Source organism: Hemibagrus wyckioides, linkage group LG07 (assembly GCF_019097595.1).
Source record: "Hemibagrus wyckioides isolate EC202008001 linkage group LG07, SWU_Hwy_1.0, whole genome shotgun sequence".
In the NCBI taxonomy this organism is placed as follows: Eukaryota; Metazoa; Chordata; class Actinopteri; order Siluriformes; family Bagridae; genus Hemibagrus; species Hemibagrus wyckioides.
In genome coordinates, this window is record NC_080716.1 from 196695 (window position 1) to 340873 (window position 144179).

At 36.4% G+C, this 144179-nt stretch overlaps 1 long non-coding RNA gene, 7 other non-coding genes and 4 gene segments (V, D, J or C); 5 read left to right on the forward strand and 7 right to left on the reverse strand.

Moving 5' to 3' along the window:
- Positions 1 to 13790: 13790 nt before the first annotated feature.
- On the reverse strand, positions 13791 to 14272 carry LOC131356837 (T cell receptor alpha variable 5-like; the record flags this gene model as incomplete). The annotated part of the segment is given in 2 exon segments: positions 13791 to 14080; positions 14233 to 14272. Coding segments are annotated over 2 exon segments (330 nt in total), but the record flags the coding sequence as incomplete, so codon positions are not given.
- A 12591-nt stretch (positions 14273 to 26863) lies between these two features.
- On the reverse strand, positions 26864 to 27336 carry LOC131356836 (T cell receptor alpha variable 36/delta variable 7-like; the record flags this gene model as incomplete). The annotated part of the segment is given in 2 exon segments: positions 26864 to 27162; positions 27297 to 27336. Coding segments are annotated over 2 exon segments (339 nt in total), but the record flags the coding sequence as incomplete, so codon positions are not given.
- Positions 27337 to 40375: 13039 nt separating this feature from the next.
- Positions 40376 to 40457, forward strand: trnal-uag (transfer RNA leucine (anticodon UAG)). Its single transcript has one exon. It is a non-coding gene; the product is annotated as a tRNA-Leu (tRNA).
- A 668-nt stretch (positions 40458 to 41125) lies between these two features.
- On the reverse strand, positions 41126 to 41197 carry trnap-ugg (transfer RNA proline (anticodon UGG)). The gene has a single exon. It is a non-coding gene; the product is annotated as a tRNA-Pro (tRNA).
- A 15323-nt stretch (positions 41198 to 56520) lies between these two features.
- LOC131355853 (T cell receptor alpha variable 12-3-like) lies at positions 56521 to 97897 on the reverse strand. The segment is given in 3 exon segments: positions 56521 to 56689; positions 97382 to 97664; positions 97832 to 97897. Coding segments are annotated over 3 exon segments (492 nt in total).
- On the forward strand, positions 63413 to 63526 carry trnal-caa (transfer RNA leucine (anticodon CAA)). Its single transcript has 2 exons — positions 63413 to 63450; positions 63481 to 63526. It is a non-coding gene; the product is annotated as a tRNA-Leu (tRNA).
- On the reverse strand, positions 65321 to 65392 carry trnag-ucc (transfer RNA glycine (anticodon UCC)). Its single transcript has one exon. It is a non-coding gene; the product is annotated as a tRNA-Gly (tRNA).
- trnav-cac (transfer RNA valine (anticodon CAC)) lies at positions 65514 to 65586 on the forward strand. Its single transcript has one exon. It is a non-coding gene; the product is annotated as a tRNA-Val (tRNA).
- trnav-aac (transfer RNA valine (anticodon AAC)) lies at positions 65841 to 65913 on the forward strand. Its single transcript has one exon. It is a non-coding gene; the product is annotated as a tRNA-Val (tRNA).
- A 7819-nt stretch (positions 97898 to 105716) lies between the features above and the next one.
- LOC131355854 (T cell receptor alpha variable 12-3-like) lies at positions 105717 to 108410 on the reverse strand. The segment is given in 3 exon segments: positions 105717 to 105746; positions 107943 to 108235; positions 108371 to 108410. Coding segments are annotated over 3 exon segments (363 nt in total).
- Positions 108411 to 112996: 4586 nt separating this feature from the next.
- On the reverse strand, positions 112997 to 116319 carry LOC131356838 (uncharacterized). The gene is made up of 3 exons (XR_009205089.1): positions 115303 to 116319; positions 114613 to 114834; positions 112997 to 114449 (listed from the first exon to the last, which is right to left on the reverse strand). It is a non-coding gene; the product is annotated as an uncharacterized LOC131356838 (long non-coding RNA).
- A 22898-nt stretch (positions 116320 to 139217) lies between these two features.
- On the forward strand, positions 139218 to 139299 carry trnal-aag (transfer RNA leucine (anticodon AAG)). The gene has a single exon. It is a non-coding gene; the product is annotated as a tRNA-Leu (tRNA).
- The last annotated feature ends 4880 nt before the right edge of the window (positions 139300 to 144179 follow it).

A 144179-nucleotide genomic window follows, 5' to 3' on the forward strand; every position in this document is an offset into this window, starting at 1 on the left:
GCAGTGGTATTTATTGGTTTTGTTTGTAGAAATTTGTTTTGTTTATTTACCTTCCTCTGTGTGTCATTTGTGCAGCAGAAGGTGGCTTATTGTTAGAACCATTAAAAGAATAAGGTTTATTTGAGAATACAGAAGAAATATTCATCCAAAAGTATGTCTTCATAACCCCCATATATTTCTCTTTAAATACTGCTGAATTTGTCATTTTCATGAATGAAAGCAGCTATAAAACTCAACTCCACTGAATTGGCCATTAAGAAAGTCCTGTCCTACATCTTGTCATGGATATAAATATATATTGAGCTTATTTGTTTGTTGTGATAAACCTGTTATACTGTATTTCACTGAGGTAATGAACAAACCCGCCTTTTTTCTTTCTTTGTCTGTTTTATGTTGTCATTTGACTCTGATCTGACTTTGATTTTAATGTAATTGATATAGACATCTGCTTAATAAAGCCACTGTGAAAAAATTAGTTTAGCTGATGGATCCAGGCACAGCAGCTGCACTTTGCAGTTCACAGAAAAGTATTGATTCACCCCTAATTATTAACAGTAGTACAGATTTATTATCAAATATAATTAGGATCATTTGTGACTTGGGGCCTGAAACAAAAATCTGACTGAGTTTCCTAAACAGACAGGTTTTTCTTTTACAGGTTCCACAGATGCAGGGTCTCAGAGGGTAACAGACATATTCCCAAAACCCACAGCAATTAAGTGCTGAAGTATTTCAATCAATGTCAAAAACACACTGGGAAATCAAACTAGAGGACATTCTTATTATTCAAGACTCAAGACCAAAGTAAACCTGCACAGAAACATATGTTGAACATGTCAGATCTCAAGCACAATAAACACAGAAATAACTGTTCATCAAAGAATTCATATTTTAGAATTAATATTAATAAAGCTGCCACCACTGGCTATGAGAACTGCACTTAGTGCTGTGGAGACTGAGTGAACATGTGGCAGCACAGTGAGAGTCTGGAGTGGAGCAACCATTTCCATTTCAACCACAACTTGTGATTTCAAGTGCTATTTTATAATCTGCCAAATAATGAAGAGTGAAGTCTTCAGTTCACTAGTGTTACATTAAAAATCAGCACCTTAAAATACTTAAATACATATTGTTATTAAACCTTGTGTTATATTTTATTACATCAGGAGAATAACAAAATAACACCATGAGCATTAGCAAAAATATATATTTTTTTATTAAATATTAACATTTATTTTTAACGGATCTATTCTTCTCTGGTTATTCAACCAATAAGCATTAGCAACATATCCAAGACGATCATTGTTGATATTCAAGCAAACGAACGTAAAAAGTCTGAGAATTAAGAAAGAAAAGTGTATTTGAATGAAACAGGTAAACATCTCCCCCTGCTGAGAAACAAATGCAGCTTGACTTTTTGTACAGTCTGTTTGAGTTTTGTGTCACTGTGGGCTCCATGGTGCAGTAGTACAGTGCAGAGTCTGATACTGCAGCAGGAAAGATCTCCAGATCTACTTTCTTGTCCTTTTTATGAACTTTGATGGATAGTCGTGGGTCATGTTCAGATTTAGTGACACCATCTGTGGATTTATGAATCTGCAGGAGATATTCGGGTCCTGATTGAGGTTTTTGTCGATACCAGTGGAGATAGTCTGCTGAGTCATCATATGTGCAGGTCAGTGTGATGTTGCTGCCTTCACTTGAAGATATGATGGTTTGTTCTGGTGTAATGCTGCTGTCAACAGCACCTGCTGTAAAACATTACAACAACATAAACATTTCTATTTTCATTGTGTAAGTTAATTAATCATGTTTAGGTATCAGATTAAGTATCAGTTTATTTCCAGCATTCAACTAAAGTTTGTGTATAAAGTGTGTAATAAATGACTTACCGATGTTTTTAACAACTATGAAAATAAAGAAGAGTAACATGACTGTTGTGTCTCTCTTGCAGTAGGTATAAATGGCAGGATCTCTGTGAAACTTTCTAAACTGTATCTTACCACATCTAGCTCCACCCACTTTTACTCATAGTCATGTCAGTTCTGGTATCATATGTAATAAATCCATTGTTTAAGTTAATTGACTGAAACAAGCAATGAATGTTCATAATATATTTTATGTCATGTTTAAATCTGTTAAGGCTGATTTTTGCTAAATTTAATGATAATTTTAAGCAGTTCACTAGAATAAGACACCCTTTATCAATCTCATGTTGTGTCTGTATTTAATAACTGCATTCAACCATATATTTAAATTAATTTAAGTTATTCTGTAGTGCTACATGCTACACAATGTAATTAATGCTATGAGCCTCCCCTTGATAAAGCACTCCCTAAATAAAATGTTTCACTATGCTGGAGTAAACAAATACTTGACTAAATGAGTCCCATTTGTCTCAGAAGGTATGAACACCATCTAAATTTGAAAAAGTCTTACAATATGTATAAATTCAGCTAACAAATAACTGAAAAAAGTTTCTTTTCATCATTAATGCTATAGACTAGCACTGGTTCCAGTAGCCAGCATAAAAAATAGGCGTACACAAAGAGTCACAATGTACAAGGCTTCATGATGTGTGTTAGTGTCCATGTGCTTGATTCTCAGTACTTTTTCCACTCCTGTGATATGGTGTGTTTCCTCCTTGTGCCTAGTGTGTCCATGATAGATTCTGGAGCCACCGTGACCCTGATCAGGATAAAGTCTTTACTGAAATGAAGCATAACTAACCAGGTTTTAGACATCTTTAGGCAGACTGATTGCATTTACTACTAGATTTGTTAATATGGGTCTTTATCAAGCACAATCTTTTTCATAATGTTTGAGTGTTTTCCAGAGTTTATTCACAGTAATATCTGATGGATTTTCTCAGAAGCTACACATGTAGTACATATACTACACCATAACTCATGCATTGGTAAACTGCAGTTTTCTTTTATTCAACTTTCCTTTAATTTTATCCAAAGTAAGGTATTATTTACACAATTCCACAGCTGCCTGGCATACATCGGCATAAAAGTGAGTTTACTTTCTTTACACTGAATAACAAAATTAAAATACAGAATATGTTTACAAGTACGTTATTTATTTAAAAAATATCAATGTCAAAAAAAAAATCACAATCTCTCAGCTTTGACTGCTTTCCAGAATCAAATACATAGATGGAGACACGAAACTCTGGTATATAATCACCTGCAGTAGCAGTGAAATTGCAGGACAGAATGACATAATTATCTTCCAAGACATGCTCTTCTGCTATAAGATGCTCAGTCATTTACATTGATGTGCTCCCTGTGGAAAAAAGAGAAAAGAAAAATGTAAAAACTGAATGAAATATTAAAAAATGTAATTATTCTATTAAAACGAACATACCTAGAAGAAGTATTAACAGAATAAGATTAAAGAGCAGCATGTATTTTGAGTGGGGTGATAGCTTTGCTCAACACAGCTGACCTGAAAGCAGTAGCAGGCTTTATTCATTATTTTACCCTGAAAACACCTAATGTGACCGACAGGCTCACTCACCACTCCATCTGAGGTTTTATATGAAAAATAAATGATCAATACAGGACACTTGAAGCATATTTTTACAAATATTTTTATTTCACATTAAACTCAAAATATCTCTTTAAACCACTGTGTCCAAAGGATTACATGGTGGACAAGATAACTTTGTTCACTCAAGAGAAAAGAAGGATTGGAATTGATTATTGGTGTATGATATAAAATTATGGGTGTCCATATCATCATTTTCTATTCATTCTGTCACACATAATGGAAAGCTTTCTTTAGTTGCTTAAGACTGCAATAAAATTACAAATCATATACAATCTATTTTTATGCAATGCATGATATCTGAAAGTACTATGTGTGTATGATTGAAGAAAGGGTATAGCCTATATCATTGTGTTATTCATAATCAAATAAATTTACATCTCTGGGGTATGTGAGTAGGAAATAGTACTAGTATTGTACTTAGCCCATGATAAACTAACTGACTTCGCCTTCTTGTGAAGAAAGGAGCCACTAGCACAAGTTAGTTTCTTAAGTCCTGTGTGTGTTTTCTCCAGGTTATCCAGTTTCCTATCACCTTCTAAAAACACGACAGTAAGTGGATTGGAGACACAAACTTTTCTCAGTTAAAAGAACATTCTCACTATAACCACATTTCACTGACAACCAGAAACTCATAAAAAATTCATTTTGTATTTATCTAATAGTTATGTTTTGCTACTTAAAGATGTCCTGTGTGACTTCATTAAACAGTTTATTCTGAGTGGCTAAATGAGCAGAATGTTCCACCAATCAGGCATAACATTATGACCACCTGCCTAATATCATGTTGGTCCCCCTTTCCCTGCTAAAACGGCCCTGACCCGTCATTCACTGTGTATTCTGACACCTTTCTATCAGAACTCACATTAACTTCTTCAGCAATTTGAGCAACTGTAGCTTGTTTATCAGATTGGACCACATGGGCCAGCCTTCGCTCCAACCACTGTTCCTTCCCTGGACCACTTTTGATAGATACTGACCACTGCAGACCGGGAACACCCCACAAGAGCTGCAGTTTTGGAGATGCTCTGATCCAGTCATCTAACCATCAAAATCTGGCCCTTCTCAAACTCACTCAAATCCTTACACATGTCCATTTTTCCTGCTTCTAACACATCAACTTTAAGGACAAAATGTTCACTTGCTGCCTAATATATCCCACCCACTAACAGGTGCCATGATGAGGAGATCATCAGTGTTATGTCACTGGTCATAATGTTATGCCTGGTCGGTGTATACACTCATTAAATGTAGAGCTGTGAGGCTATTTTGTTTAACATCAGTTCATTAGAACAGTATGTAGTTTTTGTTGGTCATGTACTATACAAAATGCACAGGACTAACACATTAATGAGTAAGAAAATGGAAAGGAGAATCTTTTTCTCTGTTAGCTTTGCTATCACTCTGTCCCTCTTCTCTCTCAGCTCTTTTTCCTGCTTTCACCAAAAGAGCCTGAGCTGCATCTACCAACATAATATAAAGAAAGCATTTCCACAGAATGAATGAATCATGTGTAGTACATTGTCTACAGTCTAGTTGGGTTTCCTGTCACTGTGTGCACCAGAGTAGTACAGTTTAGAGTCTGTCACTGCTGCAGAGGAGATGAACAGATCCACTTTTGTCAAACTTAATGAACAATCATGGATGATGTTGTATGGCTGGTGTTACATGTTCACTAGCTTCATTAATTAGCATCAGAGGCTTTGGTCATAATGCAGGTTTTTGTTAATAGGTTTGCTAGGATTTACTAGGTTTTTGTTTGCTATGAGACACATTGCATGATCACACCAACTATACCTTATAAATAATATAAACAGCTGCTTACTGTCCTAATAAATGATCATTAACTCAGAAATTGGAATAGAAAAGCTATACTTGTATTCAGGCTGTATAGGTAACAAGTTTGATCATTTCAAATTATTGTATGAGTGCAGCATTTGATTCTGCAAGCTACTGTTATAAACAGACATAGCTAATGTTAGCTTGCAAGCTATATTCTCACAGTTATATCAGAGAACAAACAAATCCTGAAATAAATGAATACATAACATTTACTGTTACAAATGAGATATTAAATAACAGTTGCAATATATGCCTTGAGGAATACAAGCTAGCTAGCAAAAATAACTGGAAAATGCTAACTGTCTTATATAGAAACTTTTTGGTTGCTTGTAAAAAGCACAATTTTTTTAATGGCTTTAAAGGCATCAAAGTTTTAAGAACATTTGAAAACAAGAATATAAGATAATGTTACATTTACGAAATTTCTAAGTTTTAACGTTTTGGTAGACCAACATTAACCTGCTCTCACTAGTCAGCATTATCATCTCAGCTAGTATAATTGTCTCCTCATGGTAACTAGCTAACATTAGCTAAACAATGGTTTCAGTTATACTTAGCATGAAAAGCTAACAGGACATTACTCTTGAAAACTGCTATAGCATAAGAAAATATGATATGCTATTATTCATAATGTTAGCAGAAGCAACTGAATAAACATCATCTAATTAACATGGTGAGCTAACATTAGAGATAATCTTAAAGGTTAAGTTTAGCCTTCTTTCCATTTTCATTAACTTTAGAAGAGTCCCCCATTATAGACTGTAATAATGTCATAGATAATTACAGTGGAAATGTGTTCCTGTAGTCAAACTGGTAGATGAAGGTGCTAGCAATGCCAGTAGTCATGGGTGTGAAAGTTCAGATTGAGCCAGCCTCTGAACTTTCAAACCCATGACCACCTAATGAAATGGACCTAATGAAAATTCAATTGTTTATGATTATTGATCACTTCATTTATTAAATATGTTCATGATTTCTTACCTATAAACAGCCTGACAGTAGTTACAGGGTCATTTACATGTTTCAGTGTCTGAAAATCCAGCCTTGTCCAGTCCAGTGGAGTGTACCTCTGAGCAGGGAAATGTTCACATCCAGTGAGTATTCATCACATTAAACCAGCCACCTTTTCATTTATCAATCAAACATTAAATCTAAGTACATTCTTTGTGTGTTTTTGAGACTCTCTACATGCAAAACCTAAGAAAGCTAGAGGTCTAAAATCCAGTGACAGATCCAGGCTCAGTGTCAGGTCAGGGTATAGTGATGGTTCCAGACACAGTGACATGGTCAGGGCACACAGTCAGGCACAGTGTTAGGTCATGATAATATGACACTTTATTAAACTAAAGGGAACTTGTTACAGCAGCAGCATGTAAAATAGACAAAATAGACATGAGACATAATAGTGCCATAATAAAGATGAACAGAATATGACAATAAGACTAATAGTAGACATAATATAGCAGTAAACATGCAGCAAACAAACAAATACACACTTAACATGAGGTATTTAAGACTATAGTTTGAAGCAAAGGAAAATGTATATTTTTTAATTGCCCATACTATGCCCCAGTAACATCTGATAAAACGATTCTGTTATTGTCATTAAAATAGCATGATGTTTGTGAATATACTATGATTCTTGTGTAGGTGTTATTTTAATCTCTTTTCATTTTTTCCCCACCAGCTGCATGTGTTACCACAAATGTTGTTTGTCTGTGGTTAACTGATATGTTGGTAAAGGGGCTTCTGTGGCTTTATAAATTTAGATATTCCATTGTTATGTTTTTGTAAAGCCTTTCAGTGACTCTGTATCACTGTGCTGCTACTCTAAGAGCACAAAGATAGAGTGCAGAATCTGAGAGCTTTAGACCTCTGATAGTAAGTTCAGTAGAGTCTCTGCTGGTTTTCGACTCTAATCGACGATCATCAGGAGTGCTCTGGTCAGATCTTGACCTTGCGCCTTTATACAGTAAAAACTGTGGTGCGCTGTTAGGATATTGTTTATACCAGTAAAGCCAAATGTATTCACTGCTTGCCTCATATGAACATTTCAGAGTAACAGTCTCTGTTTCTTTCCTGACAATGTTGGCATCTTCATCCGTTGGTCCAATTTTATCTGCAAAACTGCCTGGTGTAAGAAGAACATAAAGAAATATATCAGTGAAGTATTTTTTGCAAATCATATAATAAAAAATAAAAAAAATGACTAGATTAATACAAATATGGTAATTAATCAATATAATTTATTAACTGATTAAATATCATTGTAATAATTATTATAACAGATGAAAATGAATGACCTGTAACTAGAGTGAGAATCAGTGGTATGTATCTCACTATGTACAGTAAGTTGTATAGTTGATCCATTTCTGAACACAGCTCTGTGAGGATTCTGTATAATAGTGCTGTATGTGCTGAACTTTACACGTCTCTAGAAGGACACACCCAGGAAGTGATGCTGTTGGAGCATAATTTTACACAGATCATCACTTCACAGTATCAGTGACAGTGAACTGAGTCACTAATACAACACAGAACTATTCCACTGTTGCTGATCAACATTTTGTGTGATTTGGTTTGGATATTTTTGGATGTTTTATTTACCTTTTGCTCTCTTTTTGATCTTTTGTCTATTTCTGCACCTTAGTTTATTAGTTATTCCTCTTACAGTAAATAAAGTAATTAAAGTTATTTAATTACACATTAAATTAGTGGTGTCTGCATCTACATCTGGAACCAATGTTCCATTTAACTCCAAACTAGTTTCTAAAGTAAACAAACATAACATTTAAAACTAATCCATTTGACATAGTCATGTTGTTTGCATGTATTTTTCAGATTCCATCTAGAATAAACCAAATAAATCAAATGTAGCTGTCAGGAACAGCTGGACAGTTCCCTGCCAGGCCCAGAGAGGGCGCTGGCAGGTGAACCTTGGAAGCCTGCTTCTTTGTGTGTCTTGTTACGCCCTTCCTATTGTTCCTATCCTGATTGTGTCACCTGTATCCCATTAGCCCTAATGTCTACCCCTATAAATAGGGATCCTTGTGTTTGTGTCCTTGTCCGTGATTGTTATCTGTACCGTGGTTTCTGTTGGGGTTTTGTTTGTTAAGGTCCGTGTCCAAGCTAAGGTCTAGGTTTTGTTTTGTTAACCATGCCCTGTCTAGTGTTACAACAATAGTTGTTTCCCTATGTCGCGTCTTAAATGTAATAAAAGCAGTGCTTCGCTGAATCCTGCGCATGGGTCTCATTACACCGTGTGCTGGCGTGTGCACACACACCATGGGCGTCTGGGTTCGAGCCCTGCATAGGGCGGGGGCCCAGACGTTACAGTAGCATTAATGTTCTAACTTTAATGGTACAAGAATGTCCAGAACAGAGCGTTTACTGGGTTTCTGATCCACAGTGTCCACTGGGTCCATGCAATAATAACCAGTTACACAACAAACTAGCTGTATGAGGAGTTGTTAGTGAAGTGCAGTTTGGGCTTTATTCTACAAACAATACAACATTAGTTAACCTCTAATATTGTGTCCATTAAAATACACTGTTACTACATTTGATGGTTAAATGATGGTTAATGTGAAAGGATGATGATGAAGTGAATGTAAAAGTGTAAATATCTCCATCTTGTGAGAAAACTTGTGACTCTTAAGTTGGTAAAATGAAAAGAATAGTAAAGCTCAGTGTAATCACTGCTTGACTCGTATGAACATTTTAGAATAACAGAGTCTGTTTCTTTTCTGACAATGCTGGCATCTTCATCGGTCAGCCCAATTTAATCTGCTAAACTGCCCATTATAAAGAAGAATATAAATAAACTATTTAGTAGAATAACAAGTAAACTCTGTCACAATTGTTTACTGTGAAAAGTAGCTTCCATCATCTCAGAGAATGTGAGCAGGTTGTGTGGTGCTCTAGTTCTAGACCCACAATAAGATAAGTGACTGCGCCATCTTGTGTTCACTGAAGAGAAAAACCTTAACACGCTAATAAATAGTTTTATAATTTAGCAATTTAAAATTTCTCTCTCTCTCTCTCTCTCTCTCTCTCTCTCTCTCTTTCACACACACACACACACACACACATTTTCATGAAAAAAAGGGATTTAAGGGTGAGACACACTTCAGCAGGTAAAAGATAGTGTAGTGTGTGAACATTATCTGTGAGTGAGCATGTAGTGAACACACCCCTATTACACCAATAAACTTATCACATGCAATTACAATTGTGTAGTATGAAAGGTTCAGTGACAACAGCCTATGCAGGATTATAAAGGAAATAAAAGATTTAAACATTGCTTGGTGAAATATGTTTATGGCTTGTTAAAGTTGGGCTGTCAAAATACATAATACTTAAAATAAGTAATTGTTCTTTATAATAACAATGACACAACACCACACTACAAGAAAACACTTTAAGCAGAAGGATTTTAACAGTGTGATAGCACAGTGACACAGCAGGTAGTGTTGCTGCATCACAGCTTCAGGATCCCCAGTTTGATGATGATTTCAGGTTACTGTCAGTTTGTGTGCAGTTTTGCATCACCTCCAAAAAACATGACAGTAGTAAATTTACTAATAAATTGTAAATAAGTATGTGAAAGGGTTTGTGTATGGAGCTCTGCAAAGGACTGACATCCCATTCAGGGTGTTTCCTACCTCATGTGTGGGACAAACTCCATATCAACCATGACCCTGATCAGTAGAGAGAAAGAGAGAATCCCCCAAAAGGACATGTAACTTTCTCTAAAGCATTGGCAAAACTTCTTTATATATAACAAAACTGTGTGAAAGTTTTTGTACAGTGCAGCTGGATTTCCTGTCACTGTGGGCTGCAGAGCACAGTAGTATAGAGCAGAGTCTGATACAGCAGCAGAGGAGATGATCAGATCCACTTTCTTACTCGTTTTATCTGGTTTTATGGACAATCCTGGATGAGGTGGTTGAGCCTCATTGACATAACTACCACTTTCATCAGTTAGCAGCAGAAACTCAGGTCTTGATCCAGGTTTTTGTCGATACCAGTGGAGACTGTCAACTGATCCAGTATATGTGCAGGACAGTGAGATGTTGCTGCCTTCCATTGAAAATACATTGGTTTGATCTGGTTTAATGTTATTGTCAGCAGCCTCTGCTATAAAAACATTACAATATTGTGATATTTTAATCATAAATGACACATTTCACATGGAAAATTGTGTCTTCTTAATTAGAAAAAATAATATTTTGTGTGCAGTGTATATGACTTACCAACATCAGCAAGAGTGAAAAACACCACGAAGAGGAACAACATTGTTTTCCTGAGTGTTTAGTTCAAACCTCTAGCTTTAGAAATGAATGTCAGTGTTACTATTTGATGTACATCTCCACCTCTAGCTCCACCTACTTGTATTTATGTATATTCATGATAACTGTACTGTTATAAAGTTACTGGTGTAACTTTGGTTTGAGAATGAGGGGGGCAGAAAATGGGGGAAAATGTTTTTGATTTGAATCCCATTTCCTGCATTTACATACATTTAGAGACTTTGGTGATACAAAATCCAGGAAATTGATTATAATGATAAATTCGGCCAAAAAGAATAGTAGGCTACTAAACTGTGTATATAAAAAGATGTCTTACTTTCTTTATTGTTTAATAGGGGCCGATCACCAAGACTTGAGGAAATCATTTTATAAAATCAAAAATGTTCATCATTAATGTTTTATGTCTGAATAAAATGTAAATAATGTGAGACTCAATTTCCTCTGTTAAAGAAACTTTTATTTTAAACTGACTGCTGTACCTGAAAATGTAAAATAAATGACTTGTTTAACAGGACGTCTGTCAGAGACACATCCACCAAACCTCAGGGGTTTAGAATAGAAAAAGCAGAAAGCTTTTATGAACTGTGTGTTACAGCATTATTGTGTAATATCAGGTGCAGATAGACAGCAGTAAAATTAATATGTACTTATATGAAGATGTTGATGATTACTTTAATAATTGTCTTTCATGCATAAACCACCACCCTTAGTTAATGAATAAATTAAAATATTTACATTCCTTGTGCTTATTTTCTGTGCAGCACAAATACCTAAGGTAAATCATTTTTATGTCTCCAACACTGTATTACACCAGGGTAGGAATAAACATCTGTAATTCGTTACTGCTGTAATCCAAAAGGATGGGAAATTGATAACACAATAGATAGATTACTTTTTTGGTACACAGGATGCAAGATTCTCACACAATCTCACAAACATAAATATATATATATACAAAGAAGATTTTTCATTGTTCTCCATCTATCCATTCAATCACATCTTTCCATGCATCATAACTGTCCACCTCATCTGTCCTCTGATATGAAAACCACTGAGTTATGATCATATTAAGTCTAACATTAAACTAGCATCCAGAGTCTGCTTGTCATACATTGCTGAGAGAAAATGCCTGGTTTAAAGTCAACTCGTTTTTATGCTACACAGAATGTTTATGAAAATATGATTATCCTGATTAATTTCACTGAAGCAACCACAACACACATCTCTTTTCTTTCTGTCCATCCATGATGACATTAAAGTCATCTGTTGCTGCTTCTAGTGTTTCATCGCTGACTGTGCAGCAACCGTGATACCTGTTCATTACACCTTTCAGTCAGATATTTTTAGAGTGTGCACGCGACGTTCCTGAAAACAAAAAGTTTGAAAAGTGGGGGGACATGTCCCCTCTGTCCCCAGTGGAAATTACGTCCCTGTTTTGTGTTAACAAAAACTGTGGTTGTAAGAATCTATTCTCTCTCTCTCTCTCTCTTTCTCTCTCTCTCTCTCTCTCTCTCTCTCCACACTCCTTTGCATTGAAACACTTGCCCTCTATATGTTATAATCTAACAGTTTGCCAGCTTGTGTGATTACTAAGAGCTAGATAATAGATGACAAATATTTGCACTTTGTAGAAACCAGATAATTGTATTTACTGTGAATTACTGGAAGTGTTGCTATTTCTTGACATTTTCTGTTCTCAGACATTTTCTGTTGTGTGAAATAGTGTGAGCAGTTAGGAATCTGAGTGATATATGTGAACAGTGAAGAGTTAGTGAGTGAACTGCAGAGTGAGTGAACATGTGGCTTCTTGAAACACACACCTAACTCCACACTCCACACACCATGTATCTGTGCTGAAGCTTTGTTCAGGTTTAATGTTCATGGCTACTTTAACACTCCACATGGTTCTGTTGTGTCCAGGTCCAATCAGGTTCAGTTCTAGAGTCTTTTCATGTCATGTACTGCCATCTGCAGGAGCTGAATTTAAATAGACATATACATTATTTACATCAAGAACCATCAATATACTGTATTTAAAACAAAAGTATTGCTCACCACGCTGGGAATAGTTCACAGTTTAATTTGTAATAATTACAGCATTTCAGCATATCTTTACATGAGAAAAACACGTCTTTTTCAACATTTAAGACAGCTCTGTGAGGATTCTGTATAATAGTGCTGTATGTGCTGAACTTTACACCTCTCTAGAAGGCCACACCCAGGAAGTGCTGATGTTCAGGATGAAATCTTGGTTTGCTAAGAACAATAAATAAATATTGAATTAAATTTAACCTGCAATTTAACTAATCTGTCCTATTTAATTATTAAAGTGAATAAAAAATACATTAGCTACAAACAGAGATCAAAACTTCAGGTTGGAAATTTCCACATCATCTTTTGTCCACATGTTCTTATTCCTTCTGAAAGATGGCTTCTTCTTTTTTTTCAGTGATTTTCACTATCTGCTGTAGTGCCTTGGGCATTGAGACAGCATGTACTTTTTATATAATACAATGGTTCAGCTGCACAGGATGCCTTTTATTTCTTTTCTTTATGTTTTCTCTCGTACATGTCTCCAGGAAATTAAGAGTTCCGCCTATGGATTAATCCTTATACACTTGTCCTCGCACTTCTCCACCTTCTCTCTCTTTGTAAACTCAATATTTTGCTGATGAGACTTAACACTCTATTGCCATCAGCATACTTGATATATTTTCGCTGTGCTTTATAGCAGATTTGTGCTTCAGCAAAGTTTTTATGATATTCAGACAGATTAAGCAGTTCATACCTACGAATCGTGGAAACAGAAAACTTGTAAAGATTAGCAACTTGAAAGTTATCATACAGTATAGTAATATAAAATAAAAAAAATAAAAATCAGCAACAGATTGATCACTGAGGATAGCAAGTAATAATCTAACGTCTCAAAATATAAACTCTTCATAAATCACAATAGAAATAGATTTTCCCCAAATATGGCATGTGAAGTCGAAATCATCAGTAGAACTGCTTTCAATATAACAAAACTGTGTCAGTGTTTTTGTACAGTGCAGCTGGATTTCCTGTCACTGTGGCCCTCAGAGCACAGTAGTATAGAGCAGAGTCTGATACAGCAGCAGAGGAGACGATCAGATCCACTTTCTTATCATGAACTTTAGCAGACATTCTTGGGGGAGTGTTGGGACTTAGATTTCCATTTTCAAAAATATAAAGAAGGAACTCAGGTTTAGATTTTGGATATTGCCTGTACCACTGCAGATTCTGTACACTACCACTGAAGTCTTTGTAGCTGCAGGACAGAGTAACATCATCACCTTCATCTACAACTTCATGAGGGAAAAGTGGCTTTATTGAATCTGCCATGGAGTCACCTGTCATAGAGAAGAGAATATATTGTTTTTAAGCTTTACATAATAAAGCCAGAATTGCATAAATCTGACTCATATTTTGCCTTTACAACACACAGACTAATTAATCATTAATTCAACAAATATTTTTAAAATAACAAAAATTCAAAACTCACCTAGTGAAAGCCACAGACACATGAAGATAACAGTAAACATGATGACTGGTTTTCACTGAATGAAAATATTTTGAAGTCTTTATGAAGACTGATATGTTAAGTTCATGAAGCTCCACCCCACAGCATCACATGACAGTGTCACCAGTGTGTGGCTTTACATTCAGGAGTGAGGTGGACTGGAAGGCTCTAACAACACAATGTTAAAGGTAGTTACATATAAAAAATACTACAGTAGTACAACTGCACTTGAAAATAGTGGAGATCTTTCTGTAATCTAATATGTTAACACCATAAAGCTTCAATTTTGCTCCACCCCACAGCATCACATGACAGTGTCACCAATGTTGTTGTCAGATTGTTGATTCTTACTTAAACATCCTGGCTTTACATTCAGCCTCATATGGGAAACCTGTCCAGATGAAAATGAATAATTTATTTTAGTAAAATATATTCTAATAATTAGATTCTTGACGGTTTAACTATATATGTTAGTGATGTCTCTAAATTAGACAATTGTTGTGTAGACACCAGCAGGCAGATTAATGTTAGAACCACTAAGTGGAAGAGAATAAGATTTATTTGAGAATAAGAATTTCTCTAAAATTTGATTATTAGGGCTTAATTAACCTAATACCAGCTAACAGTTAAATATGAAAAATTAAACTTTTTACTGTACTCAAGATGATGTAAAATTAGATAAAATGAGTATTTATTCCTATGACGGTTTAGTATTTCTTCTCTGAAATTATCTTAGGCACTAAGAGTAACCAGGGCAGGGGTTAGGATATTATATCAGCAGTATGTATGATAGAAGAACAAGTATACTCTATGTCACAAAGGTTTACTGTGAAAAGTAGCTTCCATCATCTCAGAGAATGTGAGCAGGTTGTGTGGTAGTGTCTCTAGAACTTATCCCACAATAAGATAAGTGACTGCACCATCTTGTGTTCACTGAAGAGAAAAAACTAAACACATTAATAAACAGTTTTTTAATTTAGCAAATTAATATATTTGTAGAAATATTCATTGTTTATTCTCTTTCTCTCTCTCTTTCTCTCTCTCTCTCTCTCTCTCTTTCTCTCTCTCACACACACACACACACACATTTCCATGAGAAAGTGGGATTTAAAGGTCAGACACACTTCAGCAGGTAAAAGATAGTGTAGTGTGTGAACATTATCTGTGAGTGAGCATGTAGTGAACACACCCCTATTACACCAATAAACTTATCACATGCAATTACAATTGTGTAGTATGAAAGGGTCAGTGACAACAGCCTAGGCATTATTATAAAGGAAATTAAAAGATTTAAACATTGTTTTGGTGAAATAAGTTCATGGCTTTTTAAAGTTGAGGTGTCAAAAACATAATACTTAAAATAAACAACAGAATTCAGAATTCAGCCACAGTGATATCTGACATGTTTTCCCAGACAGCCAAACATATATACTTTTTATTATACATTTTACGTTCAACCTATATTCAGATTGTATTAACAAGACATCTACAGTGTAATTACTCCAGTTAGAACAAAGAGGCACATGGCATTGTGGAATTCTGCTATGAGGATTGAGCCGAGCCTTGTCTTTAGTGCACTTGTTATCAGTGAATATGGAATTGTACCATGAGGGTACCATGTGGGCTAAAACTATTCTCTTCAACACCTTCATGACATGTGACATCAAAGCAACTGGTCTGTAGTCTCTGAGGCCAGATGGGGTGGCTTTCCTAGATATTCATACTAGACAAGATGTTTTCCACAGTACCAGTACCCTTTCCTGCATCAGACTTAAAAAACAAATTCAGTTTGTTGGCTCTGTCCAATCTGCCCCCTGCTGATGGTCCTTCATACTGGAGCCTGTGATCTGCTTCATGCCCATCCACATGTACTTGATGTTGTTTTGCTGAAGTTTACTCTCCAGCTTCTGCTGTCCATCATTACTTTTTGAAACTCAAACTACTTTCCAGGCAAATAAGAAATTACTGTATAGGCACAACATATAGCAAAGACTGTTTTATTTTATTTTACTTTTTTAAACAGTTCATAGTAAAATGAGCAATGTAAAAAGCAATATAATTAATTAACCAATTAAATAACTAACTAACTAAGTTAATAAATAAATAAATTAATTAATTAAAAATAAATAAATAAATAAATAAATAAATAAATAAATAAATAAATAAATAAATAAACAATGGGAGGAAGGTATTATACTGTATAACATTTGTCATCAGGGCACAATGAGTTTACGATTACGTTTTATCAATCTTTGTGCTAATAGAATGATAAATGCAATGATATTAGATTTTTTGTTTGACAACTCTAGGTTATGATTTTTGACGCCAAAGATACTGTATTGCCTGGATTGGCTCTGGATTGAGTGATCTTCCTATGATGTGTGACAGTGATTTAAAGATTAAATTCCAGTTGTTATAAATGACAGGGTATTTCCAAAACGTGTGTGCTAGTGTAACAGGCCCAGGTGTGAGGTCTGTCATCAGACGTAAAAAAATAAATTAGACAAGATCTGTAAAAAACAATAAAGCATGAGCAGTGCAGTGCAAGGATGTAAAAAAAATGGCCATGATAGTGGTAGAAGGGGCAGGGCCAAATTTACTGGGGCGTAGCTGGCTAAGAGATTTAAACTTGTTGCCACAGTTGGTAAATAAAGTAAAAGCCATGCCAGCACTGAAATTGGAAGATGTTCTAGAGAGGAATGCTGGGACAGCTTAGAGGCAACACAGCAAAGATTCATGTTAACCCAAAGGCCAAGCCATGATTCTATAAGCCTTGATGAATAACTTTTGCTGTCAAACCCCTGGTGGAGGCAGACCTTCAGAAACTGGTAGATGAGAAGGTTATAAAACCAGTACAGTTCTCAGAATGGGCAGCTCCTATTGTGCCAGTGAGAAAGCTAGATGGTTCAATTCTCATTTGTGGAGATTACAAACAAAGAATGCTCTCTATTGTACTCCTGTGGAAATTTACTAGGAGCTGAGATGGTACTTTGGCTTTTCTGAGTTTTCTTAGGAAGAAGTGCGGTTGTGACTGCATCCTCTGTTAACCTGTTCTCCCAGTAGGCAAACTGGTGGCTGTCCAAATCAAAAGGGATGCAGACCTTGATGTGGGGGAGAATCAGCCTCTCAAAGCACTTCATGATAATTGGTTTCAGGGCGACGAGGCGATAGTCATTGAGACATCTGACTTATTTCTTGGGCACAGGGATGATGGTGGTGGATTTGAGACATGTGGGGACTACAGCCTGCTGCAGGGACAGGTTGAATATATTGGTAAACACGCCTGCTAGCTGGTCGGCACATGACTTCAGTGTGCACCCTGGCACTCTGTTTGGTCCTGCTGCTTTGGTGATGTTAATCTTTCTCAGCGTGGATCTCATCTGATGGTTCTCGAGGACGAGTGCTGGCTCATCTCTGGGCAGTGGTGTTGTCTTCTGGCTGGTCTGATTATCAAAGCACACAAAAACTCATTCAGGGTGTCAGGAAGTGTGGTGTCATCGCTGGTCAGTGGGGTGCTACTCTTATAGTTAGTTATGGCTTTGATAACCGTCCACATGCTGTGGGGATTGTTGTTTATGAAGTGGCCCTCGATTCGCTGCTGATATCTCTGCTTGGCTTCTTTGATGCCTATTTTCAGCTCTCTCTGGGCATTACTATTAGCCAGTCTGTCCTCTGACCTGTAGGCAGCGTCTCTCACCTTCAGCAGAGTACGCACATTCCTTTCAAGCCATGTTTTCTGGTTGGGGAACACCTTGATAGTCTTGGTGGTTAGCACGGTGTTGGTGCAGAAGGCCAAAACGGATGAGCTGTATTCTTTCAGGTCTCCACTCTTTGCAAACAACTCCCAGTCCATGTTTTCAAAACAGTCCTGCAGTTGTGAAGTAGACTCCTGACTCCATACTTGGACAATTTTGAAGGATGGTTGTGTTCTGCAGATGAGAGGTCTGTAGGATGGAGTCATCTTTATGAAGATGTGATCTGAAGAGCCAAGGTGTGGAGATGGTGCAGCTTTGTAGGCTCATGGAATATTTGTGTACACTTGATCCAGTATGCTCTGCTGTCTGGTTGGGAAGTGTACATTGGTGTGCAGTCTTGGCATCACAGTTTTTAGGTCTGCATAATTAAAGTCTCCTGCTATAATCACAGCTCCTTCTGGATAAGCATTAAGCTGGCTGTTAATAGCTTCATGCAGCTCCTCCAAGGCTAGCTTGGCATTAGCCTGTGGTGGGATGTAAACAGCTGTGACCAGAATATCAGTAAACTCTCTAGGTACGTAGAATGGCCTGAATTTTAGAGCCAGATATTCTATATCAAGAGACCAGTGTGTGCTAATAATGTCTGCAGATGTACACCAGTCATTGTTAACATATATACACAATCCTCCATCTTTGTTCTTACCAGCACTATCCAGGTGGGGACAGCACTATCCAGCCAAGTCTCAGTGATTACCATCATGCAGCTGTTCATGCAGTGAGAAGTAATCCTTAGTCGTATTTCATCCATCTTGTTGACGAGTGACCAGGATTTTGTAAGAAAGAGACTTGGCAGCGTTGGTCTGTGTGGATGAGCATGTAGCCTAGCTTTTTTTTCCTGTCTCTAAACTGCCTCCGGCGCCTCACGGGCGGGATGATAATCATTCCACTGAGCTCTTTGGGGCGCAGAATCTCAGGGGGGATAGAATTAAGGTCTCTGAGGGTGCACTACAGCTCGTCCATCATTCTCTGACTGAGTGCCTGGAAAAGTAAACTTAAAATAGTAAATAAAATAAAAATGCTGCTGTATGTCAGGGAACTCCGAGCCGCTGCATCCACATGTGCCACCATCTTGGACTTGCGACTGTGAGCAACAAGAAGCTTTCAAAAACTCAAAAAGTCTTCTGCAGTGTTCTGCAGTCTTCTGCTATATTAGTGCACTATGACATCAATAAGCCACTCATTTTGGCTTGTGATGCGTCCCCATATGGGTTGGGGGCAGTGTTGTCATACAGGATGGAGGATGGAACAGACCACCCGATTGGGTTTGTGTCACGTACCCTGAATACAGCTGAGAAAAATGATTCTCAAATAAAGAAGGAGGGTCTCACTATAATTTTTGGAGTCAAAAAGTTCCACACATTTGTACCGGAGACATTTCTCCATTGTCACAGATCACAAACCACTGATCTCATTGTTCAATGAACAGAGGGAAGTGCCACAAATGGCCTCACCACGCATTCGAAGATGGGCTGTGACATTGTGTGGATATGAATACACCATTGTGTTGGTAGGCGAGAGATGGTAATCTGCTGAAAGATAAAGCTGAAGGAGTGGAGTTTACTGTGATAGCCTGTGGAGCTCCACACTTCCTGCAGCTGACACTGTTGATCAGAATATGTCTCACCAGGGGGCAGAGTGATGCCAGGGTTTTTAGTTGTAATTTTTTAGTTGCAATTACTGCATCACACTGAGTGATTTTCTGAAAGATTGGCAATGTTACTTTATGATAACTTAAAAAATATATTCTTATTCACTAGATTATACTACACCTTTTGATTCAGACACTTCTGAATGTTGTGAAATGTTGACAATATTTCCACAAACAAGTTGTACAAAATTGTTTTATTAGAACATTTGACAAATCTTAGTTTGTGTTTATACATTTAAATAAATAAAAATTAATTTAAATAAATCATGGGGAAAAACTGGCCAGCAAAGTACAATGAATATAAAACAGTACACACCAGCAACAAGTGACACAGTGCCTCTTTATTATTTTCTCTTTCTTCAGCTGCATATGTTACCACAACTGTCTTTTGTGTCTGTGGTTAACTGATAAGTTGCTAAAGGAAGTATCTTTGATATTAAACGTTGAACTTCAAATGAATTATTTCATAGGTTTTTGTACAGTCTCTCAGTGACTCTATATCACTGTGCTACTACTCTAAGAGCACAGTGATAGAGTGCAGAATCTGAGATCTGCAGATCTTTGATAGTAAGTTCAGTAGAGTCTGGGGATGTTTCTGCATTGAATCGAGAGCCAGAGGGGTTGTAACCATCAGAAGCTCTTGACCTCGCACCTTTATACAGTAAAAACTGTGGTGCGCTGTTAGGATATTGTCTGTACCAGTAAAGCCAAACATAATCACTGCTTGATTCATATGAACATCTCAGAGTAATAGGGTCTTTTTCTTTCATGGCAATGTTTTCATCCTTCGGCCAGATTTTATCTGCAGAACTGTCTGTGTATAGATGAAAATATTTATAAAAATATAATACAAATATAAAAACAATATAAAAACAATAATGAAGTATTATTTTTTAATTCTTTAAGACATGAGTATTAGTTAATAAAACAATGATTACCTGTAACTAGAGTGAGAATCAGTGGTATGTATCTCACTATGTACAGTAAGTTGTATAGTTGATCCATTTCTGAACACAGCTCTGTGAGGATTCTGTATAATAGTGCTGTATGTGCTGAACTTTACACGTCTCTAGAAGGACACACCCAGGAAGTGATGCTGTTGGAGCAAAACTTTTTACAGGTCATCACTTAACAATATCAGTGACAGTGAACTGAGTAACCAGTACAACACACAACAAAACACTGTTACTTCACAAACCATTGCATCAGATGTGTTATTTTATCATTGTAAAATTTTTATTCCTAAATAAAAGTATATAAAGGTGTGACAATGGCACATGCAGCACCGCACGCAAATGGTCTCCTTGTTTGCATTGTTAAAGTTTTTTACACTGAACACTGTGCAAAAGAGCAGAAAACAAATGATGCACTAATAAATAAGTCTGTTTCCTGTGTCAAGCTTTAATACAAACAAATTAAAGTACACACATCACATAAAATGAAGCAACAACATTTTAAACATGTTAAATTACACAGATATATTCCATCACAACAGAATTGACAAAGCATTGTCTAATTCTTATTTCCTGCAAAGCCTAAAACTTATTCCTTAGTTCTGGAGATTTCCTTATTTCCTCATTGCTGGTCTGAGTGAATGGTCTTAGATGCTATATATAGTTCAAGATGATAAATGTGGAGCAATACCTATTACAATTCTATTACAATTTTTTTGTATCATATTTGATACACTGGGAATTTATGGCAATTTACTGACCACAACAATGTTTATTTTACAACAAAAACATAGTGCTGTATTTGGAATGTTTCAAACATTTCTTTTTTCTTTCTTTTTTCCCAAACATTAAATATAATCATTGATAATGATAATGATGATAATCATTTAATTGAGTTACTGGAAAATTTATGACAACAAAAGACAATTATTAGCAAGATACGACATTAGTTTGCATATAAAAAATAAAAAAAAAAATATTTCAATTCCATTAGGTTGGAATCAATTAAAAAATATTTTAAGATGACCTTTTAATTTTTGATACGTTTTATAAATAATAAAAACTTTGTATTTGGCATTGTGGCAGGAATGAAATGCAATACAGTGATGACTAATGTAAATTACCTTATAAACATGCTTGATCATTAATCACAACATAATATTTTAAACCAACATACTTTTACGAAATGATTCTTTCTCACACTGAACACTGCAGAAGAGCAGAAGACAACAATGCACTAATGAATAAGATGTTTCTAGTTACTTGTTTGAAAATACGAGGAATTGGTTTGATGATAATAAGATAATCCTTAGTTTTGGAGATGATCTCAATCTGTTGAGATTTTTCTTGATGAAAATCGGGATATCACTGATTAGTTTGACTATTATATATGTGAAGTTACGACACTTAGACAATAAAATGCCCTTCATCTGCAGTGTAATTACTCCAGACAGAACAGAGAGGATCATGAGTCCACTGGCATTGTGGAATTCTGCTATGAGGATTGACCTGAGCCTTGTCTTTAGTGCACTTGTTATCAGTCAATATGGAATTGTACCATGAGGGTAGAAATCTTTCTTTATTAACAATGACACAACACCACACTACAAGAAAACACTTTAAGCAGAAGGATTTTAACAGTGTGATAGCACAGTGACACAGCAGGTAGTGTTGCTGCATCACAGCTTCAGGATCCCCAGTTTGATGATGTGTTCAGGTTACTGTCAGTTTGTGTGCAATTTTGCATCACCTCCAAAATACATGACAATCACCAGAAGAGAGAAAGAGAGAATCCCCAACTAACCAATTACTATATATTGTGGTAGAGATATATATATATATATATATATATATATATATATATATATATATATATATATATATATATATATATATATAACATGTGGCAGCACAGTGAGAGTCTGGAGTGGAGCAACCATTTCCATTTCAACCAAAACTTGTAATTTAGCAAGATATTTTTGGCTGAATATCTTTCTGTCTGCTCAAAGTGTTTAGAGCAGAGAAGTCTTTTCTGTTCATCATGGCCTTGTGTTTTAATGAACTTGCTAACTTGTGCTGTCAGCTCTAAGCAGCTGTAAGCTGCTAAATAATGAAGAGTGAAGTCTTCAGGTCACTAGTGTTACATTAAAACTCGGTATCTTAAATTATTTGAATGCATGTTGAACTTTGTTTAACACTGTTATTACATCGAGGGAATAACAGCATGAAATAATTATTTTTGATTAAAGATTAACATTTCTTTTAAACTGATATCTTGTCTGGTTGTTCAACCAATAAACAGTGAAGTCTGAGAACTAAGACAGAAATCTGTACTTGAATGAAACAGGTAAACATCTCCCCCTGCTGAGGAAAACATGCAGCTTGTCTTTTTGTACAGTCTGTTTGAGTTTTGTGTCACTGTGGGCTCCATGGTGCAGTAGTACAGTGCAGAGTCTGATACTGCAGCAGGAAAGATCTCCAGATCTACTTTCTTGTCCTTTTTACGAACTTTGGTGGATAGTCGTGGGTCATGTTCAGATTTAGTGACACTTTTTGTGGATTCAAAAATCAGTAGCAGAAACTCTGGTTCTGATTGAGGTTTTTGTCGATACCAGTGGAGAGAGTTAGCTGAATCATCATATGTGCAGGTCAGTGTGATGTTGCTGCCTTCACTTGAAGATATGATGGTTTGTTCTGGTGTAATGCTGCTGTCAACAGCACCTGCTATAAAACATTACAACAACATAAACAATTTTTTTTTCACAACTGAATCATCATGTTTAGGTATCAACTCAAATCTCCAGCATTCACCTAAAGTTTGTGTATAATATAAATGACTTACCAATGTTTTTAACAACTATGAAAATAAAGAAGAGTAACATGACTGTTGTGTCTCTCTTGCAGTAGGTATAAATGGCAGGATCTCTGTGAAACTTTCTAAACTGTATCTTACCACATCTAGCTCCACCCACTTTTACTCATAGTCATGTCAGTTCTGGTATCATATGTAATAAATCTATTGTTTAAATTAATTGAATGAAAACAGCAGTGAATGTTTATAATATATTTTATGTCATGTTTCAATCCGTTAAGGCTGATTTTTGATACATTTAGCGATAATACAATTAACAGTTCAATAGAATAAAAACTTCTTCAATAATTGCATACATATTGTGTATGATTGTGTCTGTACAGCATTCAGTCATATATTCAAATTAATTAAAATTATTCTGTACTGCTACATGCTACACAATGAAGACAGACTGCAGTATCTACCCTGATAATGAGCCTCCCTAACACCCCCAAATAAAATGTTTCACGATGCTGAAGTAAACAAGTACTTGAAAAATGAGTCCTATTTGTCTCAGAAGGTATAAACACCATCTAACTTTGACAAAAGTCTTGCAGTGTTCACAAACTCGGCCAAAATTAACTGGTTACAAGTTAATCCATTTTCATTGCTAATGCTATAGACTAGCACTGGTTCTAGTAGCCAACATAAAATAGGTGTACACAAATAGTTACAATGTACAAGGCTTCATGATGTGTGTTAGTGTCCATGTGCTTGATTCTCAGTACTTTTTCCACTCCTGTGATATGGTGTGTTTCCTCCTTGTGCCTAGTGTGTCCATGATAGATTCTGGAGCCACCGTGACCCTGATCAGGATAAAGTCTTCACTGAAGATTAATGAATGAACCCATTGTGGAATTCAGTTATGTAATGATACACATGTAATTTGTAACAGGTGCCCCACTCAGACTACACAAAGAGCACCCGTTGGTAATAATGCAAAGATGGACCAGTTACTAGGTTCTGTGAGGAGGGACAAATGTAGTTAAGTAAAAGGGACCACACAATGTTAGAGAAATTGAGCTTTGTATTAACTAATATGAAACTATAAACAGGCAAAAAAAAAACAACTGTACATATGTATAAACAATAAAAGAGAAGAAAAGAAAAAACTATTGTATTTGAATGAGTTTCAATTCTAGTGTCCACCTGTTTTATGTCTTTAAGGGGAGGCCAATTATTAGTTTATCTACTTTGGAGTTTTATTTTTTTAACATATTGCTACTCAGTTTAGTTCTGTTTTAGTCCCCTTTTAATTTTGTTTCTATTTGTTTGGTTGTAGGTCTATGTTCTATTAAAGGAGGATATTAATTTTAGGTTTTATCTGATACCAGATTTACCCAACATGAAATATATAACTTTTTTTTTCACAGTGATTCAGAATAAGGAATCCCAAGTTCAGAAAAATAACATGAACCATACAAACTCACAACGTTCGTGAATAACGAGAAGAAAAAAAACATTAAAGAAAGTGCTCAGTCTCTGTTAGAGATCCTTGGAAAGTTCAATATCCTCTGTGTTTCACAAAGACCTTAATGAAGCTCGTGTAAAGTTCACTTGAATGTAGTGCAAGGTTGAATTTAGTCCTACCCGTAAGTGGTCCTCAACAAAAAAAAATAACTTGTGAACTTCCACTTGAAAAGGGTTTCATCGATGATCCTAGTGGAATCAGCTTGTTAGATCGGAGTCGATCTCCTAAGGTTGGCTCGCCATCTCAGATTGAGAGAAGTATCAATTTAATCCAGGAAGGAAAAAAACTTGAACAAGACCATGAGTATCACGATTATTCCATGTGTACATCCACTGACCGGATGTTACATCCCACGATCATCCCTTAATCCATGAAGTTCGGTCACAGATTCAGCAGCATTCATTCATTCAGCAAAACGTGGTGCATCCATTATCGCACTTCTGTGTTCTGTCTGACGATGTTCTGCAATGCAAGTGCAGTTTTACTGCAGTGTTAATGTAGTGTTAGTGCATTTTTGGTGAAGAGGTACAGTCTTAATGACATTGATACAGTGTTCTGTAGTGTAAGTACAGTGTTAATGATGGTAGTTTGCAGTGTTGGTGCATTTTTTTGCAGTGGTGATGCAGTGTGTATCATATTTAATTCAGTATGTGTGACATTAATGATGGCACAGATAAGTTATTTACTGTTAACCCTTTAATTATGCACATATGGTGTAGAAGGAAGTACTAAAGCAAGTTACTAAGTTTCACTAACTGCTTTTTTAAAGATATTGTCTGTAAAATATGTAAAATTGGACTAGCTCCAAGGAAAGGCAGAGAAACACATTTGTCTATAACATACCAAGCATAGGTTTATATTTATGAATAGATTGAAGATGCCATTCAGAGCAGCCTTACATTAATTTGTAAAATGTGAGATTTTATAGTTACAGTAGACCTATATTTGTGGTTGTGTCAAATAAAGTCAGTGAGTAGATATGTTTAATTATCAGGCTAATTATCTTTCTTATTGTGTATTCAGTTAAATAACTACATTTAGTTAAATAGTACCACAATAACACTTCTCGTTTCTTGCTTATTTATTTAGAATGATGAATGGAAAGTGGGGAAAGCTATACAGTATGATTTGTACAGTCTGTCTATGGGATCATACATCACATGGTATGATTAATCACAGAGGTAAAATGTTGTTTATATTTTATTGATCAACTCTCCCTACATCTCTTTTGGCGAATTTTGCACCCTGAATTTGTACATATAATTTTCTTGGTCTTTGAAAAAAAAGAACAGTTTTAATCCTTTCTCAAAAGCCCTGAATTTTGGAAGGGAGTGCATACCCAAAATAAATAGGTTACTGTCCCTTGGTTATGCACATATCCAGGGAATCTTTAGAAAGCTGAGAATTACTCAGGCACTTATTAACAGCTATAATTAAGATCAAGCTAAACATAAAAATCTATGAGATTAAAACTACAAAAGAGTGTTTGTAATAACTTCCATGCTTTAATAGATGTTGTACACCAAACTATTATTAGACTTCACATTTTGACATCAATAGAAGTACCATCTACAGCCATTTAATCCAAATGTATTTAATAAATTTTCTCACATGATGTGTCACTGAAATGTTAAAGACCATAAACTGGTTAAATGAAGTGTATAAGTATTTTAAAAATTAAGAATTGCCTGATTTTTCTAGCATTTTGCTGTGTATGAGGTATGAGATCAGTATCTATACTAGAGTATTAGCTGATTTTTTTTAAATGACTTGAAGTTCAACTCCAAAACTATTTGTAACTAGTAAGCATGTAAAAATCTTAACCTTATATTTGTATAAATTATTCATCGATTTACAGTAGATTTGCCATCAATATAATAAAACTGTGTGAAGGTTTTTGTACAGTGCAGCTGGATTTCCTGTCACTGTGGGCTGCAGAGCACAGTAGTATAGAGCAGAGTCTGATACAGCAGCAGAGGAGATGATCAGATCCACTTGTTTAGTTTTATCATCAACTTCAGCAGACAGACGTGGTGGCATAGGGTCAGTTTTAACTCCATTTCGAGTGATGAAAAAAAGGAACTCAGGTTTAGATTTTGGATGTTGTTTGTACCATTGCAAGTTATTTACTGTACCACTGAAGTCTTTGTAGCTGCAGGACAGAGTAACATCATCACCTTCATCTACAACTTTATGAGGGAAACGTGGCTTTATTGGATCTGCCATGGAGTCACCTGTCATAGAGAAGAGAACATAATATTTTTATTTTTCAGTTATATAACTCATATTATACTTTTTCTTAACATCACACAGGCTAATTAATCATTAATGTAACACTTCCTTTCTGAGAAGGTCGATGATAACTTACCTAATGAAAGCCACAGACACATGAATATAACAGTGAACATGATGAATGGTGTTAGTAAAATGACAATATTCTGAGGTCTTTCTGTACTTTATTATATTAACATTTCAGAGGTTCATGAAGCTCCACCCCTCAGCATCATATGACAGTGTCACCAGTTTTACTGACAGATTCTTTACTGCATCCTGACATTACATTCAGTCTCACATGTGGAACAAGACATTTATCGTTCATCTAATAATAAGATTTTACATATTTATATATTATATATGTCTCAAACTCCTTTTGGTTCCACATTACTGTTAGTCCAATATCAAGTGGACTAGACAATCAATCAAATCAGTCAATTAATCAATTATGATCATCACACTTAAACACTTAAATGTGTTCATTTATTGCTTTTATCTGAAAGCTTTATCTTTAATGTAAAAATGAATTAATTGGGTAGAAAATTAAAATCTACACTGTTCAGTTTCTTGAACATTTCCTGATAGAGACATGGTTACAGAGTGACAGCAGCACATGTTTATTAGTGCCTGGGTTTATTGCTTTATTCTGCCCCCTTGTGGAAAGTAGCACTGTTTTCTGAATATTTTCATTCAATTACATTTTAATTTTACATTTTACAATTAAATTTCATTCAATAGATGATTTTAATGTAGAACAAAATTAATTTCTAAATTTATTCAGTAGGAGAGATTATCCAGTGGATAAATGGATAAATGATAAAGCACTTAAGTTCCCTAATGCATTGTCTTTTGTAGTGTATTTATATGGAACACAGGAGCTACAAACTACAGACTATGTTCACTCTATGGACCCTTTCTTACTGTTCGGGTCTAACCATAACAGTAACTTTTTTTGGAACTTTTCTAGTAATATATTGCCTCTAGTAGGTTCGGTAAAAATAGAAACACTTATGAAATACTAGAATTTAAATTAAAATCCAAAACTACAAAGCTCAGAGTGTCTATTTACACATGGGCCATTAACCACCACTGTGGAGTGCCAGATTGGGGTTCAAGCACTGCCACTGTTGGTCTCCTGAGCAAAGGCCCTTAACGCTCACTGCTCCAGGGGTGCTATATCATGGCTGACCCTAACTTCCTAAGTTGGAATATGTGGAGAATGCATGTGTGCTGTGTGATGCTGTGCTTGCGTGTGTGCAAACACTACATAACATTGCTTTATTTCCCCATTTTTAGCTTTTTTCTGCATGTCTGTCTCTAGCCATCCTCCTGTAGATGGGACCCTGTGGCAATCACCATTAACTGGGTGACAAACTTAACCAGTGAGTGGGCAAGACCCCCCTAAAAACCAAAAGAGGTGGAGCTACCAGTTTAAAATGCAGCACACTGTTTCAGACCCTTGGTTCAGTGTTAGCAGTTGTCTGATGTTTGTTTGTTTGTTTGTTGCTTGTACTCTCTTCCACACATATACTAGCTCCATTGGTTTGAGAACATGTAAGACTGTGTGTGCACCTACATTCCACCATAGATATTTTTTGAATGTACAGTGTTTCTTGTTCGTTTATGGTTGTCACTATAATCCAGACCGCTGGATATCTTAATCTTAATGTTGTTCTTGCATTCACCCTTAGTTTTTGCCTTCTCTATGAATGTAACAATTATACATTAATATTTCTTTATGTCATAATTTTTTAATTATTTCTTCATAGCACAGTATAACAACCACTTTCTGAGGTATTTCACTGAGGTTACGAAAAACATCTGCTGATCTTGACAATACTGTGAAAAATGGTATGTAGCTCATTCAAAGTAAGAGTGGTTCCAGTGGTTTTTGCAATCTGTAGGTTCTTATGCGTTGAGACTAAGTGCAGTTTCACATATTAAACAGTGGTACAGCTATTCAGGATGCTCGCAATATATTTTCCTAAATGTACTGATAAGGATGGGGAGGGAAGTGTGTGTTCTTCTGTCTCTGCAGGAAATTGAGACTCTAATGGGATTTTCTGGCCCAGAAAAGATTCTGTATGATGTGATCCCTAAGACTCCATGATCAGACCAGCAGAGGAGCACAGACTGATCACTGAAGATCACTAGTGATAAATTTGTCTCTAAATGAATGAGCTGTCTCCAAATAATCTAACGTGTCAATAATATATATTTTTTATAAATCACAAGAGAAACAGAATTTCCCAAAATTGGCATATAAATTCAGAATAATTCATAATCAGTAGAACAGCTTTCAATATAACAAAACTGTGTCAGAGTTTTTGTACAGTGCAGCTGGATTTCCTGTCACTGTGGGCGCCAGAGCACAGTAGTATAGAGCAGAGTCTGATACAGCAGCAGAGGAGATGATCAGATCCACATGTTTATCTTTAACATTAGCAGACATTCTTGGGGGAGGTTCAGATTTTGGATTTCCATTTTGATAAATATAAAGAAGGAACTCAGGTTTAGATTTTGGATCTTGCCTGTACCACTGCAGGTAGTTGTTTGTTGCACTTTCATATTCACAGGACAGAGTAACATCATCACCTTCATCTACAACTTTATGAGTGGAAAGTGGTGTTATTGAATCTGCCATGGAGTCACCTGTCATAGAGAAGAGAGTATATTGTTTATTAAAATAATAAGGAATAATAAGGTGTTAAACAAATCATACTCACATTTTGCTAAAACACACGTGTTCATCCTTGATTCAGAACATATTATTTTTGCAATAATAAAAATGTTTACTCACCCAGTGAAAGCCACAGACACATGAATATAACAGTGAACATGATGAATGATCTTAGCTGAAGGAAACTGTTCTTTCTGTACACTGATATGTTAACATCATCAGGATTCATGAAGCTCCACCCCACAGCATCACTCACATGACAGTGTCACTAATGTTACTGAAAGATTCTTGATTCTTACTGAAGCATTCTGGCTTTACATTCAGTCTCACATGGGGAACATGTCCTAAATCTATTTTAAACAAACACAAAAAGCTAAACTAAAAGCAGGAACTGATAATAAAAGTTAATAAACACTATAATAAAGTTTAATCATGTAATTATTGAAATAATTATTATACAAACATTAAATCACAATTTAAAAAGGTTCTGTTGTTGCTGCTGTCATTTGGTGCCATTTGTGCCACATTCTGCCTTATAGTCTGTATGATTCTTGATGACTGTAGTGTCAGAAAAATATTTTTGTATCATGATAAATCAAGATTTCTAAATTTTGTCTGAATGATTTTAGTTGTCATGTTTAATCCATTTTATTTATATGGTAACACTTTACACTAACAGTGCATGAATAATCATGAACTAATACCTGAATTATTACTTACTTAAATCTGAACTAATCATGAGTTAAGGCATGTACTAATCACCAACTAATAAAGAGCTAACCTTAACTACGCTGTGAGTCTTATGAATTAATGTGTGAATAATAAACCACCTTACATACATGTTTGTTCATTTACATAATTTGCCTTGTGCAGCTGCACACGCAAACATCTCTGAATGACACTGGATTACACTCTAATAATAAACACCAGTAATTTCATCTCAACCCATTTTGTATCTTTCTCCATTCATTTCTCTTCCGATCCCGCTGTAGTATTAGTATGTGCGCTGGGTGACTCGGGTCCAGGGCTCTGCTCCTTTGAACACAACATAACATTCATTATTTTTCCGTGTTTTAGTCTGAAATGTGGCTGTGTTTGTTTTAACTACTGGGTCTATGTTAATCAGGTCTGCTGGCTTTAAATCCTTCAACAGTTACACTGCTCATGTTTCGGGTCACTACCCTTCAATATCAATGTGGCACATGACACATGATTTATTTACTACACTTCCTATTTCTATAAAGTAAACATTTTCTAATCTACAAAATATATACAACACTGTAAGGCTTCCTATACTCTTTATTGTATTGTGGTTATATCTCAAATAATGCAAGTTAAAAATATGACTTTTCTTAGCAGAGTAAACTCAAAAGACAATATTATCATGTAGCTTTGTATAAACTCCAAATGTTATTAACCACTTATGAATGTTGCTTTGCTTGTCACTTTATTATGTGGACAATAAATATGCATTCATCAAATTTATTTATTAGAGGATTTGTCTAAAAAGAAGAAGATTTTGAATAATGACGGCATATTAATAATACCTGTGGTGTTAATCAAGAGTTAATGATGATCTGGAACAGTATAGTAAAGTGGAACACAGGACAATCTATTACTAAGGACATAATAATTACTAATTTAATTTCATTAGAATTGATTATATCACATTAATAATTACTAATGAAGTGTTACTGTATTGTTACTTAATTACACTTGCATATACTTGGCTTGAAGTAATGCATTACTTCAATAATCTTTTTTAATCAAACAATTCTTATTGTGAAATTAAATTCTTCAGCACATTTATAGTACACCCTTAGAGTCTAAACAAAACACCAGAGGCACTGCAGTGACTGATACAATTTTAAAAATTCCCCATAAAATTATAATAATATAAAACCCCTAATACAATTTATAAGCGTCTTGTATTAAGCTCAATGCTCTTTTAAGTATCTGTGGTAATTCAAGTGTTTCACTTAATATCAGTGCTGGATCAAGTGCTATTTTATAAGCTGCCAAATAATGAAGAGTGAAGTCTTTAGTTCACTAGTGTTACATTAAAACCCAGCAATTTAAATTATTTAAAGACATTGATATTTAACTTTGTTTTACATTTTTATTGCATCAGGGTAATAACAGCATGAACCTTAGCAGAAATAATTATTTTTGATTAAAGATTAACATTTATTTTTAAAAGATTTCTTCTCTGATTGTTCAACCAATAAGTATTAACAACATATGTAAGAGGATCATTGTTGATATTTAAAACAAATAAACATCGAATTTTGAGAATTAAGAAAGAAACCTGTATTTGAATGAAACAGATAAACATCTCCCCCTGCTGAGAAAAAAATCAAGCTTGACTTTTGTACAGTCTGTTTGAGTTTTGTGTCTCTGTGGGCTGCATGGCTGTAACAAACCTCCAGACACCGGGTGAGTAGGATCCATGTGCAGTTTATTAATATAATTCAAAACGACAGGCAAGGTAAATGTAATCAGGGACCGGCAGAAAGGTCAGAGAACCATAAAGACGAACCGCGATGCAAACTAATCCGAAAAACACTAGACTGACTCAGAAAACCGATGAAACAAAATGAGATCAAAACCACAAAAGCAATCAGACAAAGAAACACGAGAAACAGCTTGGTACAGAGCTAGTCACAATACTCTGTAATGTGCATCCAAGACTGTCTCCATGATCAGACCAGCAGAGGAGCAGAGATTCATCACTGAGGCTCACAAGTGATAGATTTGTGTCTGAAAATACTGTCTCCTAATAATACATGTGTCAAAAATCTAATGTGATTTATAAATATACTCTTTATAAATCACATTAGAGACAGAATTCCTCCAAACATGGCATGTAAATTCAAAATGATCAGTAGATAATAGATTTCCATATAACAAAACTGTGTGAAAGTTTTTGTACAGTGCAGCTGGATTTCCTGTCACTGTGGGCGCCAGAGCACAGTAGTATAGAGCAGAGTCTGATACAGCAGCAGAGGAGATGATCAGATCCACTTGTTCATCTTTAACTTTAGCAGTCATTCTTGGGTCAGTGTTGGAAATTAGATCTCCTTTTTGGTCAACATTAAGAAGGAACTCAGGTTTAGATTTTGGATATTGTCTGTACCAGTGCAGGTAGTCTGTTCCACCACTTTCTTTATATGTGCAGGACAGAGTAACATCATCACCTTCATCTACAGCTTTATGAGGGAGAAGTGACTTTATTGAATCTGCCATGGAGTCACCTGTCATAGAGAAGAGAACATAATGTTTTTAATCTTTAAATAATCAACAGGAAATACTTAAGTCAGACCCACACTCTACATTTTCACACTGCATCACCACACAGACTAATATTTAATATAATATAGTTAATATTTCTGTAATAACAAAAAGTCAATGTTAACTCACCTAGTGAAAGCCACAGATACATGAATATAACAGTGAACATGATGACTGGTCTTAGCTCAGTGAAAATAGTGGAGACCTTTCTGTAATCTAATATGTTAACACCATAAAGCTTCAAAATTGCTCCACCCCACAGCATCACATGACAGTGTCACCAATGTTGTTGTCAGATTGTTGATTCTTACTGAAACATCCAGGCTTTACATTCAGCCTCATATGGGGAACCTGTCCAGAGCACATTTAAGTAAACTCATACTGAAAGCAGGAAATTAATTTATTCCCTTAATGCTCAACTCTAACAGTTAAATCTAAAAAAATAAAACTTTCCTGTACTTATGATATCAAGAGAAGAAGAGAAAGAAGAGTAAAGGCAGATTCACAGATAAGATTCCAGTTTTCAGTGTTTCTCACACAGCAGGTGCTTTTGTTGATTTTTGTATGATTGAAGAATGTCACAGAGGTTTTACTGTGAAAAGTAGCTTTCATCGTCTCAAATAATGTGAGCAGGTTGTGTGGTGCTCTAGTTGTTGAGGCACAATAAGATAAGTGACTCCGCCATCTTGTGTTCACTGAAGAGAAAAACTAATAAATAAAAACCTGCAAACAGGTCATATAGTCACACATGTATGCTCTGGATTAATATTTTTATATTTGACCTTAGAATTTAATTGTATTCACAACACACAGAATTCCCTTTAGATAAATTTTCTTATGCTTGATCATGAATCACAACATTATATTTTAAACTAACATTCTTTTATGAAACATTTCTCTTCTTCACACTTTCTCACACTGAACACTGCAAAAGAGCAGAAGACAACAATGCACTAAAGAATAAGACGGTTCTAGTTACTTGTTTAAAAATACAAGGAATTGGTTTACTGATTAGTTTGACTATTATATATGTGAAGTTACGACACTTAGACAATAAAATGCCCTTCATCTGCAGTGTAATTACTCCAGTCAGAACAGAGAGGATCATGAGTCCACTGGCATTGTGGAATTCTGCTATGAGGATTGACCTGAGCCTTGTCTTTAGTGCACTTGTTATCAGTCAATATGGAATTGTACCATGAGGGTAGAAATCTTTCTTTATTAACAATGACACAACACCACACTACAAGAAAACACTTTAAGCAGAAGGATTTTAACAGTGTGATAGCACAGTGACACAGCAGGTAGTGTTGCTGCATCACAGCTTCAGGATCCCCAGTTTGATGATGTGTTCAGGTCACTGTCAGTTTGTGTGCAGTTTTGCATCACCTCCAAAAAACATGACAATCACCAGAAGAGAGAAAGAGAGAATCCCCCAAAAGGGCATGGAACTTTCTCTAAAGCATTGGTAAAGCTGCTTTCAATATAACAAAACTGTGTGAAAGTTTGCTTGTTCCTACATTTTTCATTTCTTGATCATTCTGTAAAATTCTATCTAAGATAGTTTTAATGAATTAAATGCTGCAGTGGTATTTATTGGTTTTGTGTTGAAATTGGTTTTGTCTGTTTTCCTTCCTCTGTGTGTCATGTGTGCAGCAAAAGGGAGCTTATTGTTAGAACCACTATACTTGAGAATAAGGAAGAAGTTTTTTTTTTTACTTTAATTAACCCCTTAATGCTCAGTCCTAACAAACACACAATGTTACAGGGGGTTAAATAGAAAAAAATAAAATGTTTCTGTACTCAAGATAGCATCAGAAGTGAAAGAACAATAAAGGCAGAGTTTCAGATGAGTTCAGTGTTTCTGATACAGCAGGTGCTTTTGTTTGTCACAGAAATGACATTAGATGAGTATTTATTTTTATTACAGTTTAGTCTTAAGTGGTCAGATGTGTACAATTGTGTAGAATGAAAGGGTCAGTGCTTAATTCTTGTAGTTTGTGCTCTGCCTCAGATAGCAAGGTTTCCAAGTCTGTAAGCAGCTTTACTGTTTTTACCGCCATGTTTGTCTCTTTATTCAACTTTTACACTGTAGGCAAACAGCCTCTGCAAGATTATATAAAAGATAAAAACATTTACACATAGTTTTGGTGATATATGTTCATGGTCCTGTCCTACATCCTGTCCTACATCCTGTCCTATCAGGGGAGTAAACACACAATTACACAATTCCCTTAAATTTACTTAAATACTTTATTAATCACAAGATAATATTTGAAACCGAAAAACCTTCATGAAATTATTTATTTATTTTGCCCAAACTGAACACTGTGCAACACAATAGAAAAAAGCACTGTAATAATGAATGAGTTCTAGTCAACCTTGAATGAGGAACCTGTCCTAAGCACATAGTAAACAAATACTGACAGCATGTCATTTTTATTAATGAAAACAATCAATCTATTCTATAAACATTAAATAATAATTAAATGTTATGTTGTTGTAAATTTAATATATAAACATTGGGGCAATGTTTGTGAGTTCACAGTGTAGTATTGATTCACCCCTAATTATTATCAGTAGTACAGATTTATTATCAAATATAATTAGGCTCATTTGTGTCTTGGGGCCTGAAACAAAAATCTCACTTAGAAGTTTCCTAAACAATCTTGCTTTCTTTTACAGATTCCACAGATGCAGGGTCTCAGAGGGTAACAGACATATTCCCAAAACCCACAACAATTAAGTGCTGAAGTATTTCAATCAATGTCAAAAACACACTGGGAAATCAAACTAGTGGACATTCTTATTATTCAAGACTCAAGACCAAAGTAAACCTGCACAGAAACATATGTTGAACACATCAGATCTCAAGCACAATAAACACAGAAATAACTGTTCATCAAATGGAATGGTGTAACATTTTTGGGTATTTCAGGTATGTAAACTTTACACTGTCATTTACTAAGCTAGCTAAAGTTATTATTATCTAGGCTGATTGGAGTCTCTAAATTGCCCGTTGTGTGTGTGCCCTGCGATTGGCTGGCACTCCATCCAGGGTGTATCCTGCCTTGATTCCTGAGATAGGTACAGGCTCCCTGTGACCTGAGGATAGATTGGATAAGCGGTACAGACAATGAAAATAATGAAAACGTTTTCCTATTTGATTCATTTGTTAATTACATTACTCTTTTTTTCTACACAGAGCACATCAATACAAATGACTAGGTCTGAAATGCACGGCCTATACTGGTATATTGTATATTGTAAAATTCTGCTGTGATGATTGAACCAAGCTTTTACTTTTTATTTCCAGGTTATCAAGGAATATGGAATAGTATCATCAGTGTATAAAGATGTATACCTGACTATCTGAGTAAAGTGTCTGGAAGAGGCTTGGAGGCAACAAAGTTGTATATATTTTCTGGTAAGGATCCTCAATGGTGGATAGATAGACCCTAATCATCTTTCTAGTGGTTTTCATTATCTTCCATAGAGTCTTCTGCTCTGACACTGAGTGCAGTTTAATATTAAACAGCTGAATAGTTTCACATGATGCTATCAATATTTCCCTGAATGTAATGATGAGGATGGGAGAGAGGGGTCTGCTCTCCTATCTCTACATGAAATTGAGACACTTCTGGGATTTTCTGGCTCAGATAAGATTCTACGTGATGCACCATAAAAACTGTCATCACTGTGATGCCAACAGTCATGTATTTTTTAACCTGTGGATTGCTGCTTTTACATGGCTTTAAGCCTCTTCTTCTTCTTTCTGCATGTAGACTCATCAGAGCATCTAAAGAAATCCCCAAGAAGATTGAATACCAAAATAAGGAAAAGCTACTTTTAAAAGTTATAATAATCCCTCTCTAAACCAAATATTATACCATTAATGAATGCAAAATATTTAACTAATTTTTACTTTTCAGGCACTGATGAACTGTCAGACAAAGACATCAGATAGTATTGCTGCCTCACAGTTCCATGGTCCCCAGTTCGAGATTGAGCTCAGGTTTCCCTCATTTCCAGTGTTGCTAAGAAAAGCTATAGATCTCTGAACAGGATAAAGTGGTTAATGAAGCTTAAAAAACAATTAGCTATCTCCTAATAATCCAACATTTGTCAAACTATAACATATTTATGAACCCTTTATAAATTGCAAGAGAGACAGAATTCGCCAAAAATAGCATGTAAATAGCAGCTCAACATCATCAGCAGAACTGCTTTCAATATAACAAAACTGTGTGAAAGTTTTTGTACAGTGCAGCTGGATTTCCTGTCACTGTGGGCGCCAGAGCACAGTAGTATAGAGCAGAGTCTGATACAGCAGCAGAGGAGATGATCAGATCCACTTGTTTAGTTTTATCATCAGCTTTAGCAGACATTCTTGGGTCAGTGTTGGAAATTAGATCTCCTTTTTGGTCAACAATAAGAAGGAACTCAGGTTTAGATTTTGGATATTGCTTGTACCAGTGCAGGTTGTTTCCTGTAAAGCTTGATTTGTATTTGCAGGACAGAACAACATCATCACCTTCATCTACAGCTTTATGAGGGAAATCTGGCTCTATTGAATCTGCCATGGAGTCACCTGTCATAGAGAAGAGATCATAATGTTTTTAATCTTTAAATAATCAACAGGAAATACTTAAGTCAGACCCACACTCTGCATTTTCACACTACATCACCACACAGACTAATATTTAATATAATATAGTTAATATTTCTGTAATAACAAAAAGTCAATGTTAACTCACCTAGTGAAAGCCACAGATACATGAATATAACAGTGAACATGATGACTGGTCTTAGCTCAGTGAAAATAGTGGAGATCTTTCTGTAACCTAATATGTTAACACCATAAAGCTTCAAAATTGCTCCACCCCACAGCATCACATGACAGTGTCACCAATGTTGTTGTCAGATTGTTGATTCTTACTGAAACATCCTGGATTTACATTCAGCCTCATATGGGGAACCTGTCCAGAGCACATTTAAGTAAACACATACTGAAAGCAGGAAATTAATGTATTTATGTTATTTTACATAAGTTAGTGATATCTCTAAATTAGAGAAACTTTGTGTAAACACCAGCAGGCAGATTAATGTTAGAAACACTAAGTGGAAGAGAATATGATTTATTTAAGAATGAGGAAGAAATTAGTAGTTTCCCTTGGTAATTAAGATTGAATTAATCCCTTATTTCTCAGCTCTAACAGTTAAATCTGAAAAATAAAACTTTCCTGTACTCACAATAGCATCAGAAGAAGAGAAAGAAGAATAAAGGCACATTCACATATAAGTTTCTAGTTTTTAATGTTTCTGACACAGCAGGTGTCAAAGAAATGACATTAGATGAGAATTTATTCTTATGACAGTTTAGTGTTAAGTGGACAGTTGTGTTGTTTAATCAGAATGATATCTCTGAAATTATCTTAGGCACTAAGAGTAACCAGGGCAGGGGTTAGGATATTATATCAGCAGTATGTATGATAGAAGAACAAGTATACTCTATGTCTCAGAGAATGTGAGCAGGTTGTGGGGTGCTCTGGTTCTTGACCAACATTAAGATAAGTGACTGCGCCATCTTGTGTTCACTGAAGAGAAAAACCTTAACACCAAAAAAAATTGTTTATTAACTTACCAAATTTATATATGTGCAGAAATATAATTGAAAAAAATAATTGTTTCTCTTTCTCTCTCTCTCTCTCTCTTTCACACACACACACAGCCATTTGCTCACCCAATCTACTTAGACTAGCTTTATTTAGATATTACTTCAAACTTGTTGCAAAATATACACTAATAATATTAAAAATTAGATGATTGTTCAGTAAGTGGCAGTATACAGTATCTCACAAAAGTGAGTACACCCCTCACATTTTTGTAAATATATGGTAACCTGTAGCTCTGGTGAACTCCATGCCCAAGAGGGTTAAGGCAATGCTGGTAAATAATGGTGGCCACACAAAATATTGACACTTTGGGCCCAATTTGGACATTTCCACTTAGGGGTGTATTCACTTTTGTTGCCAACGGTTTAGACATTAATGGCTGTGTGTTGAGTTATTTTGAGGGGACAGCAAATTTACACTGTTATACAGGCTGTACACTCACTACTTTACATTGGAGCAGAGTGTCGTTTCTTCAGTGTTGTCACATGAAAAGATATAATAAAATATTTACAAAACTGTGAGGGGTGTACTTACTTTTGTGAGATACTGTATGTCCATGTGTCCATACAGCCCTAAAACATCAGGCTGTGTGGCTTGGGGTGCAGTCAGAATTCTAATTCATCCAAAAGTGTTCAGCGGGTTTGAGATCAGGGCTGTGTGCAGGTCACTCATTTTATTCCACACCAAACTTGTAATAAACATCTTCATTGAGCTGGAACATGTTTTTGTAAGAATATAAAGACATCCTACAATTGTGCAGCAGTTTGGAGAATGCCCACATACTGGTGTGATGGTTAGGTGTCCACAAATATAGCCATATTGTACATATTCAGGATTTTGTTAGAATTAGTATTGTTGTAATAATGTTGTAATAATTGGTTGTGCATGTCAATAAAGAAACATATGTAAAAATATGTTAATATAAATACTGAACCCTTCTCAATATCTCAGTACCTCAGGTTATGGACTCTCCTTTCATACATATGCATACTTGTACCCTTTTTTAAAGGGCTACTGCAATATAAGCAGAACATTCATAAAGCTGCAACAAAATGTTCCCAGTTATATATTTGCTTGAAATCTAATTTGTGCAAAGCCAATATTAAGTTATAACTTGTACTCAATTCACAGACAGATTAAAGTGCACAGTGGAATTGCACATTTTATTAGGTAGAATGTGTGTGTGTGTGTTCAGTGATTGTTTGCAGTCCGAATGGCCCAGGGGAAGAAGCTGTTTGTAAGTCTGGTGGTGTGAGACTTTGTTGACCTGAAGCGCCCCCCAGATGGCAACAGGTCAAACAAGTGATGAGCAGGATGTGAGGAGTCTCCTGTGATGGCCTTGATTTTGCTGAAGCAGCGGGACCTGGACATGTCATCCAGGGAGGGCAGAGGGCAGCCAATGATTTTTTTAGCTGTTTTTCACCCTCTGCACAGTTTGTCTGTCCTCATCTGTGCAGCCTGTGTACCACACACCCAGACAGTATGTCAGTGTGCTCTCCACAGAGGTCTATAAGTACTGAGCCCTTGGGTAGCGTGGCCGAGTGGTCTAAGGCGCTGGATTTAGGCTCCAGTCTCTTTGGAGGCGTGGGTTCAAATCCCACCACTGCCAGCTGAGCCTTTTCAAGGCAGTGGTTGTGGGCTCTGGCACCACAAAGGCTTTACAGGGGTTGTGGCTCCTGTACCTTCTGCAAATGTGCTTAAGAGTTGCTGTTAGCTGGCTGCCTGGCTGCAAAAAAAAAAAAAAAACGAACTCACATGGTACCGGAGCCCCCAGACCCAGGTGCTGAAATAGCTCGCAACTGGTGTCAACGCCGGCTGCTCCGTTTCACACCTTGCTTTTTCAAACAGCAAATAGTTTTGAGTTATATAACTCATATTCTATTTTTTCTTAACATCACACAGGCTAATTAATCATTAATTTATTATCTCCTTTCTGAAAAGATCAATGTTAACTTACCTAATGAAAGCCACAGACACATGAATATAACAGTGAACATGATGAATGGTGTTAGTAAAATGACAATATTCTGAGGTCTTTCTGTACTCTATTATATTAATATTTCGGAGGTTCATGTCTCCACAAAGGGTGACATTCTCCATCCCACTCCCTGTATTCCAGAGTTAGGCTCCAGGTTGGAGCTTTAATTTTCAGAGGTAATTACAGTGGGATTTGAACCTTCTTGGACCTCTGGAGAAACAAACTTCCAAGTGAGAACCAAGCCGGCAGGGCAAGTTTCCGTTAGATTTGTCCCAACCACTCTATTCTACGTAGAACCGGGGCTCGTCCGGGATTTGAACCCGGGACCTCTCGCACCCAAAGCGAGAATCATACCCCTAGACCAACGAGCCAGGTTGTCCCTGGTCTCCTTGATGTGCGCCAATGAAGGTTCACTGTACTCTGTAACTGTATGACCTTCCTGTTCATATGGACTGGGGTCCGAGTAAAAGGAACTCGGTTACACAAAGTCAAGTTAACAATAAAGCGAGGCTCCTGTGGGATTCGAACCTTTTTGGAATCCAGACGCTAAGTGTGAACCAAGTAAGCAGCTCTTGCCATTGGGCCAAATATGTCATTAATCTCGGTGGACATGAAGATCAAAATCAATTCTTGTAGAACAAGCTTGCTTTAGTGTCAGGTGGAGGATTCAGTATAGGTCAAGTTTACAGGATTGTAGCTTCTTTGCTGGAAACTGTACTGTTGCTCCAGTATAGCTTGGTGAATATTATGAGGCTTCAAGTAGTTTCTGTGATATTTGCAGTAAGTTTACAAATGATTCCAGTTGCTAATAAAATTGAATTAGCTGGTTGCTAAAGAAACTCAGGTGGCTGGTGGGGTATGGTTTGGTAAGAGTTCTTATTCTTAGTTATACATACTTTCAGGTATCCTGTAATTCTCAAAAATATATTAAAGACCCTGCAAAGACACACATGATGAACACATTAAATCTCATTCTCAGTAAAACAAACAAACAAACAAACAAACAAACAAATAAATAAAAATAAATCAAATCAGCTGCTTGTCAAAAGAGTTTACAATATCCACATTTTTATTCCTAGAACAGAATCAAATTCCAGCATGTGATCTTTACACTGTCATTAAGTAAATAAACCATCAAACCTGCCACTATTGTTTATGAGAACTGCACTTAATACTGCAGAGGGAGTGAACATGTGGCTTCTTCAAACACACACCTAACTTTTCTATCTGTATTTGGATTCACTTAGAATGTTTTGTCTATTCACTTCAAATAAAGTATTCATATATGGTTATATACATACATTTCTATTGGATCAATAATCAGAATGCTGATGTTATGCATAGCTTCCAGTCTTTTCTTCTTATTGTGATTCTTTAACACTTTCATGTTTGAGGTCTCTGTAGGTTTTTGGACAGTGAAGTTGACTTTCCTGTCACTGTGGGCTGCAAGACGCAGTAGTACAGTGCAGAGTCTGATACTGAAGCAGGCGAGATCGCCAAATCCACACGCTTCAGACTCTTATGAACTTTAGCAGACAAATGAGGATGAGGAGTATCACCTGTCTGATTCCCTCCCGATTCCGTCAACAGAACGAGGAATTCTGGTGCTGCATTGGAATATTGTCCATACCACTGTAGATTGTTCATAGAAACAGTGTATTTATAATCACAGGAGAGTGTAACTGCTTGCTCCTCTTTACCATAGACAGCAGAAGATGTTGGAGTAATGCTGTCCTGTGTGCTCTCACCTGAAGAGGACATTTATTTCAGAATATTATCATTTTATATTATACAGTATACATACAGTACATGTTTACAATCTAAAACACTCACACATGGAAACATTTCTTTACTAGTTATAAAACATTTAAACATAATATATGGGGATAAATAAAATATAAGCTTACCTATGAACATGGTAAAAAACAGAAACATACAGAAAACCATCATGTTTTAATTTCCTCTGTTCTTCTGAAAGTTTCCTTTTTATGTTACTGTAAATGTCAAGTTTCCTTCTACTCTGTCTTCAGTGAAGCATCTAAGCATTTCTTGTGTACAAAGCCTCAACTGTAGATTCCCTCTGTTTTAACCAATCAGAGTGGAGGATTTGCCACATTATGTAAAATACACACACATGTTCTAAAAGAATTTAATGAGCAAAAGATTCAAATATTTAGTTCCTGTATTTCCTATTTCTATGAACTTAAACCTTTTCTAATCTACAAAATATATTGTTGCAATTACAAACAATTCTTATTGTGAAATTAAATTCTTCAGCAGATTTATAGTACACCCTTAAAGTCTAAACAAAACACCAGAGGTACTGTAGTGATTGATAGGATTTGAAAAAATTCCCCATAAAATTATAACAATATAAAACCCCTAACAAGGTGGTGTTTGAGAGCATGTGCACAAATACATAAGCATCTTGTATTATGCTCAAGATTCTGCAGTAATTCAAGTGTTTCAGTCGGACTGCACTCCACACACCATGTATCTGTGCTGAAGCTTTGTTCAGGTTTAATGTTCATGGCTACTTTAACACTCCACATGGTTCTGTTGTGTCCAGGTCCAATCAGGTTCAGTTCTAGAGTATTTTCATGTCATGTACTGCCATCTGCAGGAGCTGAATTTAAATAGACATATACATTGTTTACATCAAGAACCATCAATATATTTAAAACAAAAGTATTGCTCACCACGCTGGGAATAGTTCACACTTTCAATTCATAGATTCATTTGGAATCATTACAGCATTTCAGCATATCAGAACACAAGAATAACCCGTCTTTTTCTTTTTTATCTGTATTTCTGACATTAACCTAGACAAAAACAAGTCCTCAGATTCAGCATCCTTAAAGAGACAAATTTGCTGGTGTGCTTGTGATTATTGTCCTTTAATATGACCCAGTTTCAGCACAACATAAGCTCATGGACAGTCTTACATTTGTCTCAAGAATATTCTAATATAAAGTGGAGATCATCAATGTCCAAATGATTAAAAGTTTTCTAGAGCCTGTGGCTGCAAAACAACCGAATCCTCACCCCTCCACCAACATGACACTTGGTATGAGGTGTTTGTTGTGATAAACTCTGTTTGACCTTCACCAAACATGAAACTATGAATAATGATTAACCATCAGTCCAAAAAAATATTGTTCCCAAATTTGTTAAGATGCTGCCATGTTTTTTTGGAGAGAAAGGGCTTCTTCCTCTCACCTCCTCCATGAAAGCCATATGTGGAGGCAGGACTGAGGTGGAGCACAGGTTTGTGAATGGAAGGTGGTGCAGGGAAGAGTAAGTGCTGTTTCCACAGGTCAGGGTCGTAACACTTAAGACCTGGGAAATGCAACTGTGAATGGATTTTTGCTGATCCATTTAAAATTTGGCAGACATTGTACATCCATTTAACTGAAAATACAAATGTTAATACACAATTTCCATTTTGATTTCCTTTCCTTTTCCATAATATTTTATACCAACATACTTTTATGAAATGATTTTTTTCTCACACTGAACAGCAGGTAGTGTTGCTGCATCACAGCTTCAGGATCCCCAGTTTGATGATGTGTTCAGGTCACTGTCAGTTTGTGTGCAGTTTTGCATCACCTCCAAAAAACATGAGAGTAGGAATTTGCAAGGAGAAATTTCCCCTTTGTGTGAAAGAGTTTGTGTATGGAGCTCTGCAAAGGACTGACATCCCATTCAGGGTGTTTTCTCACCTTATGTGTGACTCCTTATTAACTATGACCCTGACCAGTAGAGAAACAGAGAATCCCCCAAAAGGACATGTAACTTTCTCTAAAGCATTGACAGAACTGCTTTCAATATAACAAAACTGTGTGAAAGTTTTTGTACAGTGCAGCTGGATTTCCTGTCACTGTGGGCTGCAGAGCACAGTAGTATAGAGTCTGATACAGCAGCAGAGGAGATGATCAGATCCACTTTCTTATTCGTTTTATCTTGTTTTATGGACAATCGTGGATGAGGTGGTTGAGCCTTTATGACAGTTTCAGTGCTTTCAAGAATCAGCAGCAGAAACTCGGGTCTTGATCCAGGTTTTTGTCGATACCAGTGGAGACCGTTAACTGATCCAGTATATGTGCAGGACAGTGAGATGTTGCTGCCTTCCATTGAAAATACATTGGTTTGATCTGGTTTAATGTTATTGTCAGCAGCCTCTGCTATAAAAACATTACAACAATATTGTGATATTTTAATCATAAATGACACATTTCACATGAAAAATTGTGTCTTCTTAATTAGAGTTATTGAAAAATAATATTTTGTGTGCAGTGTATATGACTTACCAACATCAGAAAGAGTGAAAAACACCACGAAGAGGAACAACATTGTTTTCCTGAGTGTTTAGTTCAAACCTCTAGCTTTAGAAATGAATGTCAGTGTTACTATTTGATGTACATCTCCACCTCTAGCTCCACCTACTTGTATTTATGCATATTCATGATAACTGTACTGTTCTGTATACTGTTTATATAAATCTGTAGAAATGTTTTTGCATTAATAATAAAATGTGGTTCTAAGAATCCTTGGATTCACTAATACCATTTCTCAGTTCCATTGCCTCATTGTTCTGTGAAATTCTATCTAAGACAGTTTTACTGGATTAAATGTATGTTGCAGTGGTATTTTTTGGTTTTGTGTGTATAAATTTGTTGTGTTTGTTTGTCTTCCTCTGTGGGTCATGTGTGCAGCAGAAGGCAGCATATTGTCAGAACCACTAAGGAAGAAAATAAGGTTTATTTGAGAATAAGGAAGAAATATTTTTACAAACTTTAATTAACCCCATAATGCTCAGCCCTAACAACCACACAAGGTTACAGGGAGTTAAATAGAAAATATAAAATGTTCCTGTACTCAAGATAGCATCAGAAGTGAAAGAACAATAAAGGCAGAGTTTCAGATGAGTTCAGTGTTTCTGAAACAGCAGGTGCTTTTGTTTGTCACAGAAATGACGTTAGATGAGTATTTATTCTTATTACAGTTTAGTCTTAAGTGGTCAGATGTGTAGAATTGTGTAGTGTAAATGAGTCAGTGATTTATTCTTGTAGTTTGTGTTCTGCCTCAGATAGCAAGGTTTACAAGTCCATAAGCAGCTTTGCTGTTTTTACCGCCATGTTTGTCTCTTTATTCAACTTTTACTCTGCAGGCAAACAGCCTAGGCATGATTCTATAGAAAATAAAAACATTTAGACATAGTTTTGTTGAAATATGTACATGGAGGTGTCAAAATACAGTAGAAACAGAAGCCACAGCAACATCTGGCATGTTTTTCCAGACAGCCACTTACATATGCTCTGGATTAATAATTTTATATATTAAGATAATTTGAGATATCTTCATAACCCCCATATATTTATCTCTCAAATACCTCTAGATTTGTCATTTTGCATTTTCTTTTCCACAAAAAACAACATTATTAATGGAAGAAAACAGATGTGGAGCATCAACTCCACTGAATTAGCCACAATTCCCTTTAGATACATTTACTTAGAAGCCTGATCATGAATCATAATTTGAAACCAACATAATTTTATTAAATTAGTCTTTTCTTCAAATTCTCTCACACTGAGCACTGTGCAAAAGTGTAGAAAAAACAATGTACTAATAAATGAGACAGTTCTACTTAATTGTTTGAAAATATGTTTACAAAATACAGTATAATAAGACTGACAAGATGTCAGGTGAAGCTCAGGCCAGTCAGTGGTTTCATCTGTAAAAGATTATGCTTCAAAACAAACAAATCAAACTACACACCATATATAATAAAGCAACAAAACTTTACATCAGACGCACTGCAGCAATTAATTATTCATCTTAACAGAAGCAACAAAAGGTCTAATTCACCTGAACCATATTCCTTTGTTTTGGGGATTATCTCATTCTGATGAGGTTTAAATTGTTGTTATTAATGGCCACAATATACAGTTTCAGTATTATACATATGGATTTACTGCATTCAAGATAAACACTGTACAGTTTTTGTACAGTGCAGCTGGATTTCCTGTCACTGTGGGCCTCAGAGCACAGTAGTATAGAGCAGAGTCTGATACAGCAGCAGAGGAGATGATCAGATCCACTTGTTCATCATCAACTTTAGCAGACTTTCTTGGGTCAGTGTTGGAAATTAGATTTCCTTTTTGGTCAACATTAAGAAGGAACTCAGGTTTAGATTTTGGATATTGCTTGTACCAGTACAGGAAGTTTCCTGTAGGAAAGCTTGTTTTGTATTTGCAGGACAGAGTAACATCATCACCTTCATCTACAGCTTTATGAGGGAAATCTGACTATATTGAATCTGCCATGGAGTCACCTGTCATAGAGAAGAGATCATAATGTTTTTAACCTTTAAATAATCAACAGGAAATACTTAAGTCAGACCCACACTCTGCATTTTCACACTGCATCACCACACAGACTAATATTTAATATAATATAGTTAATATTTCTGCAATAACAAAAAGTCAATGTTAACTCACCTAGTGAAAGCCACAGATACATGAATATAACAGTGAACATGATGACTGGTCTTAGCTCAGTGAAAATAGTGGAGATCTTTCTGTAATCTAATATGTTAACACCATAAAGCTTCAAAATTGCTCCACCCCACAGCATCACATGACAGTGTCACCAATGTTGTTGTCTCATATGGGAAACCTGTCCAGAGGACATTTAAGTAAACACATACTGAAAGCAGGAAATAAAGTTTTGTTGTAAATCTGAAAAATAAAACTTTCCTGTACTCATGATAGCATTAGAAGAAGAGAAAGAAGAGTAAAGGCAGATTTACAGAAAAGTTTCCAGTTTTCAGTGTTTCTGACACAGCAGGTGCCAAAGAAATGACGTTAGCTGAGTATTTATTCTTATGACAGTTTAGTGTTAAGTGGACAGTTGTGTTGTTTAATCAGAATGGTATCTCTGAAATTATCTTAGGCACTAAGAGTAACCAGGGCAGGGGTTAGGATATTATATCAGCAGTATGTATGATAGAAGAACAAGTATACTCTATGCCACAAAGGTTTTACTGTGAAAAGTAGCTTCCATCATCTCAGAGAATGTGAGCAGGTTGTGTGGTAGTGTCTCTAGTACTTAACCCACAATAAGATAAGTGACTGCGCCACCTTGTGTTCACTGAAGAGAAAAACCTTAACACACTAATAAATAAAGCCCTGCAAAAAGGTCATACAGCCACACATATATTGGATTTTTAATTTTTATTAGACCTTATATTTAAATTGTATTTACAGTTTGGGGTGTCATCAATTTCTCTCTCAAATACTGCTGGGTTTGTCACTGTATCTTTGTTTTTTTATATTTTCTTTACATTACTTAATACAAAGCAGAAAAAATAAATAATAAGGGAAAACTAAAAGGAAACAGATGTTGAACACGGTTGTAAAACTCAACAACTAAACTAAATTGGCCACTGAGAAATGCTTTATATTCACATGATATACTTTCTGTCCTATCAGGGGATTAAACACACACAACTGCCTTTAGATAATTTTACTTAGATGCTTGATTATGAATCTCAACATAATATTTTAAACCAACATACTTTTATGAAATGATTCTTAGTCTTTTCTTCAAATGTTCTCACACTGAATACCAAAACAAACCAATGCAGTAATGAATGATCCAGTTCTAGTCAACTGTAGTGTTTATAAAATCTGATGACACTGATAATGCATGATGACAGGATAATGCTAGGTGAAGTGCAGGCCAGTTGGTGGGTGCATGTGTAAAAGTTTAGGATTTAAAATAAACACCATATAAAATAAATAACAAAACTTTACATCAGACACACTTCAGCAGTTCATTATTTTCTGTGATTTTGTGCACCTTAGTTTATTAGCTTTTTTTATACCATGAATGGTCTTAGCTGAATAGAAATATTCTTTCTGTACTCTAATATGTTCATTTTATGAAGCTCCACCCACAGCATCACATGACAGTGTCACCAATGTTGCTGACAGATTGTTGATTCTTACAGATAAATCCAGGATTTACATTCAGCTTTAGTTAAAGGACCTATATATATTTTAAGCAAACCCAAAGCAGGAACTATTTGTAATATACAGATAATAGCAACAATATAATTAAACAAATGTAATTATTCTAATGATAATTATACAATTGTTAAGCCATAATATAAAAATTAAACAAGTTTTAAATTAATTACACATTATATGTTTACAATCAGGCAGCTTAGTGGTTAGCATGTTCACCTCACACCTCCACGCGTCCATCTCCATGTGTCCTGGGTTCGAGTCTTGCTCCTGCTCACTGTGTGTGTGTGTGTGTGTATGTAGAGTTTGCACGTTGCTTGGTGGGTTTCCTGCGGGTGCTACAGTTTCCGCCCAAAGACATGCTTCTAGGCTGATTGGAGTTCTGTAGTGTGTAAATGAGTGTGTGTGTGCACCCTGCGATTAATTGGCACTCTGTCCAGGGTGTATCCTGCCTTGATGCCCGATGATGCCTGAGATAGGCACAGGCTCCCTTTGACCTGAGAATAGATCAGATAAGTGGTACAGAAATAAAATGTTAAAAAGTAATCAGTGGTGTCTGCATCTACATCTGGAATATTCCAATCCAAAATAGTTTCTAAAGTATCTAAACCAGTGGTGGGCCATCAGTGCCAGCAAGGCCTTCTCTGCTGGCCTAAACAGCAGTGATCTGAATCAGTGATTTGCATTTTAATATATTTTTCCATGCGTGTGTATTAAATTATTCCCAGTAGTCTATTCTCTACATTTCCTAGCTTTGCTCTTGGTTGAGCTGCTTCCAGTAATGATAAGAATGTTTATCTAATCATATTTCAGCCAGTGGCTGACATCATGTGTTGCCAGAGTGAAAGAAATCTGTCTTAAGGCCTTCAGAATGAATAGTGCAGGCGCCCGTAGCTTATTATAAGTGGCAATTAAAATTGTTACATTAACCAATCAGATTTCGAGTTGGCGTCATTGGCGCCATCTAGCAGGCATACGATTACGTCAGCAATTTCCCGTCCGTTGATTGGACAACTGGAGTAGTCAGAGGCAGAGAACCACACAAACTAAATAAAATTATTTTAACTCACAATGACTGACAGAGGAGAAGAAATCGATTTGGTGGCAGACATCCTTACACATGCATTTTCAAGGCAGACTGTAATAAAATTGACTATTCCTTGTGAGGTGTGAAATACTCTAGCCTAATTTCTATTTTACTTTGCTATTAAACGGTTGAGGACACCAGTGAAGACCGCAGGAAGCGGTAACCATAGTAACCAGTGATTTCCGGATTGGACCTAAGATTTCCAGCCCAGCTACAGCTTAAAACCCGTCCATTTAAAAATAAAATAAAATAAAATAGCAGCCCCAAATGCATACTGTGATAACTAATACATTAACAAACAGAAAACCCAAAACAAATGGGTTTGTGCAAAGGGCACTATTTAGACACACACACACACACACACACACACACACTGACAGACCCGCAGCACAGGCGATCTCACCCAGTGTCCAGCTCTTCAAGTCCTGCAGAAATCCGCGGAAGTTTTGATAATTTTATGATCACTCCTAAATATCATTCAACATTACACTAGTAATATTGACTGTCAGATACTGAGTCAGGAAGTGGTCACGTGATGAACGAACGAACGAACCAGACCCGAAGACGGTACTGACTGCAGAGCCGAAGTCTATGAGGCTGTCACGTGACGAGCAAGTTTCCCCGCACCGAACCAGGTAGGATCTTGCGCATGCGCGGTCAATAAAAAATGAATCTCTCCCGAGTCATATTACGGATTCATTCAAAATGAACGAATCTTTCAAGGAACCGAATCGGAGCCACGGAGGCCAGCTGTACGCCAACTGCATCTTGTTAAAACGTAAAGAAAACAAAAAAAATCTCTGTAATTCACTTATGTTGTTCTAGATGGCTACTTAATTTACACCTTAACACGAAGCAGGATGTAAGCCTAAACATGTCCTGTTCTCCAAAAAAGATGATGTACTGTACATTTCCTCCCGCCGCCCCATCATAAGTGCTTCTTCTCATCGCAGTTTCATAATAACACATCTAACATTCTGTCACGTTCCTTACAGTAAAAACAGCTTGAGTAAAATAAAGGAAAGGTTTGTTTACCGGTTAAAAGGTTTGCTTTACTCATTACGATATTTATCTTAAACGTCAGAGAGACCCTGATGTTTCTAGTGTTTTTTTTGTTCTGCTGTAGGTACTTGTGCTCTGAGACTCTGGGACTCAGAGACTGAGGGAGATGTCTGTTGTTCTGTCTCTGCAGGAAATTGAATCGCTTTTGGGATTTTCTGGCCCAGAAAAGATCCTAGGTGATTTGCACCCCCATACCTGGAAGCTTTCAGTTTAGCCAAGAATGGCATTCAAGCCCAGATTGTCTCCCACTACCTGGACAACTGTGAACTTAACAACACCATGAAATTCGGGGGTATCAACAGTGATGCCATCCCTCTCAAGACACCTGATCTCTTCAACAATAGGGCACAGCACTGCATCAAGACCATAGGTTGAATTGCATTATCTGATTTGAAACTGCTAGAAGGAAGTGTGACCGTAAACTTGATAGCAGGTCTGGTGGCAAGCTCTTCATGATGAAATATATAAATCCTAACTTGTGAATCCCAGTCTTCGATCCAAGAGGATTGACAGTTTCACAGTCATCACTATACAGCAGTAGCAGAACTGAAACCTCAAGAATAGTGGATACGTTTTACAAAACTCCCCATCAAAGACATCCTGAAGTGCATCACCCTCTCTCTGCTGCCATTCTATCATGGCCTTCAAAATACCAGGAATTTCAAGTAGCTTGACAAGAAGGCACTGTAGTGGAATACGCTGATAGGAATCAGGAACTGCAACTTGTCGGACAGTGCCAGTGGTGGAATCCCATTGCTGTACATAGGAAACCCCAGGCAAAAACTCCTCAACTGGCTGAATAAAGTTTCCTGATTTAGCAAAATACTGCATCTGTTTATAGTCTGTTTCCAGTTCTCTGAAAGGCTCAGCTGCAAGAGCATGAGCTCTTCTACTTTTGGGCTTTGATCAAGACCAAACTGACTAAATAACGACATAGTCTGCAATTGTAGTCTGCTCACAATATCGAAGATTAAACTAGAGGTCTGTTGTACCACAAAGTTTAAGTTAGAAAATGTCTGGGCAGATCTAGACTTCAGATTAGCTAAAAAAAAAAGGGTCACCCATTCGATAATGTCCTCTTGCTGTAGTTCATCCCATTCATCCTCAACTTCCTGTCCTAACTCCTCTTCGGCATTAAGTTCATCATCAGGCTGGGCCAGCTGTTCGAGAGGCTCATCAAGAATCTGTTCAACTTGGTTTTCATGCTGCTCACTAGGTGTCTTCTGTAAGACCTGATGTAAGAAAAAGTTCTGCCACAACCATTTTCACTACATTGGAAATATGTTGATGAACTGTTTATATGGTGTACTGCTTGTAAATGTTTAAAGATACTCCTGACATCCCCAGGAATTTGCCTTTTACACCAAAAGCAAACATATGCCTTGGGAACGTTTAAAAAATGATCTGCTAAAATAATAGTGCAAAAAGTGGGGAAAATTAAGCCCTTTCCATCTGCAGTGACTGTAACTACTTACAAATTCTCTGAAGTATTTCATGAACTTTAGCCTTGGGCCAATTTTTGGGATTATGCAGTTGATGGTCCCCTCATCTAAAAGCAGAAAGCTTTCTTCATCTATTGCCTGATCTGAAAGACAAAACGACACAGAACACAAAGACATCTTGTCAACATTAAAATCATGGAAGCTAGTTATAATAATAATAATAATAATAGTTATAATAATATTGTCATAACTCGGGAGAAATGCGGGAGAATTTTGATCACGGAGTAAATGGGGAGAGGGTAACGTTAATAGCTATTGTCAGCTAGAGTCAGCTAAACTATCAAGCTATATAGCTCAGACCAGGCTGAAAGTTCGAGTGTAACGTTAACACGGTAACAGTAATAAATGTTACAAACACAATGACAATTTTTTCTGTCATATGTGACTTAAGTGGGAGAAAATGTGTATACAGACCTTGTATTTAGCGTTATTTTCGCTTAAATGCATGAGGGAGATGAACCGTCAGCGGTGTTGGAGCCCAAAAGAGAAGATACGAAGTTGACACAGCTGTTGAATACACCGCTGAACTTTGGGGGAGGGGCGGTCTTGTCTGTGATGTGTCAGCAGTCACTAGCTAACCCAACCCAAACCCAGCGGCTGGGTTACACAAAAAGTACCCAATTCTCTGTAAATAACCCAGAAAAATGACCCAACAGAGGCAACCCAGCATTTGGGTAGAAAAAATAACCCAGCATTTTTTAATGTATACAGTTAATCATGCTAAAGCTGGTGAATCTGATCAAATCTGTTGCTTCAGGTCTTAGCTAGCCACTGAGCTGAAATTTTCAAATTTTCAAGCATGCAGTTATAGCTTTTTTCATAACCTTATGTTAAATGTTAATTAAAAACAAAGTACCTGCTTCAGTAAATCAAAATACATTTTTTAAATCAGGGATGTCAAAAAACATAAGTTCACATTTATTAAATTACTAAACCTTTTAAACTATCAAAACTCTATCAACTTAACAAAAGAATATAAGTTAGGAGACCTGTGACCTTACTTAGTAAATTGAGTTAAGTCAACTACTTGGGTTAAAAGTTGAGTTAACTCAAAAATGCTGTGCAGCAAGTTGCCTTAAAATTTTAAGTTGAGTCAACGTTGTATTTTTTACAGTGCAGTTGCTTTGGGAGTATAATGGTATAATGTGACCAAACTCTACTTAGCTACTTCCCATAAATTTTCCACTATAAAATCAAACATTTAAAACCAAGATTTTTTTACCACAACTCTGCTCAAAACACATATCGGCTGTGATTACCTCCGACCAGATCTCAGGGTGCTGATATAACAGCATTCCCTTTTGTTTTTATATTGTTTAATATCTCACATAGTTAAAACATTTTAGACAATAAAAGCACATACTGCACTCATAAAATAAAGGACAATAAAATTCTTTACAAAGTGGTCAAAAGCAGAGCTTGCAAACACTGAACATTGTCTGTAAGTTTAGTACAGCTTTCCTAATTCAGTTCTCTTTAAAATTGTCCTCTAATAAAACTATTCTAAGACCAATTTAACATTAGGTAAACTTGACATTGTTCAAAACATCCTCATAGATATTTTTCTTTTTCAACAATTGGAAATCACTGAACTATCAATGTAGTACTGAAAAATTTCCTTTAGAGTTCTCTTAAAGACAGCTCTATTTACTCTAGCTCAACTCAGGAATGGTTTACCATGGGGGAAAAATCACATCATAGCAATGATTTTACTATTACTGCATCAGGCGATTTTTTAGTGATTGGATTTTAGGTTTGAGTGACTTGTGGCCAAGAGACAAAATCACTCTCTGTATGAAATCAAATGTGCTCTTCAGAGCTGCAGGATACTCTAAGTTTAGATCATAAATCAGTCCAAAGAGCAGACACATTGCTTGTGGAAGATTTTCCACATCATCCACAACCATGGTACCTTCCAAAATGATAGCTGTTGTTTTGGCATCAAGATGCAGGGAGTAGGGTAATGTTGCAGTTGCAGAGTGCTCGGGAATCACCAGTCAAAATTCCAATTGCAATTTCGGACATTTCTTCATTGTCATCACAGTCCTAAAAACAGGGCATATAGCAAAAATAAGGTCAAAGTAAGACACAAAACATCTTTTAAGAGCATATACTCACAGTAAAATGTGAAACAAAATTAATAACACTACAATATGTCTAAATGTACAGGCCTTTTCAATCAGGACACAGCAGTGGATGCAGGAACGAATACAGACATTCAAACCACTGCATGAAAAGACAATAAATCAAACGGAAGGCCAGCTATATAAATTAAAACCTATTCTAAAACTCACAATTTGATATTTGAAAAGTTATCAAAATACATAATTATGGAGGAGAATTGACTGAATTTTAAAAATTTTTTCTTTCTTTCAATCTAATCTCCTTTCTGTATTTTATATTTATTTTACTGTACTTTCTTACCTCTTTTACTGACTTCATCTCTGTTGCATCTGTCCTTTATTCTTCCTACCTGTCTAAATTTCCAACCTCCTGTTTATTGTCCTTCTTACTATTGTTTTTCTTTCTTTTCTTTATGTATTATAAAATGTCTTCTTACTGTCTTTTTTTCTTAATTTATCTTTACTTTCTTTTCTCTACCCCAGGTGTAGGCAAGTTCGGTCCTAGAGAGCAGTCCTGCAGATTTCAGCTCCAACCCTGAAAAAAAGATTTGCTTGCCTGTAGCCTTAGTAATCCTGAAAACCTTGATTAGCTTGTTCAGATGTGTTTGATTAGGGTTGGAGCTGAACTCTGCAGGATTGCGGCTCTCTAGGACCTACCCCTGCTCTACCCCTTCTGTGTTTCAGTTTCCGTACTGTTTAGATCTCAAAACTGTTTAAAGAGCAGTTTGCCTGTCGAAACTACTTACAAAACAGGTCTGGTAAAAATCGGTGGGGTCCTCTCCAAGACGGAATGGTAATCCATAGAGAACGGCTGTTCGTCTCACGTTGATGTTGGATTTCTGCAAAGTTATGAAAATTATTATTTAATAGCGCTCATGGCACTAACACAACACAAAGCAAAGAACAACAGCAAAAGCAACAGTTGTTTTAATATAAAAAAAATTGTGATGTGTGTGAGGAGCTTACATCATTTTTAATCTTGTGCAAAATCTTCTTAAGTTTGGATAAAATTCTGTCATCATTCACTTGCCCTCTGGTTTTTCCAAACCTGTATAAATGTCTTTGTCCAGCCGAACGCAAAGGAAGATGTTTGTGAGAATGTCAGTAACCAAACAGATCTCATCCCCCATTTACTACCATAATAGGAAAAATAAATACTATGGAAGTAAATGGGGGATGAGATCTGTTTGGTTACTGAAATTCTTACAAATACGTTCTTTTGTGTTCAGCAGAACTAAAACATTTATACAGGTTTGAAACTATCTGAGTAAATGACAGTTTTAATTTTGGGTGAACTATTTCTTTAATGATCCATAAAACCAAGAATATTTATTCACCTGACTCTGTGTGAAAAGGGCTGGCCACCTTTCCACTGTATTCTTCACTGCAGGTTCCTTCTCTATCAGTTCCTTTCTACACAAGGCAAATGTAGAATTCATGTTCTGGGCTAGTGCAGAATTAACATGACGTTTCTTCATGTCTTCCACCATCTCCTTCCTTTTAGACTCCATGCTGGCTTCATCTTCACCATCAGGGAAGTTCGGTAGAAAGTTGATTTCAAACCTCTTGTGATGTTTCTCTGAGGCTGCTGTCCCCTTCTTTTCCAACCATTTATGGATCTCTCCAAACATCCAGCTTGATGCAGTTTTGAGTGGTAGTTACCCATTTTCCATCTGAGGCTATCATACCACCTATTCCGCCCCTTAGATGAGCTCTCCTGACACTTGTAGATATGTTTTATCTCGCATGTATTGTAGATTTCCCTGATGTAATCTGTATTCAACGTCAACAGGAAAAGTAGGGATCTCAAAATATTCTGGCCATGCAGTCCATAGACTATGAGATGAATGATCATCAGAAGCCACAGACAGGACTTCAGTGTCAGCTGTGTTAGGGGTTGTTGTCATCACAGTTCCATGTGGGCTTATCTGGCAAGTCAGCAATGTAGGTAAGATTCACAAGGGAATTGCTGAATTCTGGATCTTCATACTGAAGCTTTTCTTCAAGTTGCTCCATCAGGGAGTCAACTGTCTGTGGTTTCGCAGGAAGTATGATTTTTCTGATGTCATTTTCACAAACTATAACTCAGAGTACAGTCCTTGTCTCCATATTTATTCTCTCTACAAAGGTTAAAGAATTGGGTTGGTTTTCTTAAATTAAAGTAATAGCTTCAACAGAAAAACAGTTGTCCAATTGCATAATTCTAAACCCATCCTTGGGTTAAAGAAAATGAATTACATTTCAGTTTGTTTCTTAATAAACCCATTGATACTATTCAAACACTTGAAGTTGAATGAAATTATATGATGCTTTTGTGTCCTCCTGAAGTTTGAGAAGCAATGCTTGCTATCTTCTTACATAGTAGTCAGACATCAGCAATCAGAAATCATTTCAAAAATAAGCCTTTTTGTCTTCCAAGTAAGAATGAGAGTAAATAATTTTTCAATAATTTCAAGTCTCTTTAAGCCTGAATTATCATTCATTCAGCATATGATATAATGTTTGAGTGTAACACAGGTCCTTACACGAAGTTTATAAGAGTTCTGAGAGTTTGGTGATTGTCAGTGATAGCACATGACAGCAAAGTTCAAAAGAACGCAGGTGCTGAATGTACCAACATGTCAGATCTTTACACACAAACAGAACAGCACTGTTGATGACAAGAATTTTGAAAAAAACTGTCTGAAATCAGACAGGCCTGGAAAAGTACCAACAGATACAACCATATCTGGATTATACTTGATTCCATCAATGCTCACAGATGATGCTGTGAGGACAGGATATCAAGGGCCACCATGAGGGGCAGAAGTCTAATAAATGCCCAATTCTCATGGGCATTACCCCCAGTGGTACCTTATGAGGCAAATGTGCCTGGGATGATCTGAGGCTGATAAACTTTGTCTGAGAATTTGTAAGGTAACTGCTTGATAGCTTGAGTCAGGGATTCAAGAGATATTAATTTCCTTGATACCAAATCATTAATGCACAAGGACATTTCAATAGGGATGACACCCTCCATAAGGTTGTGCATTATGTCAGGTGGAAAACCACCAACTGTGTGAAAATGTTCCAACCTTTCACTTAACACACAGCCACCTTTCACACCATGTTCCCGACCAGACCTCCTTCTCCTGGATTTCACTCCTCTTTGCAAAGCAGAACCGACATGGGTGCTCAACACTGAAACTCTCCTGTAGTCCTGCAAAAGAATGTGCACCCAGATTATCAGATGAAACAAAAAGCAAACTTCCTTTCAAACAGTCTCCTAACTGTTCAATATATACACCATGCTTTTCAAGAGTTTCAAGGTCCCTAACAAGTGGGTGCAAGATGTCTTTGTAACCTTGATGTTAAATTGCACTATCTCTGCATAAAAATGCTAGCTGAATTTACTGAAGTGATGAAAGATCTTTTGAGGAAAGGTTGTCTAGAACCCAATAGAGAGCAAATATTTTATGTTTCTTTTGAGAAATGCCAAGGGGATTGGCAAGCTCAAATTCATCAAAATAAAGACCTAGGACAATCCTGAAGGTCTCAGTGTTGAAAAAGTCATTTTCTTGATACTGAGAGAATCCATGGCCACTTCCAGAACAGCGGAGACTCCCGGCACATGTGGCAGGGCATCCAGGCGATCACCAACTACAGAACATCACCACCTGCCTGTGACAGTGACGACTCCCTTCCAGATGCGCTGAACGACTTCTACGCTCGGTTTGAGGCACAGAACAACACAACAGCGAGGAAGACCATCCCTCCTCCAAACGACCAGGTGCTCTGTCTCACCACAGCTGATGTGAAGAGAACTCTATGCAGAGTTAACCCACGGAAGTCTGCTGGACCAGACAACATTCCTGGCAGAGTGCTGAGGGAGTGTGAGGAGCAGCTGGCATATGTCTTCACTGACATCTTCAACATCTTGCTGAGCAGCTCCATCATCCCAATGTGCCTCAAGACAATGACCATCGTCCCTGTGCCTAAGAAGTCTACGGTTTCCTGCCTCAATGACTATCAACCCGTCGCTCTCACACCAATTGTGATGAAATGCTTCGAGAGGCTCGTCCTGAGGCACATCAAGTCACAGCTACCACCCTCACTGGACCCCTTGCAGTTTGCGTATCGTCCTAACCGCTCCACGGATGACACCATCACCACAACCCTCCATCTTGCCCTCACACACCTGGACTGTAAAGACTCCTACGTTCGAATGCTGTTCATAGATTTCAGTTCAGCATTCAACACAATCATCCCTCAGTGGCTGATTGAGAAGCTGAGCCTGCTGGGCCTGAACACCTCTCTCTGCAACTGGATCCTGGATTTCCTGACTGGGAGACCTCAGTCTGTCCGGATCAGGAACAGCATCTCCAGCACCACCACACTGAGCACTGGAGCTCCTCAGGTCTGTGTGCTCAGTCCACTGCTGTTCACTCTGCTGACTCACGACTGTGCAGCAATGCACAGATCCAACCACACTGTCAAGTTCGCCGATGACACAACTGTGGTGGGTCTCATCAGTAAGAGCAGTGAGTCAGCTTACAGAGAGGAGGTGCAACATCTAACAGCCTGGTGCAGAGCCAATAACCTCTCCCTGAACGTTGACAAGACTAAAGAGATGGTGGTTGACTTCAGGAGAGCACAGAGTGACCATTCTTCGCTGTTCATCGATGGATCCTCGGTGGAGATCGTCAAGAGCACCAAATTCCTTGGTGTTCATCTGGCAGAGAACTTCACCTGGTCACTCAACACCAGCTCCATCACCAAGAAAGCCCAGCAGCGCCTCTACTTCCTGAGGAGGCTGAGGAAAGCCCATCTCCCTCCCCTCATCCTGACTGTGTTCTACAGAGGGACCATCGAGAGCGTCCTGAGCAGCTGCATCACTGCCTGGTTTGGGAACTGCACCGTCTCGGATCGCAAGACCCTTCAGTGGATAGTAAGGACAGCTGAGAAGATCATCGGAATCTCTCTCCCCTCTATCACGGACATTTACACCACACGCTGCATCTGCAAAGCTAACAGCATTGTGGCTGACCCCACACACCCCTCACACACACTCTTCACCCTCCTGCCATCTGGAAAGAGGTACCGGAGCATTCGGGCCCTCACAACCAGACTGTTGAACAGTTTCTTTCCTCAAGCCATCAGCCTCCTCAACACCCAGGACTGAACTGTAGAACAACTCTCTCTCACACACACACATAAACACACACACACACTCAAGACTGAACTGTACAAAACTCTCTGTCTGTCTCACACACATACACACACACACACACTCTCTCTCTCTCACCTGGATGGATACACTCACACACACACACACACACATAATTTAAATTGTTCATTACTTGTGGCACTACCACTACCTGTCATACGCTGCTATAGTTATACTTATGTTTATTTCTATTTGCACTACCTCAACTGCTGCTGTTGAATTTTTTTTGCACAATATTTTTTACATCATTTCTTTTTATCTTATTTTATTTCACTTATATTCCATTACACATGTTCTTTTCTTTCTTTTCGGCACTAAGTGTCCTGTGTTTTTGTGTTGCCTTTTGTTTGTATTTATTATTTTTGCACTGTCTTGTCTTCGATCTGTTTGCACCTAGCTGCACACTGTGCACTTTATGTGGCTAAGACAAACTTCTGTCCTAGCTCTGTGTTTTTTTTGTGTTTGATCTTTATGTTGTATGTTTCTGTAGCACCAGGTCCTGGTGAAACGTTATTTCATTTCACTATGTACTGCGTCAGCTATATGTGGTTGAAATGACAATAAAGCTTCTTGAATCTTGAATCTTGAGTGCCATCTCTGTAAGTCTTAAATTCATTAACTAATCGATCATTGCAAAGAACCCTATATAGAATGTCAGCCCAGTTTAGCATTTTCTGCAACATTTGCAGAACTGGCACATAAGAGACTGACTCTGAATCAAGCTTGTATTCAACTGGCATGGCAATCAGAAATTCACTCTGAAAATATGATGCTCCTCTGCTTATTGTGGAAAGAGGCTCACCATCTTTGGTCATTGTCAAGATGAAAGAAGTAAAATTTGATTTATATGTTGAATTATTTCCTGTGCAGCCAAGTCAGAAACATGCAAAATCACCTGCATTTTGAGAGAGTGAGGCTATAATTTGAGAAAGAGTGAGGCTCCAACTGAGGACGCAATTCATCAAAGTTTTCAATCTCTATATCATTTATCTCCAAAAGTTCATCTACAGGATCAGCGCTCAAGGGCTGTTCTTGTTGCACATTATCTACACTGTGTGTAGCAACATACAAGAGAACGTCAGATTTTAACTGCCTCTGATCAAATGCTCCATGCTCTCTACATTTATGGGAATTAAATGTAGAGTAGATATTGCTCTCAAAATTGCAATTGTTGTAGGGAAACTGCACAGTTCTATGATTTTTGAGATGCTGCCGCAAATGAGAAAAAAAATAGACTCTGTGCAGGGCTCCTCAAAACTGCAAAGTGGGCAGTGAAATATCAAAGGGATGTTATCACATGGACTGGATAGGCTACCATGTGCCTGATGTGAAAGATGTTTTGTTAAGTGTACACTTATTGCATTAAATGATTTGAATGAGCACAGACAATCTGTGTAGAGACATGGAATTGGAGTACTTCTAGTGTAGCTTCCATGTTTTATTCTGTAGTGTTTCAACAGCTGAGCCCACTTTTCACATGAAAACAAGCAAAACCTACACTTCCACTTCATGAATTTAAGTCCCCAAAATAAGCATACACTAAATAAAAAACACAAAATATGGTACATGCTTGTTAATTAAGCTATCTTAATTCAGGCATCATGTTGTTCATTTCCATGTGAACCACACGTGCGGATCAAACGTTCTAGAAAGAATGTTCATAAAGGCCGCACAGGTTTTTACATATCATTAATAATAAACCATGAACTTACAACCGATTAAAATAGCTTAGAAATGTAATAAAACAAGTGTTCAGTAAAAGTCGATTTTTGCAACGTAGCACTGGTCACATTTGACATAAAACTACTTCAGTGTGCCTTTTTATGTCTTTTCCTCTTTCCACACAACTAGCAAATAAAATTGTATTTAAGTTGTAAGAGACACTGATGTTTATAAACAGATCATTGTGAGCATACCTAGTCATTCTACTACATCCCTAAAACGTGCTGTTCTTTGAGTTCTTCTTCGTCAATGTCTTCTCCAAACACCTGTGTTCTGTCACATTGCGCATGCATGAGACAAAAGCGTGTTTAAGAAATTAGAAGAGTAATTCTAATTGTGATAGTAATAATAATTGTAATAGTAATTGTTTCGTCCTATGCTGAAACTTAACCAAAGGCCAGTAAATATATCAAGCTCTGTTCATACAAATATGGTGGATTGTGATGTAGCAGCAGCTGATTGGCAATAAGCTTAAATCTTACTGGTTTCCAGGTTATTTTATAGCGCAAAGGGGAAAAAGACCCAGAACCTATAAATAAATAAATAAATAAATACTCTTAAGTACTCTTAAGTTTAGTTCACACTACACAGTCTAATCAATTTAAATCAACAAATTTTCTAAAGTCAGTTAAATTTACAAGTTTTTCTTGAGTAGATTCAACAATTACTTTTTACAGTGCATGTGTTTGACTGGTCTATACCACAAAAAGAAAATACTGTATATTACTGTTAAATTCTATGGTAACCTGCTTAAGATTTTACAAGTATGTTACTGTATCGTACTGTTTGGAAAAACAGTATGTTGCTGTTAGAATTTGGATGTAATTTTACAGTCTGTCACTGCTCGAAGTCCATGTTCATAGCTTGATATTGGCTAATATGGCCCACAAAAATTAATTTTGTTATAAATCATGATCATTTCTGAAAGTAATTGAATGAAAACATTCAGGGGGAAAAACACTATCTTATCTCTATTATCCCAATAGGTGGCAAAATAAGTCAACAAACATTTTTTTATATACAGTATTATATATATAATCATGATATACTGTGTAATCCCAGGTAAGTTCATTTCAGGTCCAGGTTGTAACAGTACAAAATGTGAAAAAAATATATAAGCACTTAAAAATGTATATTTCTTTGCAGTATGTCTTTCAATAGATTATGCAGTATGTTGGCGATATATCCATGTGTACAATCAGAATATAGTATGTAGATGCTGATAAATGAACGGATTCAAGAGGAAATGTGTTTTTTGGTCACTAATCTGGTTTTATTTCTGGCCCACTTGTTCATTTCTTTGGCATGTCCCATGTTATCTTTTCTTGGTGAAACTACTTTCTCTGTTGTCCTGGTTTCATGGTTGTTAAATTTTTTTAGCTACTTATTTGGGTAAACAGGTTCATTACATAATTATAGATACTTTAATGTAATGAACGTGAACAGAGTCAGAAACTTTAATTTAATGAAATACTTTGCAATTGTAGATTTAAATCAATCATGAGTAACCGAAAGGAAACAGTTACATGGAGGAAACCTTTGAGATGACATGAGGAAGAAACTTTATGACTTTAACTTATTAGAGAATACAGGTTGTAGCTACTCAGGCAGTGAGGGCTTAACAGACATACATGAGACAGCGAAGGTTAAAATTCACAGTGTATTTATTTGGTGCACATAGGGAAAAAAAGAATCTTTGAGTACAAAATTCAGTGAAAATAGAAAAAGGAGCAAAATAGGGAAAACATGGTTACACAGCCATGGTTGATGGTTGATGGCTGAAAGGGGCTGAAAGGGGTCCAGGTACGGTGGAGCAGTGACGAGTGCAATGGCTTAGGGATGTGTTCCCTAAGTGTCAGGATGGCCGAGCGGTCTAAGGCGCCAGACTCAAGGTTCAAACCTTCCCCCTGATGTAAGGAGGATTCTGGTCTCCGAATGGAGGCGTGGGTTCGAATCCCACTTCTGACATGATCCTTTAGGGGCAGTGGTGGCTCAGGTGGTTAAGATCAGGGGTTCAAGCACCAGCACTGCCAAGTTGCCACTGTTGGGCCCTTGAGCAAGGCCCTTAACCCTCTCTGCTCCAGGGGCGCCCTGCACTCTGACCCCAACCTCCAAGGATGGGATATGCGAAGAAAGAATTTCACTGTAATGTATATGTGAAAAATAAAGGCTATTTCATTCTTTTTCATTTCATTTCTTCGGTCTCCAACAGCTTTGCCATGCTTCACTCGCTCCACACCGCAGCCATGTGCTCCTCTGCTATCCAAAACATTGATGGTGCTGAACCAGCACAGTCTGTTCAGGTTTTTTATCAAGAAGAAAAACCTTAAAACATGTATCTTCAATTCAGTAAAACTTTCAATATAACAGAACTGTCAAAATTTTTGTACAGTGCAGCTGGATTTCCTGTCACTGTGGGTTAGGGTTAGAGCAGAGTAGCATAGTGCAGAGTCTGATACAGTTGCAGAGGAGATGAACAAATCCCCCTTTTTTCTCCATGGACTTTAATGTTGAATCAGAAAAAAACACTTTAGTCTAAAGTGAACAGTTGTTTTATATGTCTGAAATTAGTTTAGCTCCTGAGATTAACAATGGCAAGGGTTAAATATTTGTGCAGTATGAATGATAGAAGAACAGGCAGAGCCTATATTACAGAAGGTGCTCTTGTACTTGTCAGACCATAAGATAACCAAGTTCGCCATCTTGTGTTCATCAAGAAACATATCTTTCTTTTCCTCTATTTATGCTATTTATATTCTTGAGTCTACAAAACTTTCCCTAGGTTCTACCTAGCTTTAACCTTGCCATTTTAAAAAACATGTCCCCACCAAGAGATGTCAGAGTGACCATTTTAGCAATTATAAAGGAAACCCAGCAAATCTGTACACTCTATAGATTACACTGATCACCTGCTTAGATACAGAACTGCTCTGAACAGCAGCTGGTCAGCGTATTTCTCTAATATCAATAATGCCAGCTGTAATAATTGATTTATTTTGAAGATGAGAGCCCGAGCTGCTTCTTTATATTTTCTGTAGTGTAGTGGTTATCACGTTTGCCTAACACGCGAAAGGCCCCCCTGTTCAAAACCGGGCAGAAACAACCCAAGGCTTTTGAGCTTTGCTTCAGTATGCGTCCACTCGTCCTAATCGGCACCCTGAAGGCGACTGGAGCAGTTTCTCCACAATGTGATGCCTAGTTTGAAATGCGCTTTAGTGCTTAGAAAATGAACAAGTGTCTACTTCAAATCAAGCAGCGCTTAGGGGCTTTTGCTGCAGGCTGCAAGCCATCACTTACACCGCAATTGTAAATCGGAAAGAGCTCTCACCAAAGAACTCTGGCCAAAGCCTGTCAAATGCAACTGGTGGACTTTGCCGTTCCGTTTTGACTTTCGAGAACGGGCAGAAACAAGCCTTGAGCTTTGCTCCAGTAAGAGCCCACTTGTCCTAATCAGGACAAGACTAGAGCAGTTTCTCCACTATGTGGTGCCTAGCTTCAAATGGGCTTTAGTGCATGAACAAGTGTTTGCTTGTTCGAGTCGAGCAACAAGTAGGGCTGTTTTTTTTTGGCCTCAGGCAGCAAGCAACCACTTAGAACACAAGTGGAAATCACTTGTGGAAAGACCTCTCACAAGCAGAGAAGCCTTCGTCACACTCTTGCCAAAGCCCGCTAAACGCAGCTGGCGGACTGTCCTGTTCCGTTTGCCTTTTCAAGGGCAGCCCTCGTACTTTTGCCACGCTCCAACATGCGGCTTAAAGGTCGTGCGTTGGCCGGGAATCGAACCCGGGTCAACTGCTTGGAAGGCAGCTATGCTCACCACTATACCACCAACGCCTGAGGCCGCATACTCATTACTCGGTTGAAGGAACGCTTAAGCCTTTGCGTTGATCGATTATTTATTTATTTACTTACTTTGCGGTTCCCCCGCTGAAAGGAAACGCTTTCCTTCACTTCTGTTTCTGTAGTGTAGTGGTTATCATGTTCGCCTCACACGCGAAAGGTCCCCGGTTTGAAACTGGGCAGAAACTTCCTTTGGTGGTCAGGGGCTTGTGCTTTGCGTCGAATAAGACTCGAGTATTGCGCTCTGTAACACCCGTGCCTTGGGAACAAGCAGAAACTGAGATCCGGCCCCACTCCCACATAGTTTCTGTAGCGTGACTGTTTTCACGTTTTCTGCTCATTTGCACTGGCGAACAAAAGTCTTGATATTGTCTTTTTTTTGTTTTCTATTTTGGTTTAATTGATTTATTTTGAAGATGAGAGCCCGAACAGCTTCTTTGTAGTTTCTGTAGTTTAGTGGTTATCACGTTCGCCTAACACGCGAAAGGCCCCCGGTTCGAAACCGGGCAGAAACAACCCAAGGCTTTTGAGCTTTGCTTCAGTATGCGTCCACTCGTCCTAATCGGCACCCTGAAGGCGACTGTAGCAGTTTCTCCACAATGTGATGCCTAGTTTGAAATGCGCTTTAGTGCATAGAAAATGAACAAGTGTCTACTTCAAATCAAGCAGGGCGTAGGGGCTTTTGCTGCAGGCCGCAAGCCATCACTTACACCGCAATTGGAAATCGGAAAGAGCTCTCACCAAAGAACTCTGGCCAAAGCCTGTCAAATGCAACTGGTGGACATTGCTGTTCCGTTTAGACTTTCGAGACCGGGCAGAAACAAGCCTTGAGCTTTGCTCCAGTAAGAGCCCACTTGTCCTAATCAGGACCCTGAAGGTGACATACTCACAATTTGCTACTTTTTAAAAAACATGTGTTCATTCATATCTAAGAATATTGTATTTTGCAATAATAAAAATGTTTACTCACCCAGTGAAAGCCACAGATACATGAATATAACAGTGAACATGATGACTGGTCTCAGCTGATTGAAAATATTCTTTCTTTACTCTGATATGTTAACATCATAAAGGTTCATGAAGCTCCACCCCACAGCATCACATGACAGTGTCAGTGATGTTAGTGTTGATTCTTATTGAAACATCCTGGCTTTACATTCATTTGGAACCTGTCCTGAACATGCAGTAAACAAACAATAACAGAATGAAAGATTTTTAATAAGGAGAAATATTTATTCCATTTCATAACATTAATCAATAATTGAATTAGAAAATACTTTGTTGTGTGGATTATAAATAGTGCATCTACTTTGGGATATTTTGGGTTATTTGTTTATTTTGAAGCCTGTTTGTTAAATAGGATTACAAACATATTGGGGAGTATTTCACTGAGGTGAGGAACAAACCAGCCTCTTTTCTTTCTTGTGTCTATTATTTTTTAATCAATCTCATTTGATTTCTTATTAATATCAATATTCTGCTTAAAAAAATCACCGTCCCAAAAATCAATCATCCCATAACCTTGTACTCCAGTACATGTTAATTCTGAACTAATGCATGTACTAATCTCAAACTAATAAAGAGCTAACCTTAACTATGCTGTGAGTTTTATAAATTCATGTGGGAATAATACCACCTCACATACATTTCACACACACACACACATATATATCATGGATATTTCCTTGCTAGACCACCAGAGGGCAGCACTGAACATTAGAGTTGAACTCTATTTTGGTTCTATGTTCATTTCCCCTGTTCAGTTGGTTCACCTGTTTAGTGTTATGTGAGTAGTGACACAGGAATTAGCTTCCCGAGTTAAGCTCCTTAGCTGTACCTTGTAATTGCCTAGCTTCTGTTTGACGCACGTTTGTTTGCCTAGCCTAACCTAGCGTAGCCTAGCCTAAACTAGCTTAGCATAGCCTAGCCTAGTTTATTTCCGAATCAGGTTTTGGTTTGCTTTATTTTACTGCAGTTTCTGCTTCTATGTAGTAGTTTATTCAGCAGAATAAAAGACAAATACAAAGTTATAAAAATGAAATGTGTTAAAATGTCTGTGTATTGATAAATCCTTTATTATAAGAAGAGGAATTGTGGGATCTTTTGATTCTGTTCGCCAAAAAGATTCGCTTAAATTCATTTACTGATGTTCTCAGTGACTCTTCATAAGTTACATCATTACACCAGTTGGTGTTTCAGTCTGTCAATACATTCATTTAAAAAAAAAAAGGTTTCAGGAGACAAGTCTTAGTATTATAATTGATTCGAATTGGCATGTCGACTTTTAAGAGGTCTGATAAAGTTATTTTCAAGGAAGCCATTTCAGGCAGTGAGAGAGGATCGAGCGATACAAATGTAATTTGGAAAAAAATACACATTTTTATGTTAGTGTATTAAATAGTTTTAATACAATAATTTAGCCATCTAGCCAATGTAGCCATCAGTCATTTCAGAATAACAGTCTCTGTTTCTTTCCTGACAATGTTGGCATCTTCATCCTTTGGTCCAATTTTATCTGCAAAACTGCCTGGTGTAAGAAGAACATAAAGAAATATATCAGTGAAGTATTTTTTGCAAATCATATAATAAAAAATAAAAAAATGACTAGATTAATACAAATGGTAATTAATCAATATAATTTATAAACAGATTAAATGTCATTGTAATAATTATTATAACAGATGAAAAATAAATGACCTGTAACTAGAGTGAGAATCAGTGGTATGTATCTCACTATGTACAGTAAGTTGTATAGTTGATCCATTTCTGAACACAGCTCTGTGAGGATTCTGTATAATAGTGCTGTATGTGCTGAACTTTACACGTCTCTAGAAGGACACACCCAGGAAGTGATGTTGTATTTTTCAGATTCCATCTAAAATAAACCAAATAAATCAAATATAGCATTAATATTCTAACTTTAATGGTACAAGAATGTCCAGAACAGAGCGTTTACTGGGTTTCTGATCCACAGTGTCCACTGGGTCCATGCAATAATAACCAGTTACACAACAAACTAGCTGTATGAGGAGTTGTTAGTGAAGTGCAGTTTGGGCTTTATTCTACAAACAATACAACATTGGTTAACCTCTAATATTGTGTCCATTAAAATATTACATTTGATGGTTAAATGATGGTTAATGTTACAGGTTGATGTTACAGGTTGATGATGAAGTGAATGTAAAAGTGTAAATATCTCCATCTTGTGAGAAAAGCATGGCTCTTAAGTTGGTAAAAGGAAAAGAAGAGTAAAGCTCAGTGTAATCACTGCTTGACTCGTATGAACATTTTAGAATAACAGAGTCTGTTTCTTTTCTGACAATGCTGGCATCTTCATCGGTCAGCCCAATTTAATCTGCTAAACTGCCCATTATAAAGAAGAATATAAATAAACTATTTAGTAGAATAACAAGTAAACTCTATGTCACAATTGTTTACTGTGAAAAGTAGCAACATCATCTCAGAGAATGTGAGCAGGTTGTGTGGTGCTCTAGTTCTAGACCCACAATAAGATAAGTGACTGCGCCATCTTGTGTTCACTGAAGAGAAAAACCTTAACACATTAATAAATAGTTTTATAATTTAGCAATTTAAAATCTCTCTCTCTCTCTTTCACACACACACACACACACACATTTTCATGAAAAAAAGGGATTTAAGGGAGAGACACACTTCAGCAGGTAAAAGATAGTGTAGTGTGTGAACATTATCTGTGAGTGAGCATGTAGTGAACACACCCCTATTACACCAATAAACTGATCACATGCAATTACAATTTTGTAGTATGAAAGGTTCAGTGACAACAGCCTATGCAGGATTATAAAGGAAATAAAAGATTTAAACATTGCTTGGTGAAATATGTTTATGGCTTGTTAAAGTTGGGCTTTCAAACTACATAATACTTAAATAAGTAATAAGTAATTGTTCTTTATTATAACAATGACACAACACCACACTACAAGAAAACACTTTAAGCAGAAGGATTTTAACAGTGTGATAGCACAGTGACACAGCAGGTCGTGTTGCTGCATCACAGCTTCAGGATCCCCAGTTTGATGATGAGTTCAGGTTACTGTCAGTTTGTGTGCAGTTTTGCATCACCTCCAAAAAACATGACAGTAGTAAATTTACTAATAAATTCACTATGTGTAAATAAGTATGTGAAAGGGTTTGTGTATGGAGCTCTGCAAAGGACTGACATCCCATTCAGGGTGTTTCCTACCTCATGTGTGGGACAAACTCCATATCAACCATGACCCTGATCAGTAGAGAGAAAGAGAGAATCCCCCAAAAGGACATGTAACTTTCTCTAAAGCATTGGCAAAACTTCTTTATATATAACAAAACTGTGTGAAAGTTTTTGTACAGTGCAGCTGGATTTCCTGTCACTGTGGGCTCCAGAGCACAGTAGTATAGAGCAGAGTCTGATACAGCAGCAGAGGAGATGATCAGATCCACTTTCGTACTCGTTTTATCTGGTTTTATGGACAATCGTAGATGAGGTGGTTGAGCCTCAGTGACATAACTACCACTTTCATCAGTTAGCAGCAGAAACTCAGGTCTTGATCCAGGTTTTTGTCGATACCAGTGGAGACTGTTAACTGATCCAGTATATGTGCAGGACAGTGAGATGTTGCTGCCTTCCATTGAAAATACATTGGTTTGATCTGGTTTAATGTTATTGTCAGCAGCCTCTGCTATAAAAACATTACAACAATATTGTGATATTTTAATCATAAATGACACATTTCACATGGAAAATTGTGTCTTCTTAATTAGTAAAAATAATATTTTGTGTGCAGTGTATATGACTTACCAACATCAGCAAGAGTGAAAAACACCACGAAGAGGAACAACATTGTTTTCCTGAGTGTTTAGTTCAAACCTCTAGCTTTAGAAATGAATGTCAGTGTTACTATTTGATGTACATCTCCACCTCTAGCTCCACCTACTTGTATTTATGCATATTCATGATAACTGTTCTATACTCAACATTTTGACATTATGAGTTTGGATCTCTCTCTCTCTCTCTCTCTCTCTCTCTTTCTCTCATTAATAAAATAAGAATATTTTAATGGAGATTGCCACAGCAACATATGTCATGTTCTCCTAGATTGCCACTTACATATGCTGTGGTTTAATAATTTAATATATTAAGATAGTTGTGATGTCTTCATAACCCCCATATATTTCTCTGTTCGTGTTTTTTTCCCACAATGATGTTGAAAGCAGTCATAAAACCCAACTCTACTGAATTGGTCATAAAGAAAGTCCTACATCATGTCCTATCAGGGGAGTAAACACAGAATATGACCTTAAACTTTACTTAAATACTTGATTATTAATCACAAGATAATATTTGAAACCAAAATACTTTTATGAAATGATTCTATGACAAAACAGTAGAAAAAATCAGTGCACTAATGAATGAGATCTAGTCAACCTTGAATGAGGAACCTGTCCTAAGCACATAGTAAACAAATACTGACAGCATATCATTTTTAATAATGAAAACAATCAATCTATTCTATAAACATTAAATCATCATTAAATTACTATATATTGTGGTTGAAAAAAATAATATACACACATTAGGGCATTGTTTGTGTGCTTATTTGTTTGTTGCGATCATAAATAGGACAGTTTGGAGGGTATTTCACTGAGGTGATGAACGAACCAGCCTCTTTTGTGTCTTTGTCTATTTTACTTTGTCATGACCCATTTGATTTTAATATAATTGATAAAGCCATCTGCTTAATAAAGCCACTGTGAAAACATTAGGCATCATCAAAAACACTTTGCAGTTCACAGATTAGTATTGATTCACCCCTAATTATTAACAGTAGTACAGATTTATTATCAAATATAATTAGGATCTGTGTCTTGGGACCTGAAACAAAAATCTCACTTAGAAGTTTCCTAAACAATCTTGCTTTCTTTTACAGGTTCGGCAGATGCAGGGTCTCAGAGGGTAACAGACATATTCCCAAATCCCACAGCAATTAAGTGCTGAAGTATTTCAATCAATGTCAAAAACACACTGGGAAATCAAACTAGTGGACATTCTTATTATTCAAGACTCAAGACCAAAGTAAACCTGCACAGAAACACATGTTGAACAAGTCAGATCTCAAGCACAATAAACAAAGAAATAACTGCTCATCAAAGAATTAGCATTTATTATCATTATACCTGTAATAGTATAGCATTTTGTGGTATTTCTAACATGTGAACTTTACACTGTCATTTACTAAGCTAGCTAAAGTCAGTGGGCTAAAAGCTGCCACCACTGGCTATGAGAACTGCCCTTAGTGCTGTGGAGACTGAGTGAACATGTGGCAGCACAGTGAGAGTCTGGAGTGGAGCAACCATTTCCATTTCAACCACAACTTGTGATTTCAAGTGCTATTTTATAATCTGCCAAATAATGAAGAGTATTTAGTTCAGTGTTAAATGAAAAATCAGCATCCTAAATTATTTAAATACATATTGTTATTGAACTTTGTGTTACATTTTTATTACATCAGGGGAATAACAAATTCATTTTTTTGATTAAAGATTAACATTTATTTTTAAAGGATTTCTTCTCTGATTGTTCAACCAATAAGTATTACCAACATATGTAAGAGGGTCATTGTTGAAATTCAAAGCAAATCAACATCAGAGTCTGAGAAATAAGAAAGAAAAGTGTATTTGAATGAAACAGATAAACATCTCCCCCTGCTGAGAAAAACATGCAGCTTGACTTTTTGTACAGTCTGTTTGAGTTTTGTGTCACTGTGGGCTCCATGGTGCAGTAGTACAGTGCAGAGTCTGATACTGCAGCAGGAAAGATCTCCAGATCTACTTTCTTGTCCTTTTTACGAAGTTTGGTGGATAGTCTTGGGTCATGTTCAGCTTTAGTGACACCATCTGTGGATTTATGAATCTGCAGGAGATATTCTGGTTCTGATTGAGGTTTTTGTCGATACCAGTGGAGAGATAAAGCTGAGTCATCATATGTGCAGGTCAGTGTGATGTTGCTGCCTTCACTTGAAGATATGATGGTTTGTTCTGGTGTAATGCTGCTGTCAACAGCACCTGCTGTAAAACATTACAACAACATAAACATTTCTACTTTCATTGTGTAAGTTAATTAATCATGTTTAGGTATCAGCTCATTTCCAGCATTCATCTAAAGTTTGTGTATAATATAAATGACTTACCAATGTTTTTAACAACTATGAAAATAAAGAAGAGTAACATGACTGTTGTGTCTCTCTTGCAGTAGGTATAAATGGCAGGATCTCTGTGAAACTTTCTAAACTGTATCTTACCACATCTAGCTCCACCCACTTTTACTCAGTAATAATATTTTGTCAGTTCTGGCATTATATATGCTAAATCCATTGTTTAAACAACAAGCAGTGAATGTTCATAATATATTTTATTGCTTGTTTAAGTCTGTTTAGATTTGATAGATTTAGTGATAATATTGAGCAGTTCACTAGAATGAGAATCTCTTTACTAATTGTTTGCATATTGTTTCTGTAGTATAGTAACTGCATTCAATCATATATTCAGATTAATTTTATATATTCTGTAATGCTACATGCTACACAGTGTCGTTAATGCCATAGTTATCTGTTGGTGTCTAAAGCCAGACGTCAGTATCTACCCTGAATGAGCCTCCCTAACACACCCATATAAAATGATTCACTATGCTGGTGTAAACAAATACTTGACAAAATGAGTCCCATTTGTTTCTGAAGGTATGAACACCATCTAAATTTGAACAAGTCTTACATCCTCTGTGATAAACAGACTAGCATTAATGTGCTCCTTAATCTCTATCACTAGTGAACCTTTGGGTACCTGCTACACGTTCTATTTTTTTTTTTTTTTTACAGTGAATCATTTTTGGCATACATTTATGCTGGTATTTTTTATTATGTGCACATTTTAGAGGCATGCAATACGACAATTCACTGCAGACTTTGGTCAAGTAAAAGCATGTCTCTTTTGCCCAGTTTGATGAAGGTCCTGCTGTGTTGTTTAGCTGTGACATGAAGTCATGTGAAGTCACCAGATTACGTCTACAACCCGATAGCAAGCAGTTGGCTAAGTTCTGAATCATCTATATTTTGTTATAATTTGCATAAAATAATACACACACTAGTGAGCTACAGCAGCTAGTTAGTCAAGTAGATAAGTAGCACCTTGACATAGCTTCCATAGACATTGAGCTTCAGAATCAAAGCATCCCTGCTTTGATTCTGAGCCACAGATTACTCACTATGTGTAGTTTTGGATGCTCTCTCCATCGCCACAAGACATGCCAATAGCTGATTTATCTAGATTGCCCCTAGGTGTGAATGAGTGTTTTAGCATGGTGTCCTGTAAGAGGCTTCAATCCAAGGACCCACCCTACTCCCAGCATTCCTGGGATAGGCTCAAGGTTGGAGCTTTGATTTTCAGAGGTGATTTGGTGAAATACACCATGGGATTTGCACCTCCTTGGACCTCTCAAGAAACAAGCTTCCAAATGAGAACCAAGCAGCCGGCACTCCAAGTTTCCATTAGTTTTGTCCCACTCAGGCTATTCCATGTAACATGTTACCAATATCGGAAGGGCTCATCACTTTTCAGTTGACGACTATTGTAATAATTTCACTAACTCCATTCTGTTGGTAAGGAGACATCAACAAGCAGTGTTCTTGGGGATGTGCCCAAAGAACAGAAAGGAATGAAAGGAAGCCAATATTAAGTGGCAGGACCTTATAGTTCATTTCATGCAAATAGTCAACATTAACTAAATACAAATTGGATTTTTTTCATTAAGTAGCACTGGTTTCAGTAGAATTGAAAATACTTACACAAATAGTGACAATGTGCAAAGCTTCATGTACATGTACATTCTCAGTACTTTTTCCACACCTGTGATATGGTGTATTCCAGTGGCATTTCTGTGAATTTCACACCTAGGCCTTCACTGGTGTCCTTCCTGAATTAATCCACCTCTATACCATTATTATGACGCCACGACAATAGATACTAATCAACCGTTAAATAGCAAAGTATAAAAGTAATTAGACTACAGTATTTCACACCTCACAAGGAATAGTCCATTTTATTACAGTCCGCCATGAAAATGCATTTGTAAGGATGTCTGCGACCAAATAAATTTCTTCTCCTCTGTCAGCCATTGTGAGTTAATATATATATATATATATATATATATATATATATATATATATATATATATATATAATATATTAATATCTATCTATCTATCTATCTATCTATCTATCTATCTATCTATCTATATATATATATTAACTCACAATGGACAGAGGAGAAGAAATTTATTTGGTCGCAGACATCCTTACAAATGTATATATATATTATTTAGTTTTTGTGGTTCGCTGCCTCTGATAATTCAATCAAAGGACGGGAAATTGCTGACGTAATCGTATGCCTGCTAGATGGCCCCAGTGAGGCCAACTCGAAATCTGATTGGTTAATTTAACCATTTCATTGCCATTTATTTTAAGCTACGGGCGCCTGCACTATTGATTCTGAAGGCCTTAAGGCAGATTTCTTTCACCCTGGCAACACATGATGTCAGCCACTGGCTGAAATATGATTGGATAAATACTCTTATCATAAATATACACTACTGGAAGCAGTGTAACCGAGAGAAAAGCTATGAAATATAGAGAATAGACTATTGGGAATAATTTAATACACATTCATGGAAAAATATATTAAATATATTAAAATGCAAGTCAGTGATTCAGATCACTGCTGTTTAGGCCAGCAGAGAAGGCCTTGCTGGCACTGACGGCCCACCACTGGTGTATTTCCTCCTTATGCCTAGTGTGTCCATGATAGATTCTGGAGCCACAGTGACTCTGATTAGGAAGATTAATGAATGAACCCATTGTGGAATTCAGTTATGTAATGATACACATGTAAATACATAATTAGTCATATTAGCATGTTTGTGTTGTAGCCTGGGAATTATGTTCTTTTGGCAAAATTTCCCATCTTCTGTTTAGGTCAGTAAAACATTTTAAAACTTTATCTACTGCCATCTGTACAGAGTGTGTAAACTCTTCTCTCTGGCAGTACAGGTCCATCACAGACATCATTAAACTGATCAAAGTGTGACATTTATAGAATGAGAAATGCAGCATAACTAACCAGGTTTTAGACATCTTTAGGCAGACTGACTGCATTTACTGTCATGGACTGCTGGACAGTTCCCTGTCAGGACACCAGAGGGTGGTCTGGCAGGGTTTAATTTTGTTCCCATGTGTTTTTGTTAACGTTGTATGCACCCTACCGCCCCACCGCTGCACACCTGTTCCTTACTTTTCAATGACTTTATCAGTACCTACTGCTTCTGATTCAGTATCTTCTGCTCGGCCACTGATACAGTACGCATTGATCAGTATAAGTGTGTAGTATAAATACAATATTGATATTCTTCATCTGTCATGTTGACATGGTGACCTGCAACTGCAAATCTGTAACAGTCTGCCAGTTAGAGCACCTGAACTTATTTTAATGATATTTATGGCTTTTGTCTGCATTTTGATGACATTTGGAAGTCCAAGACAATGGAGGCACCAGACAAGTGCTTCAAAAGTGCTTCAAACTTATGTATCAAAATACATAAGTATCATCATCATCAATCACACTGCATAAAATTTACCTCAGGTTTGATTCCCTGACTCCCCTGTCCTCCACAAAACCTTTAAGAGAACAATGGGGGAAAATGCCATTGGGATATTTTCTGCAAGGTTGACAATGTTACTTTGGACACCTTTGAAAATATTATTCTCCTTCCCTAGATTATACTACACCTCTTAAATTAGACACTTCTGAATGTTGTGAATCCCCAAACAAGTTGTACAATATTGTGCCTCTTAGAATACATGACAAATCCTAATTTGTGTTTGTACATATACATGAATGAAAATTCATTCGAATTAATCATGGGGAAAAACTGCAGCAAAGTACAATGAATTAAATTTTAAACAGTACACACCAGCAACAAGTGACACAGTGTCTCTTTATTTTATTCTCTTTCTTCAGCTGCATATGTTTCCACAAATGTCTTTTGTGTCTGTGGTTAACTGATAAGTTGCTAAAGGAAGTATCTTTGATATTAAACGTTGAACTTCAAATGAATTATTTCATAGGTTTTTGTACAGTCTCTCAGTGACTCTGTATCACTGTGCTACTACTCTAAGAGCACAGTGATAGAGTGCAGAATCTGAGATCTGCAGATGTTTGATAGTGAGTTCAGTAGAGTCTGGGGATGTTTCTGCATTGAATCGAGAGCCAGAGGGGTTGTACTGCTCTGAACTTGCTGACTTTGCACCTTTATACAGTAAAAACTGTGGTGGGCTGTTAGGATATTGTCTGTACCAGTAAAGCAGAATGCTACCACTGCTTGATTCATATGAACATCTCAGAGTAACAGTGTCTGTTTCCTTCCCCACAATGTTGACATCTTTGTCCTTCGGCCAAATTTTATCAGCAAAACTGCCTGTTGTATTGAAAAATGATTAATAAAGACATAATACAAATATCGAAACATTCTAAAAATGTTTTTTGTGTAACACCAAAAACACTGACATTAAAAATAAATGAATTAATTCTATGAATATTAGTTGATTCCAATAATTAATTGATAAACTGATGAAAATTACCTGTAACTAGAGTGAGAATCAGTGGTATGTATCTCACTATGTACAGTAAGTTGTATAGTTGATCCATTTCTGAACACAGCTCTGTGAGGATTCTGTATAATAGTGCTGTATGTGCTGAACTTTACACGTCTCTAGAAGGCCACACCCAGGAAGTGACACTGTTGTGCTGTAACTGTATACAGATCACCACTTCACACAGTATCACTGAACTGTCACCATCACAATACAACATTATTCCAGTATAGCTGAATAACCACAGTCGGGAATTATTGTTCTTTTCTCTTTCATTTGCAGTCAGATAATACAATAAGAATATAAACAGCAGTTAATAAAGCTATGACTGAATACATTTTCTCTATTAAACACAATTCTTTGCTCATGTATTCTGTAGTATGCTTTCTAAGAGCTTCTCTTATTAAAATATTTGTCTGTATTTAAATGCATTTCAGATGAATTTGTCTGAATCTTGTTTACACATGAATATACACATACAATATGAATCACTTCAAAACATTCAAATAGAAATTAGTACATCATGTTAATATAGATTTATTGATATTAATAACAGCTGTTATAACAGGGTGGATAAGTAACATTGTTTTGTCAGCACAGAACTCTCTTATATAAATGACAGATTTATATCTACATTCACTGTTGCAAAGAAACATTTTATTTAATATAAAAATATAATGAATAATATAAATGACCTACCTGTAACATCCGTGTGCCCCGCCTACCAACAGGGCTCGAACCTGGATCTCTGTGGACACCACATGCCCCCGCACACCATGAAAAGCAGACCCATGTGCAGGATTAAACAAAGCACTGCTTTATTCACAGGGGGGAGACAGGACTAAACAAAACAGAAAACAAAACTAAACAAACCATGAACAGTCCATCATACGGACCAGCAAACGTGGAAACATGATAAAACAAACAAACAAACAATGACTGGCAAAGGCAGGCACACAAGGGCTCATATACACTACTCACAAAAAATTAAGGATATACAGTTTCCGGGTGAAATTTCAGGATGCACCTAAAATGCACTATAACCTTTCCAGGTGAACTTAATTTGACCTTCTCTACAGTTTTGATTGCACATGTCCAACTGTTCAGTGTTTCAGTACTTTTTGCAGAACTTGCTGTTCTCTAACAAGGTGCTTAATGGCAAAATTCACAACTGGTGTTTGATCCATGAATCGACCAATAAATTTTCTGGTTCAATTAGAATTGGTATTTAAACAGTCCTCTTCATCATGCTGTTCACATTTTGACATCATGAGACCAAGACCACACCTAACAATTGATCAACAGTACCTCACCATTGCGAGGCTTCAAACAGGATGTTCTCAGAGGGAAGTGGCCACTGAGCTTAGAGTGTCACAGAGTGTCATCAGCAGGTTGTGACAGAGATACAGAGAGACTGGAAGAGTCACAGAAAGGCATAGAAGTGGACCTCCTTTGGCCACATCCCACACGTTGATGACCACTTCATTGTGAACAGTGCCCTGCGGAACCAGATGATGAATGCCACTCAACTCCAGGCACATTTAAGGGAGGTGAGAGACACCCATGTGTCGCATCAGACCATTCAAAACCGTTTACATCAGCGTGGTCTGCGTGCTAGACGACCTGCAAGAGTACCTGACCACACCACCAGGCACAGGCGTCATCGTCTTTCATGGGCCAGGAAGCATTTATGCTGGACGAGGGACCAGTGGGCCTCAGTGCTGTTCTCTGATGAAAGTCAATTCACGTTGAGCAGAAATGATGGCTGCCAATGATGTTGGATACTTCAAGGAGAGCGCTATGCATCAGCCACTGTTGTGGTGGTGTTACAGTCTGGGCAGGTGTGTCTACTCAATACAGAACTGCCCTACATCTTGTGAATGGTACAGTGACAAGCCAATACTAAATGAATAACATCATTAATTCAGTCATTGTGCCCCTGCATGAACAACACAGTCCTAATTTCATCTTCATGGATGACAATGCTCCAGCTCATCGAGGTCGCATCATTAGGAAACTACTTCTGGAGGCTGGGGTACCTCAAATGGAGTGGCCTGCACTTTCTCCAGACCTGAATCCCATAGAAAACCTATGGGATCATCTGAGTCACCATGTAGAGGCTCGTAACCCTGCACCCCAGAACCTCAATGACCTGAGGGCCGCCCTTCAAGAAGAGTGGAATGCCATGCCTCAGCAGACAAGAAGTCGACTCGTGAACAGCATGAGATGTCGTTGTCAAGCTGTAATTGATGGTCAAGGGCACATGACAAATTATTGAGACATTGACATTTTTTGTTGTGGTATACCCACCACTGTTGTTGGCTTTTGTTTCAATAAATTGTTTTATTGTTTCATAAACAATATAAGCAGCTGCTTACTGTCCTGCAACTGCAGCTTAAAAATGTTAGCGGATGAAAATATGTTGTCAGTAAAGCATGAGTACTAGTATTATAATCAGGTCAAATATTATCAGGACATTGTCTTAGCTTAAATGCAGCAAAGTAACATGCAGTTGTGTGTACATGCATAATGACTGTCTGAATAGATGAATAAACATTTGTTACAATGAATCGTATAAACTGTAAAGAAACTACATCCCTAGACATATTCATATATGTATGAATGTTTATATGACATGCTTGACATGGTTCATTTTTTTTCTGGTCATCCACGTCATCCAGATCTTCTGTATTTGTATTATTTTATATTAGATCATATATTTAAATTGCATTTACAGCACTGGGTAGTGTGATGGATTTATAATTCCCAATGTATTTCTATCTGAAATGTTGCTGAGTTTGTATTTGGGCATGTTATTGTTTTAAAGAGTTGTTGAAAACAGTGATAAACCTCAATAACTAAACTGTATTGGTTGTTTCAGAAACATTACATGACAAGAGCATACCTAATAATCGGAGGTCTCTGGGTTTGTAACAGTGTTCAGAGTTAAAACTGAATTGAATTGAACTGAACTCAAACTGGACAATGTGCACAAGAGAAAAAAAAAAGATGGACTAATAAATAAGGCAGTTCTAGTCACTTGTGTAAAAATACCAGGAATTGGTCTGTAGTGGTTATACCATCTGAAGAGATAATTCTATGTGAAGTGCAGGTTTCCTGTGTAATGCTTTAACACAAACAGATTAAAGTACACACAACATATGAAATGAATCGACAAAACACTGCAGTGTTAAATTACACAGATATACTCCATCCCAATAGAAGCAACAAAGCATGAGAGGTCTAATTCTTATATCCTGCAAAGCCTCAAACTCATTCCTTAGTTCTGGAGATTTCCTCATTACCTCATCACTGGTCTGAGTGAATTATCCTAGATGCTATATATAGTTCAATGTTATATATGTGGAGCCATAGCTTGTCTTTAGTGCACTTCTAATTTAATTAGAAATTGCCCCTAAGAGTGAAGGAGAGTGTGAATGTGTGTGCATGATGCACTGTGAAAGACTGGCATCCCATCAAGAAAGGAGCTGTCTCTAAATAATACAACATTTACCAGTAATATAAACTAAATTAAAAATATACATTTTGAGAGAGAAAGAAAACTGTGTCAATGTTTTTGTACAGTGCAGCTGGATTTCCTGTCACTGTGGGCGCCAGAGCACAGTAATATAGTGCAGAGTCTGATACAGCAGCAGAGGAGATGATCAGATCCACTTTCTTATCTTTAAGTGTAGCATTCATTCTTGGGGGAATGTTAGCACTTAGATCTCCATATTGGTAAATATAAAGAAGGAACTCAGGTTTAGATTTTGGATATTGTCTGTACCAGTGCAGGTAGAATCCTGTAGCACTTGTTTCATATTCACAGGACAGAGAAACATCATCACCTTCATCTACAACTTTCTGAGTGGAAAGTGGCTTTATTGAATCTGCCATGGAGTCACCTGTTATAGAGAAGAGAACATAAAGTTTTACACAATCAAGCCAGAATTACACACAGAAATCATGCTTTCTGTAACACCAGACAATTAATAAACAATACATAATATCTAAACTAACAAAAGGTGTTAACTCACCTAGTGAAAGCCACAGACACATGAATATAACAGTGAACATGATGACTGGTTTTAGCTGAATGAAAAAGCTCTTTCTGTACTCTAATATATTACCATGATAAATGTTCAGGAAGCTCCACCCCCCAGCATCACATGACAGTGTCTCCAGTGTTGATGACAGTGAAACATCCTGGCTTTACATTAAGCCTTGTTTGGGAAACTGTGCTGAAACTCTTTACATTGTAAACAAACAAAAACTGACAGCAGGAAAAAATTACTATTAATTAAAATGAGTAAATATTTTATTTTATTATTTTTTATATTGTATAAGTGGTGTCTGGACAATAAGGTATTTGAAAGCATGTTTATTAAATAGGATTACATTTTCATGAGGTGGTATTTTATTAGGTGAGGAACAAACCAGGCTCTTTTCATTCTGTTATCTATTATTCTTTATTGACATTTAACTCATTGCTTAATAAAACTGCTGTGTAAAACTAGTTGACTTGATCTCATATCTGCTGATTGGTCATTTAAACATGAAACTGTGTTTATAAAGAAAGGGTAAAGTATTTACCTTATCCTATGATAAGAGAATCTGTCCAGAGCCCATTTTATTCAATGCAGCTGTAATGTGCTTGTCCTTGCTGGAGACAAATATATTACAAATATAAGTCAAATATTTTTAATGATATTGTATGTAATAACTGCAAATTCTACATATAGGTCTAGCACTATGTATGTAGGATTGAACAACAGATAGAGTCTATATTATTTTGCAAAGAATTATGTATAATCACAGAAGTCTACATATTTGGGCATGTGAGCAGGGTTCTAGTATTTGGCCCACAATAAGATAACTCACTACACCATCTTCTAACATCTCTAGTGCATTGGTTTTCACTTAGAGTGTGTTTAGTAAAGTGAGAGTAAACTGAAAGTCTGCACTTTAATCTCAAATCCATTCATTAATTTCAGCTCCAATATTTCACTTCACACAGTTACATTAACCATAATAATATTTGATTTTCTGTCTCAGATGTCTCCAAATGTAGCTCTGCCCACTCATATTTATTCATATTTATTACATACTGCAATGTAATATTTCACTCATCTACTACACCATTAGCACAGCCTAGAATGAAAAAAACTACAGCTTTAAACCTTGTGGAACCAAGCCCCAGATCCACCCTGAAAAATCCCCAACCTTGCTATGAGGAGGAGGAGGACAGAAAACTGATACAGGACTTCATTGCATGGTGCGACTGTAACCATCTGCACCTCAACACAACAAAGACCATGGAGATGGTGGTGGACTTCAGGAGGCCCAGGCCTCAACTGGAGCCTGTGACCATCAACGGTGACTGTGTGGAGTTTGTCAAGACCTACAGATACCTTGGAGTACAGCTGGATGATCAAATGGACTGGACTGCCAACACAGACACTCTGTGCAGGAGAGGACAGAGCCGCCTGGACTTCCTTAGAAGGCTGGCGTCCTTTAACATCTGCAGATAGATAATCATAATCATAATCGTAATCATAAAGCACAGTAGTATAGAGCAGAGTCTGATACAGCAGCAGAGGAGATGATCAGATCCACTTGTTTATCATCATGAACTTTAACAGACATTCTTGGGGGAGTGTTGGGACTTAGATCTCCATTTTGATAAATATAAAGAAGGAACTCAGGTTTAGATTTTGGATATTGCCTGTACCACTGCAGATTCTCTACAGTACCACTGAAGTGTTTGTAGCTGCAGGACAGAGTAACATCATCACCTTCATCTACAACTTTATGAGGGAAAAGTGGCTTTATTCAATCTGCCATGGAGTCACCTGTCATGGAGAAGAGAACATAATGTTTTTAAACTTTACATAATAAAGCCTAAGTCAGAGCTCAGTGCAAAAGTCAGACTCATATTTTGCCTTGGACTAATTAATCACGAAATCAACACATATTTTAATAATAAGAAAAATTCAAAACTTTATGCCAGAATCAAGCCAGAATTACATACAGAAATCATGATTTCTAACAGCACACAATTAATAAACAACACATAATATATAAACTAACAAAAGGTCAATGTTAACTCACCTAGTGAAAGCCACAGACACATGAATATAACAGTGAACATGATGAATGATTTTAGCTGAATGAAAGTTAAAAGCTTCTGAACTCTTTTTGTACTCTGAAATATTAACATGATAAACGTTCACGAAGCTCCACCCCCCAGCATCACATGACAGTGTCTCCAGTGTTACTGACAGATTGTTGATCTTTACTGAAACATTCTGCCTTGTTTGGGAAACTCTACTGAAACTGTTTACATAGTAAACAAAGAAATTATTCTATTATTGTATTTATTCAATTTTATACAAATATAAAATAGTAAATATTTTAGTTTTTTATATTTTATAAGTAGTGTCTTGACTTATGGCATTTATTTGTTTGTTGTGATAAAGCATGTTTATTAGATTTCATATTATTCTGCAAAGAAGTATTTATAACAGAGTCTACATCTTTGGAGGATGTGAGCAGAGTCCTAGCACCTGACCCACAATAAGATAACTCACTACACCATCTTGTGGGGAAATAAGAAAGACTTGGTTTTTAAGGTAATTGAAGGTAATTTATTTATTAATGACATTAATAAATAAACTTCTGAACTATAATTAATATTATATAATGTATATATTTAGTATTTTTTGCATTTCTTTGTATAGCCTTCCCATACAGAGTTCCATAGAGTTCCTGGACTAAATCGCTGTTCCAGTTCACTTCAAATATTTTTCCATCTGATTTTATTCAGTAGGGTTAATTAAGTGTAGTGACCAAAGAACAAAACTGGAGCTATGATTGCACTGGTGTTAATTACAATCATACAGGTCTCACAAACAGAATATTGTCTATAGAGAAAAAGAGCTGCAGAGGAACAGAAACTTTTCCTCCAACAATTTTCTTCATCTATTGATCAAGAGGAGAATAAACTGTGCACCTGAGCCTTTCCTCATTAATGTTCAAGAACACGTCTGTTATAAACAATCAGCTAAAAGAACATTCTCACTCTAACTACATTTCACTGGCAATCAGAAACTGATATGTATTTATTTTATAGTTATGTTTGGTTACTTAAAGATGATTGTGATTACATTAAACAGTGTATTCTGGGTGGATGAATTGTTGTCAACAGCCTTTAATATAAATACACCAATTTATTTGAATTTATTGACAACAATTTATTATTAAGCAACTTTTTAAAATACTTGTTCTTTTGGTTTGTAACTTGCGAACTAAAGGACTTAGCAATATCAGCAATAGTGAAGAAAACCAAGTGGGCATAATAACATTGTTATCCTGAGTGTTTAGTTAGTTTGTGTTTATTTTTTGAAATAAACATCATATTTATTCATATTCATGACAACTCTGCTTTACCTCACACAGCAACTCTTTCTCATCTACTAGACAATTAGCAAATCTTAGTATGCTAAAACTCCAGTATAACCAAGCCCCAGATCCATAAGCTGCAGCTGCAACCTAATGAATGGTCATTCAATCAGAGTTTATTTTTAGTACCTACTTTATCCTGGTCACACTTCCACAACTGTCTATATACATTATATATACACACCTTCATTCATTCATTCATGCTTTGTCCTGGGCAGGTGAATCTGGAGCTTCTCCCAGCAACACTAGGGATGATGCAGGAATACACCCTGGATGATACAGCAGTCTAATGCAGGACAAAATGCACAGACACATTCACACACTCATTCAGACTTAGGGGAAATTTAGTGTCAGCAGTCCACCTTAAGTTGGAACGTTTAAATCACAGTACAAATAAGAAAACAGAGTACAAGCTCAAAAGGCTAGAGTCATCATCCCTCCATCAAATAATTATGTTTAAGATTATAGACATTACCCTTATGTGCAATCAAATATTGTCACTAATTTTTTATTATTTTTTTTATCTGTATGATCAAACTCACATGTGTTCAAATGAACATGCAGAATAAACATTTAATAAATGAATGTAGATGTAGATTCATTAATTAAAGTATAGTTGTGTTAATCCCTCATGTTTCTTTTTAGGCTATTAGCTCCAGCTGCAAATGTTTTCACAAATGTTGTTTGTGTCTGTGGTTAACTGATAAGTTGGTAAAGTGAGTCTCTTTCATCTTCTGTGGTTTTAGAAACTTAATATACCATGTTGATGTTTTTGTAAAGCCTTTCAGTGACTCTGTATCACTGTGCTGCTACTCTTAGAGCACAATGATAGAGTGCAGAATCTGAGAGCTTTAGACCTCTGATAGTAAGTTCAGTAGAGTCTCTGCTTGTTTTTGTCTCTAGTCGACGATCATCAGGAGTGCTCCCATAACGTTCATGTGACCTTGCACCTTTAAACAGTAAATACTGTGGTGCGCTGTTAGGATATTGTTTGTACCAGTAAAGATAAATGTATTCACTGCTTGCCTCATATGAACATTTCAGAATAACAGTCTCTGTTTCTTTCCTGACAATGTTTGCATCTGTTGGCCAAATTTTATCTGCAAAGCTACCTGGTGTGACAAAAATATAAAGAAACATGTCAGTGAAGTATTTTTTGTAATTCCAATATTGACTTAAGGAATCAAGAAATTACTAGATTAATACAAACATGCTTATTAATTAATGCAATTATTTAACTGATTAAATATCATTGTAATAATTAATATCTGATTCAAAATTACCTGTAACTAGAGTGAGAATCAGTGGTATGTATCTCACTATGTACAGTAAGTTGTATAGTTGATCCATTTCTGAACACAGCTCTGTGAGGATTCTGTATAATAGTGCTGTATGTGCTGAACTTTACACGTCTCTAGAAGGCCACACCCAGGAAGTGATGCAGTTGTAGCAGTGTTAAATTACGCAGATATACTACATAACTAATAAGACTAAGTAATCTAATTAAAAACAATTTCTGAATCTACAAAAATCAATGTTAACTCACCGAGTGAAAGCCACAGACACATGAATATAACAGTGAACATGATGGATGAGCTTATAAATGAAAATAAAATTTCTGCAGTCTGATATATTAACATTATAAACATTCATGAAGCTCCACCCCACAGCATCACATGACAGTGTCACTAATGTTACTGACAAATTGTTGATTCTTACTGAAGCTTTCTGGCTTTACATTCAGCACCACATGGATAAATTTTCCTGAACACATGGTAAACAAACACAAACTGATAGCATGAAAAATACTTAAATAAAATAAATGAACTAATGAATGTGGAAGTGAGTGTGCATTGTGGGAAGTGGAGTCTGGTACAATGCAGGATGGGAAATGGAAATTTAGGTGTGTGTAGACCTAATGACCTGTTTATTAAATAGGATTACAAACAGTTGAGGAGTATTTTACTGTGGTGAGGAACAAACCAGCCTCTTTTCTTTTTCTAATCTATCATTTTTTATCAATATCATCTGTATTGATGGATTTTTATATCATTATTTTTCATTTAAGCATGAAACTGTGTACAAATAAAGAGTGTAGTATTTATATTATCTCATGACAAACATCCCATTGCAAGTGAACATGTACATTTCATTTTTACAGAAATTACATGTATAGCCCTACTACAAGTTCAGTTTCCTTTCTGGATTCAAGCAAACTCCTTTCAAGGCTTGATGGTGTGTTGAAAATGACACTAATTAGCTTGATTGTACAAGCAGAGATTATTAAAACATTCTGATTGGTTCTAGACTTTTTTATATATAAAAGTATTATCTATGTAAGGCTGAAGAATAGCTGTAGTCTTTATAATTGTGTAAAGTATTCATAATCATAATGTCAGCATCTCTGGGGGATGTAAGCAGAATCCTAGTACTTGTCCAACAATAAGATAACAGCCTCCACCATCTTGTGGTGAAAGGAAAGAGACTTTAACACACCAAGGTCTTTTCTGTTTGAACTTAGTTATTTATTTATTTTTTACTCAATCATAAAACTATATCCCAATTTGCACATAAAAAAGCCTGCTGGGAAAAAGAAGCCATGGTTTTGTTGGATTGTTTGTTTTTTTCACAAATTATGACAATAATAATTTTCAGAACATTACTTTATTCAACTCCTGAACTTGTACAGAGCCTCAGCTGCTTCACTGAAGTTCAGAAATGGTCCCAATTGGACCCTCTGAGTACCTTTCTGTTTAACTTTCTGTCTAATGTAACTTCTGGTTTCCTGACCAAAATAGAATAGTTATAGAAGAATAGAAGAAGAATGAATGAATGAATGAATGAATGAATGAATGAATGAATGAATGAACTGTCTACTAATAATCAAATATTATAATAATATAAACTCTTTATAAATCTTAAGAAGGAAAGAGAGATTTCCCCAAAAGGGCATGTAGCAAAACTGTGTGAAGGTTTTTGTACAGTGCAGCTGGATTTCCTGTCACTGTGGGCCTCAGAGCACAGTAGTATAGAGCAGAGTCTGATACAGCAGCAGAGGAGATGTTCAGATACACTTGTTTATCATCAAATTTAGCAGACATTCTTAGTTGAGTGTTGGAAGTTGGAGTTCCGCTTTGAAACATCTGAAGAAGGAACTCAGGTTTAGATTTTGGATATTGTCTGTACCAGTACAGGTTGTCTGATGCACTACTTTTTTTGTAGCTGCAGGACAGAGTAACATCATCACCTTCATCTACAGCTTTATGAGGGAAATCTGGCTCTATTGAATCTGCCATGGAGTCACCTGTCATAGAGAAGAGAACATAATGTTTAAATAATCAACAGGAAATACTTAAGTCAGACCCACACTCTGCATTTTCACACTGCATCACCACACAGACTAATATTTAATATAATTTAGTTAATATTTCTGTAATAACAAAAAGTCAATGTTAACTCACCTAATAAAAGCCACAGATACATGAATATAACAGTGAACATGATGACTGGTCTTAGCTCAGTGAAAATAGTGGAGATCTTTCTGTAATCTAATATGTTAACACCATAAAGCTTCAAAATTGCTCCACCCCACAGCATCACATGACAGTGTCACCAATGTTGTTGTCAGATTGTTGATTCTTACTGAAACATCCTGGCTTTACATTCAGCCTCATATGGGGAACCTGTCCAGAGGACATTTAAGTAAACACATACTGAAAGCAGGAAATTAATGTATTTATGTAAAAATGATCAATTTAATCTAGTAAAAATCTAATCTAATAATTACATTCTTAAATATTTAAATTATATATGCTAGTGATGTCTCTAAATTAGGTAACTGTTGTGTAAACACCAGCAGGCAGATTAATGTTAGAACCATTAAGTGGAAGAGAATAAGGTTTAATTAAGAATAAGAAAGAGTATTTTTCCTTGATAATTCAGAAAAAGCTTTCCTGTACTCACTGAGATCAGAAGAAGAGAAAGAAGAGTAAAGGCAGATTTACAGATAAGTTTCCAGTTTTCAGTGTTTCTGACACAGCAGGTGCTTTTGCTTGTCACAGAAATGACATTAGATGATTATTTATTCTTATGACAGTTTAGTGTTAAATGGACAGTTGTGTTGTTTAATCAGAATGGTATCTCTGAAATTATCTTAGGCACTAAGAGTAACCAGGGCAGGGGTTAGGATATTATATCAGCAGTATGTATGATAGAAGAACAAGTATACTCTATGTCACAAAGGTTTTACTGTGAAAAGTAGCTTCCATCATCTCAGAGCAGTTGTGTGGTGTTTTAGTACTTGACCCACAATAAGATAAGTGACTGCGCCATCTTCTGTTCAACAAAAAGAAAAACCTTAACACAGTAACAAATAAAACTGTGCAAACACGCCGAACTTTACAGCAGAACAGAAAAAAGGTATGAGCTGTCAAAATGCTGGACCCTACACTATTCAACCATTTAAACAAACTTAGGAGTCACACCTGATAGGCTACATGCTGTTTTTTTGGTACCTGGCCCACAGGGTAGCAAAAAACAGTTACGAGTGTGTGCTATCTGTGTGAGTTTCTGCTATCGAGCGCCCTCCAGGTGCACTTCTAGCCGGAAAAAAACCCTCCAGAAGTGTGTAGGCAGCCACACACAATTTAGAAAATAAATGTTTTATAATTATCTTATTAATGTCTTTCATAGTTATCTTTCAAAGTGTGTTCTTCACTTCATTTGTTGCATATACTAAAAATTCAGGATGGTTATTATATCAAATCTAGTTTTTAAGGAGGTATTTTTTTTTCCATTCTGGCTACTTGTGTAAAGATTAAATTTTTTCAGAGCCATAATGTTCAAAAAGAAGATTTGGATACAGCCCATTGATGATGCAACACCATACATACTGTCGCCAAGGGACAAGCCATGGCTAATGGAAAAGTGTATTGATACCAACAAAGGTATGGGGATGTCCGGCTCTTTGAGGGGCAGCATATTACAGTAGCACATTTCTTAGTACTATTCATTTACATATAGTATAGAATACATAAATATTAGGGCTACATGTAAGAAACAGATGTGTGCTTTATCTGTTTTATAACCCTCCCCTAAGGGTCTCATTGGTATAACACTGTATCTGTAGCTCCAGTGTATGTTGGCAGTAGGTAAAAACATCATTTTATTTTATTTTTTATAACAATATCTGTAATTTTTATCCGATTTAATGGACAGCATGAGCACTGCTCTAGGGTTTTGTTGGTAAGGGCTGGGGGTTTGTTAAATGTTTTGTTTATATATATTAAAAATTGAATAAAAATATTAAAACCAAAACATCATTTTAACATATTGTGCTAATGCCACATTTAATTTACAAGCTGTTGAGCATGCTGTATATCAAAGCTTAAGATGCATCAATGATTCTTCTAATTAAATGTATATTCACTTACATGTCCTCATAGGAAGGGGAGCTTTCACTACCCAGCCGATCGAACAAGGTGCTTTTGTCTTGGAGTAACAGGACTGAACCCACTTCATTGAAGGAATGCCAATAAAGACACTACTCTAAAACTCAAAGTACATTTCTGTACAAACTGAACAAAAAAAGAAAAAGAAAAAAAATGGTGATATGCTTGTTTTTTAGAGATCACAGGAATTTTGATTAAGACGTCAAGCAATCTGGTTGAGTAGCTGATGAATAAATGAAAGCAAGATCTTTAAATTACATATGCAGGATCATTTTTAACATATTTTACTGTTAACAAATCAATAATTACCAGATAACAGAAATACTATTTTGAATCACTTAAATTTATGAAAATGTATTCACTTCAGTTTAAATAATAATTAATTATTATTTAACTGTTATTAATTAATTAAAATTAATAATTTTAATAAGTGTATTTTTTAATCCACTTTTATTATTTTATTTAGTATTGATGCATCCAAAGAAGATTCATCTTTTGGAAGAGTAGTGAATGACAACCAGAAATCCCCAGATAATAAAGTTGTGTACTAAGAAAAGTCATTGTAAATGACAGGCCACATTTGTGTCTATTCGCTGTGAGGAAAATAGAAGCAGGAACTGAAATCAATTACAACTATGGTGATTACAAATGGTCATGGTGCATAAAGGTTATCAGTCAAGGTGAGTCATTTGTTGATGGGAGTTATCCTGACACTTATCGCTTTTTGTCCAGCCCTGATGTCTCTAGTCATTCTTATACACTTAAGTTTCTAGTGTTGCCCTTGTTAGGCCCACCTAAATGGATTAATAGCTTTTATTGTCTGAACTGTCTTCACACACACATTCTTGTTTCTAGTCTTGCCCTTATGGGGCCCAACTAGTTTGGACCTCACTTTATATAATTTGGTCAACATTTTTCAGTATCAAAACTTGACTTATTATACATATAATTGTATGCATTCTGAGCTAAGGTATTTTTAAGTCAATAACATTTTGAAGTCAATAACTTCAAAAACAGACAGCAACAACACCTGACCAAATGGCTCTGACAGCATCAGTAAAATATTTTTTATCCTTCTTTCTTTTTATTTCTTTTAGCTGCATATGTTACCACAGCTTTTATTATGTCTGTGGTTAACTGATAAAAAGTTGATGTGGTTTTTAAAACGTCTTGCATGTGTATATAGCATTGTTATGTTTCTGTAAAGTCTTTCACTGACTCTGTATCACTGTGCTATATCTCTTAGAGCACAGTAATAGAGTGCAGAATCGAGGAGCTTTAGACTTCTGATAGAAAGTTCAGTAGAGTCGCTGCTTGGTTTTGACTCTAATCGACGATTATCAGAAGGGCTCTGGCCAGTACTAGACCTTGCGCCTTTATACAGTAAAAACAGTGGAGCGCTGTTAGGATATTGTTTGTACCAGTAAAGCCAAATACGATCACTGCTGCTTGACTCATATGAACATTTCAGAGTAACAGTGTCTGTTTCTTTCCTGGTAATTCTGGCAACTTCATCTGTCGGCCCAATTTTATTTGCAAAACTGTATTGATAATAATAATGATAAAATAATAATCTAATAAAGACATTTTTCAAGTATTTTGTAAACAAGCATTTAAAAGACTGTTGAATTGATACTTCAATACTTTGCAATCAGTTAATATAGTGACTTAACTACTGAAAATGAATGACCTGTAACTAGAGTGAGAATCAGTGGTATGTATCTCACTATGTACAGTAAGTTGTATAGTTGATCCATTTCTGAACACAGCTCTGTGAGGATTCTGTATAATAGTGCTATGTGCTGAACTTTACACGAGAGAACACATCTCTAGAAGACACATTAAAACAGTAGTGCACATCAAATAAATGAATATATATATATATATATATATATATATATATATATATATTTTCCTTAACTTTTAAATGCCACAATTCAATATTTAAAAAGCTAATTACATTGTCGTGCAAAACCCCTTGAGCTTTTCCACATTTTGTCATGTTACATCCACAAACCTGAATGTATTTTATTGGGGTTTTATGTGATAGACCAACACAAAATGGTACATAATTCTGAAGCGGAAGGAAAATGATAAATGGTTTCAGGGGCATAATTTCCACTGGGGTCCTTCCCCCTTTTCAAAATCCCTGGAGGAGCAGGACCAAGCAGGACACAGAGAGTCTGTCTGTGGAGCCAGGAGTCCAGGAACATCACGTGCACACTCGCTAAAAATATCTCACTGAAAGGTGTAATGAACAGGCATGGCGGTTGTGGCACAGTCAGCAATGAAACACTAGAAGCAGCACCAGATGACTTTAATGTCATCATGGATGAAAAGAAAGAAAGGAGATGTGAGTTGGTTGATTCAGTAAATTAGCTCAACATTAAACATTGAATACCATATATTTTCATACCATGAAAACAAGTTCACTTCAAACCGTGCATTTTCTGTCGGCAATGTATGACAAGCCGACCCTGGATGATAGTTCAATGTTAGACTCAATATAATCATATTATTAACAATTATTAATCATAAGATGAGGTGGATAGTTAGGATACATAGAATGTATCCATGAGTGGATAGATGTGATTGAATGGATAGATGGAGGACAATGTTTATATTTTTTTTATGTTTGTGAGATTGTGTGCCAATCTTGCATCCTGTGTACCAAATAAGTAGTGTATCTATTGTGTTATCAATGTTCCCATCCTTTTGGATTACAGAAGTAAGGAGTACAGATGGGTATTCCTACCCTGCTATAATACAGTGTTAGATGCATAAAAATGATCTACAGTATTTTAGGTATTTGTGATGCACAAAAAATTAGCACCCCCCCCCACACACACACACACACACACTTCTCAAACCAAAGTTACACCCTTGAATGGTTTTCAAAAATTTTTACATTTGTGCATTTGTGTTTAGCCCGCTTTACTCTGATGCCCCCTAACTAATATCCAGTGGATCCAATATCCTTTAGAAGTCACCTAATAAATAGAGGCTGTGTGTAATCTCAGTATAAATATAGCTGTTCTGTGAAGCCATCAGAGAGATGGACATTAGAGATGTTAGAGAACATTAGTGAACAAACAGCATCATGAAGCCCAAGGAACACACCAGACAGGTCAAGGATAATGTTTTGTAGAAGTTATAAAAAATATCCTAAGATTTGAACATCTCACAGAGCACTGTTCAATCCATCATCCGAAAATGGATAGAGTATGGCACAACTGCAAACCTACCAAGACATGGCCGTCTACCTAAACTGACAGGCCGGGCAAGGAGACCATTAATCAGAGAAGCTTGAGGCCCATGGTAACTCTAGAGGAGCTGCAAAGATTCGGCTCAGGTGAATCTATCCACAGGACAACTATTAGTCATGCACTCCACAAATCTGGCCTTTACGGAAAAGTGGCAATAAGAAAGCCATTGTTGAAAGAAAGTCATAAGATGTCCCATTTACAGTTTGCAACAAGCCATGTGAGGGACACAGCAAACATGTGGAAGGAGGTGGTCTGGTCAGATGAGACCAAAATTGAACTTTTTGACCTAAAGTACCTAAAGAGCTAGGTAAAACTGTTAATGCTCTGTGATTGGCTACTTCCAACCCTTCCAGCCAATAGCATGTCGTAATGGCTGTACTGCACGTACGTGATATTGGCGATGTTCATTAAAATAACATTTATATTGATATTTTGTTGATTTTACTTGTATGTTTATATTACAAAATTAATAAACTAGTTTTTTCTTAATAAAAATTAGCCGTAAACACTTTTGCTGGATTTTGCGAGGAGTTCGAGGGTCTGCAGATGCAAATTAGTTAAATTAGTTCCAAAGAAAAGTTCACGGATCAGTAAAGTGAGAAATGACATGAACAAAATCGTGAGACGCGGATCTGTGAGGTATTACTGTATTATATCCCTTCCACTTCAGAATTATGTGCCACTATGTGTTGGTCTATCACATAAAATCTCAACAAAAACCTCTGTGTTTATGGTTGTGTCAGACTCTGCCATGAGGGGTTATGTTATATGTTCATGAGGGGTCATGAACCTTAAAGGTTCATGAAGCTCTACCTCACAGCATCACATGACTGTCACCAGTGTTGCTGACAGATTTATGGGGAACCTGTTATTTTAATCAGATCAGACTGAAGGGTAAACAGTAGTTATTCAAATTGGATTTATACTTCTTACAATTTAGTCTGAAGTGGACAGTTGTTTTATCTAAACTGGTATATCTGAAATTATCTTACTGAGATTAACCATGGCAGGTGTTATGATAATATTTGTGCAGTATGTATGATAGAAGAACAGGTAGAGCCTATATCACAGAGGGTTTATTGTGAAAAGTCCTGACTACCAAGAAAAAAAGTTTCCCAGTTGTTTGGATGGCAATGAGTATACTGATCTTTTCAGTATACTCATGCTGTTTCAACCAGATCTGCAACACCTTGATGTATGTGCTTCATCCACCATCTCTGGGAGATGTGTGGCCCCATGACGTCTCGGAGCTGCATTCGGTTTAGGTTGCAACAACTTGTAGTTACAACTACAATTCAAATTCAAATACAAAACTAATGCTAAAAAGCTCAATGTGACTATTTTCACATGAGACATTAACCACCACTGTGGAGTGTAACCTGACAAAGAAATTAAATACCGAACATGGACACAACAAAACAGGTGGAAATTCCATTTCATGCTGGTGATTATTGTTTATTGACATTATTATTATTTAATTTCTTCTAACATCTAATATCGGAATGTTATCTAGAATGAATACAGCATTTGATTTATGTATCAGTATTAACAAATAAAACATTTGGGTATTGGAATAGTATAGTTTGTTTCTGTGGTACTACAAAACCTTTACAGAATGCTGCACTTCAACAGGGGACCTGTCAAGCTGGTTAGATATTGTTTAATTGATTTTAGTTCAGCTACTGAGCTTGATAACCTATGTACATTTGGTGTGTCAGGATGGCTGAGCAGTCACAGTCTCCCTTGGAGGTGTGGGTTTGAATCCCTCTTCTGACATTGGGTTCTTTCCTTTGTGTCATGATCCTGTTCAGAAAGCAATTCTGTGGGGCAGTGGTGGTTTAATTGGTTGTTAATTAGTTGATCAGCAGAAAGCCTCATGTTGGGTCCCTGAGCAAAGCTCTTTACCCTTTAGAAATGTTGTATCAAGGCTGACCCTGTGCTGTGACCCAGTTTCCAAATGGGATAAATGAAGAAAGAATTTGATTTGTGACAAATAAAGGCTTTTTCTCTATATATGTATGAACATAGATGTGAGAAAAGTACTCTTTTATTTTAAGTTCTTGAGGTGAGGTAGGAAGGTGAAGGGTGCTGTTGTCAGCTGTGTGCTCTGTGGCTATGAATTCCAGGTGGTGCTGAGCAGAGACAAGGCCGGACCCAAAGAAACTTGTGGGGCACAACAGGATTGGGGAACATCATCCTCACTTACGTAAATGGAAGCAATCATTATCACAGCCAAATGAACTCCATTGTCTTTCTGTGTCAATATATATTCTTTAGGAGCTACAACCTCACCAAATATCATAGATAGGTACAAAGTATGATTGTCATGTGACACTGTGATTGAATGTATGTGCTCCTTAAACCTAGTTCACACTACAGGATTTTAAGCCCGATTTAAGCAGGATTTGCAAATTAACGAGCTGGCCGACAGATCGGTCTGTGATCGTGGGAAAATCAGCAGGTGATCAGCGCTCGGCAATCTTTATGTGTGAACTACTCAACGATGCATCAAAGAGGCTCTCTGACACGTCGCTGCCACCTCGCAGACAAAATCCAGATATCTGGCATTTTACAGTAAATATCTGGGACGGTTGGCCGACTCGACACCACATCGTGTCAAATGTAGCTACGAACTCAATACAGCCAATGAGAGAGCAAGTCAACAGGTTGAGGTCACCGGAAGAAGTTGTTGTCAGATCGTGTGGTGTGCGACCCCCTCTTGTGGGTCATTTGCGAAGCGTCACGTAGTGTGAACACCACAAGGACAAAAAGACTTACAGTGAAATTATGTAGTCTGAACAGCAAAGCGATCTGCCGATGGTTAAAGTCTTGTACTGTGAACTAGCCTTTACTCTGTTTCTTTATTTACCCATTTTTAGTTTTCATCATCTCATCATGTCTGTAGCTGTCCTCCTATAGGTGGGACTCTGTGGCAATCACCATTAACTGGGTGTCAGACTTGACCAGTGAGAGTGCAAAAACCCAAAATAGAACCAAAAGAGATGGAGCTACCAGTTTAAAATGCAGCACATTGTTTCAGACTCTTGGTTCAGTGTTAGCATGCTAGTCTGATGTTTGTTTGTTTGTTGCTTGTACTTCCTTTTACACTTATATTACCTCCTTTGGTTCAAAAACAGGTAAGACTGTGTGTGCACCTACATTCCACCATGTAACTATTTTTTTTTAATGTCTAGACACATTAGCTTAGAGGACAGGTGTCACTCCTTGTGTTTCTTGCTAGCTTAGCCTAGCACCATTAGCTAGTTTTTGATTGATGATATGGCAGTGAGATTTGTTATATTAAATAGAGCCTAGTGTATAATATTTTTTGGCAGCGTTCATTTGTCCATGTTATCTCTCATTGGTGAGACTAGCTTCTTTGTTGTTCTGGTTTTATGGTTGTTATAATTCAGTCAGACCACAATCTTAAACTGATATTTTTGCACTTACCCAAGGTTTTTGCTTCTCTGAAAATCTTACAATGATTAATTAGTATATTTTTCACGTGAACATATATTTTTGTATTTCTTGATTGGATAGGATAACAACCACTTTCTAAGGTATTTCAGTGAAGTTTGGAAAAACATCTGATTATCTTAATAGACAATACTATCAAAGATTGTGTGTGTGCAGTTCATTGAAGGTCAGAGAGACCCTGATGTTTCTAGTATTTTATTTATTTATTTATTTATTTATTTATTTATTTATTTATTTATTTTTAATCTGCTGTAGGTACTTGTGCTCTGAGACTCCATGCAGTTTCAAATATTAAACACTGGTACAGCTGTTCAAGATGCTAGCAATATATTTTCCTTAATGTAGTGATAATGAGGGAGATGCGTGCTCTGTCTCTGCAGGAAATTTAATTGCTTATGGGATTTTCTGGCCCATAAAAGATTCTAGGTGATTTGCATCCCAAGACCCCATGTCTCCATAATCAGACCAGCAGAGGAGCAATTTCTCAAAATGGCATGTCAATGCAAAATTATCCATAGATCTACTTTCAGTATAACAAACCTGTTACAGTTTTTGTACAGTGCAGCTGGATTTCCTGTCACTGTGGGCTGCAGAGCACAGTAGTATAGAGCAGCGTCTGATACAGCAGCAGAGGAGATGATCAGATCCACTTGTTTAGTTTTATCATCAACTTTAACAGACATTCTTGAGGGATTGTTGGGACTGATTGGTGTTCCTCTTTGGTGAATATACAAAAGGAACTCGGGTTTAGATTTTGAATATTGCCTGTACCAGTGGAGGTAGTTGTTTGTTGAACTTGTGCTGGGTTTGTATTTGCAGGACAGAGTAACATTGTCACCTTCATCTACAGCTTTATGAGGCTCTAAAAGTGGCTCTATTGAATCTGCCATGGAGTCACCTGTCATAGAGAAGAGATCATATTAATTTTAACCTTTTAAATAATCAACAGGAAATACTTAAGTCAGACCCACACTCTGCATTTTCACACTGCATCACCACACAGACTAATATTTAATATAATATAGTTAATATTTCTGCAATAACAAAAAGTCAATGTTAACTCACCTAGTGAAAGGCACAGATACATGAATATAACAGTGAACATGATGACTGGTCTTAGCTCAGTGAAAATAGTGGAGATCTTTCTGTAATCTAATATGTTAACACCATAAAGCTTCAAAATTGCTCCACCCCACAGCATCACATGACAGTGTCACCAATGTTGTTGTCAGATTGTTGATTCTTACTGAAACATCCTGGCTTTACATTCAGCCTCATATGGGAAACCTGTCCAGAGGACATTTAAGTAAACACATACTGAAAGCAGGAAATTAATGTATTCATGTAAAAATGATCAATTTAATCTAGTAAAAATCTTATCTAATAATTACATTGTCAGTATTTTAATTATATATGTTAGTGATGTCTCTAAATTAGAGAATTATTGTATAAACACCAGCAGGCAGATTAATGTTAGAAACACTAAGTGGAAGAGAATAAGGTTTAATTGAGAAAAAGGAATATTTTTTTACTTGATAATTAAGGTTTAATCTCACAATAGCATCAGAAGAAGAGAAAGAAGAGTAAAGGCAGATTTACAGATAAGTTTCCAGTTTTCAGTGTTTCTGACACAGCAGGTGCTTTTGTTTGTCACAGAAATGACATTAGATGATTATTTATTCTTATGACAGTTTAGTGTTAAGTGGACAGTTGTGTTGTTTAATCAGAATGATATCTCTGAAATTATCTTAGGCACTAAGAGTAACCAGGGCAGGGGTTAGGATATTATATCAGCAGTATGTATGATAGAAGAACAAGTAAACTCTATGTCACAAAGGATTTACTGTGAAAAGTAGCTTCCATCATCTCAGAGAATGTGAGCAGGTTGTGTGGTAGTGTCTCTAGTACTTAACCCACAATAAGATAAGTAACTGTGCCATCTTGTGTTCATTGAAGAGAAAAACCTTAACTTGGACAAAATAAACACCTGTAAACAGTTCATACAGCCATACATATATATTCATACTGTGGATTAGTAATTATATATTAGAACTTACATTTAAATTGTATTTACAACACCAGGTTACGTTATTTAATGTAAAGCACAAAAAGAAATAATAATAGAAAACTAAAAGGAAACAGATGTTGAAAACAGCTGTAAATCTCAACAACTAAACTGAACTGGCCATTGAGAAATACTTTATGTCCACATGACATACTTCCTTTCCTATCAGGGGATTAAACACACACACACACACACACACACACGCACACACACATTATTATTTGCTGATACTTTACTTATGGTTTGCTGATAATAAGATAATCCTTAGTTTTGAAGATGATCTTCTGTTGAGGTTAAACTAACCCTAGGAAAATTTGCTAGGAGAAATTGCACTTCTGTGTGAATGAGTGTGTGAAAGGGTTTGTGGAGTGCAAAGGACTGACATCCCATTCAGGGTGTTTTCCCACCTCATGTCTGGGACAGACTCTGTATCTACTATGACCCTGACCAATAGAGAAAAAGATAGAATCCCCCAAAAGGACATGTAACTTTCTCTAAAGCATTGGAAGAGCTGCTTTCAATATAACAAAACTGTGTGAAAGTTTTTGTACAGTGCAGCTGGATTTCCTGTCACTGTGGGCTCCAGAGCACAGTAGTATAGTGCAGAGTCTGATACAGCAGCAGAGGAGATGATCAGATCCACTTTCTTATTCGTTTTATCTTGCTCTTTTTTAAGGTGTATGGACAATCGTGGACAAGGTGGTTGAGCCTCAGTGACAGTTTCAGTGCTTTCAAGAATCAGCAGCAGAAACTCAGGTCTTGATCCAGGTTTTTGTCGATACCAGTGGAGACTGTTAACTGATCCAGTATATGTGCAGGACAGTGAGATGTTGCTGCCTTCCATTGAAAATACATTGGTTTGATCTGGTTTAATGTTATTGTCAGCAGCCTCTGCTATAAAAACATTACAACAATATTGTGATATTTTAATCATAAATGACACATTTCACATGGAAAATTACGTCTTATAAATTAGAAAAAATAATATTTTGTGTGCAGTGTATATGACTTACCAACATCAGCAAGAGTGAAAAACACCACGAAGAGGAACAACATTGTTTTCCTGAGTGTTTAGTTCAAACCTCTAGCTTTAGAAATGAATGTCAGTGTTACTATTTGATGTACATCTCCACCTCTAGCTCCACCTACTTGTATTTATGTATATTCATGACAGATCTGCTGTTCTGAATACTGTTTATATAAAGCTTGTAGAAATATTTTTGTATTAATAAAACAATGTGGCTCTGAGAAGCAATGGATTCACTCGTACCATTTACTCAATTTTTCTGTGATATTTTGACATTAAAAGTTACAACACTTGTTTTTGGTTCTCTGTCTCTCTCTCTCTCTCTCTCTCTGTCTCTCTCTCTCTCTCTCTCTCTCTCTCTCTCTCTCTCCTTTCTTTAGTAGGTGGTTTTTGGGATTGCACTGTGTGACACTGATTTTGGAATATGGAAGAAATATTTATACAAATACCTATGTCTTCATAGCCCCCATATACACTATATTGCCAAAAGTATTCGCTCACAAATCCAAATAATCAGAATCAGGTGTTCCAATCACTTCCGTGGCCACAGGTGTATAAAATCAAGCACCTAGGCATGCAGACTGTTTTTACAAACATTTGTGAAAGAATGGGTCGCTCTCAGGAGCTCAGTGAATTCCAGTGTGGAACTGTGATAGGATGCCACCTGTGCAACAAATCCAGTCGTGAAATTTCCTCGCCCCTAAATATTCCACAGTCAACTGTCAGCTGTATTATAAGAACGTGGAAGTGTTTGGGAACGACAGCAACTCAGCCACGAAGTGGTAGGCCACGTAAACTGACGGAGCGGGGTCAGCGGATGCTGAGGCGCATAGTGCGAAGAGGTCGCCAACTTTCTGCAGAGTCAATCGCTACAGACCTCCAAACTTCATGTGGCCTTCAGATTAGCTCAAGAACAGTGCGCAGAGAGCTTCATGGAATGGGTTTCCATGGCCGAGCAGCTGCATCCAAGCCATACATCACCAAGTGCAATGCAAAGTGTCGGATGCAGTGGTGTAAAGCACGCCGCCACTGGACTCTAGAGCAGTGGAGACGCGTTCTCTGGAGTGACGAATCGTGCTTCTCCATCTGGCAATCTGATGGACGAGTCTGGGTTTGGCGGTTGCCAGGAGAACGGTACTTGTCTGACTGCATTGTGCCAAGTGTAAAGTTTGGTGGAGGGGGGATTATGGTGTGGGGTTGTTTTTCAGGAGCTGGGCTTGGCCCCTTAGTTCCAGTGAAAGGAACTCTGAATGCTTCAGCATACCAAGACATTTTGGACAATTCCATGCACCCAACTTTGTGGGAACAGTTTGGAGCTGGCCCCTTCCTCTTCCAACATGACTGTGCACCAGTGCACAAAGCAAGGTCCATAAAGACATGGATGACAGAGTCTGGTGTGGATGAACTTGACTGGCCTGCACAGAGTCCTGACCTCAACCTGATAGAACACCTTTGGGATGAATTAGAGCGGAGACTGAGAGCCAGGCCTTCTCGTCCAACATCAGTGTGTGACCTCACAAATGTGCTTCTGGAAGAATGGTCAAAAATTCCCATAAACACACTCCTAAACCTTGTGGACAGCCTTCCCAGAAGAGTTGAAGCTGTTATAGCTGCAAAGGGTGGACCGACGTCATATTGAACCCTATGGATTAGGAATTGGATGTCACTTAAGTTCATATGCGAGTCAAGGCAGGTGACATACTTTTGGCAATATAGTGTATATCTCTTTCAAATACTGCGGAATTTGTCATTTCCATGTTTTTTTAACAGATGTTGATAGTAGCTGTAAAACTTAACAACTCCACTGAATTGGCCATTAAGAAAGTCTTGTTGTACATCCTGTCCTAACAGGGAAGTAAACACACAAAATTACTTTAGATTTTCTTAAATACTTGATTATTAATCACAAGATAATATTTGAAACCTCTTCTTCTTCTTTCGGCTTTTCCCTTCAGGGGTCTCCACAGCGAATCATCTCTCTCCACCTATCCCTATCTTCTGCATCTTCAACACTTGCACCTACTAGCTTCATATCCTCATTCATTACATCCATATACCTCCTCTTTGGCCTTCCTCTTTTCCTCCTTCCTTGCAGCTCCATGTCCAACATTCTCCTACCAATATACTCACTCTCCCTCCTCTGAACATGTCCAAACCATCTTAATCTGGCCTCCCTACCTTTGTCCCCCAAACGTCCAACATGAGCTGTCCCTCTGATGTACAGCTCTTCCCTTGGCACCCTGTCATATGCTTTCTCCAAGTCTACAAACACACAGTGCAACTCTCTCTGACCATCCCTATACTTCTCCATCAACATTCTCAGAGCAAAAATTGCATCTGTTGTGCTCTTTCTGGGCATGAAGCCATACTGCTGCTCACATATTTCCACTACCTTCCTTAACCTAGCTTCCACTACTCTTTCCCATAGATTCATTGTATGGCTCATCAACTTTATCCCCCTATAGTTGCTGCAACTCTGCACATCACTCTTATTCTTAAAGATCTTCTCTACACCTCTTCTCCATTCCTCAGGCATCTTCTCACTCTCTAAAACCCTGTTAAACAAACTAGATAAAAATTCCACTTTCCAGGAAATTCCAGGAAGTGATGCTGTTGGAGCATAATTTTACACAGATCATCACTTCACAGTATCAGTGACAGTGAACTGAGTCACTAATACAACACAGAACTATTCCACTGTTGCTGATCAACCCACTGCATCTGACTTCACCTCTTAAACATATCTTTTGGAGTTTGAGGTCAGAGCTGTGTCTCAGGACTCTAATAGCAAAAGACACAATAACTCACAATACTTTATACTTTGATACTACCTTTTAAAACTAAGCACATTTCCAGGTTTTTTCTACTTTATTTCGAGTAGAAATTGGAATAGAAAAGCTATACTTGTATTCAGGCTGTATAGGTAACAAGAGGTTTTGTGTTTTGTTAGTTGATATTTCTGAACTACTGTATGAGTGCAGCATTTGATTCTCCAAGCTACTGTTATAACAGACATAGCAAGTGTTAGCTTACTAGCTAGTTATTCTCACAGTTATGTCAGAGAACAAACAACTCCTGAAATATCTTAATACATAACATTTACTGTCACATATGACAGGTTACAAATAGCAGTGGTAATATATGCCTTGAGAGATACAAGCTAACAAAAATGCCTAAAAGGACCATTTCTGTGTTGGAAAACAAAACAAAATTCTCACTTAGAAGTTTCCTAAACAGACTTGCTTTCTTTTACAGGTTCTGCAGATGCAGAGTCTCACAGGGTAACAGACATATTCCCAAAACCCACAGTAATTATGTGCTGAAGTCTATTAATATCAATGTCAAAAGCACACTGGGTCATCAGACTACTGGACATTCTTATTATTCAAGACTCAAGACCAAAGAAACATATGTTAAATACATCAATTCCCAAGCACAATACACACAGAAATAACTGTTCATCAGAATTAATATTTAATGTCATTATTCCTGAAATAGTATAGCATTTTGGGGTTTTTCTGGCATTTAATTTTTACACTGTCATTTACTAAGCTAGCTAAAGTCAGTGGGCTAAAAGCTGCCACCACTGGCTATGAGACCTGCACTTAGTGCTGTGGAGACTGAGCAGAGAAGTCTTTTCTGTTCAACAAGGCCTTGTGTTTTAGTGAACTTGCTAACTTGTGCTGTCAGCTCTTGACTGATGACAAATAACATGCAACACCAATATATATATATATGTTGTATATATGTGTTGCATGTTATTTGTGATCAGTCAAGAGCTGATTAAAGATTAACATTTACTTTTAAAGGATTTGTTTTCTGATTATTCAACCAATAAATAATAACAACATATGTAAGAGGATCATTATTGGATTTCAAAGCAAATCAACATCAAGGTCTGAGAATTAAGAAAGTACTGTATTTGAATGAAACAGGTAAACATCTCCCCCTGCTGAGAAAAACATGCAGCCTGACTTTTTGTACAGTCTGTTTGAGTTTTGTGTCACTGTGGGCTCCATGGTGCAGTAGTACAGTGCAGAGTCTGATACTGCAGCAGGAAAGATCTCCAGATCTACTTTCTTGTTCGTTTTGTGAAGTTTGATGGATAGTCGTGGGTCAAGATGTTCAGCTTTAGTGACATAATCTGTAGATTTCTGAATCAGCAGCAGAAACTCTGGTCCTGATTGAGGTTTTTGTCGATACCAGTGGAGAGAGTAAGCTGAGTCATCATATGTGCAGGTCAGTGTGATGTTGCTGCCTTCACTTGAAGATATGATGGTTTGTTCTGGTGCAATGCTGCTGTCAACAGCACCTGCTGTAAAACATTACAACAACATAAACTTTATTCATTACTTAAGGGTGTTAATTTTTTTAACTGAATCATGTTTAGGTATCAGTTCAAATCTCCAACATTAACCTAAAGTTTGTGTATAATATAAATGACTTACCAATGTTTTTAACAACTATGAAAATAAAGAAGAGTAACATGACTGTTGTGTCTCTCTTGCAGTAGGTATAAATGGCAGGATCTCTGTGAAACTTTCTAAACTGTATCTTACCACATCTAGCTCCACCCACTTTTACTTACTCATAGTCATGTCAGTTCTGGTATCATATTGATCAAAAAAAGCAATGAATTTTCATAATAGAATTTATTGAATGTTGTTTACATCTTTTAGGGCTGAATTTTACTAAATATAGTGACAGTGACCCTATCACCATCACCTTGATCCTGGTCAGATGTTTACTCAAGATTAATGAATGAACCCTTTGTGGATTTTAGTTATGTGATGATACACATTTTAATGCAAATTGTAATTCGTCATATTAACATATTTGTGTCACAGCCTGGGAATTATGTTCTGTAGACTAAATGTCCCATTTTCTAAATAGGTCAATAGGTCAGGTCTAATCCACATGAAGCCTCTCATCAAAATGCATATAAGATGCTCAGTCATTTGAATTGATGTGCTCCCTGTGCTAAAAAGAGAAATGAAGTAAATGAAATATGAAAACATCTTGGAACTAATATGAAGTGTTACATCCTGTGAGGTTGTGTTGTATATTCTGTCTTATATGTGTTTAGTCCTTCAGGTTGGTCCCCTCTGTACTCTAGCCCTCCTTACTGCTTCAGCTCCAGCAGTTAACACTTCTGCCAAGGCTGGGATGGAAGCCAGTAACCCCAACTTCAATGCTCACTTGGTGTGTTGTGCTTGCGTGTGTGTAGAGATTCAGTGTTGTGTTTTACTGTTCTGATTTTGACCTTTGCCTGCCTTGACTACAAGTTTGATCTGCTTCTTGTTAATCGTTGCTGCCTTGTGTATATAATCTTTCTTTGTACATGTAAATATTGAGACGTTGTATGTATTCACTGGCACGAGGGCTATGACTGCCATTTTTGTTGGAGATGTTCATTTCTTTCTTTTTTCTTTTTGTTTAGGTTAGATAGCTAATCTCAGTTTGTTTCTGTTTTGTTATTTTTGGTCTTTTGGTCTGTGTTGTGAGACTCATTCCTGTTAACTTTGGGGCATCACATACATGTTCTGTTCTACCTCCTATATATATAACCCTGTGCTATTTCTCACACTTCATGTCCCAACTTGGTCATAAGAACTAATATTAAGTTGAACATACCTAGAAGAAGCATTAACAGTAAAAGATTAAAGATCAGCATGATAGAGATGGTAACTGTGTCTCAGTTAGTAGGTTGGATTGCTCAAACGTCAGAGACATACTTAATCTCACAGTCATGTATTAGTATATATACAGTAAAAGAAACATTGACCTTTATTAATCAAATGTGCATGCAGTTAAACTTTTTACTGAACCTTCTACTCTCTATATACTCTCTACTTGCTCTAGCTCACATCCAACAAAATAACATGCATCTGTACAAACATGCACAAGAGACACACAATTGAATCAATACATTCATGTAAATGTTTATTTATTTATTTATTTACTTACTTATAAATGTATAAATTATCATTAATTACAGTGAATCATGGACAAAACTGGTAAGAAGGGTTAATAAGCTAAATTGTCATATGCACCTACAACACCAAACACAATGAATCTGTTAGTATCTGTAAAATGCTTTTTGATTATAAAAATGTAGATTCTTTACTTTACTTTGATTAATATGTAGTTTGTCTTTTTTAAACACATTTTATTTTTATTAATATGTTTGTTTATTTGTTTATTTGCTTAGTTACTACTTTTTTATTTATTCATTTATACCACAGAATTACCACAAACATTCTTTGTGTCTGTGGTTATCTGATAACAGGTTGGTAAAGGAAGGATCTTTGATGTGGTTTTAGAATCTTCATTTATACTGGTTTATACGTTTTTGTAAAGCCTTTCAGTGACTCTGTATCACTGTGCTGCTACTCTTAGAGCACAATGATAGAGTGCAGAATCTGAGAGCTTTAGTCCTCTGATAGTAAGTTCAGTAGAGTCTCTGCTTGTTTTTGTCTCTAATCGAGTATCAGTGGGTTTACGCTGTCCTGAAACTGACCTTGCGCCTTTATACAGTAAAAACTGTGGTGCGCTGTTAGGATATTGTTTGTACCAGTAAAGCCGAATATTTTCACTGCTTGACTCATATGAACATTTCATAGTAACACTTTCTGTTTCCTTCCCAACGATGGAATCTTCATTTGTTGGCTCAATTTTATCTGCAAAAATGCCTGTTGATAAGAACATTAAGAAATTAAACTGTTAAGCATTTTTTAAAACCAAATATTGACCAGACAAATTAGGAAATTACTCTATACTCTAAAATCCAAATTATTAGTTAATACAGTGAATTAACTAATGAAAATGAATTACCTGTAACTAGAGTGAGAATCAGTGGTATGTATCTCACTATGTACAGTAAGTTGTATAGTTGATCCATTTCTGAACACAGCTCTGTGAGGATTCTGTATAATAGTGCTGTATGTGCTGAACTTTACACGTCTCTAGAAGGACACACCCAGGAAGTGATGCTGTTGGAGCATAATTTTACACAGATCATCACTTCACAGTATCAGTGACAGTGAACTGAGTCACTAATACAACACAGAACTATTCCACTGTTGCTGATCAACCCACTGCATCTGACTTCACCTCTTAAACATATCTTTTGGAGTTAGAGATCAGGGCTGTGTCTCTAGAATCTAACACCAAATGACACAATATCTGACAATACTATAACCTTTGATACTAACTTTTAAAACTAAGGAATAGAAAAGCTATACTTGTATTCAGGCTGTATAGGTAACAAGAGGTTTTGTGTTTTTGTTAGCTGATAATTCTGAACTACTGTATGAGTGCAGCATTTGACTCTGCAAGCTACTGTTATAAACAGACATAGCTAATGTTAGCTTGCTAGCTAGCTGTCCTCAGTTATATCAGAGAACAAACAACTCCTGTTCAGTCTTCTGCAAGAGTCTCCTCATGATGAGGACCAAAAGAGAGCAAAATAAAATAAATACATGGAAGTTTGCTGATCTTATGGCAGACTGTTGTACATACATTTATTTTTTTAATTATTTTTAATTATGACAACAATTACAACACAATACATAAACATAGCAAAAAAAACATTAATTTGGGGAAACAAACACATTTTAATTAATAAGGTTCTTTTTTATTTCCCGTTTGAGTAAAAAAAAACTATAACACAGTATAAATAATAGCAAATAGTTACTTAAATAATTAAAATGAATTGTTTCCTAGAGTTAGGTTTACTTAATTTTCTTTTATTTAAGTTGGTAAAACTGAAGCTTTTTTCAAAATACATTTTTGTATATTTTTGAAAAATGTGTAATGAATTACTGTAAAATATTTACTAATTACTAATTTAAGCAATTATTTAATGTACATTTGATGTATAATAATATCCTGTTCATGAGTTTATTCTGCTGTGTGAGTTTATTTCACTTGAAAATTGTGAGAGTCAAAAACTAGCAGAGTTCCTGATTTGATGGAATGTAGATTATTGAGTTTAAGCAGTTTATCTACCTTCAATATAACAAAACTGTGTCAGTGTTTTTGTACAGTGCAGCTGGATTTCCTGTCACTGTGGGCTCCAGAGCACAGTAGTATAGAGCAGAGTCTGATACAGCAGCAGAGGAGATGATCAGATCCACTTGTTTAGTTTTATCATCAACTTCAGCAGACAGACGTGGTGGCATAGGGTCAGTTTTATCTCCACTTGGGAAAATGTAAAAAAGGAACTCAGGTTTAGATTTTGGATGTTGTTTGTACCATTGCAGGTTATTTACTGCACCACTGAAGTCTTTGTAGCTGCAGGACAGAGTAACATCATCACCTTCATCTACAACTTTATGAGGGGAACGTGGCTTTATTGGATCTTCCATGGAGTCACCTGTCATAGAGAAGAGAACATAATCATTTTTATTTTTCAGTTATATAACTCATATTATACTTTTTCTTAACATCATAAAGGCTAATTAATCATTAATGTAACACTTCCTTTCTGAGATGGTCAATGATAACTTACCTAATGAAAGCCACAGACACATGAATATAACAGTGATCATGATGAATGGTGTTAGCAAAATGACAATATTCTGAGGTCTTTCTGTACTTTATTATATTAACATTTCAGAGGTTCATGAAGCTCCACCCCTCAGCATCATATGACAGTGTCACCAGTTTTACTGACAGATTCTTGACTTTCTGCATCCTGACATTACATTCAGTCTCACATGTGGAACAAGACATTTATCATTCATCTAATAATTAAGGTTTTACATATTATACCAGGGGTCTCTAACTCCTTATTGCACTCTTAGTCAAATATAAAGTGGTTTAGACAATCAATAATTCAATTAATCAATTAATTACTTGTTTGTGTATTTATGTGACTAACAACATTACACTTAAATGTGTTCATTTATCATTTATCATTTATCTTTAATGTGAAAATGATTTCATTAGGCAAAAAATAAAAATCCACATCATAGGTACAAAATCTACAATGTTGAGTTTCTTGAACATTTCCTGATAGAGACATGGTTACAGAGTGACAGCAGCACATGTTTATTAGTGGCTGGGTTTATTGTTTTATTCTGCCTCCTTGTGGAACAACAGAAACTGGCGCTGATTTCTGAATATTTTCATTCAATTACTTTCAATAGATGATTTTAATGTAGAACAAAGTTAATTTCTAAATTTATTCAGTAGGACAGATTAGACAGGATACCACTGGATAAATGATAAGGTACTTAAGTTTCTTAAAGTTTATACAACTTTTGTTGTGTATTTATATGGATCACAGGAGCCTTTGTTAGCTATACACAGCATTTTCTTGTCTTTTTTTCTCCTTTTATTTTGTGTACTATATCACTGCTTAGATCTTTTCTTTCTCATTCTTCATGAAGCTCCACCCTGTAGTATCACATGACAGTTCAGTTAAGGGAGCTAGATTTATATTTTATTCAACTACATACATGAAGCAGGAAATGTTCTTTAAAGGAAATAATTGCAATAATCATTAAAAATATTAATGAATAATTATGCAAATATTGAATCATTATTTAAAAATTAAAACTAGCTTGTCATTTAATGACATTCTATATTTGTAATCAGTGTCTGCATCTATATCTGGAACCAATATTCCATTCAAATCCAAACTGGTTTCTAAAGTAAGCAAACATAACACTTAAAACTAATCCATTTGACATGTCATGTTGCTTGTATATGTTGTGTTTTTCAGATTCCATTTCATCAGTCAACCCAATTTATTCTGCAAAACATCCTGTTGTAAAGATATAAATAAAAGAAATAAATCTGTCAAGTATTTGTGTGAACAAACTACAGAATATGTAGAAACTATGTAGGAACCTTTCTAGAAATATATTGCCTCTAGTAGGCTAGATAAAAACAAAAATACTTATGAAACATTACAATTCAAATCCAAAACTATGAAGCTCAGTATTTATACACTATATTGCCAAAAGTATTCACTCACCCATTCAAATAATGAGATTTAGGTGTTCCAATCACTTCCATGGCCACAGGTGTATAAAATCAAGCACCTAGGCATGCAGACTGTTTTTACAAACATTTGTGAAAGAATGGGTCGCTCTCAGGAGCTCAGTGAATTCCAGCGTGGAACTGTGATAGGATCCACCTGTGCAACAAATCCAGTCGTGAAATTTCCTCGCTCCTAAATATTCCACAGTCAACTGTCAGCTGTATTATAAGAACGTGGAAGTGTTTGGGAATGACAGCAACTCAGCCACGAAGTGGTAGGCCACGTAAACTGACGGAGCGGGGTCAGCGGATGCTGAAGCGCATAGTGCGAAGAGGTCGCCAACTTTCTGCAGAGTCAATCGCTACAGACCTCCAAACTTCATGTGGCCTTCAGATTAGCTCAAGAACAGTGTGCAGAGAGCTTCATGGAATGGGTTTCCATGGCCGAGCAGCTGCATCCAAGCCATACATCACCAAGTGCAATGCAAAGCGTCGGATGCAGTGGTGTAAAGCACGCCGCCACTGGACTCTAGAGCAGTGGAGACGCGTTCTCTGGAGTGACGAATCGCGCTTCTCCATCTGGCAATCTGATGGACGAGTCTGGGTTTGGCGGTTGCCAGGAGAACGGTACTTGTCTGACTGCATTGTGCCAAGTGTAAAGTTTGGTGGAGGGGGGATTATGGTGTGGGGTTGTTTTTCAGGAGCTGGGCTTGGCCCCTTAGTTCCAGTGAAAGGAACTCTGAATGCTTCAGCATACCAAGACATTTTGGACAATTCCATGCTCCCAACTTTGTGGGAACAGTTTGAAGCTGGCCCCTTCCTCTTCCAACATGACTGTGCACCAGTGCACAAAGCAAGGTCCATAAAGACATGGATGACAGAGTCTGGTGTGGATGAACTTGACTGGCCTGCACAGAGTCCTGACCTCAACCCGATAGAACACCTTTGGGATGAATTAGAGCGGAGACTGAGAGCCAGGCCTTCTCGTCCAACATCAGTGTGTGACCTCACAAATGCACTTCTGGAAGAATGATCAAAAATTCCCATAAACACACTCCTAAACCTTGTGGACAGCCTTCCCAGAAGAGTTGAAGCTGTTATAGCTGCAAAGGGTGGACTGACGTCATATTGAACCCTGTGGATTAGGAATGGGATGTCACTTAAGTTCATATGCGAGTCAAGGCAGGTGAGCAAATACTTTTGGCAATATAGTGTATATGAGCCATTAACCATAACTGTGGAGTTTAACCTGCAAAGAAATTAAATACTGAACATGGACACATTAAAACAGGTGGGAATTCCATTTTCATATTGTTTATTGACAAACAAATATTAGCAGTCCAATTTCTCCTAACATCTAATATCTGAATGTTATCTAGAATCAGTTGTGGGCCGTGCGTTTCACACCTAGGCCTTCACTGGTGTCCTTCCTGAATTAATCCACCTCTATAGCATCATTATGACGCCACGGCAATAGATAATAATCAACCGTTAAATAGCAAATTAAAAAAGAAATTAGGCTACAGTATTTCACACCTCACAAGGAATAGTCCATTTTAATTTTCTTAATGAAGACATTCTTGATGACGTATGCAGCAAACTGCAATATCCGGAGGACGCAGCATCCGAAATGAGATGCAGTGAATATAGAAACAGTGCATATAACAGTGCATTGTGTCACAGGCTCTCGTAGCGAACATGAATAAAATTACATTACATATAGAACAAATAAAAAACAAATTAACACAATTCAGTCTCACAAGTTTCCTTTCACTGCAGCAAAAAAAAAACACAGTCCACTCCGGGGATCTGGAATGTAGGCAAACTGTTTGTTCTGTGTAAAAGAAAACCCAAAAGCACAAATGGCTCTTGAAAAAGCTTACCAAGTATTTTGAAGAATCAAAAGGATTTTCTTGAAAAGTCCGCCTTGAAAATGCATTTGTAAGGATGTCCGCGACCAAAATCGATTTCTTATCCTCTGTCAGCCATCGTGAGTTAAAATATATATATATATATATATATATATATATATATTATATTTATATTTTAATTCTTATTTATACTAAAAATATTTATATTAAATAATATAAAAATATTTATAGTTTGCTGCCTCAAACTACTCCAATTATCCAATCAAAGGACGGGAAATTGCTGATGTAATCGTATGCCTGCTAGATGGCCCCAGTGACGCCAACTCGGAATCTGATTGGTTAATGGAACAGTTTCATTACCATTTATTTTAAGCTATGTGCGCCTGCACTATTGATTCTGAAGGCCTTAAGGCAGATTTCTTTCACTCTGGGAACACATGATATCAGCCACTGACTGAAATATGATTGGATAAATACTCTTATCATAAATATACACTGCTGGAAGCAGTGCAACCAAGAGAAAAGCTATGAAATGTAGAGAATAGACAATTGGGAATAATTTAATACACATTCATGGAAAAATATATTAAATATATTAAAATGCAAGACAGTGATTCAGATCACTGCTGTTTAGGCCAGCAGAGAAGGCCTTGCTGGCCCTGACGGTCCACCACTGTCTACAATGACTACAACACTTGATTTATCAGTATTAACAAATAAAACAGTTGAGTATTGGATTAGTGTAGTTTAGTTTCAGTAGTTCTACAAAACCTATACAGAATCCTGAGCTTCAACAGAGGACCTGTGAAGCTGATTAGATATTGTTTAATAAATATTAGTTCAGATACTTATCCTGATAATTTGTTTATTTTTTATGTGTCAGGATGGCCGAGCAGTCTAAGGCCCTGCGTTCAGGCCACAGTCTCCCTTAGAGGCATGGGTTTCAATCCCACTTCTGAAATGATTAGCTTCTACAGAAGTCTGTTGTTGCATGTTGGAAGGAATCCTTCGGCAGTGGTGGCTCAAGATAGCAAATACATTCAGGTCACATGACCATAAAAGCACGTGTCTGTCCGAACATGGTGGACATTTCCCAAGAAAGCACAAACACGGTGAGTAAAAGTTTAATACTCAGTTAGTTGAAAACATTAAAATCAATAAACAAACTTGAGGCACAAACTTTATTATTTTAAACTGTATTTATTGCATTCAAGCTTATAAGCAATATAGACCAGAGCGTGTAATGAATAGAAGTCACTCTGATTTGTAATTAACCTGCTTTCAGCTTTGAGAAAATGAAAATATTATGCAGTGTTATGTGAGTCTACAGTGGGAGTGAGCAGAAACAGGATACCTTGAAGTCAAATAACAAAGACGTCACGTTTTCATCTGATTTCAACTGCAGTTTGCATTTCCATTCCTTCCACCTTGTAATTTCTGTACCTATATGTATTTTACTTTGATTGTAGTAGGTTTGATAAGCAGCTGCACACGTCTTTTTCACTGAATCTGTGACTTTTTCCTTACGTTTCAACTTAATATGAAATTCCATCGTTGTTATTATATGCTAATTAGGACATGCAGAAGTGTCACGTGACTTTCTGCACTTCTCCTGTCTCATTAGCATAGAAAAAAACTTGGATGTTTTTTTAAATCAGTTTTATTTTATTGTACAATAACAGTTTGGGAGATTTGATGTTTTTGATGTTATTATGCTTTCTTTCTGCTTTGTACAGGTCTATATTGAGAACTATTAAGAAATAATTCTGTCTTTACGCCACACTTTCATCAGAGTCTTTGCTTGCACTCCATTACATGACAAGAGCATATCTAATAATCTGTGGTCTGTGTGATTGTATCAGTGTTGAACTGAATTAATGTTTCTCACACTGAACACTGTGCACAAGAGTAGAAAGCAAATGATGCACTAATAAATAAGGCAGTTCTATTTAAATGTGTAAAAATACCAGGAATTGTTCTGTAGTGGTTATACCATCTGTAGAGATAATGCTATGTGGAGAGCAGGTTTCCTGTGTAATGCTTTAACACAAACAGATTAAAGTACACACATAAAATGAAGCAACAAAACTTTAAATCACACACATTGCAGTGTTAAATTTCAGATATACTCCATCACAGCAGAAGTAACAAATCATGTGAGGTCTAATTCTTAACCTACAAAGTCTAAAACTCATTTCTTAGTTCTAGAGATTTCCAAATTACCTCATGCTGGTCTGAGTGAATGACCTTTGATACTACATATTGTTCAATGTTATATATGTGGAGCCACACCTTGTCTTTAGTGCACTTCTAATTTAATTACATATTGCCTCTAGGAGTGTTTGAATTTTCTAAATCACCAGCAGAACTGCTTTGAGTTTAACAAAACTGTGTGAAGGTTTTTGTACAGTGCAGCTGGATTTCCTGTCACTGTGGGCGCCAGAGCACAGTAATATAGTGCAGAGTCTGATACAGCAGCAGAGGAGATGATCAGATCCACTTTCTTATCTTTAAGTGTAGCATTCATTCTTGGGGGAATATTTTCACTTAGAGCTCCAGTTTTGTAAATATAAAGAAGGAACTCAGGTTTAGATTTTGGATATTGCCTGTACCATTGCAGGTAGAAATTTGTACCACGTGTTTCATATGTGCAGGACAGAGTAACATCATCACCTTCATCTACAGCTTTATGAGGGAAATCTGGCTCTATTGAATCTGCCATGGAGTCACCTGTCATAGAGAAGAGAACATAATGTTTTAACCTTTAAATAATCAACAGGAAATACTTAAATCAGACACACACTGCATTTTCACACTGCATCACCACACAGACTAATATTTAATATAATATAGTTAATATTTCTGTAATAACAAAAAGTCAATGTTAACTCACCTAGTGAAAGCCACAGATACATGAATATAACAGTGAACATGATGACTGGTCTTAGCTCAGTGAAAATAGTGGAGATCTTTCTGTAATCTAATATGTTAACACCATAAAGCTTCAAAATTGCTCCACCCCACAGCATCACATGACAGTGTCACCAATGTTGTTGTCAGATTGTTGATTCTTACTGAAACATCCTGGCTTTACATTCAGCCTCATATGGGAAACCTGTCCAGAGCACATTTAATTTTAATGACTGGTTTTAGTAGAATGGAAAAAGCTCTTTTTGTACTCTAACATAATAACATCATAATAACATCAGTTTCAGGAAGCTCCACCTCACAGCATCACATGACAGTAAAACATCCTGGCTTTACATTAAGCTTTAAGCCTTGTTTGGGAAACTTCTGAAAAACAAACAAACAAAAAAAAGCAGGAAAAATGTCTACTTTATAAAAATGTACTCATAATTAAAATTAGTAAAATATTTAGTAACTAAATTATTAAAGAGTTAAACTTAAAGATCAAATACAAAAAACAACACAGAGCTAGGACCGAAGTTTGTCCAAGCCACATAAAGTGCACAGTGTGCAGCTAGGTGCAAACAAAGCAACGACAAGACAGTGCAAATACAATAAGTACAAAAAAGACAACACAAAAACACAGGACACTTAGCGCTGAAAAAAGAAAAAGAACCTTTCTGTGACTCTTCCAGTCTCTCTGTATCTCTGTCGCAACCTGCTGATGACACTCTGTGACACTCTAAGCTCAGTGGCCACTTCCCTCTGAGAACATCCTGTTTGAAGCCTCGCAATGGTGAGGTACTGTTGATCAATTGTTAGGTGTGGTCTTGGTCTCATGATGTCAAAATGTGAACAGCATGATGAAGAGGACTGTTTAAATACCAATTCTAACTGAACCAGAAAATTTATTGGTCGATTCATGGATCAAACACCAGTTGTGAATTTTGCTGTTAAGCACCTTGTTAGAGAACAGCAAGTTCTGCAAAAAGTACTGAAACACTGAACAGTTGGACATGTGCAATCAAAAGTGTAGAGAAGGTCAAATTAAGTTCACCTGTAAAGGTTATAGTGCATTTTAGGTGCATCCTGAAATTTCAGCCGAAAGCAGAATATCCTTAACTTTTTGTGAGTAGTGTATATATGTATGTTTATTGAATTTGTGTTACCTACTTATTATTACATCAGGAGAACAACAGCATGAATCTTAGCAGAAATCATTCTTTTTGATTAAAGATTAACATTTATTTTTAGAGGATTTGTTTTCTGATTATTCAACCAATAAGTATTAACAACATATGTAAGACGATCATTATTGGATTTCAAAGCAAATCAACGTCAAAGTCTGAGAATTAAGAAAGTCCTGTACTTAAATGAAACAGGTAAACATCTCCCCCTGCTGAGAAAAACATGCAGCTTGACTTTTTGTACAGTCTGTTTGAGTTTTGTGTCACTGTGGGCTCCATGGTGCAGTAGTACAGTGCAGAGTCTGATACTGCAGCAGGAAAGATCTCCAGATCTACTTTCTTTTTATTTTTGCGAAGTTTGATGGATAGTCATGGGTCATGATGTTCAGCTTTAGTGACATAATCTGTAGATTTCTGAATCAGCAGCAGAAACTCTGGTTCTGATTGAGGTTTTTGTCGATACCAGTGGAGAGAGTTAGCTGAGTCATCATATGTGCAGGTCAGTGTGATGTTGCTGCCTTCACTTGAAGATATGATGGTTTGTTCTGGTGTAATGCTGCTGTCAACAGCACCTGCTGTAAAACATTACAACAACATAAACGTTTCTACTTTCATTACTTAAAGGTGTTAATTTCTTTAAACTGAATCATATTTAGGTATCAGATCAAATTTCCAGAATTCACCTAAAGTTTGTGTATAATATAAATGACTTACCAATGTTTTTAACAACTATGAAAATTTGTGTATATAATCTTTCTTTGTACATGTAAGTATTGAGACATTGTATGTATTCACTGGCACGAGGGCTTTTTTTTGTTTAGGTCAGATAGCTAATCTCAGTTTGTTTCTGTTTTGTTATTTTTGGTCTTGGTCCACCCTGAAGTCTTCCCAGTTCACTGTGCTGTACATATCACTACATCACAATATATCACCTTAACTCACTGCTGTGTTGTGAAAATATATAGAATATAGAATATAGAAATATAGAAAATATTCTTCTTCAGTAGATTATACTACACCTCTTGATTTAGACACTTCTGAATGTAGTGAATTGTTGATGACAAATCTTAGTTTGTTTTTATACATGTAAATGAATATATATATGTATATATATATATATATATATATATATATATATATATATATATATATATATATATATATATATATATATATATATATATAATTCATATGAATCATGGGAAAAACTGGCCAGCAAAGTACAATGAATATAAAACAGTTCACACCAGCAACAAGTGACACAGTGCCTCTTTATTATTTTCTCTTTCTTCAGCTGCATATGTTACCATGTCTTTTCATGTCTTTTGTGTCTGTGGTTAACTGATAAGTTGGTAAAGGAAGTATCTTTGATATTTAACGTTGAACTTCAAATGAATTATTTCATAGGTTTTTGTACAGTCTCTCAGTGACTCTGTATCACTGTGCTACTACTGTAAGAGCACAGTGATAGAGTGCAGAATCTGAGATCTGCAGATCTTTGATAATAAGTTCAGTAGAGTCTGAGGATGTTTCTGCATTGAATCGAGAGCCAGAGGGGTTGTCCTCTTCATCATCTCTTGACCTCGTGCCTTTATACAGTAAAAACTGTGGTGCGCTGTTAGGATATTGTTTGTACCAGTAAAGCCAAATGTCATCACTGCTTGATTGATATGAACAGTTCAGAGTAACAGTGTCTGTTTCCTTCATTACAATGTTGGCATCTTCATCTTTCGACCAAATTTTATCTGCGAAACTGCCTGTTATACAGGAGAATATTGATAAAGATATAATACAGATATCAAAACATTCTAAAAATATTTTTGTGTAATACCCAACATACCCCAAAAATAATGTAAGACATTAAATTCCATTAATTCTATAGAACATGAATTTAGTTAATTCCAATAGTAAATTGATGATTTGATGAAAATTACCTGTAACTAGAGTGAGAATCAGTGGTATGTATCTCACTATGTACAGTAAGTTGTATAGTTGATCCATTTCTGAACACAGCTCTGTGAGGATTCTGTATAATAGTGCTGTATGTGCTGAACTTTACACGTCTCTAGAAGGCCACACCCAGGAAGTGATGCTGTTGTAGTGTAACTTTGTACAGATCATCACTTCACACAGTTTCAGTGACAGAAAACTGAAGTCATTAATTTGGCTGGTGTTGTATTTCAACATTTATCATCTATACAATACTATAAGTCTTTACCTGTTTATCTGGTGTTTAAATTATTTGTACATTTGTACATTACTATGATTTTTTGCTGTGGAACTGCATATGTGATGAATAAGCTCACTGGTCACTACATCAAGCTTTTATATGAAAAATGAATGGAATAAAAATTTCCATAGTGATCATCATAGGAAACTAGATCCAGATTTAAACAAACTCCCTCATGAGTAAATTTGCTGTGTCTATTTCCAAAAGGAATTAAATTCACTTCAATTCAGTTCACTTCATTTTTATTTGTACATCACTTTTAACAATAGACATTGTCTCAAAGCAGCTTTACAGAAATACAGAAATTCAGAATAGAAATTACAAAGTTACAAAGTCTGAGGCAACAGTGGCAAGAAAAAACTCCCTGAGATGATTTGAGGAAGACTCAAAAGGAAACCCATCCTCCTCTGGGTGACACCAGAAAGTGTGATTATAAATACATTAATTTCTACAAGTGTATATATAGTCAAACATTTAACATGCAAATCAAATCAATTGCATATATCAATTCATTGATGTGGATATGTAAGATACACAGAGAGAGTCCAACATCTAGGATCTAGCATTCTCTCACTGCGGCCTCAGTGTTGGAAATTACATCTCCACTTTGAAGAATATTAAGAAGGAACTCAGGGTCAGATGTTGGTTATTGCCTGTACCAATGAAGGTAGTTTGTTTAGGTCAGTAAAACATTTTAAAACTTTATCTACTACCATCTCTACAGAGTGTGTAAGCTCTTCTCTCTGGCAGTACAGCTTCATCACAGACATAATTAAACTAAACAAAGTGTGACATTCATTGAATGAGAAATGCAGCATAACTAACCAGGTTTTAGACATCTTTAGGCAGACTGACTGCATTGTACAAGTACAAGACAATGGAGGCACCAGACACGTGCTTTTTTTAATTAAAATACATAAGTATCATCATCATCAAGCACACTGCATAAAATTTACCTCAGGTTTGATTCCCTGACTCCCCTGTCCTCCACAAAACCTTTAAGAGAACAATGGGGAAAATGCCATTGGGATATTTTCTGCAAGGTTGACAATGTTACTTTGGGACACCTTTGAAAATATTATTCTCCTTCCCTAGATTATACTACACCTCTTAAATTAGACACTTCTGAATGTTGTGAATCCCCAGACAAGTTGTACAATATTGTGACTCTTAGAATACATGACAAATCCTAATTTGTGTTTGTATATATACATGAATGAAAATTCATTCGAATTAATCATGGGAAAAACTGCAGCAAAGTACAATGAATTAAATTTTAAACAGTACACACCAGCAACAAGTGACACAGAGCCTCTTTATTTTATTCTCTTTCTTCAGCTGCATATGTTACCACAAATGTCTTTTGTGTCTGTGGTTAACTGATAAGTTGCTAAAGGAAGTATCTTTGATATTAAACGTTGAACTTCAAATGAATTATTTCATAGGTTTTTGTACAGTCTCTCAGTGACTCTGTATCACTGTGCTACTACTCTAAGAGCACAGTGATAGAGTGCAGAATCTGAGATCTGCAGATGTTTGATAGTGAGTTCAGTAGAGTCTGGGGATGTTTCTGTATTGAATCGAGAGCCAGAGGGGTTGTGCTGAGCTGAACTTGCTGACTTTGCACCTTTAAGCAGTAAAAACTGTGGTGCGCTGTTAGGATATTGTCTGTACCAGTAAAGCAGAATTCTATCACTGCTTGATTCATATGAACATCTCAGAGTAACAGGGTCTGTTTCCTTCCCCACAACGTTGATATCTTTGTCCTTCGGCCAAATTTTATCAGCAAAACTGCCTGTTATATTGAAAAATTATTAATAAAGATATAATACAAATATCAAAACATTCAAAAAATGTTTTTGTGTAACACCAAAAACACTGACATTAAAAATAAATGAATTAATTCTATGAATATTAGTTAATTCCATTAATTAATTGATAAACTTATGAAAATTACCTGTAACTAGAGTGAGAATCAGTGGTATGTATCTCACTATGTACAGTAAGTTGTATAGTTGATCCATTTCTGAACACAGCTCTGTGAGGATTCTGTATAATAGTGCTGTATGTGCTGAACTTTACACGTCTCTAGAAGGACACACCCAGGAAGTGACACTGTTGTACTGTAACTGTATACAGATCACCACTTCACACAGTATCAGTGAACTATCACCAACACAATACAACATTATTCCAGTATAGCTGAATAACCACAGTCGGGAATTATTGTTCTTTTCTCTTTCATTTGCAGTCAGATAATACAATAAGAATATAAACAGCAGTTAATAAAGCTATGACTGAATACATTTTCTCTATTAAACACAATTCTTTGCTCATATATTCTGTAGTTTGCTTCTTCAGAGCTTCTCTTATTAAACTATTTGTATTTAAATGCATTTCAGATGAATTTGTCTGAATCTTGTTTACACATGAATATACACATACAATATGAATCACTTCAAAACATTCAAATGGAAATTAGTACGTCATGTTAATATAGATTTATTGATATTAATAACAGCTGGTATAACAGGGTGGATAAGTAACATTTGAGAGTGACAAGGTGGGAAGACAGAACAATAGGAAGGGTGTGGCACAAAGTGCAAAGGAAAACAAACAGAAAAGCAGGCTCTGCTGATCCACCTGTCAGCACCTCTCCAGTGGAACTGTCCCAGTGATTCCTGACACTACCAACAGCAGTTATAGTTATGTAGGTGTAATCATGTATACATACATGATAAGTGCATACAAACCCTCTCTACCTCACAAACAATATAAGCAGCTGCTTACTGTCCTGCAACTGCAGCTTAAAAATGTTAGCGGATGAAAATATGTTGTCAGTAAAGCATGAGTACTAGTATTATAATCAGGTCAAATATTATCAGGACATTGTCTTAGCTTAAATGCAGCAAAGTAACATGCAGTTGTGTGTACATGTATAATGACTGTCTGAATAGATGAATAAACATTTGTTACAATGAATCGTATAAACTGTAAAGAAACTACATCCTTATACATATTTATATATGTATGTATGTTTATATGACATGCTTGACATGGTTCATTTTTTTCTGGTCATCCACGTCATCCAGATCTTCTCTATTAATAATTTTATATTAGATCATATAAAATTGCATTTACAGCACTGGGTAGTGTGATGGATTTATAACTCCCAATGTATTTCTATGTTAAATGTTGCTGAGTTTGTATTTGGGCATGTTATTGTTTTAAAGAGTTGTTGAAAACAGTGATAAACCTCAATAACTAAACTGTATTGGTTGTTTCAGAAACATTACATGACAAGAGCATACCTAATAATCGGTAGTCTCTGGGTTTGTAACAGTGTTCAGAGTTAAAACTGAATTGAATTGAACTGAACTCAAACTGGACACTGTGCACAAGAGAAAAAAAAAATGCTGGACTAATATATAAGGCAGTTCTAGTCACTTGTGTAAAAATACCAGGAATTGGTCTGTAGTGGTTATACCATCTGAAGAGATAATTCTATGTGAAGTGCAGGTTTCCTGTGTAATGCTTTAACACAAACAGATTAAAGTACACACAACATATGAAATGAATTGACAAAGCACTGCAGTGTTAAATTACACAGATATACTCCATCCCAACAGAAGCAACAAAGCATGAGAGGTCTAATTCTTATATCCTGCAAAGCCTCAAACTCATTCCTTAGTTCTGGAGATTTCCTCATTACCTCATCACTGGTCTGAGTGAATTATCCTAGATGCTATATATAGTTCAATGTTATATATGTGGAGCCATAGCTTGTCTTTAGTGCACTTCTAATTTAATTAGAAATTGCTCCTAAGAGTGAAGGAGAGTGTGAATGTGTTTGCATGATGCACTGTGAAAGACTGGCATCCCATCAAGAAAGGAGCTGTCTCTAAATAATACAACATTTACCAGTAATATAAACTAAATTAAAAATATACATTTTGAGAGAGAAAGAAAACTGTGTCAATGTTTTTGTACAGTGCAGCTGGATTTCCTGTCACTGTGGGCACCAGAGCACAGTAATATAGTGCAGAATCTGATACAGCAGCAGAGGAGATGATCAGATCCACTTTCTTATCTTTAAGTGTAGCATTCATTCTTGGGGGAATGTTAGCACTTAGATCTCCATATTGGTGAATATAAAGAAGGAACTCAGGTTTAGATTTTGGATATTGTCTGTACCAGTGCAGAGAGAATCCTGTAGCACTTGTTTCATATTCACAGGACAGAGTAACATCATCACCTTCATCTACAACTTCATGGGTGAAAAGTGGCTTTATTGAATCTGCCATGGAGTCACCTGTCATAGAGAAGAGAACATAAAGTTTAACATAATCAAGCCAGAATTACACACAGAAATCATGCTTTCTATAACACCAGACAATTAATAAACAATACATAATATCTAAACTAACAAAAGGTGTTAACTCACCTAGTGAAAGCCACAGACACATGAATATAACAGTGAACATGATGACTGGTTTTAGCTGAATGAAAAAGCTCTTTCTGTACTCTAATATATTACCATGATAAATGTTCAGGAAGCTCCACCCCCCAGCATCACATGACAGTGTCTCCAGTGTTACTGACAGATTGTTGATCTTTACTGAAACATTCTGCCTTGTTTGGGAAACTCTACTGAAACTGTTTACATAGTAAACAAAGAAATTATTCTATTATTGTATTTATTCAATTTTATACAAATTTACTAACAATTAAAATGAGTAAATATTTTAGTTTTTATATTTTATAAGTAGTGTCTTGACTTGTGGCATTTATTTGTTTGTTGTGTTAAAGCATGTTTATTAGAGTTCATATTATTCTGCAAAGAAGTATTTATAACAGAGTCTACATCTTTGGAGGATGTGAGCAGAGTCCTAGCACCTGACCCACAATAAGATAACTCACTACACCATCTTGTGGAGAAATAAGAAAGACTTGGTTTTTAAGGTAATTGAAGGTAATTTATTTATTAATGACATTAATAAATAAACTTCTGAACTATAATTAATATTATATAATGTATATATTTAGTATTTTGTGCATTTCTTTGTATAGCCTTCCCATACAGAGTTCCATAGAGTTCCTGGACTAAATCGCTGTTCCAGTTCACTTCAAATATTTTTCCATCTGATTTTATTCAGTAGGGTTAATTAAGTGTAGTGACCAAAGAACAAAACTGGAGCTATGATTGCACTGGTGTTAATTACAATCATACAGGTCTCACAAACAGAATATTGTCTATAGACAAAAAGAGCTGCAGAGGAACAGGAACTTTTCCTCCAACAATTTTCTTCATCTATTGATCAAGAGGAGAATAAACTGTGCACCTGAGCCTTTCCTCATTAATGTTCAAGAACACGTCTGTTATAAACAATCAGCTAAAAGAACATTCTCACTCTAACTACATTTCACTGGCAATCAGAAACTGATGTGTATTTATTTTATAGTTATGTTTGGTTACTTAAAGATGATTGTGATTACATTAAACAGTGTATTCTGGGTGGATGAATTGTTGTCAACAGCCTTTAATATAAATACACCAATTTATTTGAATTTATTGACAACAATTTATTATTAAGCAACTTTTTAAAATACTTGTTCTTTTGGTTTGTAACTTGCAAACTAAAGGACTTAGCAATATCAGCAATAGTGAAGAAAACCAAGTGGGCATAATAACATTGTTATCCTGAGTGTTTAGTTAGTTTGTGTTTATCTTTTGATATAAACATCATATTTATTCATATTCATGACAACTCTGCTTTACCTCACACAGCAACTCTTTCTCATCTACTAGACAATTAGAAAATCTTAGTATGCTAAAACTACAGTAAAACCAAGCCCCAGATCCATAAGCTGCAGCTGCAACCTAATGAATGGTCATTCAATCAGAGTTTATTTTTAGTACCTACTTTATCCTGGTCACACTTCCACAACTGTCTATATACATTATATATACACACCTTGATTCATTCATTCATGCTTTGTCCTGGGCTGGTGAATCTGGAGCTTCTCCCAGCAACACTAGGGATGATGCAGGAATACACCCTGGATGATACAGCAGTCTAATGCAGGACAAAATGCACAGACACATTCACACACTCATTCAGACTTAGGGGACATTTAGTGTCAGCAGTCCACCTTAAGTTGGAACGTTTACATCACAGTACAAATAAGAAAACAGAGGACAAGCTCAAAAGGCTAGAGTCATCATCCCTCCATCAAATAATTATGTTTAAGATTATAGACATTACCCTTATGTGCAATCAAATCTTGTCACTAATTTTTTTTATATTATTATATTTATCTGTATGATCAAACTCACATCTGTTCAAATGAACATGCAGAATAAACATTTAATAAATGAATGTAGATGTAGATTTATGAATTAAAGTATAGTTGTGTTGATCCCTCATTTTCTTTTCAGGCTATTAGCTCCAGCTGCAAATGTTTTCACAAATGTTGTTTGTGTCTGTGGTTAACTGATAAGTTGGTAAAGTGAGTCTCTTTCGTCTTCTGTGGTTTTAGAAACTTAATATACCATGTTGATGTTTTTGTAAAGCCTTTCAGTGACTCTGTATCACTGTGCTGCTACTCTTAGAGCACAATGATAGAGTGCAGAATCTGAGAGCTTTAGACCTCTGATAGTAAGTTCAGTAGAGTCTCTGCTTGTTTTCGACTCTAGTCGACGATCATCAGGAGTGCTCCCATAACGTTCATATGACCTTGCACCTTTATACAGTAAAAACTGTGGTGCGCTGTTAGGATATTGTTTGTACCAGTAAAGATAAATGTATTCACTGCTTGCCTCATATGAACATTTCAGAATAACAGTCTCTGCTTCTTTCCTGACAATGTTTGCATCTGTTGGCCAAATTTTATCTGCAAAGCTACCTGGTGTGACAAAAATATAAAGAAACATGTCAGTGAAGTATTTTTGATTCAGTGAAGTAATTCCAATATTGACTTAAGGAATCAAGAAATTACTAGATTAATACAAACATGCTTATTAATTAATGCAATTATTTAACTGATTAAATATCATTGTAATAATTAATAACTGATTGAAATTTACCTGTAACTAGAGTGAGAATCAGTGGTATGTATCTCACTATGTACAGTAAGTTGTATAGTTGATCCATTTCTGAACACAGCTCTGTGAGGATTCTGTATAATAGTGCTGTATGTGCTGAACTTTACACGTCTCTAGAAGGCCACACCCAGGAAGTGATGCAGTTGTAGTATAACTTTTTACAGATTATTACTTAACAATATCAGTGAGAGTGAACTGAGTAACCAGTACAACACAGAACAAAAACACTGTTACTTCACAAACCATTGCATCAGACATGCTATTTTATCATTGTAAAATATTTATTCCTAAATAAAAGGATATAAAGGTTTGACAGCGGCACACGCAGCACCGCACGCGAGTGGTCTCCTTGTTTGTAGCAGTGTCCATTGTTCAACTTAAACTGAATTGACTTTATTTTACTGTGAATACTGTGCACAAGAGCCGAAAACAAATGATGCACTAATAAATAAGGCAGTTATAGTCACTGCTTAAAAACCCCAGAATTGTTCTGTAGTGGTTATACCATCTGTAGAGATATTGCTATGTGGAGAGCAGGTTTCCTGTGTCAAGCTTTAACACAAACGAATGAAAGTACACACATTGCAGTGTTAAATTACGCAGATATACTACATAACTAATAAGACTAATTAAATCTAATTAAAAACAATTTCTGAATCTACAAAAATCAATGTTAACTCACCGAGTGAAAGCCACAGACACATGAATATAACAGTGAACATGATGGATGAGCTTATAAATGAAAATAAAATTTCTGCAGTCTGATATATTAACATTATAAACATTCATGAAGCTCCACCCCCCAGCATCACATGACAGTGTCACTAATGTTACTGACAGATTGTTGATTCTTACTGAAGCTTTCTGGCTTTACATTCAGCACCACATGGATAAATTTTCCTGAGCACATGGTAAACAAACACAAACTGATAGCATGAAAAATACTTCAATAAAATAAATGAACTAATGAATGTGGAAGTGAGTGTGCATTGTGGGAAGTGGAGTCTGGTACAATGCAGGATGGGAAATGGAAATTTAGGTGTGTGTAGACCTAATGACCTGTTTATTAAATAGGATTACAAACAGTTGAGGAGTATTTTACTGTGGTGAGGAACAAACCAGCCTCTTTTCTTTCTCTAATCTATCATTTTTTATCAATATCATCTGTACTGATGGATTTTTATATCATTATTTTTCATTTAAGCATGAAACTGTGTACAAATTTGGACAAAATAAAAACCTGCAAACAGTTCATACAGCCATACATATATATTCATACTGTGGATTAGTAATTATATATTAGAACTTACATTTAAATTGTATTCACAACACCAGGTTACGTTATTTAATGTAAAGCCCAAAAAGAAATAATAATAATAGAAAACTAAAAGGAAACAGATGTTGAAAACAGCTGTAAATCTCAACAACTAAACTGAACTGGCCATTGAGAAATACTTTATGTTCACATGACATACTTCCTTTCCTATCAGGGGATTAAACACACACACACACACACACACATCTTATTATGGTTTACTGATAATAAGATAATCCTTAGTTTTGAAGATGACCTCCTTCTGTTGAGGTTGAACTTGTTGAACATTGGGCTATAACTGATTAGTTTGACTATTATATATGTGAAGTTACGACACTTAGACAATAAAATGCCCTTCATTTGCAGTGTAATTACTCCAGACAGAACAGAGAGGATCATGAGTCCACTGGCATTGTGGAATTCTGCTATGAGGATTGACCTGAGCCTTGTCTTTAGTGCACTTGTTATCAGTCAATATGGAATTGTACCATGAGGGTAGAAATCTTTCTTTATTATAAAAATTACTCCATACTGCAAGAAAATACTTTAAGCAGAAGGATTTTAACAGGAGTTTAGGTTAGTGTCAGTTTGTGTGCAGTTTTGCATCACTTCCAAAAAAAAAACATGACAGTAGGAAAATGTGCAAGGAGAAATTGCACTTTAGTGTGAATGAGTGTGTGAAAGGGTTTGTGGAGTGCAAAGGACTGACATCCCATTCAGGGTGTTTTCCCACCTCATGTCTGGGACAGACTCTGTATCTACTATGACCCTGACCAATAGAGAGAAAGAGAGAATCCCCCAAAAAGGCATGTAACTTTCTCTAAAGCATTGGAAGAGCTGCTTTCAATATAACAAAACTGTGTGAAAGTTTTTGTACAGTGCAGCTGGATTTCCTGTCACTGTGGGCTGCAGAGCACAGTAGTATAGAGCAGAGTCTGATACAGCAGCAGAGGAGATGATCAGATCCACTTTCTTATTCGTTTTATCTTGCTCTTTTTTAAGTTTTATGGACAATCGTGGATGAGGTGGTTGAGCCTTTGTGACATATTCACTGCTTTCAGCAATTAGCAGCAGAAACTCAGGTCTTGATCCAGGTTTTTGTCGATACCAGTGGAGACTGTAAACTGATCCAGTATATGTGCAGGACAGTGAGATGTTGCTGCCTTCCATTGAAAATACATTGGTTTGATCTGGTTTAATGTTATTGTCAGCAGCCTCTGCTATAAAAACATTACAACAATATTGTGATATTTTAATCATAAATGACACATTTCACATGGAAAATTGTGTCTTCTTAATTAGAAAAAATAATATTTTGTGTGCAGTGTATATGACTTACCAACATCAGCAAGAGTGAAAAACACCACGAAGAGGAACAACATTGTTTTCCTGAGTGTTTAGTTCAAACCTCTAGCTTTAGAAATGAATGTCAGTGTTACTATTTGATGTACATCTCCACCTCTAGCTCCACCTACTTGTATTCATGCATATTCATGATAACTGTACTGTTCTGTATACTGTTTATATAAATCTGTAGAAATGTTTTTGCATCAAGGGTGTAACTTGGATTTGAGAAGGGGGGGGGCACAAAATGGGGGAAAATGTTTTTGATTTGAATCCCATTTCCTGCATTTACATACATTTAGAGACTATGGTGATACAAAATCCAGGAAATAATGAAGTTGATTATAATAATAAATTCGGACAAAAAGAATAGTAGGCTACTAAACTGTGTATATAAAAAGATGTCTTACTTTCTTTATTGTTTAATAGGGGCCGATCACCAAGACTTAAGAAAATCATTTTATAAAGTCAGAAATGTTCATCATTAATGTTTTGTGTGTGAATAAAATGTAAATAATTTGAGACTCAATTTCCTCTTTTAAAGAAACTTTTATTTTAAACTGACTGCTGTACCTGAAAATGTAAAATAAATGACTTGTTTAACAGGACGTCTGTCAGAGACACATCCACCAAACCTCAGGGGTTTAGAATAGAAAAAGCAGAAAGCTTTTATGAACTGTGTGTTACAGCATTATTGTGTAATATCAGGTGCAGATAGACAGCAGTAAAATTAATATGTACTTATATGAAGATGTTGATGATTACTTTAATAATTGTCTTTCATGCATAAACCACCACCCTTAGTTAATGAATAAATTAAAATATTTACATTCCTTGTGCTTATTTTCTGTGCAGCACAAATACCTAAGGTAAATCATTTTTATGTCTCCAACACTGTATTACACCAGGGTAGGAATAAACATCTGTAATTCGTTACTGCTGTAATCCAAAAGGATGGGAAATTGATAACACAATAGATACATTATGTTCTTGGTACACAGGATGCAAGATTCTCACACAATCTCACAAACATAAATATATATATATATACAAAGAAGATTTTTCATTGTTCTCCATCTATCCATTCAATCACATCTTTCCATGCATCATAACTGTCCACCTCATCTGTCCTCTGATATGAAAACCACTGAGTTATGATCATATTAAGTCTAACATTAAACTAGCATCCAGAGTCTGCTTGTCATACATTGCTGAGAGAAAATGCCCGGTTTAAAGTCAACTCGTTTTTATGCTACACAGAATGTTTATGAAATATGATTATCCTGATTAATTTACTGAATCAACCACAACTCACATCTCTTTTCTTTCTGTCCATCCATGATGACATTAAAGTCATCTGTTGCTGCTTCTAGTGTTTCATCGCTGACTGTGCAGCAACCGTGATACCTGTTCATTACACCTTTCAGTCAGATATTTTTAGAGTGTGCACGCGACGTTCCTGAAAACAAACGGGGTTTTGAAAAGTGGGGGGACATGTCCCCCTGTCCCCAGTAGAAATTACAGCCCTGTTCTGTGTTAACGAAAACTGTGGTTATAAGAATCTATTCTCTCTCTCTCTCTCTCTCTCTCTCTCTCTCTCTCTCTCCACACTCCTTTGCATTGAAACACTTGCCCTCTATGTGTTATAAACAGCACTTTGAAGCCAGATAATTGTATTTACTGTGAATTATTGGAAGTGTTGCTATTTCTTGATATTTTCTGTTCTCAGACATTTTCTGTTGTGTGAAATAGTGTGAGCAGTTAGGAATCTGAGTGATATATGTGAACAGTGAAGAGTTACAGACACAATAAACTGGCAGCAGTACACAACTACAGAGGTGTAAAGTTATTTTAAAGAGTAAAAACATATGCCTGAAAGTATGACAACATCCTGAGTTCATTGTTGAGTTTGTAAAGGTAAATAGTTGATTTACACTCTCATGTTTTTACGTGTTATTTGGTCATGATGCCAATGCTAATTTCTGTTAACTTGTCTATGGCAATTCCCATTATATGTTAGCATCAAGCTAATAGACAGCGCGCTAATTATCTTCCACATTTTTAGCGGTGTTGGCAGTTATATTCTCTGTTCTCAATCTTTCATACTTGGATTTATAATAACTCAAATATGCTTTTGAGGTGAACATGCAACTTCATGATCTTTTGTGTGTGTTTTTGTAGTTTTGCTTTATATTAGAGATAATAAAGGTTACAACTGCACAAAGAATTTTTGTCTATCATTTGCAGAATTTTGTGTGTGTGTGTGTGTGTGTATGTGCATTTGTGTTTGTGTGTTTGTGTGTTTGTGTGTGTGTGTGTGTGTGTTTGTGTGTCAGTCCAGTCTCTGGGTATTGAGGAGTCTGATGGCTTGAGGTAAGAAATTGGTACACAGTCTGGTTTGAGGACCTGGATGCTTCAGTACCTTTTTCCTGAACATATTTAATAAATTAAATATGTTAAATATCACCTGGCAGATGTAGATTTGTAAATTTAATGTGGTTAATGTGAAGTTGTGTTAATCGCTCAGTATTCTTTGTTTGCTGTTTCCTCCAGCTGCATATGTTTTCACAAATGTTGTTTGTAGCTGAGGTTTACCAACAAGTTGTTAAATTGAGTCTCTTTCATCTTCTGTGGTTTTATAAACTTCATATGTACCATTTTACTGTTTTTGTAAAGCCTTTCACTGACTCTGTGTCACTGTGCTGCAGAGCACAAAGATAGAGTGCAGAATCTGAGAGCTTTAGACCTCTGATAGTGAGTTCAGTAGAGTCTCTGCTTTTTTTTGTCTCTAATCGATGATCATCAGGAGTGCTCTCATCAGCACTATATGACCTGGCGCCTTTATACAGTAAATACTGTGGCCCGCTGTTAGGATATTGTTTGTACCAGTAAAGATAAATGGTCTCACTGTTTGACTCATATGAACATTTCAGAGTAACAGTCTCTGTTTCTTTCCTGACAATGTTGGCATCTTCATCCGTTGGTCCAATTTTATTTGCAAAACCGCCTGGTGTGAAAAGAATATAAAAAAATATGTTAGTGGAATAGTTTTTTAAACCAAATATTGACTTAAAAAATCATGAAATGACTAGATGAATAATAGAAAACATGGTCATTAATTAATGCACTGAATTAATTGATTAAATATTATTGTAATAATGAGGTCTGTTAATAAATTGATAAAAATAAATGACCTGTAACTAGAGTGAGAATCAGTGGTATGTATCTCACTATGTACAGTAAGTTGTATAGTTGATCCATTTCTGAACACAGCTCTGTGAGGATTCTGTATAATAGTGCTGTATGTGCTGAACTTTACACGTCTCTAGAAGGCCACACCCAGGAAGTGATGCTGTTGGAGCATAATTTTACACAGATCATCACTTCACAGTATCAGTGACAGTGAACTGAGTCACTAATACAACACAGAACTATTCCACTGTTGCTGATCAAACCACTGCATCTGACTTCACCTCTTAAACATATCTTTTGGAGTTAGAGGTCAGGGCTGTGTCTCAGGAATCTAACAAAAAATGACACAATATCTGACAATACTTTAACCTTTGATACTAACTTTTTAAAACTAAATACATTTCCAAGTTTTTTCTATTTTATTTCGAGTAGAAATTGAAATAGAAAAGCTATACTTGTATTCAGGCTGTATAGGTAACAAGAGGTTTTGTGTTTTTGTTAGCTGATAATTCTGAACTACTGTATGAGTGCAGCATTTGACTCTGCAAGCTACTGTTATAAACAGACATAGCTAATGTTAGCTTGCTAGCTAGCTATCCTCAGTTATATCAGGGAACAAACAACTCCTGTTCAGTCTTCTGCAAGAGTCTCCTCATGATGAGGACCAAAAGAGAGCAAAATAAAATAAATACATGGAAGTTTGCTGATCTTATGGCAGACTGTTGTATGTAATGAATTACTGTAAAATATTTAGTATGATAATGCATTTAAAAACTAACAACAGTCAATTTAAGCAATTATTTAATGTACATTTGATTTTTTTTAGTAAATTAGGACTCCAAAAAGACTATCTATAGTGGAGAGATGTACAATAATATCCTGTTCATGAGTTTATTCTGCTGTGTGAGTTTATTTCACTTGAAAATTGTGAGAGTCAAAAACTAGCAGAGTTCCTGATTTAAAGGAATGTAAATTATTGAGTTTAAGCAGTTTATCTACCTTCAATATAACAAAACTGTGTCAGTGTTTTTGTACAGTAAGATGTAAAAAAGGAACTCAGGTTTAGATTTTGGATGTCGTTTGTACCATTGTAGGCTGTTTACTGCACCACTGAAGTCTTTGTAGCTGCAGGACAGAGTAACATCATCACCTTCATCTACAACTTTATGAGGGAAACGTGGCTTTATTGGATTTGCCATGGAGTCACCTGTCATAGAGAAGAGAACATAATAATTTTTATTTTTCAGTTATATAACTCATATTATACTTTTTCTTAACATCATAAAGGCTAATTAATCATTAATGTAACACTTCCTTTCTGAGAAGGTCAATGATAACTTACCTAATGAAAGCCACAGACACATGAATATAACAGTGATCATGATGAATGGTGTTAGCAAAATGACAATATTCTGAGGTCTTTCTGTACTTTATTATATTAACATTTCAGAGGTTCATGAAGCTCCACCCCTCAGCATCATATGACAGTGTCACCAGTTTTACTGACAGATTCTTGACTTACTGCATCCTGACATTACATTCAGTCTCACATGTGGAACAAGACATTTATCATTCATCTAATAATTAAGGTTTTACATATTATACCAGGGGTCTCTAACTCCTTATTGGACTCAGTCAAATATCAAGTGGTTTAGACAATCAATAATTCAATTAATCAATTAATTAATTGTTTGTGTATTTATGTGACTAACAACATTACACTTAAATGTGTTCATTTATCTGAAAGCTTTATCTTCAATGTTAAAATAATTTCATTAGGTAAAAAATAAAAATCCACATCATAGGTACAAAATCTACAATGTTGAGTTTCTTGAACATTTCCTGATAGAGACATGGTTACAGAGTGACAGCAGCACGTTTATTAGTTGCTGGGTTTATTGTTTTATTCTGCCTCCTTGTGGAACAACAGAAACTGGCACTGTTTTCTGGATATTTTCATTCAATTACTCTCAATAGATGATTTTAATGTAGAATAAAGTTAATTTCTAAATTTATTCAGTAGGACAGATTAGCCAGGATACCACTGGATAAATGGATAAATGGTAATTGCTAAATTTTGTGTAGCTAATATTCATTCATTACATTCTGTTAAAATCAACTTCAATTACTTTATAAAACCTTATAAAAGTATGCATGTAACATGTACAGTTCTTTTTGTTATTGATCTAGACATCACTCTGCTTCAGTAAAGAAATTAAATTCCCTAATGTCTTGTCTTTTGTTGTGTATGGAACACGGGAGCCTGTGTTAGCTACACACTCCATTTTATTCTTTTTTAAAAGTTTTTTTTATTTTGTGTATTATATCACTTTATGGATTCATTATCTTTTCTTTCTCTTTTTTGTGTTATTTTGTTTAGCTTGTTAGGAGGTTTTGTTTTCTTTTTGCTCTCTGGATCTTCATAAAGGTTCATGAAGCTCCACCCCACAACAACACAAGGTTAAAGGTAGTTACATATGAAAAATACAGCATTAGTACAACTGCACTAGAGATTTAAAAACACAGTTTAGTCTAAAGTGGACAGTTGTTTTATGTGGACTGGTATATCTGAAATTATCTACTACTGAGATGAACCATGGCAGGGGTTAAGATAATATTTGTGCAGTATGTATGATAGAAGTAGAGGTAGAGTCTATATCACAGAGGGTTTATTGTGAAAAGTATGTGAAAAGAATGTGCAGGTTTATATGCTGCTCTAGTATTCGGCCCATCATAAGATAACTGAGTTCACCATCTTTGTGTTCATCAAGGAGAAAAACCTTAAGACACAAAGAAATGTTCACAGACAAAAAGAAGCTTGAGTCATCAGAAAGAGTATTTAAACTTTGCACTTCATATATTTATAAAGGATTTTTTCTCTGTAACACTGTAATACATTATGTGTTAGTTTTTGCCTCTTCAAGGCAGTGGTGGTGAACTTGCTGTTGTTCACTGCAACAAACTCAAAAGATTCAGTGCTGCCTTCCATGATATAGTGTTGGTATATTGTATATTGTAAAATTCTGCTGTGATGATTGAACCAAGCTTTTACTTTTTATTTCCAGGTTATCAAGGAATATGGAATAGTATCATCAGTGTATAAAGATGTATACCTGACTATCTGAGTAAAGTGTCTGGAAGAGGCTCGGAGGCAACATCCACAAAGTTGTATATATTTTCTGGTAAGGATCCTCAATGGTGGATAGATAGACTCTAATCATCTTTCTAGTGGTTTTCATTATCTTCCATAGAGTCTTCTGCTCTGACACGGAGTGCAGTTTAATATTAAACAGCTGAATAGTTTCACATGATGCTATCAATATTTCCCTGAATGTAATGATGAGGATGGGAGAGAGGGGTCTGCTCTCCTATCTCTACATGAAATTAAGACACTTCTGGGATTTTCTGGCTCAGATAAGATCCTATGTGATGCACCATAAAAACTGTCATCACTGTGATGCCAACAGTCATGTATTTTTTAACCTGTGGATTGTTGCTTTTACATGGCTTTAAGCCTCTTCTTCTTCTTTCTGCACGTAGACTCATCAGAGCATCTAAAGAAATACCCAAGAAGATTGAATACCAAAATAAGGAAAAGCTACTTTTAAAAGTTATATTATTAATCCCTCTCTAAACCAAATATTATACCATTAATGAATGCAAAATGTTTAACTAATTTTTACTTTGAGCTCAGGTTTCCCTCATTTCCAGTGTTGCCAAGAAAAGCTATAGATCTCTGAACAGGATAAAGTGGTTAATGAAGCTTAAAAAACAATTAGCTATCTCCTAATAATCCAACATTTGTCAAACTATAATATATAAATGAACCCTTTATAAATTGCAAGAGTGACAGAATTCGCCAAAAATAGCATGTAAATAGCAGCTCAAAATCATCAGTAGAACTGCTTTCAATATAATAAAACTGCACAGTGCTGTACAGTGCAGCTGGATTTCCTGTCACTGTGGGCTGCAGAGCACAGTAGTATAGAGCAGAGTCTGATACAGCAGCAGAGGAGATGATCAGATCCACTTGTTTATCATCAGCTTTAGCAGACATTCTTGGGTCAGTGTTGGAAATTAGATTTCCTTTTTGGTCAACAATAAGAAGGAACTCAGGTTTAGATTTTGGATATTGCCTGTACCAGTGCAGGTTGTTTCCTGTAGTAATGCTTGGTTTATATGTGCAGGACAGAACAACATCATCACCTTCATCTACAACTTTATGAGGGAAATCTGGCTCTATTGAATCTGCCATGGAGTCACCTGTCATAGAGAAGAGAACATAATGTTTTTAACCTTTAAATAATCAACAGGAAATACTTAAGTCAGACCCACACTCTGCATTTTCACACTGCATCACCACACAGACTAATATTTAATATAATATAGTTAATATTTCTGCAATAACAAAAAGTCAATGTTAACTCACCTAGTGAAAGCCACAGATACATGAATATAACAGTGAACATGATGACTGGTCTTAGCTCAGTGAAAATAGTGGAGATCTTTCTGTAATCTAATATGTTAACACCATAAAGCTTCAAAATTGCTCCACCCCACAGCATCACATGACAGTGTCACCAATGTTGTTGTCAGATTGTTGATTCTTACTGAAACATCCTGGCTTTACATTCAGCCTCATATGGGAAACCTGTCCAGAGCACATTTAAGTAAACACATACAAAGGAGGAAATTAATGTATTTATGTTATTTTACATATGTTAGTGATATCTCTAAATTAGAGAAAGTTTGTGTAAACACCAGCAGGTAGATTAATGTTAGAAACACTAAGTGGAAGAGAATATGATTTATTTAAGAATGAGGAAGAAATGAGTATTTTCCCTTGGTAATTAAGGTTGAATTAATCCCTTATTTCTCAGCTTTAACAGTTAAATCTGAAAAATAAAACTTTCCTGTACTCACAATAGCATCAGAAGAAGAGAAAGAAGAATAAAGGCACATTCACATATAAGTTTCTAGTTTTTAATGTTTCTGACACAGCAGGTGCCAAAGAAATGACATTAGATGAGTATTTATTCTTATGACAGTTTAGTGTTAAGTGGACAGTTGTGTTGTTTAATCAGAATGATATCTCTGAAATTAGCTTTGGCACTAAGAGTAACCAGGGCAGGGGTTAGGATATTATATCAGCAGTATGTATGATAGAAGAACAAGTATACTCTATGTCTCAGAGAATGTGAGCAGGTTGTGTGGTGCTCTAGTTCTAGACCAACATTAAGATAAGTGACTGCGCCATCTTGTGTTCACTGAAGAGAAAAACCTTAACACCAAAAAAAATTGTTTTTGAACTTACCAAATATGTGCAGAAATATAATTGAAAAAAATAATAATTGTTTATCTCTCTCTCTCTCTCTCTCTCTCTCTTTAACACATACACACACACACAAACACACACACACACACAGCCATTTGCTCACCCATTCACACCTAGGGGCAATTTAACATTATCAATCAATCTACTTAGACTAGCTTTATTTAGATATTACTTCAAACTTGTTGCAAAATATACACTAATAATATTAAAAATTAGATGATTGTTCAGTAAGTGGCAATATACAGTATCTCACAAAAGTGAGTACACCCCTCACATTTTTGTAAATATATGGCAACCTGTAGCTCTGGTGAACTCCATACCCAAGAGGGTTAAGGCAAAGCTGGAAAATAATGGTGGCCACACAAAATATTGACACTTTGGGCCCAATTTGGACATTTCCATTTAGGGGTGTATTCACTTTTGTTGCCAACGGTTTAGACATTAATGGCTGTGTGTTGAGTTATTTTGAGGGGACAGCAAATTTACACTGTTATACAGGCTGTACACTCACTACTTTACATTGGAGTGTCATTTCTTCAGTGTTGTCACATGAAAAGATATAATAAAATATTTACAAAGCCGTGAGGGGTGTACTTACTTTTGTGAGATACTGTATGTCCATGTGTCCATACAGCCCTAAAACATCAGGCATGTGTGGCTTGGGGTGCAGTCAGAATTCTAATTCATCCCAAAGTGTTGAGTGGGTTTGAGTTCAGGGCTGTGTGCAGGTAACTCATTTTATTCCACACCAAACTTGTAATAAACATCTTCATTGAGCTGGAACATGTTTTTTGTAAGAATATAAAAACATCCTATACAATTGTGCAGCAGTTTGGAGAATGCCCACATACTGGTGTGATGGTTAGGTGTCCACAAATATAGCCATATTGTACATATTCAGGATTTTGTTAGAATTAGTATTGTTGTAATAATGTTGTAATAATTGGTTGTGCATGTCAATAAAGAAACATATGTAAAAATATGTTAATATAAATACTGAACCCTTCTCAATATCTCAGTACCTCAGGTTATGTACTCTCCTTTCATACATACACTATATTGCCAAAAGTATTTGCTCACCTGCCTTGACTCGCATATGAACTTAAGTGACATCACATTCCTAATCCATAGGGTTCAATTTGACGTCGGTCCACCCTTTGCAGCTTCAACTCTTCTGGGAAGGCTATCCACAAGGTTTAGGAGTGTGTTTATGGGAGTTTTTGACCATTCTTCCAGAAGCGCATTTGTGAGGTCACACACTGATGTTGGACGAGAAGGCCTGGCTCTCAGTCTCTGCTCTAATTCATCCCAAAGGTGTTCTATCGGGTTGAGGTCAGGACTCTGTGCAGGCCAGTCAAGTTCATCCACACCAGACTCTGTCATCCATGTCTTTATGGACCTTGCTTTGTGCACTGGTGCACAGTCATGTTGGAAGAGGAAGGGGCCAGCTCCAAACTGTTCCCACAAAGTTGGGAGCATGGAATTGTCCAAAATGTCTTGGTATGCTGAAGCATTCAGAGTTCCTTTCAATGGAACTAAGGGGCCAAGCCCAGCTCCTGAAAAACAACCCCACACCATAATCCCCCCTCCACCAAACTTTACACTTGGCACAATGCAGTCAGACAAGTACCGTTCTCCTGGTAGCCGCCAAACCCAGACTCGTGCATCAGATTGCCAGATGGAGAAGCGCGATTCGTCACTCAAGAGCTCCTTCCTGCTCCTGCCAGCTGAGACTTTTCAAGGCAGCGGTTGTGGGCTCTGGCACCACAAAGGCTTTACAGGGGTTGTGGCTCCTGTGCCTTCTGCAAATGTGCTGCCTGGCTGGAAAAAAAAAACGAGCACACTCACATGGTACCGGAGCCCCCAGACCCGGGTGCTGAAATAGCTCCTAGGTTTCGGCAACTGGTGTCACCGCCTGGCTTTGAGACGCTGCTCTGTTTCACACCTTGCTTTTTCAAACAGCAACTCCAAACAACCACAGTACGGTATGAAAAACACGGTTTCCGTGTGTGAGCCACATCAGTCGTGCCCTTACCATGGTTATGAGCTACAAACAAAACAACAATTCAACCAAGAATAAAAAATCGACATAAGAAGTGGTGGCCAAGTGGTTTGGGCAATGGAGTGCAAGTGCCAGGTGCACTGAGGTGTAAGGTCATGTGGGTGAACTAGGATGCCAAGAGGTTAAGGAGACAGACTGCTAATCCACGTGGGATGGGCTCCACTTGTTTTGGGAACAGGCTTGTTTAAACGTGTTGGGTTACGGCGCTCCTCTACAGAATTGTCGCGGTCTCTGTGGACATTTGGCCGTGGGTGCCACACCTGCACCTAATGAGGTGGCTGAGAGGTTAAAGCGATGGACTGCTAATCCATTGTGCTCTGCACGTGTGGGTTTGAATCCCTTCCTTGTCGCTTGTATGCCCTTTAACCTCCTCTTTACCACAAGTCCTGCATGCGGAATGCTTCGTACCTGGTCTGTGAGACCGTGCTAGAGAGGAGCGAGAAAAGCTAGCCCTGGGTCTAGGTGTTTCGCAACCGTGGGCTGTATTTCCATGTTGGTTGGACACAGATGCTGTACGGCTGACGGGTCGCCACTGGAGATCCATGCAGATCAATGCAGTGTGCAGTCCCGAAGACAGCGGCCCGGATCGTGCACCTTGATTGCAACAGACTGGGATTCAAGTTCATATCAGCAAACCTTGTCAACAAGAGCCTAAGGCTCTCAATACACTTTGCAAAACCTTTCCTGGGTTTGGATCTTGAATCACGTCTGGTAATGGAAGCGTGTGTGGTACAACCATTGCTACTGCCTGCCAGAGTGCCTCTCTTTCCCGACCTGGCAGGCCTCCCTTGACCACATCCCCACAACCTTCCAAATGCATGGGTAGCGTGGCCGAGCGGTCCAAGGCGCTGGATTAAGGCTCCAGTCTCTTCGGGGGCGTGGGTTTGAATCCCACTGCTGCCAGCTGAACTTTTGGGTCGACAACAGCAGAAGGTTGTTCCTTCACGCACACCTTCAGGGGTGTGCGGTTGAGCGCGAGGCCTTAATGCTGAGTTAACACTGCAAGATTTTCAAAGTTGTTGGGTCACCATTGTTTTCACACTGCACGACTATCTATCGGCTTTATTTCTGTGAATAGAATAGAATAGAATAGAATAGAATAGAATAGAATAGAATAGAATAGAATAGAATAGAATAGAATAAATTTTATTGTCATTGCACATAAGGAGTACAACGAAACTGTGGGTGCTCTTCTCAACAACAGTGCACTGAAATATAATACAATGAAGAGCATAGCAAGTAGTATAGAAAAATAAGAAATAAATAGGAAAATAATAAAATATTTAAAGAAATACAAAAAAAACATTAAACTGTCCAAGGATTTCCTATGAAAATGATACAAATCTAACCCAAAAATAATCTGTTTGCTGTTTAAAAACAGATAAATTATATAGTTTAGAGATTTCTGTTTTTCAGGATCCTTTGATAAATGCAGTCTGCACCTCGTTGCTCAGGCTAGAATCTGTCAGTTTTGTATTCAACTGAAGTTGTGAATACTGTCACTGTCCAATCTTCTGCTGTAAGTCTGTTTCCAGTGTAACCTCAGAGTCCTGCTCTTCAATGACAGCAGAGGATCCTGATGTCCTGTAGCTCATCCACATCAAGATTGGACATCTTTTATTGTTATAGATGCTTCTCTCTTCACCGTGATTGTAAAGAGGGATTATTTATAGACTGTTGTGTATCAAAATCCAAAAAATTCTGTTCAGAACAGTTTCAGAAATACTCAAAATCCTCATCTTAAACCAAAAAACATGCCACAAACTCAGATCACATTTCCCTACATTTGGATAATTAATATGAATAAATCTGGATGATTAAACCCACATCTGCTCTGATTGTTTGTAAAAGGCCATTGCCTTAGCACACATCCTGCAAAGCAACATGCATTTCCAGGATGTACATGCATAATTACACATGAACAAAAAAAATAATGAATGAAAATGCAAGAGAAAATGTCAATAACTTTTATTAAAAATAGACAGCAAAGGATCGCTAGTAATAATCCAACATGTGTCAAAATATAAACTCTTTATAAATCACAAGAGAGACAGAGAGAGAATTCAACAACAGTAGTGTAGTGCAGAGTCTGATACAGCAGCAGAGGAGATGTTCAGATCTACTTGTTTATCTTTATTAACTTTAGCAGACATTCTTGAGGGATTGTTGGGACTGATTGGTGTTCCTCTTTGGTGAATATAAAGAAGGAACTCAGGTTTAGATTTTGGATATTACCTGTACCACTGCAGGTAGTTGCTTCCTTCACCAGTACTAAATTTGTATGTGCAGGACAACTTTATGAGTGAACAGTGGCTTTATTGACTCTGCCATGGAGTCACCTGCCAACCTGTCATAAAGAAGACAACATAATGTTGTTAAGCTTTACATAATAAAGCCAAAACTGCATAGGTCAGACTCATATTCTGCCTTAACAACACACTGATAAATCACTAAAACACATTTCTGACATAATAAAAATTCAAAACTCACCTAATGAAAGCCACAAAAACATGAATATCAGAATCAGAATCAGAATATGCTTTATTGCCAAGTATGCTCACACATACAAGGATTTTTTTGGTGCTGGAGAATACACAGACATAAATTATAAAATAGAAAAATATAAAAGTACAGATACAAGGATGGAAACATAAATAGGGTACTTATGTACAGTATTGCACAGATATAAGTAGAATGCTTTCAATATAACAAAACTGTGTGAAAGCTTTTGTACAGTGCAGCTGGATTTCCTGTCACTGTGGGCCTCAGAGCACAGTAGTATAGAGCAGAGTCTGATACAGCAGCAGAGGAGATGATCAGATCCACTTGTTTATCATCAGCTTTAGCAGACATTCTTGGGTCAGTGTTGGAAATTGTAGTTCCACTTTGAACAATATTAAGAAGGAACTCAGGTTTAGATTTTGGATATTGTCTGTACCAGTACAAGTAGTCTGTTCCACTACTTTTTTTGTATTTGCAGGACAGAGTAACATCATCACCTTCATCTACAGGGTTATGAGGGAAATCTGGCTCTATTGAATCTGCCATGGAGTCACCTGTCATAGAGAAGAGAACATAATGTTTTTAACCTTTAAATAATCAACAGGAAATACTTAAGTCAGACCCACACTCTGCATTTTCACACTGCATCACCACACAGACTAATATTTAATATAATATAGTTAATATTTCTGCAATAACAAAAAGTCAATGTTAACTCACCTAGTGAAAGGCACAGATACATGAATATAACAGTGAACATGATGACTGGTCTTAGCTCAGTGAAAATAGTGGAGATCTTTCTGTAATCTAATATGTTAACACCATAAAGCTTCAAAATTGCTCCACCCCACAGCATCACATGACAGTGTCACCAATGTTGTTGTCAGATTGTTGATTCTTACTGAAACATCCTGGCTTTACATTCAGCCTCATATGGGAAACCTGTCCAGAGGACATTTAAGTAAACACATACTGAAAGCAGGAAATTAATGTATTTATGTAAAAATGATCAATTCTAGTAAAAATCTAGTAAAAAATCTAATCTATTTATTAAATTGTGAAATATTTTAATTATATTTGTTAGTAATGTCTCTAAATTAGAGAATTGCTGTGCAAACACAAGCAAGCAGATTAATATAAGAATCACTAAATGAAAAAGAATAAGATTTATTTGAATATAAGGAAGAAACTTTTTTTACTCTATAATTAAGGTTGAATTAATCTCTTAATGCTCAGCTCTAACAGATCAATCTAAAAAAAAATACAACTTTCTTTTTCATGATAGCATCAGAAGAAGAGAAAGAAGAGTAAAGGCAGATTTACAGATAAGTTTCCAGTTTTCAGTGTTTCTGACACAGCAGGTACTTTTGTTTGTCAGAGAAATGACATTAGATGAGTATTTATTCTTATGACAGTTTAGTGTTAAATGGACAGCTGTGTCGTTTAATCAGAATGGTATCTCTTAGCTTAGGCACTAAGAGTAACCAGGGCAGGGGTTAGGATATTAATGTTATAACATTATAATAATGTGTAATAATATTAATGTGTGGTGCTCTAGTACTTGACCCACAATAAGATAAGTGACTGCACCATCTTGTGTTTACTAAAGAGAAAAAAAGTAACACATTATTAAATAAACCCTGCAAACATGTCATACCAACACACATATATACTCTGGATTAGTAATTATTTGTGTTGTCTTCGTAACACCCATGCATTTCTCTCTCAAATACTGCTGCTTTTGTCATTGTGTGTGTGTTTCTGTATTTTCTTTACATTATTTAAAGTAAAGCAGAAAAAGGAATAAGAAGGAAAAACTAAAAGGAAGCAGATGTTGAAATCAGTTTAAAAACTCAACAATTAAACCGAACTGGCCTTTGAGAAATACTTTATATTCACATGACATACTTCCTGTCCTATCAGGGGTTTAAACACACACAATTCCCTTTAGATGACTTTACTTAGATTCTTGATCGTGAATCACAACACATTATATTTTAAACCCAACATACTTTTATGAAATGAATCTTTCTCACACTGAACACTGCAAAAGAGCAGGAGACAACAATGCACTAATGAATAAGACGGTTCGAGTTTCTTGGTTTGCTGATAATAAGATAATCCTTAGTTTTGAAGATGATCTCCTTCTGTTGAGGTTGAACTTGTTGAACATAAATCATAAATGACACATTTCACATGGAAAATTGTGTCTTCTTAATTAGAAAAAATAATATTTTGTGTGCAGTGTATATGACTTACCAACATCAGCAAGAGTGAAAAACACCACGAAGAGGAACAACATTGTTTTCCTGAGTGTTTAGTTCAAACCTCTAGCTTTAGAAATGAATGTCAGTGTTACTATTTGATGTACATCTCCACCTCTAGCTCCACCTACTTGTATTTATGCATATTTCTGATGACCGTGCTGTTCTGTATTCTGTTTATATAAATTCCTGTAGAAATATTTTACATTAATAATAAAATATAGTCCTAAGAAGCCATGGATTCACTCGTACCATTTATTCAATTTTCCCCGTGATATTTTGACATTTTGAGTTTCATCACTTATTTTTGAGTCTCTCTCTCTCTGTCTCTCTCTTGCTCTCTCTCTCTCATTATTAAAAGAAGAATATTTTAATGGTGAAACATTCAGAAAATGTTATAATATGCAAAAAAGTCCTTTCTTCAATACATGGCTTTTGTGATTGCACTGTGTGACACTGGTTATCACAGTGTCTTTTGCATAGTGCTACTTTCTATTTGTGCAATTGTATTTAAAAGAGGTTTACTGGATTAAATGTATGTTGCAGGGGTATTAAATGATTTGTGTGTATTTGTTGTGTTTCTTTTCCTCTGTGTGTCATGTGTGCATCAGTAGGCAGCTTATTGTTAGAACCACTAAGTAAGAAAAATAAGGTTTATTTGAGAATAAGGAAGATTTTTCGTTTTCTTTTTCAAACTTTAATTAACCCCTTAATGCTCCGCAGACAGTCAGGGCCATTAAGCCTTCTCTGCTGGCCTAAACAGCAGTGATCTGAATCACTGACTTGCATGTTAATATATTTTTCCATGAATGTTTATTAAATTATTCCCAATTGTGTATTCTCTACATTTCATAACTTTTCTCTTGGTTGTGCTGCTTCCAGTAGTGTATATTTATGATAAAGAGTATTTATCCAATCATATTTTGGCTAGTGGCTGACATCATGTGTTGCCTTAAGGCCATTAGCATCAATAGTGCAGGCACTCATAGCTTTAAATAAGTGGCAATGAAACTGTTC